The sequence below is a fragment of the Lissotriton helveticus genome, chromosome 1_1 (genome assembly GCF_964261635.1).
Source record: "Lissotriton helveticus chromosome 1_1, aLisHel1.1, whole genome shotgun sequence".
Taxonomy (NCBI): domain Eukaryota; kingdom Metazoa; phylum Chordata; class Amphibia; order Caudata; family Salamandridae; genus Lissotriton; species Lissotriton helveticus.
In genome coordinates this window covers 157,580,177-157,724,355 of record NC_136057.1, presented here as the reverse complement: position 1 = coordinate 157,724,355, position 144,179 = coordinate 157,580,177, and positions in this window count along the sequence as shown.

Below are 144,179 nucleotides of genomic sequence, written 5' to 3'. Positions count from 1 at the left end.
GTGGCTTGCACCATCAGACTCATTTCCTCCCCTCGCTGACCCCTTAGATGCAATGGCATCAGGGAAACCAGCGCGTGAGCAGCGTTCTGAATGGGCTCCTATCTCGCCCCAGAGAGGCCAAAAAGTGAATGTGTAGCTCCATTTGCTCCAGTTATCGAGCTCGCTGTAAAATATGTGGGGGGATGCCGTCCACCCACGTGGTACCCCGACTCGGGCCCTGGCTAGATAGATAGATAGATAGGTAGATGGATGGATGGATAGATGGATGGATGGATGAATGGATGGATGGATGGATGGATGGATGGATGGATGGATGCATGGATGGATGGATGGATGGATAGTGCCAAATTGTTTCCTCATAGGGAAGGGGAAGGGAAGGACGGACGTCGGTGCCTCATGGAGAACACAGACAAATTAACCCCCTTGCATCAGATAAGCAGATCTCGGCAGCTGGAAAGCACAGCTCAGGCCACTATTGAAGAGCGAGGACTGCAGACTTAAAATCCCTTTCTGGAAGGCAAAAGTGAAGACAGGCCACACGGTCACAACCTCAGTGCGTATTTTAGGGGTGAACCTGGGCAGTCACCTGCCAGCCAAAGCTGCCAAGTGACCCCCTTGCCAGGAGGGACTCCTTCCGCCGCACCTTTAGGAAACAGACCACTTCCTGTTGGTGCTTTTACAGCCATGGTTATAATGACGAGCAGCAAAAACTGCAGCTTTCAGATTGCAACGTGAAGTTGGCTTAAAAGGTAGCACTTGCTGTCCTTCTCACACACGATCGAGCCCAGTTGTCGTCACACACAGTTGTTCAAACATCAAGCCCAGTTTCCTACTAAATGCCATGTTTTCGGCTTGTTCACTAAAGAGGAAAACATCGTATTTTTAAGTGGACCAACTGCAGGCACAAAAACATTACTCTCCGGTTGCAAACTCCTCTGCCTCACGACGTCATCGTCAGCAGCTGAACTCAAAAGAAACCGAAGAAGCCGACCTGTAAAGAAACTCCCATGAGCTGAGGCGGCCATTCTTGGAACTCTACTGCCCCCTGCCGATACTTCATGAGGATAGTCCGACGCCTCAACATGCAGAATGAACAGAGACCAGACTTGCAAAATAACACCGGCCATGGCGTCCTGTCAGCAGAGGGGCCCCAGGTAGGCACTCGCCTGGGCAACCGAGAATTCACCGAGGCGCTCGCAGCGCGGCTCTCGCGGCTTTTGGGGGAGTTTACGTGGCAGCCTTGAATGTAGAAAGCAGGCTGAGGCAACGTTGTAAGTTTAAGGCAAAAGACTAGAGGGCATATTTACAAGCCCCTTGCGCCACTTTTGCGTCACTTTTCCCATGTTAAAAATGACGCAAAAGTGGCGCAAGGGGCTTGTAAATCTGCCCCTAGGAACTCATTTATGAGTCCCCTTTCGGAAGTTCTGGTGGCGCAATGTGTCCGGCATATTTACAAGGCCACGTACAGCCACTTTACGTGGCTTTCCATGGCCTTGTAAATATGTGCCTGTAGTGACCTGACAAGTGGGGACCAAGGACACTAGGACCCTGTGGGTCATGAGGGAGGTGACCAGGTCACCGGACACCACATCCGGTCAGGGGACAGGAAGAGGACAGTATGATCAGGACGAGCACGGGGACGGACGTGTGTAACCAGCTGCGCCGAGTCCAAGAATAAAGAATAGAGAATACCCCAACCTGTGTCCTGCGTGTGATTCCATTGCATGGTGCCCACTGCGTGGACACGACAACTGGCGACGAGGGCGGGATCCGAGCCGGCGTACATCTCGACCAAAGACGAAGCCATCAGGAAGAACCAGGTGCCCACCCTGGATGTGCACGAAAAGTGAAAAGGAGAGAGAAAAGAAGCGACATCGGAGCCCACCCGACCGCCTCTGAGGAAGCACCGGCAAACTGCAGTAAGCGCGAAAGAACGGGCGCGATCCTGAAAGAGAGATGGGAGCTCTCGCGAGAGTCTCGGCGGCCATTTTGGGATCAGGCGGCTGGGCCAATCAGAGGCGATATCAGGGAAGTGGCCATCTTTGAGTCAGGCGAGCGAGATTTCGATCGCGAAATCTCGCGAGAAAAGGGCGGCAATCTTGAAAAAAAGAACAATAGAAAGAAGGGCCATAGGAATCAACAGAGCGGCCATTTTAGAGTCAGGCAAAGAAGAAAAAAGACAGAAAAAGACAAGAAAAGGTCAAGGAAAGCCTGGAAAAGGCTAAAACAAAGAAGAAAAATAGAAGAAGAAGAATAAAAGAAGGAAATAAAAGAGACAAAAGAGAAAAGAAAAGGTTAAAATAAAGTAAAAGAAAAGAAGAAGAAGAAGAAAAGAAGGAAATAAAAGAGACAACAGAAGAAAAAGGTGAACAAAAGAAGAAAGAGCAGATAAAGGGAAGAAGGCAAGAATGGCGGATCCAAAGCCCAGCGCACAATACAGGAGTCCACTACCGTTCAACTTATCGGAGCCACAAGCAGGAATAAGGTGGGAGAAGTGGATCAGACGGTTTGAAAGATATGTAGAAGATACAGATGTAGCAGACGGAAAGAAACTAGGGCTACTGCTGAATTTAGCAGGGGATGATGTCGAAGAACTTCTGGTGACACTGCCTACCGAAGAAACAAAAACATATGAAAAACTAAAGAAATGCTTAACAGCCAAATTCGACCCACAACGAAACATTGACTTCGAACGATATACATTTACCGTTGCGTGTCAACAAGTCGGCGAAACACTAGATGACTTCGCGACAAGGCTGAGAAAATTGGTGACACATTGTGAGTTCGACAAATTCGATAACGAGCAAGCAATAAGGCTAAGGATCATAGAAGGCTGTCGCGACACGGGATTCAGGGCGAGAATACTCAAGGAACCGACCTCACTGGAGAACATCCTGTCACTAGCGAGAGCAGAGGCGAGAGCAACGGAACATGCCAAGGAAATGGAAAGAGGGAAGAGCGGTGAAATCGAAAACGCACATTTTACGACACACAGATATCGCACAGACCGATGGAAGAATGACTGGAGGGAACAAAAAGAGAGGAGACAACTTGAAGGAACATGCTACAAGTGCGGAATGGGATTTCCACACAGAGGCACATGCCCAGCGTTTGGCCAGACGTACAGAAGATGTGGTGGAAGAAATCACTACGCCAGTATGTGCCAAGGTGCACAATCCAGAGACGACAGGGGAAGAACAGGAAGACAACAAGAGTCGACGGGAAGAACAGGAAGACAACAAGAGTCGACAACAAGATACGTCAGGTATGTCGACAACGAAAGGAGAAGTTTGTCACGAGGGTCAGGCAAAGAAGAGGAAGAAGAGAAAGTAGAAAGACTATACCACATGTCAGAGGTGCACACAGAGCGGAGCGAGGAAGACGAAGCAGGAGAAACAACACAGCCAGCAGACAGAAGCACCCGAGGAAAGACGGACTATGCAAAGATAAGAGTAGGAGCGCATGAAGCAGACTTTGTACTGGACAGTGGTGCAACATGCAACGTCATGTGTGTATCAGAGTACGAGAGAATGGAAGTAAAGCCGACGCTGAGAGCGTCCAAGGCAAAGGTTTTTACCTGGGGAGCAAAGAAACAGGTAACCAACTTGGGAAAGTTCACACAGGAACTGAGGTACAAGGACAAAATAAACAAGGAGGACATTCATGTTCTAAAAGGCGATGTCCCAGGACCATTCCTGATGAGCAACAGCACCGCTCAAATGATGGGCCTCATAACGATGACATATGAAAAAGACAAAAGACGTACTGAGAGCAAGCGAAGAGAAGACGCAGGGACCAGAGAAAGAGGAAGAGAACAAAAAAGAATCATTGAGGGAACAAACACAACAGAGGGCGGCTGTAGAAAGAGAGGGGCAAGAAGCAAAACGGAGGGCGGAGAACAACGATCAAGACGAAGAGAGGCTGGAAAAAAGGGAGCAGACGGAGGACAACTGAAAAGCAGGAGCAAGGCTAAGAGGAGAGAACAACGACAAAGAGGAAGAGAGGCTGACAAACGGAGAGCAGACGGAGGACAACTGAAAAGCAGAAACAAAGATGATGGCAGAAAACGATCAAGGAAGGGATGCAAGGGGACAAAGAGACTAAGTAGAAAAACGTAGGAGACAGAGACTGGGGAGAAGGATCGACGAGACTGACAGACTCTCTCTCTCTCTCTCTCCTCTCTCTCTCTCTCTCTCTCTCTTTTTCTTTTCTCACCACGACAACAGGCAAGTGCGGTCAAGGGTTGAAGGGGCGGAAATGATCAGGAGAACAGCATCATGAACATTCGTTTGCAACAAAGGGGGAGATGTAGTGACCTGACAAGTAGGGACCAAGGACACTAGGACCCTGTGGGTCATGAGGGAGGTGACCAGGTCACCGGACACCACATCCGGTCAGGGGACAGGAAGAGGACAGTATGATCAGGACGAGCACGGGGACGGACGTGTGTAATCAGCTGCGTCGAGTCCAAGAATAAAGAATAGAGAATACCCCAACCTGTGTCCTGCGTGTGATTCCATTGCATGGTGCCCACTGCGTGGACACGACAGTGCCCCTTTCATGCAGAACACTGTGTGAAAGGAGCGCTCCATGGGTGTTGCTGTGGGTGTTCCCACGTGACACCCATGGAATCTCAACCATTTCCAGATTTACGAGGAATTGTAAACCTGGGAATGCATCAGAATCTAATGCCACCCCAGGGGTGGCGTTAGGGAGGCGCAACGAGGAGAATTTTTTACATTGTCTATGTGTGCTGCATTCTGAAGCGCACATAGAAAGAGGATAACGCCTGTATTGATTGATTTTGTGGAGGAAGGTGTCACTTCCTGCACAAAATTAATCAGCCCCGCAACGCAAGCACCCTTGCACAGTGGAGGAAATGTGCCCGCGTTGGCGCATAGCAGCCCACTGTGCGCTGGCGCTGGGGAAAAGGACAGGAATGCACTGTATCATATAGATACGGCATATTCCTACCCGTTAGTTTTGAAGTAGGGCACTGCCACAAGATTCCTTGCGATGCTGCCCCATGGCAAACCTCATAAATGAGGTCCTAAGGGGCTTATTTGTGGGATTTTGGCATACGGCAGCCCAGCAACGCACCTTGCTGCGCTGCTCTACGCCGAAGTGAAAGGGCAGGAATGCAGCAGTGGACATGCAGGGAAGTGCAGAAAGGTGGAGCATTTGTCGACAGACGATGGAATAGGCTTTATTTATTTTTCTTTTTTTTTTTCCCTATTCCGTTGTCTGTCGACTCCCCCCTCCCACCCCACTGCCCCACCACGCTTGCCTGCACGGACCGCTGCTGCAGGAATGCACAGTATTTTTCCAATATGGTGCATTCATGTCCTTTCCCCTGTGTTGGCACCATTTTGGCAGCCCTGAGCCAACACAGACACCCTGCCACCATGGCACCCTTGCACCATGGTGCAAGGGTGTCTATGTTGTCGGCAGGATTGTATTAGTGCAGGAAGGGGGCCCTACTGCATAAAAATAATCCTATAAATCATTTTCCTCATTTATGGAATTTTGGCATAGGGCAGCGCAGAAAGGCATCTTGCTGAGCTCCCCTATGCCAAAGTGAAAGGGCAGGAATGCACTGTATTTAAGCAGTTGGTGCATTTCTGTCCTTTCTGCCTGCACTGGCACCGTTTTAGGTGCCTAGCGCCAACATAGGCACCATTGCACCAAGCTGCAAGGCTGCCACTATTGCAGGATTGTTTTGTGCAGGAAGGAACACCTGGAAAGAGGAAAAAACGAGGAGAAATAAACATATTTTTCCTCATTACGCCGCACCTTGGGAGATGTATGGATTTGATGCTTCCCTATGTTTACATCGCTTTGTAAATCTGAAGCAGCATCAAATTCCTTGGGTATTGTATGGGAAAACCACCACAATGACCATGGAACACCTCCCGGGCTCAGAGTAAGGTGGCACAGTGATTTGAGCTGCGTTGCCTTACTCGTGATTTATGAGGCCGCTCAATGCCACGCAGTGTGGCTTTGCGTGGCTTTAAAAATCTTTGAGAGCCCTGTGTCACGCATGTACCACTTTATATGGTGCAAAAGTGATGCAGGGCTCTCATAAATAAGCCCCTATGTGTGCGGCATAATGCAGTGCACATGCAAAGAGGAAAAAACGAGGATAAATAATTATATTTCTCCTCATTACGCCTCACCTCAGGAGGATAAAGGATTTGGCACTTCTCCAGGTTTACATGATCTTGTAAATCCAGAGCAGTGCCAAAATCCATGGGTGTTGTGTGGGAAACACACCGCAAGGACCATGGAACACTTCCCAACTGCAGAGGAAGGCAGCTGCCTTGCCTTACTCAATATTTATGACGCCATCCAAAGCCACGCATAGTGGCTTTGCGTGGCCTCATAGATATGAATTTGTAATTCACACCACCAGAACATCACAAAAAGTGATGCTCCGGTGGTCCAAGAGCCTCGTAAATATGCCCCTGGGTGCCCTCGCCATAGGCAATGATTTCGAAACCAAAAGCCTCCAACAATTTCTTTCAGCAAATATATGTTGATCCGACAGCTGATTCGATCATTTTAAGAATTTTCCCCATAATTACAGGGAAAGGTATCTCTCCTACCTTTCCCTGTAATTATGGGGGAGAAATATGTAAATAAACCCATTTAATGTCATGCCCTGCTTCCCCTGCTCAGTCAGGATTCCTCCCGGGTCACAGTGCTGAATTAGCCCTGGTATCTGCATTGGACGACCTCAGAATAGTGGCAAACAGAGGCCACCTTGTGGCCTTGGTGTTTCTAGATTTGCCTGCTTCCTTCAATACCGTCAGCCATAACATCGTGATGACTAGGCTGTCAGAATTAGAGGCTTCACCCTGAATTGGTGCAATTCTCTATAGAGGACAGAGCTCAAGCCATTTATTTCCCCCCTCCCCGTTCCAGCCGAAATTCGCCTCTGTCTGGCCCAGGTGTGCCTTAGGGTTCCTCGTTGAGTCTGACACTGTTTAATATCTACGAGAGACATCTGCACAACTGGTAAATGCTCATGGAGTAAGCCATGAGTTACGCTGATGATACTAAGCTAAACCTATCAGTTGATCCGTCCACCCCCTGCCAGTGGAGGCTTCCACACTTGTAAGTGTGACATCTCCTTACAGCTGGGCTATAGCGCCTTAACATTCGATGGAGACAAGACCGAGACACTTTGTTGCTCTATAGGTTAACTGCAACATCTGCACAGGGGTCTGCGACTGTTTAGAAATTTTAATAATATGAGATTAATAACATATATATCCATACATAACAAAGTTGAAAGCTTTAAAATACTTTGGAAATGTGAATGCTTTTGAATTTCAAGCCTAAAAATGAAGTTGGCAGCCTTATCTTGATCATGCGTTAGGTGGTTCATACTGTCAGTCAGGTTAGGGGTGCTACCATGAAATGTATATGAGAGTGGTTGGCACAAATCTGCAGGCTTGTGTGATTTTTGTCAGGGAGGGATTCAAGATTCAAGTCGCACACTCGATATTTGCCTCGCAGTCTCAGTAGCACGCCGTCAACATATAACTTCTTTAGATTTTAAATTCAGCATGACAAGCATAAATTAAATGTCTAATTTTATTAAGTCAACACCAATTGAATGTCTGTGTTATAATGTAATTACATTTTTTTAAGTGTTTTGAATATTTTATGTCTGTATACTGTTGGACTCACAGCCCGATTGTGGTAACACTATTTTATATTGTTGATCCCTCAAGGGGTCTTAATCAATAAAAACTTTGGACCTCATTTATGAAAAGTGAAGCATCGCTGCCAGAAAACAGCGATGCCTCACTTTCCATTGTGCCCTCCTTGCGACACCAATGATGCGTCATATTTACAGTATGACGCATCATGTCGCAAGGAGTTACAGATACGTCAGTATTTCTGTCGTATCTGTAGACGCAAAAATGATGCATTGCTGGAGTGTGTCACAAAAGTGACGCAAATCCAGCAATGGGTAATTTCACATTGGTAAGTCCCATGTGAAATGTGCCTGTGTCAGTCTTAAGCCTGCTGTGAGGCAGGTGTAAGATATTGACGCATTTGCATCCTAAAAGTTGCGCGGTGAAATCTTATGCATTTCACTGCATCACTTCTACGACCCTTTCTTGCATCGGAACACCCCCCCCTGCATACATTATACCTGGCGCAGGTGTAATGTGGCACAGAGGTTTACAAAGTGAGGCATCTAGGTAGATGTGTCACTTTGTAAATATGGTGCAACAAGGCTCATTGTTTACGCCACTGGTGCGTCACAAAAAGTGATGCATTGGCGGCGCAAAAGTGACACAAGGGCTCAGAAATAAGCCCCTTTTAAAATTGGCTTGACTCTGAGTGGTTTAAGGCATTCTTAATTGTGCCTGAGGGCTGACGGATGGATTAAGCACATTGATTAATGGGAGCAGTGCAGGTACAGCAGAAGACATCTAGTACCGATGATTGGTGGCCTCAGTTGAAGCACTGGCATACACCAACAAAAAGAGAGTGGGAATTGAGAGCACAAAAAGACAAAATGATATGCTAATGTCCAGCACATTGCTTTGTCTTTTAGAAAGAATTCCAAAAATGTGAAATGCTCCAACAATCTGATCAAAATTAGTTTAATTTTGCATTAGTTTTTTTGTGAACAAAATAAAATATTTCATAATTTGTGCATTTGTTTGATTTACATATGCTTCTATATTTGTATGTATCCTTTTGAGGTTAAAATCAGAGAAAATGCTTAGTAGGGGGTGCCCCGCTTTCGGGAGTGATTCATTTAGTGGGGGTCCAGAGAAGACTAAAGGTTAAGAACCGCTGCTCTATAGCTCCATTCTTGATACGCCAGGACTTCTGCTGTATTAACTTTGCACCCAAAATGACCAACTCCATAAGGGTGGATAACTCTGGGTTCTGGCATGGCCTTGGCAATGTGAGGTTTCTTGCATGGAATGTGACTTTCCCTTAGAAATGTTTCTTTTACCACACTCATTTCCAAGGGAAAGTCCGGATTTCTGGTCAAATATCTGTGGACAAAATACAGGATTACTTGTAATATCAACTTGTGCAGACACTAATGTTGATGCCCACAATGGTATCCCTGTATAACTCGTGATGGACCGTTGAGAGCTAGGTGACTTTAATTTCACCTAGACGAACACAATAATACACCCACTAACAGACTGACTCAAGACATGGAAGCTATGCACCTTAGACAGCATGTACAATCTACCACACATGAAACAGGGCACACACTAGATGCAATCATTTCCAACGATTCCAAACTAAGGGTAGACACACCTATACCAGTCCCATGGTCAGACCATATCTTTATCCCTTTCAAACTGGCCAAAACACATACACAAAGGCAGGTAGGAAGTGGCCTAAACTCATACCGGACAGCATGATCCATTCCCTAGAAGCACAAGTCCCAGACTTGACAGCCAATTTAGAGGACACAGACATGCTTTATACCGAATGACACAACCAAGCAGTAGAACATTGAAGTCAGAAAGATAGGACAGTGTCCAACCACAAACAGAGAAAAGTATCATGGTTTAACAACTATCTTGCTTCCCTGAAAAAAGTATGCAAAAAAATTGAAAGGAACTGGCAGAAATCATATGGCTTGACTATCAAGGACCAATATAAGAAAGCCATCAGACTCTACCATGATGAAATTAAACAAGCCCAAGCCAGGCACTTCGAGAGCAAAATAAATTATGCCATCCACTCCTCCAGAGAACTTTTCAAGGTGTTCAAACCACTGCACAGCATGGAGTCATCTTTGCTGATGGTCTCGGAGGAACTCAAGGGAATTCTTGATCAGGTGGGTACTGCTGCAATCCTGCTGCTCGACCTTAGTGCAGCTTTTGATACAGTGGATCATAAACACTGATTCACAGGCTGGAGAAAGCAGGTATTCAGGACATCACCCGTAGCTGGATAGTGTCATTTCTAAAAGACAGATCCTTCCAGATAACGGAATGCGGACATTGCTCAGATGCTCTAGAGATCGCATGCGGGGTACCACAGGGCTCTGCCCTGAGTCCCACACTATTCAATTTCTACATGCAACCACTGGCGGAGATTGTGCAGGAATTTGGTCATATCCTATGCAGATGACATCCAACTGGTAGTCTCAGTGGCAGAGTGTCCGACATCAAACTATAACCAAGTTGTTCCTTGTATGGAAAAAGTATCTAAGTGGATGACTAACTGTAGGTTTGTGTTTGGTAAGACTGAATGGCGACAAAATGGAACTGATGTTCCTGGGAAATAGCCCTGTGCCAGGAGCCACCATTAGCGGCCAAAAGGACTGGGATGTCCTCTCACCCACAAAAAACTCCATAAAGAATCTGGTAATGTGGCTGGACCACAATCTCTCCATGGAAACACAAGCAAGGAAATTGGCTGCCACCTCCTTTGGAATACTACGTATGCTTCTAGGTCTTATCCCTGAACAAACCCTGAGAACAGTTCTACAGTCCTTGGTTGTCTCACGATTGGATTATGGAAACTCCCTCTATCTGGAATCACCCCCATTTGTGGCGAACAGACTACAGGTGGTTCAAAATGCAGCTATGATACTCAGAGGGCTACCCAGGCAAGTACCAGCGGAAGCAGCACTAAGACTACTCCAGTGGCTGCCGATCCATGCCAGGATAGAATTTACATTGCTATGTATAGCCCGCAAAGTTATGAACTGCAAGGGTCCAAACCTTCTCTGAGCACTCATCACCCCATATGCACCCTAAAGATCCCTAAGATCTTCTTCAGATTATCTCATCAAGACCTAGTGGCAAGGTTGCACCTAGTGGCAAGGTTGTGGAACTCCATGCTCAAAGAATTGAAATTGAACTCGGATGAAATAAGTTTCAGGAAAAAATTAAAGACATGGCTGTTCCCCTAATAACCCTCTGATCCCCCCTGTATCATCAGCTCCTCAGCGCTGGGAAGCCCCTGGGCAGCTATGCACTTTATAAAATCCCTAAACATAGACATAAACAGGTGTGATAAATACTAGCACTCTGTACTCCAAGCACTCTGTGTAGACTACAAAGGACCACTCTATGTCACTGTCAAGGATCAGACGCCTATTTGTGGATCTTCGGTCATGGACTGATGGAGAACTACAGTTCTTGACTGTTCGAGTCTGCCGGAGGTAAGGGCAACCCCTTCTAGTAGCCACGTCACTGCCAACGCTGGAAGCTTCCAAGCAGGAAAGTGCCCTCCAGGAGGAATCACAAGGGAAGAAGAAACCCTGGGCCAAAAACCGCCTGAAGCCGGTTTGGATCCAGGGGGAAAATACAGGAAAGATAAGCTGGAAGGATCCAAGCAACAGAGGAACTGGAAACAAGGCAGAACATCTGGGAAAAAGACTAAAATGTTGGGACGGGAAAACCCAATCTAAGTAGGAGAGAAGGACACTAGGGCAGAATGAATGAAGCTTTGGGATGCAAGGAAGTGGCTGGACAGACTTCCTTACAGAGGGGCCAAAAACACAGGAAGGGATGAGGAAGCCATCTTGGATTGGGAAAAAGTAATAGAGGAATAGTCTTGGGCTTTATTAGAACCCAGAATCCCTTCTATGGAATTCTGGGAAGATGTGTTGGAATGGAGGTGCCAGTGGCGCCCTCCAGAAGTAATTTTCTCCATGATGGGGATGGGCATGACAGCACCAATGGGTCATCCGCCGCAAGGTAATAGTCGGCAAGTGGTGTGGCGACCTGCAGGTTTGCCACCTGCTCCCCTCGTCTGCCTATAACAGCGCGCTCGACCCACCCAACAAGTTCAGGGGACTACTCCAAGTTATATATGTGAGATACAGAGGACCACTGTATGTGATGTTTGTGAGATACAGAGGACCGCTTCATATGATACATGCTGGATACTGAAGCCACTCTATGCGCTTTACATGAAATACAGAGGACCGCTCTTTGTGATGTATGTGGGATGGACAGGACCACTCTATGGTATGTGCACGTGGTATACAGTGGACCACTGTGTGTGATATTTGTGAGATACAGAGGACTGCTCTTTGTGATATTTGTGAGATACAGAGGAACTCTTGATGTGATTTGTGTGAGATAGATAGGACCGCTGTATGTAATGAGTGTGATATGGAGAGGACCACTGTATGTGATGTATGTGAGATAGAGGGGACCGCTTCATGTGATATATGCAAGATACTGAAAGGCACTTTATGTGCTTTACATGAAATACAGAGGACCGCTCTTTGTGATGTATGTGAGATAGACAAAATCACTCCATGGAATGTGCATGAGGGATACAGTAAACCACTGTATGTGATGCATGTGAGATACAGAAGACTATTCTATGCAATGTATTTGGGATAGAGAGAACTGCTCTATGTGATGCATGTGGAATACAAAGGGCCATTCTATGTGGACTGTGTAGGATGCAGAGGACTGCTCTATGTTATGCATGTGGGATACAGAGGAATCCTCTATGTGCTGTGCGGGAGTTAAAGAGAACTGTACTTACTGATATATATGAGACGCAAAGGACTGCTGTATGTGATGTATGTGAGATACAAAAGACCACTGCATGCAATATATGTGAGGTACCGAGCACCAATCAATATGATGCAAGTGGAATACAAAGTGCCTCTATATGTAATGTATGTGAGATGCAGTGGACCACTCTATGTGATACAAATGGAATACAAAGTACTACTATATGTAATGTATGTGAGACACACTCTATGTGATGAATGTGCGATACAGAGGACTGCTTTAAGACCTATCTCCTGAGGCGGAAGCCGGGAGGGATATTTGTATAATTTTAAAAATTTGATTGTCACTCATAACTTTGTGCTTTTAACTCACCTGCTCGTGTGAATATCTCAGGGCACTTGCTCGCCCCTGACCGGCCCGCACAGCGGATATTAGCGCTGCCGCGAAGCCGCACCAATACACCCTCTGACGCCATTACCGGCGACGACAGAGGCCACGCCCCTTTTTAGGCCACGCCCACAACCGCCAGGTATAAAAGACGCTGACTAAAAGCGCTGCGTACAGTTCGACCTATCTCCTGAGGCGGAAAGCCGGGAGGGATATCTGTGTACTTTTTAAAATTTGATTGTCACCTATAACTTTGTGTTTTTTAATCACCTGACGCCGTTACCGGTGAGGACAGAGGCCACGCCCCCTTCTGAGGCCACGCCCACAGCCGCCAGGTATAAAAGACGCTGACTAAAAGCGCCGCGTTCAGTTCGACCTATCTCCTGAGGCGGAAAGCCGGGAGGGATATTTGTATAATTTTAAAAATTTGATTGTCACTCATAACTTTGTGCTTTTAACTCACCTACTCGTGTGAATATCTCAGGGCACTTGCTCGCCCCTGACCGGCCCGCACAGCGGATATTAGCGCTGCCGCGAAGCCGCACCAATACACCCTCTGACGCCATTACCGGCGACGACAGAGGCCACGCCCCTTTTTAGGCCACGCCCACAACCGCCAGGTATAAAAGACGCTGACTAAAAGCGCTGCGTACAGTTCGACCTATCTCCTGAGGCGGAAAGCCGGGAGGGATATCTGTGTACTTTTTAAAATTTGATTGTCACCTGTAACTTTGTGTTTTTTAATCACCTGACGCCGTTAACGGCGAGGACAGAGGCCACGCCCCCTTCTGAGGCCACGCCCACAGCCGCCAGGTATAAAAGACGCTGACTAAAAGCGCCGCGTTCAGTTCGACCTATCTCCTGAGGCGGAAAGCCGGGAGGGATATTTGTATAATTTTAAAAATTTGATTGTCACTCATAACTTTGTGCTTTTAACTCACCTGCTCGTGTGAATATCTCAGGGCACTTGCTCGCCCCTGACCGGCCCGCACAGCGGATATTAGCGCTGCCGCGAAGCCGCACCAATACACCCTCTGACGCCATTACCGGCGACGACAGAGGCCACGCCCCTTTTTAGGCCACGCCCACAACCGCCAGGTATAAAAGACGCTGACTAAAAGCGCTGCGTACAGTTCGACCTATCTCCTGAGGCGGAAAGCCGGGAGGGATATCTGTGTACTTTTTAAAATTTGATTGTCACCTATAACTTTGTGTTTTTTAATCACCTGACGCCGTTACCGGCGAGGACAGAGGCCACGCCCCCTTCTGAGGCCACGCCCACAGCCGCCAGGTATAAAAGACGCTGACTAAAAGCGCTGCGTTCAGTTGGACCTATCTCCTGAGGCGGAAAACCGGGAGGGATATTTGTATAATTTTAAAAATTTGATTGTCACTCATAACTTTGTGCTTTTAACTCACCTGCTCGTGTGAATATCTCAGGGCACTTGCTCGCCCCTGACCGGCCCGCACAGCGGATATTAGCGCTGCCGCGAAGCCGCACCAATACACCCTCTGACGCCATTACCGGCGACGACAGAGGCCACGCCCCTTTTTAGGCCACGCCCTTCCCCCTGCCCCAGCACATATCATGTGCCCCGGTCGGAAGCGCAGCGGACAAGCGCAGCAGGAGCGCCGTTTGCGCGCCGAAGGCGCGCCTAAGGGAAGCCCGTCTGCGCCCATCCGCGCCAGACCGAGCCCGAGGCCCAGAAACCCTGCCTCAACCACCTCTCCACCTATTAGGTATACCTCGGAAACCCTCCTCAGTCTCAGGAACGCTTCTCCAACTCCCTGTCACAACATCATCTCTGTAACAGGCGGACCGCTATGCTGTCCAAACTGCCCATTCAGACTAACACCTCGTCTCCCCCCGAAACCACGCTTAATTGAGATGGCTCTGCTTAATTGCAGATCCCTCCCCAAACATCAAATCGAAATCAACTCTCTTCTGCAAGACTCTGTGATTGAGATTCTATTTTTAACAGAAACATGGATCAACTCCAATTCAGATCCAGATATAGTTCAAACTCTACCCCCGGGCTATCTTATCAAGCATCTGGACAGACCCTCTGGGACGGGAGGTGGAATAGCCATCATTTATAGAGATTACCTGATCTGTCATTTCAAGGACAGCCCTATTCAGGACTGTGAAAATGTCCTGTTCTCTATCCACTTACCCCCATCCACCACTCTTTCAGGTATACTAGTATACCGTCCGCCAGGACAGCAGCGATCCTTCTGCAACTCTCTTGTGGAAACCGCTTCCTCGCTGTCTTGTTTGTCCCCGAACTTCACGGTCTTAGGAGACTTAAACCTCCACTTCGACGATCTCACAAACAACATCGCCGAAGACCTAAAAAAAGACCTAGCCTCCCTCAATCTCCACTTGATGGGCAGCCAACCCACCCATTCCAAGGGACACCTGCTGGACCCCATCTTCACTAACCTCACGAACTTAGCGGTGAGCAACCCCCTTCCCCTTCCATGGTCAGACCATTTTCTTATCCCTTTTAAACTCCAATTGCTGTTTGAAAACCCGGCGAGAGCCCCTCCTCAAGCACCCTCTCGCCCGTGGCAGAAACTGAATACAGCTTTATGGGCTGAAACCCTTGTTGCCTCCACCCCGGAGCTCGACCCAGACCCCTCCAGAACTGATACGCAACTTTGTGGCTGGATCGAGCAATCCCTTGACGCCATCCTCCCCGCCATACCCCTTCCCAGCAAAAAGAGAACTCTCAAGTCTCCTTGGTACACGCAGGAACTGCGTGAACTTAGGAAAAAATGTAAAAAGCTCGAGCGCCTATGGAGAAAGGACTGGGCCACGACAAGCAAAAACGAATACAGGGTCGCCTTAAAGCAATACAAAACTTGCATAAAAAAAACCCAGGCAAGCTTTTACGAACTAAAAATTCAAGCCGCAGCTAACTCAGCTAAAGAAACCTATCGTATAATACGACTTCTCACTAAAGCCCCTGACCCCCCGCCCTTACTAGACCCTTCAGGCACCAGATGCGGACGCTCTATGGGATGAATGTGAGATACAAAGGGCATCTCTATGATATATGTGAGATAGAAAGAACCTCTATATGTGATGTATGTGGGATGCAGTGGACCGCTCTATGTGATGTATGTGGGATGCAGCGGACCGCTCTATGTGATGTATGTGGGATGCAGCGGACCGCTCTATGTGATGTATGTGGGATGCAGCGGACCGCTCTATGTGATGTATGTGGGATGCAGCGGACCGCTCTATGTGATGTATGTGGGATGCAGCGGACCGCTCTATGTGATGTATGTGGGATGCAACGGACTGCTCTATGGGATGAATGTGAGATACAAAGGGCATCTCTATGATATATGTGAGATAGAAAGAACCTCTCTATGTGATGTATGTGGTATGCAGTGGACCGCTCTATGTGATGTATGTGGGATGCAGCGGACCGCTCTATGTGATGTATGTGGGATGCAGCGGACCGCTCTATGTGATGTATGTGGGATGCAGCGGACCGCTCTATGTGATGTATGTGGGATGCAGCGGACCACTCTATGGGATGAATGTGAGATACAAAGGGCATCTCTATGATATATGTGAGATAGAAAGAACCTCTCTATGGGCCCGATTCACAGAATGAACTTAGGACTCAATCCTAAACTTACTATTATTTTGGTATTCACAGAATGAACTTACTACTTTTGGTATTCACAGAAGTTAGGATTTTGTCTTAAGTTTGCCTTAAGACAAACTTAAGACAGATTTAAGACAGACTTAAGACAAAATCCTAACTTCTGTGAATACCAAAAGTAGTAAGTTAATTCTGTTAATGCCAAAAGTAGTAAGTGCATTCTGTGAATACCAAAATAGTAGTAAGTTTAGGATTGAGTCTTAAGTTCATTCTGTGAATCAGGCCCAGTGTGATGTATGTGGGATGCAGCGGACCGCTCTATGTGATGCATGTAGGATGCAGCGGACCACTCGATATGATGTAGGTGGGATGCAGAGGACCGCTCTATGTGATGAATGTCAGATTCAAAGGGCATCCCTATGATATATGTGAGATACAAAGAACATCTCTATGTGATGTATGTGGGATGGAGCGGACCGCTCTATGTAATGTATGTGGGATGCAGCAAACCGCTCTATGTGATGTATGTGGGTTGCAGCGGACCGCTCTATGTGATGTATGTGGGATGCAGCGGACCGCTCTATGGGATGAATGTGAGATACAAAGGGCATCTCTATGATATATGTGAGATAGAAAGAACCTCTCTATGTGATGGTTGTGGAATGCAGCGGACCGCTCTATGTGATGCATGTAGGATGCAGCGGACCACTCGATGTGATGTAGGTGGGATGCAGAGGACCGCTGTATGTGATGAATGTGAGATTCAAAGGGCATCCCTATGATATATGTGAGATACAATGAGATGTATTTGGGATACAGATGACCACTCTATGTGATGTGTGTGGGATACAAAGGACCGCTCTATGTGATGTATGTGGGATGCAAAGGACCGCTCTTTGTGATGTATGTGGGATGCAGAGGGCCGCTCTTTGTGATGAATGTGAGATACAAAGGGCATCTCTATGATATATGTGAGATAGAAAGAACCGCTCTATGTGATGTATGTGGGATGCAGCGGACCGCTCTATGTGATGTATGTGGGATGCAGCGGACCACTCTATGTGATGTATGTGGGATGCAGCAGACCGCTCTACGGGATGAGTGTGAGATACAAAGGGCATCTCTATGATATATGTGAGATAGAAAGAACCTCTCTATGTGATGTATGTGGGATGCAGCGGACCGCTCTATGTGATGTATGTGGGATGCAGCGGACCGCTCTATGTGATGTATGTGGGATGCAGCGGACCGCTCTATGGGATGAATGTGAGATACAAAGGGCATCTCTATGATATATGTGAGATAGAAAGAACCTCTCTATGTGATGTATGTGGGATGCAGCCGACCGCTCTATGTGATGTATGTGGGATGCAGCGGACCGCTCTATGTGATGTATGTAGGATGCGGCGGACCACTTGATGTGATGTAGGTGGGATGCAGAGGACCGCTCTTTGTGATGAATGTGAGATACAAAGGGCATCCCTCTGATATATGTGAGATACAAAGAACATCTCTATGTCATGTATGTGGGACACAGATGACCACTCTATGTGATGTGTGTGGGATATAAAGGACTGCTCTATGTGATGTGTGTGGGATACAAAGGACCGCTCTTTGTGATGTATTTGGGATGCAGAGGGCCGCTCTATGTGATGAATGTGAGATACAAAGGGCATCTCTATGATATATGTGAGATAGAAAGAACCTCTCTATGTGATGTATGTGGGATGCAGCGGACCGCTCTATGTGATGTAGGGGGGATGCAGAGGACCGCTCTATGTGATGAATGTGAGATTCAAAGGGCATCCCTAAGATATATGTGAGATACAAAGAACATCTCTATGTGATGTGTGTGGGATACAAAGGACCACTCTATGTGATAAATGTGAGATACAAAGAACATTTCTATGAATATGTGAGCTAGAAAGAACCTCTCCATGTGATGTATGTGGGATACAAAGGGCCGCTCTATGTGATGTGATGAATGTGAGATACAAATTATATCTTTATATGATATATGTGAGATGGGGGGTCAATCTGTGGGATGTCTGTGAGATACAGAGATCAGTGGTGCAGCAGGTGCAGTGCCACCGGGACCCAGAGGCCTCAGGAGCCTTGCAGTTGGAGGAGTTGGCACAGCTCCGGTGTTGCCTTGCTGCAGCCCTAGCTTTCTGTTTCCAGCCACTCCCCTTCTCTTGCTGAAGGTTGTGAAGAGTCTGCCACAGAGAGTTGCAAGTGCCAAGGTGCCCCGGGGAGGCAGTGCTCTGCTGTCGCGAAGGTCGCGGGTCAATGAACAGAGACAAGAAAAGAGCTGTAAGGAAAGCGATCCATCAGGCCAGCTCCACTCAATTAAGTGCATTGATTAGTCAATTAGGCGAGGCTTTGTTCACCGAGTCCGTAATAATAACAGCTTCAGCCGCTGAGTGACACATCCTGGGAGCGTGAATAACAATTTGTTTTAAATAGGCCTTGGTACTGTGTTCAGGCTGTTTCCAGATACGGACAGTTTTTATGTCTAAGGGAACTGAAACGAGTTGATCAGCTCAGCTTCTGGAACAGTAGGCTTTCAGCACCACAGGCAGCTATGTTATGCGCTTTTTTATTTTGCAGTTTTATATAACGTGAATTCAATTCAAAGGGACTGGAGAGCTTCACATGAGCACCAGTTACATTGCGTAAGGACATTCGTTCATGAATACATTAATTTTTTAGGCATGGCGGGCCCGATTCACAGAACTAATTTAAGACAAAATCCTAAACTTACTACCATTTTTGTATTCACAGAAGGCACTTACTCATTTTGGTATTCACAGAAGTTAGTAGTCCTAACTTTAGGACTCCTAAATGCCTTCTGTGAATACCCAAAGTCCTAAAGTTAGGATTTTTCTCAGTTTAGGAGTAGTAAAGTTGAGAAAAATCCTAACTTTAAGACTTTCGGTAGTCACAGAAGGCATTTAGGAGTCCTAAAGTTAGGACTCCTAACTTCTGTGAATACCGAAATGAAGTGCATTCTGTGAATACCAAATGGTAGTAAGTTTAGGATTTTGTCTTAAGTTAGTTCGGTGAATCAGGCCCGGAGAGATTAGTGATTTGCCCAGAATCACAGGATGTTGAGCCGACGCTGGGACTCGAACGTGGGGCGGGCCGGATGTACAAATGATTCATTTTGCAATTTCTTTAATACCGATTAGTACCGAATCAGTATTAAGAGATCGCAAAATGGTATGTAAAGTTTGGCTTGTGCCTTAAATAGTAGTTAATTTTGGTTTGCTATTTTAGAACCGTGATTTGCAAATAAGGATTCCTTATCATTCTCTAATTTGCGAATGGCGCTCTGTCTTTCACTAATGACATCACAGAAAATATATTGCAGAGTGAGGGAATGCTTCAGGCGACACAGTTGATTGTTTTTTGGAGTTTGGAGACCGAGTCCATTGCCCTCAATCCTCATCCCGCTTCATGGCTGAGCACAATTCACAGCAAAAAAGCATTAGGAAGAGAAAACGGAAATTTAGGGCCATATGCATCAAAGTCAGGATTTGCGAATCCTAAATAGGGAATTTTAAGATATCGCTATTTAGGATTCACAAATCCCTATGCATGCAAGAATCACAAAAAAATGTATGAATTGCTTCTCATTCATTCCTATGGGCCTTAATGTGAATTGCATGCGCAATGTTCAAGTACCGAATACGTACTCGCAAATTGCGCATGCAGTTTCAATGGTGCCTAAAGGACATCCTGTTGCACCCCTGAAATTGAGAAGTTACCACTTGTTGTGCACATACATGCCCCAAGGGCACGTGTGTGTGTGTGTGTGTATCATGAAACTTTTGGAATTGCATAATGGATTGCATTTAGGGAATCGCAATTTACAATTTCCTAAAATGCCTTCGCAATTTAAGTAATAGAACATTTTGTGATTACTTAAATTGTGAATTTGCATTTGGGTTGATGCATCCCAAATGCAAAAATACTGGTCGCAAGGGGGCAGATTCTGCCTTATCACTCTCAGTGCCCCTGGCTGGCCTTCTCAAAGGGGCTCAAATGCCCCATGTCCAAAAGTCAGGGCACGCTGCCAATGCAGCAGAATCCGTGTGCGCACTTACCACAGGCCTAAACGTAACAGCTGGAACTAAGTGCTGCACAGCTGTGAAAGTAATGGGGCAGAGGAGTGTATCTCACTCCTATCTCACTAATGTGCCCCCAAAGAACTGTGGGGCGAAACAGAGCAGCTGATACTAATTGCCGGGCAGCTGTGAATTCCATAAAGGCACTAGCACTCACTGTGCCCTTGGGGTCCCACTGGGGCGATTTACACAAAGGTGCCCCAACGTTGGAGTGCCCGCAACGGCGGGTCGGCTCAGCATATAGGCACTGGGTCGGGACCAGCACCACAACTGTGCCAAGAAATGTCCCCCAACCCCCATTCTGGAACATCAAGTAAAAGCATGCGAAACGTTGCAGCTGCCCACTGTCAGGTTGGGCAGTTGAGAAAAATGGCAAAAATGGAGGAAGGTACGGGCAAGCATGGGCACCTCTAGGTCCTTTAACAATAATTATGCCCCTCGTTGGTGCAGCCACCTATCAGGCGTAGGCCGCTCAGGGAAAGGGATCCGACCCTAAGCCTCAAAAAGGCACCACAACATGGATGAAGCCCCTACTCACCGGGGCTCTCTGTAGTGGCTCTTTGCCTCCTCCACTTGCTGCTGGGACAGGGGCTGGCACCTACAACATGCCGGGGCTGGTCCCGCACTTGGTTCCTGGCAGCCTGCACTGCAGGGCTCTCCCCAGTGCATGGGAGCCCCACTCAGCAGAAGGCCCTCGCTTGGCCTCACTTCACCCCCTCCTGGGACCCGGGACTTCCCTAGGCAACCGGCGGCACTCCCTCCTGGCACCGGGGCGAAGGCATGACTCTCCTGTAGACGCTAGATCGGGGCTTCCCTCGCTAATGCGGAAGTCCCACCTCAAGTCAGGCACCACGCTGCCTGACTTCCTCTCCGGCCGCGTTGTGATTGCAGCCTCTGGCTGGTGCAATTTCACTTGGATTGGGCTGCGGCAGTGAAACGTGGGGTGGGCTCCCACTTTAATTTAAATAAAAAGAACCAGGCAACTTGAGGGGTGGGCACCTGCCATTAAAGGATAGTGGGAGAGAAGGGTGGACACCCGCTCTCTAAGACCCAAAGGCCATCAAGAAATCCAAATGCGGGTGGGCACCCGCAATTAAGGAAAACGCGGGGTAGGGGACCCGCAATTAAGGCATAACGGGGAAATCCTTCTCCAAAGGGCAACAGCTCAGCACTGCACAGCCCACACTATTCCTCTTCAGGGGAAATAATAATAAAATAAAAGCGATTACAAGGCGCTAGATTCAGCCAGAAGTCCTGGAGGCTGAAAAGAAGCAAAATGGTCCCTGGGGCATAGCTGGGCCCAGGGAGGCCAGCACACAGGGCCCTCCAGCAGGGAGGTAAGCCCCCATGGCGGTTCCTCCTGGGCCCCAGCAGCAGCAAGTCCCTCAGCAAGTCAGAAACAGCACAGGAACTGAACATTTTCATGGGGTCCCAGCCCCTATATTTATATCACACAATCCTTTGTCTGTTATTGCAGGGCATGGGAGAACCAGATGCAACTGGTTCAGGGGGGAATCAGAGCACTTTGTTTTCCAAGCTCCTCTTCCCGTTTGTCAGGTGGGGGCTCACCATCAGGGGGCGGATCCAGCATTAACTAGGGCAGGCACCTTCCTATTCAGAGTCAGGGGATTACCCCACCCACTACTCTCAGCTCAGGTGTCCCATTCAGCCTAGTGCTGACTCATCCTGCCCCTCCTGGAGCAACCCACACCCCTTAGCTCCTGTCACTCACAAGCCAGACATGCAATTCACATCAGGCAGGCAGACCATAGCACACAGAAATGCCAGCTTCTAAAAGTGGCATTTCTAAAATAACCACAATAAATCTGCACACACCATTGTGCGGCATTTATTCACACAATGTCATACATACCAGACTTAACCACACTGCTTCTCTCATAACAGGAATTACAACTGACACACACTGATCAGGGAATCCCCAATGCATTCCTATGGGAGGGCAGGCCAACCTTACAAATGTAATACAGAGAGCGAATGCACTTTACACTGGACCACAGTGCTAAAGTGCCCCGAGGCCCAAAACCACAAATACGATGTCAGAGAAAAGGCAAAAAGTTTAGGGGTGAACCTGCCAAAAAGGGCCAAGTCCCCAACATTGGCAAATCAAAAATATCTTCCTTTCCTTCCTAAAAGCAAACAGGAAGGGATGCTTTTGAATTCAGAAGGCAGGGTATGTATGTCCATGGAAAAGGTACAGTAATCTTACGTGCCTCACAAAATCCAGGAGGCGCAGAAGAATCTGCGGGGAGAAACGGAGAGATCCCGATGGATGGATTCGATAAGAGGAGTGGATCAGCACCTGGATACCCTCACAGGTGACAGGTAGTGCTCTACAAATCTACTGATTGATTGGTTGTTTGATCCCAATGGAAGGATTTGATGAAGAGGATAATAGCCACTAGAGGAATTGTGCCACAAATAACACAACCGATGAGCAACGTACAGGGGCTTATTTACAAGCCCTTTGCACCACTGGTGTGTCACTTTTAAAGTGGAAAAAGTGATGTATGGGCAGCGCAAAGTGGCTTGTAAATAAGGCCCACAGGGTCTTAAAGATGACAGGCGCATTCATGGACAGCCAATGCGAAGCTAAATTCTCACTAGACATGGTGCAGCGGAATCGAGCACAGCTACCACTGTTATGACGACTTGAGTTTGATTGGCCTGGAGGCGACTATTCAAAGTTGAGTTAATAAAAGAGCAGGCATGACACAGCCATTGAGCCTAGAGCTGGTGAGCCCTGAAACAGCATCACTTCAGCTGGCTTCAAAGACCAAGAGGAGGAAAGGATGATTTTTTCCAGAAAGTGAAGGAAGATGATACAGCGAGATTCTACTCATCCCTCTGAAAAGAAACATCACATTTATTCCCAAAACCTGACTGAATGTATCGAAATATTTTCATTAAGTACAGAGTGCTATAAGATCGCATATTTATACATTAGTATACATTTGATTAGCAAAGAAATCATCCAGAGTACAACACAGCTCAATCAGAGCATAGGAAAGCACTAAAAACTTGCCACAGCTTTTATTGCCACAGCTCAGGCAATAAAAGATGTAATAATAATGTAATTATATAACCAAGTGTGCTGTGTCAATTAGAACAGCAGGGTCAACATATAACAACACATACGTATATACATATACGTACATACATATATATATATATATATATATATACGTCTTGCGGGAATTGTACATCCGCGCACGCATGCCCAGTCCCCCCAAGACATACATCGTAGGGGTTTGCGTGGACGAGGACGGCAAGGACGAGAGAGAGTCCGTGGCGCAGAGGAGGGCAGTTCGGTGACGCCACAGCAGGTAAGTGCTTTTATTTACTGCTTTGGGCGTGTGCAGGGGCCGGGTAACTCCTCTCTGCTGCAGAGTTGGACTTTTGCCTGAACTCCGCGTTCTCAATGGAGCACGGAGTTGGCATAACTCCGCAAAACTCCGCTGGCAGAGCAGAGTTCTCTGCCTGGGGTTAATGAATGGATCATTTTGGTGATAAAAGGTTTAAGGCGTTTGCAAGAATTTTGGCGTACATCTTCGCTTCCATGTTAATTAGAGAGATCAGTCTTAAGTTTTTGAGAGGTTTGAGATGTTTCCCTTCCTCAGGAATTACAACAATCGTGACCTCAACAGCTGTACTAGAGACCCTGCCTGAAGAGTTAAAATGATTTAGAACTATCTCAAGTAGAGCGATCCAAGTTGGAACAAAGATTTTGTAAAAGCTGATGGGGAAACCATCTGGTCCAGAGGCTTTATCTTTCAGGGATTAACTTAATTGCCTCTAGTATATAATGTTTTCTGATTTGTTTCTCTAGGTGAAGTTTGTCAGAGAGTGAAGATGACTCAAGGATAAAAAAGGAACTACATATAAGATTCTTTGGAGGAGTTGATACAGGCCGTAGAAGGAGGCATAGCAATTTTAAAAAATCTCTAAAATGTCAGATTTATTAGTTTTAAGAGAACTCAAGGAGTCTTTAATAGAAGATATGAGATTGGCATTTGTTATACATTTTAAGTAGGTAGCCTATGACTTACCAGCTTTGTTGAGGTAAAAATAAGTGTTTTACCCTTGTGGATATGGAACCAAAGGTGAGCATGCTTACTAATGATTATATTATATTCGTACTTAGGATTCCTTAGAGTTGTTACGGGGTCTTCAGTGCGCCTAAATATTATTTCTTTTTCTTTAATACTTTTCAGTTAGTGAATCTAAGATGTTCAACATTTCTTTACTGTTATTTGCCATACCGCTAATGAGCTTGATCCTAATAATACTTTTCAAGGTGTACCGCAGGGATACAGAAGAGAAGACAAAGTGTGAATTGGTAGCTATAAATTCATGTTTTGTCCAAACCTGAATTATTAGTTTTCTGCTCCAACACTTCAGGATTCATACGCCAAGTGCAAGACCTGGCTTTTAAGTGTACTGGACAGTGGGGCAACAACCACAATCTGGGGGGCAGATGAAAGGGTATCGAAGAGTGGTGGTAAGACCAAATACAAGAATCTCTTTTATGTCTGTGTTGAACCAACGAGTGGCCATCACCCACTGACTGCCATCAGTGATGCAAGGGCTCAATCTCAACAAGTTATGTAAACAAATAATCCATGTGATCGAATAAGCACAGTACACAGCCTGACAAATTGGCTGAGCAACCTTCAACATCATCGGTAATGGCCTTCATCACTCAGGTGAGAAGACTTCGGTACACAGATGAGGAGCCTTCAGTACTAGGGAGAGGAGTCCTCAGTACCCAGGAGAGCAGCCTTCAATACTTTGGAGAGGACCCTTTAGTACTCAGGAGATGAGCCTTCATCAGTCAGGAGAGAAGCCATCAGTAAAGAAGAAAGTAGTCATCAGTACCCAGGACAGGGTAATTTATCACTCAGGAGAATAGCCTTCAATACCCAGTAGAGGGTCTGTTAGCTCCCTGGTGAGTAGCCTTTACTACCCGGGCCTGAGGACTTCAGTACCAAGGAGAGGGGCCTTCAGTTCCCAGGAGAGAAACACTATCTCCCCAGCAAAGCAGCATTCAGGACCCAGGCCTACAGCCTTCAGTACCCATGAGAGGATCCTTCAGTACCCAGGAGAGAAGCCTTTAGTAAACAGAAAAGGAATCATTGTTTCCCAGGCCTGCAGCCTACAGTACTCAGGCTTGTAGCCTTCAGTATGCAGGAGAGGAGCCTACAGTACCCAGGAGAAGAACCTTCATTACCCAGGAGCGGAAAGTTCATTTTGAAGCAAAAAAGTTTGGGGCACACACACAATTGAGTGCAGAATCAGCGATCTTCTATACAGAAAATGGTAAGCACCAGAAACACAGTGCCTATCAATTATTGAGTGGCTTATCGGGGCCTAATCATGGACCCCTTTAGCTCTGCATTTTTACAAGTTTTTTTTCTTAACCTACTATTTGTTTTATTTGACCATAATACTCACTGGTACAAGGGCAATTATGTCCACTTCTCTTCGATTATATGGCTCTCATTCATAGCTTACCTTATCTCATCTGATCAAGTCTTTAATCAAAACAAGATACCACATGATTGCTCAATCACCAAGTAAATTGCTTGTTTGACTGTACAACCTAGTCAAAGTTTACAGCTTTGATAAATTCTGCAAAGATGTTTTGCGTAAACTGAGTCACAGGCTCTGCTCTTCAAGGTTTGTTTTGACACTCACAAGTGAACCTGTTTAATGCACCAACACTGAATGTAAAAGACAGCTTGTTGTAGCTCCAACGGACTCCACCTAATACATAATTGAAGTGGGGTCACTCCATTTGGGTTACTACCAGTCTCAGGGACATTGTGGTGATTATAAGCATACCTTTTAGTTCTTTTCAATCATACACACACAAGATGCGCTAAGAAAAAGACACTTTAACTAAAAAGCATGGGCCTGATTCACAGAATGAACTTAGGACTCAATCCTAAACTTACTACTATTTTGCTATTCACAGAATGCACTTACTACTTTTGGCATTCACAGAATGAACTTACTACTTTTGGCATTCACAGAATGAATGTACTACTTTTGGTATTCACCGAAGTTAGGATTTTGTCTTAAGTCTGTCTTAAGTGTGTCTTAAGACAAATTTAAGACAAAATCCTAACTTCTGTGAATGCCAAAAGTAGTAGGTGCATTCTGTGAATACCAAAATAGTAGTAAGTTTAGGATTGAGTCTTAAGTTCATTCTGTGAATCCGGCCCCATGTTTATTTCGACAGCTGGATCCTGTTGCTCAACACAGATAAAATAATCACAAAGAATACGATTAAAACAGCACAAATGCACGTTGCAAACAACAAGAATGAAATTACCATCTCTGAAATGGCTTAAACTTTCATCTAAAAACATAACACCCTAAAACCTACGTCTATGCACAATACTAAGAGAGCATGGAAAGTAGAATAACTTTCAACTAGATTTTCTTAGGGAGGACGAGCACACTGCATAACTTCATTTAAATGCCGTAATTATCAGGTATCAGGAAGGTTGTGTTTCCTGCCAAAGGCAAACACATGTTCAGCATCACCATTAACTCCTCCCGGGCTCAGGCTCGATATCAGCTTTCAGTAGAAAGTGTGATACTGCGGTAGAATCACTGGCAGGTAGGATCATCATCTGGTCTGGAAATATTTTGCACGCGATAATCTGAGGCAAAGAACCTCTCCTGACCAGTGGTCAAGTCACATTCCTTATATACTGTATTCTGTCTAAGATTAAATTTTCAATGTCAACTGTGGAATGTTTGTAGAGGCTAGTTTAGGACACATTCCTTTATATATATAAGTTAAAAAGCGTGATAATTGAGACTATATTATTTTTACTACTGTTCTTTCTTTGACTTTGAAGTTTAGACAACAAAGCACTTGTTCCAGACTGATGCTGCATCAGGTGGTTTGTTTATGTCTATAGTTAAATGGCTTGACACTTTCACAGTTCATGCAAAGATAAAGACAGACAACATCTGCTTCAAAGGAAGACATGTTGATGCTTTTGCTAAAAAACTGAAAGTGGAGTCAAGGACTGTTTAAAAATGGAGTTGTAGCCTACTTGGGATGGAGATGGGCTTATGTTTTTACGTCATCTCCAGCTTGTATATCCGAATTGTGATATTATATGGGCTGAGAGAGATATGCAAACTTATCTAATTAATGGGGAAATCCATGGCCTCAGAATATTGAAATATGAACTTTAAGCTTAAACTAGTCTCATACGATACACTTATGAATCATAAAATAAACCATAATATAAAAACATGATTATATAAAACAGCAAAAAAACATGCAGCGAGCCGTGAATTAATTTGTTTCTTTAAGCCTTGAATGTTTTAAGCAATAAAATAGAAATACATCTATAACATATGCTTTATCTCATTGTGGGCCATTTATGTTGGCTAAGACGGATGCATGTTGGCTATTAAACAGATAAGGCATGATACTGAATATAGAAAACACAATGAAATGAGGAACGGAGCACTGCAACTTTTCAGACACTCACCCCCAGTCATTATTAGATCTGGGTTAAATCCAGCATTGTTTGTTTGCTCACTTCGCCACCCCATTTCAGACCCAGCCATATGCAAATCGGTCTTGGTCCTGCTCCTCATGGGCACAGTCCAGCCCGAACTGCCAAGCCACGTCTTCCCTGGACTGGAAGCAAGCATCCTGGGACCCGTTTTGGGGTAACACCCCTCATCAGCCAGGCTATCTTGAATCCTTTGGCAGAGTGAGCAAAATACCCACGTCTGGGCATGCCCTGCAAACCTAGGGTGCCAAATGCAAAAAGAACAATTGATGTATCTCATTGTGTTTGCCACAATACTGAATATGCCAGTAAAAACGTAGCTTTAAAATAAAAATGAAAAATACAAATAGTTCAGAAGGTAAATCTACATCTTCTTGACACAGACTCTGCAGCAGGTTAGAGTTCTACTTTTATTTCCCATCTGAGGACATATCAACGTTGTCCGGTGCAAACACAGAATATGAGTGGTCATTTTGTAATCCAGTTACTTGCTCAAACATAGGATGGACCAGCAATCGATTGTAATTCCAAAGTATTACGTAATAGTGAGAGTGCTCGACTCGGAGGCTTGAACATTAACAGCGAGTCAAGCCAGCCATCTAGCAACTCACCAGAGATTGTCACTGGTGTAGTCGATCCATCGTAGTTTGCATTTTGTAGTAGGGACCAGCGTATTGCTCGGCATGGGCATGGTCTCTGGTGGTAGCAGCAACGTTTTCATGTCAAGTAAAACCACTGGAGGTGGCTCTAGAGGTAAATTCATGATGATTTCAGCTGGACAGCTTATGCACCAGAACACAAGTTTCACTTTTACACGATCTGTTTTACGAAAAGTTAGCATCCAACTTCTGCTAAGTTCGGAAAGGCAAGCATTTTCCAGATAACATTCTAGAATTTTTCTGCATCTTTTTTCAGCTGGATGGGTATACTCCATGGGCCTCATTTATGAGGCCTTGCGTCAGTTTTGCGCTTCCGATGCGTCACTTTCTGTGACGCATCGGCGACGTAAAACATGCCTCCTGTTGCGCACTATTTACAAAGTGACGCATCTAAGCAGATGCGTCACTTTGTAAACCCCTGCGCTACATTATACCTGCATCAGGTATAATGTATGAGGAGGGGGCGTTCCCCCGCAAAAAGCCCCGTAATTATGACGCAGTGAAATCTATGAGATTTCTCTGCGTCACTTTTAGGACGCTGTTGCGTCAAAATCTTGCGTCTGCCTCACTGCAGGCGTAAGACTGACGCAATCCCTTTCACATGGGGCTTTCCCCATGTGAAAGGACGCATTGCTGGAGTTGTGTCACTTTTGTGACTCACCCCAGCAATGCGTGACTTTTGCGCTTACAGATACGTCAGAAATACTGACGTATCTGTAACTCCTTGCGACATGATGTGTCATACTGTAAATATGACGCATCAATCATGTTGCAAGGAGTGCGCACTGAGAAGTGACGCATCGCTGCTTTCACGCAGCGATGCGTCATTTCTTATAAATGAGGCCCCATGTTATTGATGTCCTTTTAGGAACAGTAGAAAGAACCAAATAGGAACCTTTGTACAGCAGTTCATAGTGTGTGGAGATGGATTTGTTATGAGTGGCTGATAAAATGCAACTTATCCCTGGCATTAACTCACTACAAATTCTGTGCAACAAAATGGCATCACACAGAAGGGAGAGAACACACGGATTTCTGCAGTTCGATGTACTAATAAACACAGGGCAAGCTTCATTCAGGCACTTGTAAGAGTATGAAACTGATGTGAAATGTGCATTGTTTCATACCAGCCCAAAGATTTGTACTAGATGACTTCTGGTGGTTATGAAAGTGAAAAGTTGTAATTGGTAGAGAAATGATGCAGTGTATTAGCCAGGTAATAGGTGGATAGTTACTAACTGAAAATGGGGCTCCTTCCACTTGTTAGGAACGTAACAAAGTATATATGGGCTCTATTTCACTATTGTTTTCTGAATTCACATCAAATTATAAGGTTCATAGATAGCTGTTTTGTCTAAAAGTTGGTTGCTAAGGCATGAAGCCTGACCTGAATGTTTGTAATGCCCAAGTGAATTGTATAATAGCTCGGAGTTGATCTTAGCCGGGTTGTAAAAAACCTAAATCTCCTTTAAGAAGGTCTACAGCAAAGGAGAGGATGTGATTTAGTTAATACATTCTCTAGAGAGCGTGAGCATGACATTGTCAATAACTTTAAATATTGTTGGTATATTTTCCTGATCTATTTGTCTTGTTCTTTATGAAACCTATTTTTCTGAATATTTGTTCAGTTCTCTATAAATGGCATTGGCCCTTGTTGCCAAGAATCGTTTACTTCTGGGGGCAGATTCTGATTTGGGAAAAACCGCTCCATATAGCCGTACGGAGTGTTTTTCCCATACGAATCGTACACCTTCAACGTCCCCGTACGAATGACGAAGTACGATTCGTACCAGGAGCTGAACTCCGTACGAATCGTACAGAGACCGTACGACTCGAATCCCCATATGATTCTCCCGCGGACGTGACATCCGGATGCTTCGCGGCTGGTATTCCCGACCTGGCAAGTACGATTTGTGTCGGGTGCGCACCGTACAACGCGTTTTTTTTACGGGAGCAAAAAACATCCGTAAAAGCAGAGTTCGCCTCGAAACAGGAACGGAACGGTCCCCCCCGGGAACGGTACGTACCCCTGCGATCATGCGGTGTACGCACCATACCCCGCGATCTTCGGGTGTACACACCGTACCCCATGTTCACTGGGTGTTGGTGCGTACACCCTGCGATCGCGGGGTAGGGTGCGTACACCGCATGATCGCAGGGGTACTATGCGTACCCATGCGATCTTGGGGTGTACGCACCATACGGTTCGTATGTCATTGTGCGCTTTTCCGTACGAATCTTACCTACCTGCCGAGGACCGTACGAATCGCGTCCTGGTAGCCCGGTCCGGATGGTACCCGCCGGGTCGTACGGGATGTGTACGATTTGTACGGAGATGGCTCCGGATACGATTCGTACAGGCAGTTTTTTTCCAGGATCGGAATCGACCCCCTTGTGTGATGTATCCCTAGAAGAAAGTCAGACAAATTCATGTTTTCTTTATTGATGATAAATGCTGTTGTACAACAGGATGACTGGAATGTGCTAACCATTGTTGGCACAATTTACCTCATTATATGTTTTAGCTACTAGTGTTTGTCTATTGCGTCATGGGGTGGGTCAATTAGCTTTAGGACCAGGTGTTTTGGAAAGAAAATTATGCATGCAGCTATTGGAATCATAGGGCTATAGGGCTAAACCTTCAGGAAGGAACTGAGTGGAGTAATAGGCCCCATTCTGGATTATTCCATTTATTTCTGATTCTGAAATGTTCAATTGTGATTGCCAATTACGAAACAGGGTTAAATTAACTTTTGGTATAGAGGGTTTTTAAAGTCCATCATCATACCAAATCCCAGACAAGTAATCTGCTGGATGGTTTTGTTAAAAAGAAATATTTCTTTAGGTATAATGCATGCCTGAAATCAAACATCTTTACAGTAAATTTGACAAAATGTTGTTCCCCAAATACTTTTCTCATCAATATTTTCTTTCCAATGGCCATTGCACTGGAAGGTCAGATTCTGACTGAATTCATTGGGTTAATCAGCTTGTTAGTGGTGATTAGATTTTTTTGAAGTAGTTATTGGTTTTATGAAAAAATTGATGGATGTGACCTGTTGTTACTCTGCAAGTACATTTCTTTAAAAAATGTGTGTGACTATCAGGAGGGGGAGCGTCACAATGCTCCCATTGCGAGTAATTGCATATCTCTCTAGGATAGCTAGTTCTATGTAATAGTGTGCTTAGTGACGGTAACAACATATTTCTTTATAATTAACCAAATTCAAATAAGGATCTTCATTATTCAAAGTAGCGTATGCCTGTAAATCAGACATCATTCATTTTCCAGTCTCTGTATCCCAGTCTTCTGAAATAGAACCAGGAATCACAATTACTTTCATCGAAACTTTCAATGTCTCAGTGGGTCCCATAATTTAATATGGAAACTTTTCCCAAGCTGTGCCCTTGGGGCACAGGATAAACGTCGATGTTTGCAGCGTTGAAATTACTTCGAGCTAAGTGAGATGAAAGATGTGGTGCAGTTCACAAACCAAAGGTTGTGCAATTGTTCTTTTTGGAACACAGTGTCCATTTAGTAGTAGCAAAACAGTAATTATTGTTGAGAGCCATATAAAAAAAGGAAACACTCTTAGACTGGTCTAGACATAGGAACAAAGTGGGATCACGGATCTGCCACAGAACCAATGATAAGCACGAAGCAATTTATGGTGCAGTGGGATTTTGGAGCGTGATGAAAAGTCCTCTGAGCCAAACCCAGAGTAATTCTGGTAAATAGCTGTTTCTTGAAAAGGTATCAGTTCGACTGATGTAGGCTTAGGTGGTATTTCGTAATAAATCATGGAGTTGCATGAAACATTTGCAACTGTACTGATAATAGCATCAGATTTGTCTGTAGAGTTGATTGCTCTGTGTAGAGTTGGAGATGCAGTATGCTCAAATATCCCCGACTGGGAACTCAAGCTAGTGATGTCACTGCTCTTGTTAATGGGTATTTCTTTCAGAGTAGGGAGAGGCTGAGAGGGTCTACTCTAAATCATTCTCAATGACTGCAAAGATCAGCCACATAGTGCTTTTTAATGTGGTTTATGGACACCTATTGAACCAAAGGAGGCAGAATGACTGTTATTTTGCCTTTTACCCCAAAGACTGTAAAGGGTAGTCTTTAGAATGGTTCAAAGATTGCCTGTCATGGATCTTGTAAAGAACTAGATCCCCAACTTTAGGGATCAAATCATCAGTACTAGTTTCAACCTTCTCTTTGTTGGTGGTGGTTTCAGAATAGTTCACATTCGACAGCTTGTCTCTGACCTATTGCATACTCAGTAATTTTTCCAGGTCATACTTTTCTTCATCTGCCACCTACCACAGATTTTCTAGGCCAGGTGCATACATAGGAACTCCGAAGGGAACTTCATATGGAGTGCATCCTCCCAAAACTCATCTAGGTAAGCTATTTAATACTCTGAGGACTTCATACAGATTATTGTACCTATTAAGACCTGAACTTAGTACCACAGCAGTCAAGGCTTCTTTAATTATGCTGTTAGCAGGCTCAACTAACCTGTTGGATTCAGCTCTGAACAAGTTGCTAAATTACAGGCAAATTCCCAGCACAGAAATGGTATTCGAGTAAGCTTTGAAGGGAAATGCAGGGACATAATCCGAGTGAAATTAATGTACTGCCTGCATCGCTATCAAGCACTGTTAATCCTTTACGACCGCTGATGCATTCACATTTCTCTCTGGCCACACCCACAGGAATTGAGAACATGAATCAAGACTACCAATATGTATTTATATCAGTTCACCAAATTGATTGGGTGGGTGTGGTCCAAATAAATGTCCCTAAATGGGATGTTGGAGATTATGAGAGTAGATGGCAGAGGTCTCTTGATTTAGATGGTTTAATCTTCTAGTAAATGACACTTCCTGGCATAGGGCCTTATTTATGAGGCCCTGCGTCAGTTTTGCTCTTACGTGTGTCCCTTTTTGTCAAGCGTCGGCGGCGTAAAACATGCCCCTGTTGCGCCCTATTTAAAAAGTTACGCATCTAAGCAGATGTGTCACTTTGTAAACCCCCTGTGCTACATTATACCTGAGCCAGGTATAATGTATGCAGGTTGGGCGTTCCCATGCAAGTAAGCCTCGTAGAAGTGATGCAGTGAAATCTATGAGATTTCACTGCACCACTTCTAGGACGCAAATGCGTCAATATCTTACGCCTTCCTCACAGCAGGTGTAAGACTGACGCATGCCTAATCACAAGGGGCTTGCCCCATGTGAAAGGACGCATTGCTGGAGTTGCCTCACTTTTGTGACACACTCCAGCAATGCGTCACTTTTGCACCTACAGATACGTCAGAAATACTGACTAAGTAACTCCTTGTGACATGATGTGTCCTACTGCAAATATGATGCATCCATCATGTCGCATGAATGGTGCACTGAGAAGTGCTGCATTGCTGCTTACACACAGCGATGTGTCACTTCTCATAAATAAGGCCCCTAGTCTCTTTACATAAACAAGACCATCAGTAGCGTTGCGGTAACATTGTTACAGGTGCATTAATCCAAGCATGGGCAGATGCCTACCCCTCATGTGCTTCCTTATTAAAATCTAATCTGGACTGCTTATTTGGCATTATATTGTTTCCCATTCCTGGTAGTGTGTCTATATGAGTATTGTTAGACCTGGCATCTTTGGCGTGGTTTCCCCCTATCTTTTTGCCTCTACCTCCTGTATTTTTGATGCCGTGCTGGATTTCGTTTTTGCTGGTTTAGATGCTTTGGACACTCTGCCACTGTTGATCAGTGCCAGAGTGTAAGTGCTCCCTATGTAAATTGTTATTCTGATTGGATATACATATTTGGCATATTTGTGTCACAATGAAGTCCCTAGTAAAGTGCACTGGGTGTGCCAGGGCTGGGGATGACAAATGCTACTAGTGGGCCTGTAGCACTGATTGTGCCACCCACAGGAGTAGCTCTAAAATAGTGTCTAAGGCCTGCCACTGCAGTGCCTGTGTGCAGTTTAGAAACTACCATGTCCTCCTGGTCAGTGTCCCCACTCACCAGGCCTAACCCTTCCCTTTTTGTGTGCATCAGTCACCCCTATGGAAGGCCCAAGGTACCCCCCTGGGCAGGGTGCAGTGTATGTAAAAGGTAGAGCATGTACTAGTGCAGGTGACATGCTCTGGTAGTGATTGGCAGCCATTTTCGTTTTCACTATTGTAAGGCTATCTTGCTCCTTAGATTAACATGGGGGATGCTGGCTACAGTGGTTAACAGCATTTCTTCCCATAGGAACAAGATAAGACATAAGTATCTAGTATCCCTGAACTCAAAATTTAATAACACATCTTTTAGGAAAGGTTGTTTTTAAATCCTGTGTTTGAGAACAGCGCTTTTAGAAAGTTGCTGTTCTCTTGTCTGACCTTCCTGTGTGCCTTGGCCTGTTTGTGGATTGACTGTCTAGTTTGAGAGTGACAGAGGCTGGGGATGCCCCAGGAGGCTGCCTGAGTCAGCCCTAGGCTGAATGACTGCATTTGCAACTAGAGTGGTGGGGGGAGTTAGCACCTGGGCCTGAATAGGGCTGTGCCTGCCTTCCACAATGCTGGCTCCACCTCCTGCTGGGCGGCTGTTGACCCTGCCCCTCACTCTGAAAGGAAAGAAGAAGCCAGCAAAACAAAGTACTCAGGAGACACCCAGAACTGATTCAGATCGGACTCAGTGCCCACATGCACAAAGAGAACAAAGACTTTTAGGGGTATAAGTACAGGACCCCTGACAACAGAAAATTAGATCATCCTGGAATCAAGAAGGAACCTCTGCCTAGGAGAAAGCTGAAACTGAAGAAGGGAGACTGTCCTGCTGTTACTCTGCTGGACTGCAAAAAACAACTAAAGAGTGACTTGTCGGTGTTGTGGTCAAAGGAATAATGCCCAAGACACCAAAGAAGACAACCTCACAGCAATTGTGACGAGGCAGTTTTGGAACAGGAAATGGAGAAAAGAGTGAAACACATACAAAAAGGGTATAAACAATAACTCATATTTGGTTAGAAAAACCCTCACTCACCCTAGTGGTGACATGCTTCATCACGGGGTTCCCACTGGAGGAACCGAGTGTCCCTCCAGTGTGCTTCAACTCCTGATTTACAGCAGAGCAGGTTATTGTGAAAAAAAGTTGTTTGTTTTTATAGGTATGTGTTCTGTGCAAGTGATAGTGAGGATTAAAAAATATCAGTTGTACCAAAAACAACTTTATTTGATGGTGAGCTGATATTATTAAAAACAGTGTGTTAGATATTTTTTTTTTTTTGCAGAGTTTTATATAGCGCGAACTAGAACCGAACCGAATCAGTTATCAGAGCGCTTTACATAGCACCAGTTACGTTTACATGAGGACACACTTTCATTTTAGGCACGGGGAGATTAAGTGATTTGCCCAGAATCACAGGGGGTTTTTGGTATTATATTAGTAGTGGTAATATTCTTAACCACTTATATCCGTTAAGAGTTAGGTCGACATGTTTCAGCTGTCTGGGATTATTAATGCAGCTTTCTTCAGGACCATAAAAGTGAATATCCCTGGTAGTCCGCGCTCGCTAAGGCGTGTCCAACCAGTGGATATATAATATGTGAAAAAAATATTGTGTAAAAAAATAGATATTTATAATACCGGAATTTTTCGGTTTCTGCAACCCTAGTATTTCCAGGGGCAAAAAATCTGTAATTATAAAGAACAACATTAAAGCATTTCAAAATCTTTCTGTTAATCATATACAATAAATCTTCTCATGCATATACCCCATTCATTTCCAGCATTTAAAGTCACTCCCTAGTGAACTGCTATTTGAGAACCCAAATTTGGGGTAGGTAAAAGGAGGGACTCGGGATTGTTATTTCCCAGTCTTCACATATGCTGTTTTTTTGCTTTTATTTATTTAACAAAATGCATTCATAACATTTTTATAGTGGTTTAATCTCATCAGAACAAATCGCCATAAGTGATATATTCTCAATACACCCGGCTATGACGAGTTTCGAAAGACAGTCTGTTGTAGTGCAAACAAATTGGACAGATTTTGACTCAGAATGTCGTCGTCTTCTGAACAACCAGACTAATTACATCCCCTTACAGGAAGACCCCTCAGAGAGTTTAAAAATAGAAATCCTGGAACTGGTGATTACGGCGGAACATGATGGTATTATCAGTAAGCATGAGGCGGATTTCCTCACCACTACAGAGGGCAAAATTCCATATTTTTACACCCTCCCAAAAACTCACAAAGGAGTCTTACCACCACCTGGTCGCCCAATCGTGTCGGGTTTGGGTTCGATACTAGAATCCCTCCCAAAATACTGCGATTTCTTTTTTAGACCAATTATTGAAGCCACGAGCACCTACATCAAGGACACGAAGAGCCTCTTGGCAATGTTACAAACAATCACGTTGCCAGATGACCCTTGTTTACTTGTAACTCTCGACATCGAGAGTTTATATACCTGTATACCACAGGATGCGACAATTGAGGTATTGGCAGAGATGTTACAACAGACAACCTGGGAATATAACACCACTAGATCGTTTGTCATGGAATGTGCGACATTAGCCTTAAAACCCAACTTCTTTGAATACAATGGGAAGTTGTTCTTGCAAGCAACTGGAACTTCAATGGGAAGCACGTTTGCACCCAGCGTGGCAGGATTATATGTGTACCATTTTTAGTGTGAGCACATACTGGACCAATCCAACCCTTTTTCGTCAAATATGTTACTATGGCAACGGTACATAGATGACGTTCTATTGATCTGGAGAGGTGATAGTACCTCTTTAACATCGTTTTTTGATTGGTTGAACGGTCCGAATCATCATCTTAAGTTCACCCATGACTATGCTGAGGATAAGATTGTGTTCCTGGATGTGACAATCTTTCGTACAGGCAATGAATTATGAACTACAACTTACTATAAACCAACGTCAAAGAATAACCTACTGCACTATTCCAGTTTCCATCCCCAAACATTGAGGGAAAATCTCCCTTTCGGGCAGTATTTAAGAATACGACGTAATTGTAGTGACCTGAGTGATTTCAAACAGCAAGCCCAGGACTTGACAGGCAAATTACAACACCGGGGTTATCCGAATCATCTTTTGGAGAAAAGTTGCAAACGGGCCCGCAACCAACATAGAGATGCCCTATTGGAGAACCATCCAAAAGAAGCCCCTTCTGAAGTCCCTCTCACATGCGTGACTACATTTAACCCATTATCTAATGCAGTCACTCGGTGTATAAACAAACATTGGCGAGTACTCACTAGTACTAATCATGACTGGGAGAAGCCCCTTGTTTCATTCAAACGTGCGAGAAGCCTTAAGGATGCTCTTGTCCACACCCGCCCCAGAAAGCAGGATGTCACCAACACTGAGGGGGTTTTAAATGCATGGGGTTTGCCTCCGATAAATGGACATTACCCATGTGGTGGATGCACTGTGTGCCCTCTGACAAGTGCCACAAAAACTCTGAATCTAGAAGAGGGTAAAGTGTGGCAACAATGAAATCACACCAATTGTAACTCGTGCTATGTGATTTATCTAATTACCTGCCCTTGTGGGTTAAGATACATCGGAATGACAACTAGACGAGTGAAATTAAGGATCGGTGAACACCGGAGTAATATCCGGTGTCGTAAAAGCAACACGAAACTAACATCTCATTACTTACAGCAGAACCATACTCCTGATGAACTAAAATGGACTGTGATTGAACAACTGGCCCAGGGCGCTGAGGCCAGTTTATTTGAAAAAGAACAGAGGTGGATATATCGCCTTTCATGCCACCAAACGGGCCTTAATGATGATATTCCCTGGGGAACAGTAATGAAGAGATGATAGTATTTCCATGGATTTGTAACGTTATTCACTGCCTCATTCCCCAGCGCATGTTCCTCCAGATCTTGCTATCGCCTTAATCCAGCGATCTATGTGGTCCCTATTCTGGGTTCATTAATATCAGAGAAGCTCCCTATTGTTAGCAATGATCTAACAAATGACCGATGATACTAAATCATGGTAACCTTGTCCCCTGTGGCTTTTGATGGTATAGATGCTAACTGTCAGTACTGCCTTAAGGTTAAACAACATTTACACCTTTCTCCTATGAGCGGTTACAATATAATAGAATTACTTTGGTTCCATACTAGGAGGAACTCGAGGATATCAACTTCATTTTAAAGACACTAGTTACAATTATCGCCACAAACCTACTATTGCGGCATGATTAGGGGTTTAAATACTAGGATTTTCCCAATCCGAACCTCAAGTAGCTTTGGCAATGAAGTACCCGTACAGAAAATCTTTAAGAAAAACGGGATCATAGCTTGACAGAGTGGTATTGTCAATAAAAAAAAATTCTCCTGATAAGAAAAAAGTGTGTGTTTGGGGATTAAGGAACTTTCACATAATGCCCTTAACATGTTTTAAATAGGTGTGTTTTCAGTGCCTCTATAAACCGCATTAATGATAATGTCAGGGCTTTTGAATCCTTTGATTTGTTGTTGCATAACGTTAAAATCTTTATCGTCTTAGTCAACTCCTATCTTTGGATAGTATACCTTTAAGGCTCAGTTCACGTTGAACACGTGACCTACCCCTGGCCTCTCTATCTACTGACACGCCGCGGCGGTGATTCCACTTTTCGGGCGGCGGCAGCGGATCGAGTAGGTTCATGGCGGCGAGCCGTTACGAGCGAAGTAAGTGCTATGGGAATAACTGGAAACCTTTAGGGAGTTACATCTTTAAACCCAGTTTGACGTTATTATTTAATCGTTTTTTACACAGTGGCCGTAGCGTGAAGAAACCTCCCCCGCTAAGCCTATGAAGACAGCACCTTAGTAACGTGCTGTGAGTAGAACAAACCAAGGTTTTTCCGATATATTCATTTATGTATATCTTTAACAAATTCCGCTTGATTTCTTGGCTCACGTTATAAACGTGGGATCAACAAGGACTCATTCTTAATGTTTGTTAGTGAATCGGGCCAATTAATTTGTTTGCACTATGGTACTTTCAACAGACTGTCTTTCGAAACTCGTCATAGCCGGGTGTATTGAGAATATATCACTTATGGCGATTTGTTCTGATGAGATTAAACCACTATAAAAATGTTATGAATGCGTTTTGTTAAATAAATAAAACCAAAAAAACAGCATATGTGAAGACTGGGAAATAACAATCCCGAGTCCCTCCTTTTACCTACCCCAAATTTGGGTTCTCAAATAGCAGTTTCACTAGGGAGTGACTTTAAATGCTGGAAATGAATGGGATATATGCATGAGAAGATTTATTGTATATGATTAACAGAAAGATTTTGAAATGCTTTAATGTTGTTCTTTATAATTACAGATTTTTTGCCCCTGGAAATACTAGGGTTACAGAAACCGAAAGATTCCGGTATTATAAATATATATTTTTTTACACAATATTTTTTTCACATATTATATATCCACTGGTTGGACACGCCTTAGCGAGCGCGGACCACCAGGGATATTCACTTTTATGGTCCTGAAGAAAGCTGCAAAATTATCCCAGACAGCTGAAACATGTCGACCTAACTCTTAACGGATATAAGTGGTTAAGAATATTACCACTACTAATATCTAACACACTGTTTTTAATAATATTAGCTGACCATCAAATAAAGTTGTTTTTGGTACAACTGATATTTTTTAATCCTCACTATCACTTGCACAGAACACATACCTATAAAAACAAACAACTTTTTTTCACAATAACCTGCTCCGCTGTAAATCAGGAGTTGAAGCACACTGGAGGGACACTCGGTTCCTCCAGTGGGAACCCCATGATGAAGCATGTCACCACTAGGGTGAGTGAGGGTTCTTTCTAACCAAATATGAGTTATTTTTTATACCCTTTTTGTATGTGTTTCACTCTTTTCTCCATTTCCTGTTCCAAAACTGCCTTGTCACAATTGCTGTGAGGTTGTCTTCTTTGGTGTCTTGGGCGTTATTTCTTTGACCACAGCACCGACAAGTCACTCTTTAGTTGTTTTTTGCATTTATTATTGGGGATATAGGAGTGACCTCTTGTTTATCCTCACTCTCCTGTTGTTGATATTTACTCTGCTGGACTGACCTGCTGTTGCTTTGCTGCCAAGGAGAAGGGAAAGACTTTGCTAGTGTGCTGTGTCCCCTGTCTTGAAGGAATCTCCAAGGGCCTGAGAAGAGCTGGCTGCCTGTTCTGAAGTCCCAGGAACAAAAGGACTTCACCCCAGCTTCCCTGAACTCTGCTGAGAGAGTTCTGTCCTTCCTAGAGTGCTTGATCCAGTTGTGGGGCCTCTGGAAGTTGTACCTGTGCTGGGAAGCTTGAAACTAAGCTTGAGAGACTTTTGCAATTGAAAAGTGTCGCATCGCTCGCTTGCGGAGCGCATTCCCGACAGTGCGAGAAGTTTCCCGCCGCTACGAAGGTTGAGATCGTCGCAGCGCCTGACGCCGCTGGGTGAGATCGCTGCACCGCTTGCTTGCGGACCGCATCACGTCGCTGGGAGCAACGTCGCAGAATCATCGCATCGAGGAGCTGCGAGAGAGAGGATCACCGCTGGACCACGCATCGTCGCCCCAGAGATCGTCGCAGCCCCTACGAGATCGTCACATCGTGCCTTTGCGAGAACAAACTTCCTACGGAAACTACGCACCGGAATCCATACAAGTGGCCTTCCTCCCCATACAGACTGGATTCGTCGCAACACGCCCGCTGCTGCAACGGGGCTGTTGCATCGCCTCCCCAGGGTCTCAGGAGCAATGCATCGCTTGTTTTCCACCGCACCAGCTTCTGCTTTTTGGAACTTTGTTGCAACTAAAAGGTACTGTGAGTAAACGTGACGCAACTGTGAACTTTTCACGCATCTGTGGTTTATTTTAACGCAACTTGAAGAACTTTAACGCAAACCTTAAGAACTCTTTTGAAACCATATTCTTGAACTGTGTATGTTGGATTTTTGTCGTTTTGGTCTTGTGTAGTTTAGATTAAATACTTTTATTTTTCTAAACTGTTGTGGAGTCAGATTGTGGTGTTTTCACAGTGTTACTGTGAGTGTTGGTAAAAATACTTTACGCATTGCCTCTGGTTAGCCTAGACTGCTCGTGCCAAGCTACCTAGAGGGTGAGCAGGGGTTATCTCAGAGGGTTATCTTCTTGCCCTGACTAGAAGCAAGGGTCCCTATTTGGACAGTGGTACCTACCTCTGCCAACTAGAGACCCCCAGTTCTAACAAGTATGATCCGAAGGGTGTGGGAATATTTAAGAGGAAAACCTGCAGGAGGATTTCTGCCTTGTTTGGTGGTATGTGTGGCTGTTAAAATATCTATGTCGATCTTCGTCTCAGATCTGGTTAAGGCTGCTACTCCAACAGTTTGAATGGCAGCTTTGGCAGCTAAATCAGCTGCACAGTTCCCATTAACATGAACGTGTGCCTCACATGGACCAATGGCAGCTTATCTTGTAAAACAGCTACCCGTCCCCAGAGTTATTTATCTTTGATTGATTTTCCCTTTGAGTCCTTGAGTCAATTCATTTGCCAGTGCTGCATGCCAACATTGTACCCTTGCACACAGAAGGCAGAATCTGAGACTATAAGTATGGGGCCTGATGGATTAACCTTTTGTAATGTAAGCAACAGGGCATGAAGTTCTACATGTTGTGAGGTGCTGTAATCTAAGATCTTAGTATAGATGTGCTGTGGATGGAATTCACCATCTTTCACTACACTTTGCACTGCTGCGCAGGCTGCGGAGTACTTGGATCTCATTCCTACTCCTGGTTGTGTTGAGTCATCTGTGTAGACTATGCTTTGGGGAGACTCAGTGGGTAAGGCTTTTGGAGCAGGAGGGATATGTTGTTCATACTGGACAAAAGCATGTGTACAAAGAGTGTGATCATACTGAAACTTTACATCCACTCCACTTAAAGAAGAGGCCCACTGCACCCATCTCAGGTGTGGGGTACGTGCATTAGGAATGCTGGCTTTAGAGGTTACCTCTAGTGCTGGTATAGGAGAAATCACAACCATGAATTTTCCCTGCCCCAAAGAGAGCTCAATCAAAATAGCCACTTCCATAGCAGTAAGAACATGCCTCAGCTGGAGAATACAACTGAGACCTATATGCAATAGGAACAGTCTGTCTCTCATTGAGGATCAGATAGGTATAACCAGAGTGACTTGGTATGACTCGAAAAACTACTGACCCTATTTTGTAAATATTTTGTCTCAAGCATGTCTGTTTGCAAACCACGCAAAATATCAGTGTACCTGCTCATCTACTGTTTTGATTAAAATGTGAAATCAAGTCATACAGGGGCTTCATTCACTCAGCATAATGCAGCAAATAAATTGTCCAATGTTAAGAAATCCCAGGAGGGATTGCAACTTCTTCAGTGTTTTAGGAGGCTGCAGGGTAGCACACTTTTGAAAGAAATCTGAGACCAGACCATTGCCCTCCTTCGATAGCCCATACCGAAGAAAGGTCCCCATAAGTTAGGCATTCTTCGCACTTTTAAAGTTAATTCTGTTATAACTGTGTCCACTCTAATCAGGTGTACATCCAAGTCATCATCCGTAACATAGATATCATCAATGTATGGAAATTCCTCTGCATCTGGTTGTAAGATCTCCATGATGTGTGCTGAGAATAGTCCAGGACTGTTCTCTTATAGCTCGTCAGCAAATTTCAAAATAAGAACTGCACTCTGTCAAAACTAAAGGTGGTTAGGTACTCACTTTCAGACGCTATGTTTTGACTGAAAAATCCATTAGAGATGTCAAGGGTTGTTTTGAATTTTTTTTACACACCAGGTTCACCATTAAACCTGTGCTATGCGCATTTTGCACAGCATATGTTCTTCTATGGGCGTTTAAATTCCTATAGTCTCAGACTATAGTATAGAAGCCGACAGGTTTGGAGACAGGAAAAAGGGGCATGTCCATTGGTGAGAGGCAAGGTGCTATTATGCCCTGATATTGCATCTGATCTATTATTTCTTTAATACTATTCCTTCCTTCTGGCTTGAAAGGGTATTGAGCTTGCGCTTGATGTTAACTGCCTAAGGGAATGACGTGGAGTTGAGTATCTGTCCCACCCCACTTGACTTCTGAATAAGGCTGAAGCCTGTCTTATGACCCATTCACTGCTGTCAGTTTCCCGGAAAATGCTGCTCTAATAACTTCCTCCCCTGGGGCACTTCCCTAATAAAGGCTGGAGGCCAGTCTTTCTCAGCCAATATGATGTCAAAATCATTAGCTAATTCTGCCCAGAAGACAGCTTTAATAGTGTGTGGTATTTCCCCTTCAATCTGTAATTCTAAATCATATACCTTATCAAGAGGATTTAAATGTTTATCTGGAGTTTCAAACATGTATGAACTCATCAGTTGAACTCGCAACCAGAAATCTCGGAAGAGTCTGATGCACCATCATGCCTTTTGTTCTGTTGTGAAGGAGCACTTTCACCCAAGACCTGTAGGAGAATCCATTGTTGAATCTGCCTGTTTCTTAGAAAGTCCTGCTGCTTCCCTCTGCACGCTGACTTCAGCCTCTCACCCTATATCACCTTTTCTGCTATACTCCTCCTTTTTCACAACTGAGATCGACTCCCGCTCGCTGCTTGTTTACCATCAGAGTCCTGGAAAAGAACGTGGAGTGCAGATATCAGAATTCTGATTCTGTTCCGTTTCTTTAATTTTCTTGTGGTCCTTTCAATTGTAACCATCCCTACTGGACTCTAGAGATGTGAGAGATCCAGTCTGTCTTTGCTCGTTAACCTGCTGTTTCTTCTTGCCTTCAGTTGCAGATTTCTCTTTAACGCAACCCTCAACATCACTTTTAGAGGGGAAACATCCTTTACAACGCAACTTTTACCACGCAGTGCCTTTATGACGCAACTTTTACAACGCAAACCATTACAACACATTGCGCTGGGGGGCGCTCTAGGATAGGGAATGTGTTTAATGTACTATCCAACACCTTCCCTACTATCCACGGGGACTGGAGTTGGAATAGTAAATTAAACAATTCACTATCCAGCGCCTAAAAGCACTATGCGTTGTAATGGTATGCGTTTTTTAGAGTTTAAATGTGGCTCAGCAGCTCATAAATCTAAGGTATCCGGGCATAGAGGTGTAAACGTATGTGATTTTTTTTTTCTGTTGAGAAGTTCCCCACTAACTTCATTCTTAGGTCCAGAGCTGGTCAGGCTCAGTGAGCATTGTGTACTTGTTTTAGTACCTCAGGGAGAACTGCCAATGAAGGTGTGCCTTTGAGTGCTGGCATAAATGCATGCAAATATGCTTACCCGGGTGTTACATTCCTCTTCAGGTGGCATCATCCCTAGAGGGAGACAAAGAGTCAATATTCTATGTTTGTGTTATTATGAATGGATAAACTGCTTCTAACTGTTTGATCATGTGAGCAAACCCGAAAAAAATCTTTTCACGCTTTGAGGGTGCTTTAGCCATGATAGCATTGATAATCTGTGGACAGATAGATTGTATCAGTGTCGGAGTTATCTGCCCCTCTGCAAAAGCAGGTCTAGAGCTCATGGTATGAATTACAAACTGTACAAGTCTCCTGTATACAGTGATTGTGTAATTCCCCACCATCGAGTGCCATAAGTGAACTTAGTTCAATGCACTAATACTGAATGTAAAAGACAGGTTTTTGTAGCCCTGCTGGTCTCCACCCCATACATAGTTGAAATGGGGTTAATGCTTTTGGGTTACTAACAGTCTCTTAAGAACACCATGGTGATCATAAACAAACCTTTTTTATTCTTTTCAATCATACACACACAAGATGCACTCAGGAAAAGATACTTTAACTAAAATATGTTTTTGTTTCAACAGGTGCACCCTGTTGCTCAACACGTCTAAAATAACCACACAGAATATGATTAAAACAGCATAAATGCACGTTGTGAACAACAAAAATAAAATGACAATTTCTAGCATGTTTTAAAATGTAATCTAGAGACCTAACAACCTAAAACCTACTTTTATGTCCTACTCTAGGAGAGCATTTTAAGTAGAATAACTTCCAAATACATGTTCTTTGGGAGGATGAGAGCAATGCGTACCTTATTTACAGCAACATGCTGTAATTATCAGGATTGCAAAAAGAAGAAATGAGGGCTGGACGGAATACTGAGCACATCAAACACTCACCCCCCAGTCACGGATCTGAGCTTAAACAATTGTTTTTTTGCTCACAAAGTCACCCTGGTTTAGGCCCAGCCATATGCAAATCAGTCTTGACCCTGCTCTCCACGGGAACAGTCCAGCCTGAACTGCCAGACCAGGTCCTCCCTGGGCTGGAGACAAGCATCCTGGGCCTGTACTGTTCCAGTGAGGACTAGGGTCAAGACTGACTTGCATATGGCTCGGTCCAAACTGGGGTGCCGTAGAGAGCAAAAAAATGATGGATAAAACCCAGATCTTGGTGACTGGCAGTGAAAATTTGCATTGTTCAGCATTCCGTCCACCATATGTTCTTTTTGCTTTTGTCACCCTAAATGGTAAGGATATGCCCAGACTTCAGTCCCTTGCTCACCGCGCCGCTGGATTCAAGCTAGTCTGGCTGGTGAGGGTTATACCCCAAAACCCGTCCCAGGGTGCTTGTTTTCAGTCCAGAGAGGACCTGGCTTGGCAGTTGGGGTTGGACTGTTCCCATGAGGAGCATGGTCAAGACTCATTTGCATATGGCTGGGTCCAAACTAGGGTGGTTTGGTGAGCAATAAAATGATGGATTAAACCCAGAACTTTGTAACTGGTGGTGAATGTTTTCATTGTTCAGCATTCCATCCATCATTTGTTCTTTTTTTTGCTGTACTTATCAGGAGTCAGAAGGCCAAAAGGCAAACCTGTTGCGAAAGGCAAACATGCATTCAGAATCAACATTATTTCATCCCGGGCTCAGGCTCAATATCAGCTTTCAGTAGAAAGTGTGATACAGCGGTAGCATCTCCAGCAGGCAGGATCATCAGCTGGTCTGGCATTATCTTGCTCGCGATAATCTAGAGTGAAGGACCTCTTCTGACAGGTGGTCAAGTATCAGTCCTTATATACTATATCTTATCTGAGATGGAATTTGAAATGTCATCTTTGGAATGTTTGATATAACCAATAAGCATTGAGAAGCTAGTTTAGGATGTAATCCTATATAAATATAAGGTAAACGTACCACAATTCAGACTGCACTATTTTGACTCATGTTCTTTGCTTGATCTTGAAATTAAACTAGTAAGGTCCTTGTTCCAGACTGATGTTGCACCAGGCATTTTGTTTATGTCTACACCTAATTGATTTGACATTTTACATTTTCACAGTTCTTGGAAAGATAAGGACAAACAACATCTGCTTCAAAGCAGACATGTTGAGAATTTAGCAAAATTCCAGAAAATAGATTTGAGGCCTATTTAAAAATGGAGTACAAGCCTACTTGGAATGAAGCCACGCCTTATATCAGATGAAACATGTGTCAGCTATTCTATTCTTCTGGGCTGTAGATCTTTCTACCCCAAACATTGTGAAAACATGAAATTTCGGAGATTAGCAACAAATGTTATCACTGGACTTAATCAACTATATCTAATGGTGTATGCTACTTGCCACACATATTTTAAGGATGTGCAATGAGCTGGGTTCACATCTACTATTGAAATCGTAGGAAAATTCAGTTCCCAGGCCTGCAGCCTTCAGTACCCAGATGAGGGGTTTTCAGTACCCAGGAGAGGACTCTTCAGTACCCAGGAGACGAGTCAGTTTCCAGCCTTGCAGCATTCAGTACCCAAGAGAGGATCATTCATTACCCAAGAGAGGAATATTTCGTACCCAGACATGCAGCCTTCAGCACCCAGAAGACGAGCTTCAGTGCCTAGGAGAGGAGCCTGCAGTACCTAGAAGATAAACCTTTAGCATCCAGGAGAGGAAGGTTTCTCTCCTAGGAACATAGGGGCATATTACCAACAACTAGCGATAATTTTTGTCTCTAACTTGTTTAGAGACAAAAATTATCGCCGCACATCGGCGATTTTTATCGCAGATAAACCTTGCTATTAGCAAGGTTTATCGCAAATGCGATAAAAAACGGCCGCAATGCATGAATATCGCTGAAAAGTCAGCGATATTCATGCATTATCGAGCAAATGCTCTTAGCCATGTTATCCACCTCCCATTGGATAACATGGCTAAGAACTGCTCAGGGCAGGTGTTAGCTTTTGGAGATATTCGCGCTTAGCGCGAATATCTCCAAAAGTTGGTAATAGGAGATAGCGATGTTAGCGACTGTTTCCAGTCACTAACATCTTGGCACGCCCACTTTGCATGTCATTAGTGATAAATATCACTGACATGCAAAGCGGGGCCCAAGATGGTCGCTATCTCCAATTAGCTGTCGCTAACTGGTGTTAGCGACAGCTTGGTAATAGGGAGATAATTTTATCTCCGCTTTCTTGGCTTTTAAAGCCAAAAAAGCGGAGATAAACCCCCTTGATAATATGCCCCATAATTTTCCCTTCAGTACCTATGAGAGGAACCTTTGTTACCCAACCCTGCAGCATTCAGTATCCATAAGAGGATCCCTCACGAGTGAAATATAAAACCTTCATAAAAGGGTTTTAATGTTTTTGCATTTGACTCGTGAGGGACATCTAGTAACGACGAGTGGAACTGCAGCTTGATGTAAGAATAATTTCAATGACTTTGCATTTGACTCGTGAGGGAAATCTAGTAACAACTAGTTGAACTGCAGCTCTTTGAAGAATTATTTTGATATTGGATACTATAATATTCACTGCCCTCTGCTAATCTCGTCCCATAATGCTTTGCAGGGTCTTTGGTTGGGATTGTTTTTATTTGCGAATAACTGTGCTTGGGGTGGACCTAACACCTAAGAAGAGGGGACCACCACCTAATCATTCAACAAGATGTGCTTTTTGTCTTCAAGGCATCTGCTTGGTTCTCTCCCTAGGTTAGGGAGGATCCCAAAATCATCACCTATCCCACTGCTAACTAACTTTTCAGTTTCACTTTTGTGAAAATATTGTATGCTCTTTATCATATAAAAATAGAGATACTTATTTTATCATGTTTGACACTGTGCAAGATGCCATTTGCAATTATTGTACAGTACAGACAAGTACACAGTGCCAACAGCTACGCTAAAGCGTGGGTGAGGAGTGTAAAGGGCGCCAGTGGAGTTTGCAGAGGTGTTTAGGGATGTGACTGTGAGGGAAAGGTCAAGGATCAGTCTGGCTGCAGCTTCCTGGACATTCTGGATCTTGCAGAGGTTTTTCTGGGTAATTCCAGCGTAGAGTACATTGCCGTGGTCAAGCCTGCTGATGATGAGCTCGTGAGTGACGGTCTTTCTGCATTCAGTGGGGATCCATCTGAGGATCTTTTGCAGCAGGTAGAGGATATTGAAACAGGCCGCGGATATTGAGTTGATCTGGTTACCCATAGTGAGTGATGCACCTAGTATGATGCAGAGGTTTTGTGCGTGGTCTTCTGTCATGTCGGAGTTGAGTTTAAAGCAGCTGTTCTTCATTCAGGTGGTGAAAGCTTTCATCCCTTCTTGGAAGTTGTGCCTGGTGACGCTGGGTTTGTGGTGACAGAGAGGATCAGCTGTGTATTCTCGGCATAGGAGATGATATTGAATACAAGGTTCCTGACGATGGTTGCGAGGGGGCCATGTAGACGCTGAAGGGAGGGGCTGAGACAGGAGTCCTGGGGCACTCCGCAGTTGGTCTCTGTCGGTTCCGAGAGGTATGGTGGAAGTCTGGCCCATTGCGTTCGGCCTGTGAGGAAGGTTTGGATCCAGTCAAGCGACCTTTTGCGGATGACAGCGACATGGAGTCTAGTGGTTAGGGTGCAGTGGTAGATGGCGTCAAATGTTGCAGAGAGGTCCGGGACGATGAGGGTCACGGTTTGGCTCTGATTGAGGAGGGAGCAAGTGTTGTCGGTGGCAGCGAGGAGGGTGGTCTCGGTGCAGTGAGTTCTTTGGAAACTGGATTGGGAGATGTCCAGAATGTCATTTGAAGCTGGCTATTTGGTTGTTGACAGCTTATGTCGATGACTTTGGCTGGGAAGGGGAGTAAGGGATTGGCCTGAAGTTCTTACGGTCTGTCAGGTCTGCGGAGATTTCTACAGGAGTGGGTTGATTTCGCCCTGATAGTATATGAGCCCTGACAGCCATGTGAGGTCTAACAGACCATGAACCCTGATAGTTTGTGAGCTCTGACAGCCATGTGAGCTCTGACAGACCTCGAACCCTGATAGTATATGAGCTCTGACAGCCATGTGAGCTCTGACAGCCATAAACCCTGATAGAATATGAGCTCTGACAGCATGCGAGCTATGACAGACTATGAACCATGACAGTCTAAGAGCTCTGGGAGTCTATGAGGTTTGACAAAGACCATCAGCTGTGATTGTCTGTGAATGCACCGTTGCACCGTTTCACCATTTGATCTCCACGCCTAAGCCATAATCTATGGCTACTGAAACATGAATGGGTCCTTCTGGACTTTCTCTTAGTAATCCTGGTGCTGTGTAACATGGCTGTTGAGAGTATCCTCCCAAAACACATCCCAAATACCCTGATTCTCTTTTTCCTAAAATAAAGTTTTAGATGAACAGCAACACATCATTAGACAGTATATTCCACTTTATAAACTTCTAATTTAATTTCTCAAGCCCGTTATTATCATATACAGCAACTTTCTTTAACAGACTCCCCACCCACACATATTCCAGACAGGGCACCCGCACGTCATCAAAACCACCTGAGTGTTATAAAAGATTCTCAAATTTTCGCTATGCAGTAGTAACTTCATACTTATCTATTTATTCTGACATTGACAATACAGCAGCATTAGCTATTTTGTTTTCAATAATTCTTTGTTGGTCGATATGAAAACAACTTGATATTTTGACATACAAAATCACAGGAGTCATGTCTTCTATGGGCCATCATCTATTTCTAATATTACCATGTGTAGTCTTTTAGGCCCTGATTACGAGTCTGGGATCCATGGACCGCCAGACTCGCGAGGTGCAGCGGTGGCAGTTTCCTGACTGCCCTATTATGATTTGAGCGGTTGGACCGCCACAGCCCCACCACACCTACCTCCTTTCCCTGGCAGTGTTGCGATGTTCAGGAGGTTGCAATATGCTTGGCGGGAATGCCGCGGTGCCACCAAGCATATTATGAGTTTGCTCTCCTCCAGCGGGGACATGCAGATTCCTCCTCCAGAAACACTGGGGCTGAGTGGAAACAAAGGGGGCCCCACAGGTCCCCCTGTGTCTACTCTGCATGGCAATGCACACCCTGTGTGTATGTGCCCCAGGTTCCTGCACGGCATGGATTTCTCAGGTCATGCTGTGCAGTAACTGTTTTTAGCATTCCTATTGCAGTGGCAATTTTCGGAGGCACCGCCGTGGGTATGCCAAAGACTAGCCCACCAAACACGAGGAAATTCTGAATTTGGTGGGTGATCTGACCACGGCTTTGGCAGTGCTGTGGTGTGGCGGACCAGTGCTTCACCACCAACGTCGTTATCGGGCCCTAAGTGTGCCTTATATTCTTAAACAACATTTTAAATTAAAGACCACCACAAAAAAGTTTCATGCCTTGAACTGCATTTACAATGTTGTTGTTATGTGATACACTGTTCTTGCAAAATGTTACATGTCAGAGAATCTGTGCATCAGCTGAAAACTTGCAATGGTGACCCATTAAAAAATCTGATATATATACTATGGCTCAATGTTTTTCTGAACATCATGGTGGCAGTACAAATTCTTCAACATTACAACACTGCAACTGGATTTCATAACTGTACGACGACGGAAAAAGAGCTGATACATTGAAAGAAGGAAGCAAAATGGATTCACCTTTTTTCTCTGGTGTGCACATCTGGCCTGAATAAAGATTCAGAATGGTAAGTATTTTTAAATTAGGAAGTCTATTCTGCTGTTGAATCCTGTTGTAAAACGAATACATGTCTGAAGTTGAAGTGTGATCTTGTTAAATATTGGTTATGGATGGTTTGCAGAAGATGGTGCTCCTGAGGCTTAAATGAATAGTTGAAACAAAGACCCTCTTTGTGAGTTACCCTCTAATAAGGTGTAGTAATACCGTGGCCGGGATTGACAATACCAGATGTATTACCATAATTTCAATGGTCCATTACATCATATAACTTATGGAATGGCTATACCATAATAAAATTGATATTAATGCACTGATTTCAACATGTTTTCCAAAATAACCACCCTTTTCCCAGACATTTGGTCAACCAGCTATTAGCATATTGATAGGTAGCAGAAAATATCACAAGTAACACATGTAATCAGGGTTTGGCCAAACATGTGGGTTTTCTGCTGAAACAGGAATACTGTCACCTTTTAATGAGGACCTAAAAGACTTTTCACATCTCTTGGAATAGGTAATTGAATCTGATGTCCACTAGTTGTCGGACTAGGATTACTCTGCATGGTCACCCATAAACGTTTTGCCTTAAACCATCCTTCCTGTTTTCTGAATTTGTTTTTGTTGGCCTTAGGACTCTTTGCACTTTAACACTGCTAACCACTGCTAAAGTGTTTGTTCACTATTCCCTGAAACATGGTAAAATTGTCTTACACTTGATAGGCATATTTAATGCACTTAAATGCCTTTAGTAAAGTGCTATACCATATACCCAGGGCCAGTAAATTAAATACTAATAGTTGGTCTGCAGCACTTATTGTACCACCCATTTAAGTCGCCATTTAGGAAATGTCCCGGGCCTGGCATTGCAGCCTGTGTGCAGTTTTAAACTACCAATTCAACTTAGCAAAGAAAATTTGATACATATAAGCCACCCACAGGGTAGAACCTAAACAACCAATAGGGCATGGTGCATTGTATTCAAAAAGTTGGACATGCACTGTTAAGTTTTACATGTCCTAGTAGGGAAAAACTCACACATTTGTTTGTCACATCTGTGAGGCCTTTCTATCCCATGGGATACCATTGGGTTACCTTGTTACATTTAATTAGTGATTACTTTAGTTTGGGAACAGGTGGAAATTTCATGTTTGGAGTCTAAACATTTGTAATTTATAATCCTCTTTTATGTAAAGTGGAACTTTAAGTCAGAATTCTGAAAATGCTACTTATATAAAGCCGGCATTTTCTTGTCCTCACCCTTTGGTGTCTTCAGCCTGTATCCTGGGTCATATGTCTAGGAGTGACTAGCATTTGCTCTTTGTGTATTCCTCCAAGACATTAACACAAATGTAGACTAGTGTTTGGCAGGATAGACCATCCTGACAGGATTGGAGGGACAGAGCTCTGCACAGCCCCCCTTATGTTTCAAAGGCACTGCCTCAGCCAACACACACAAAGAGGAAGGGAATTCCAAAGCCATCAGTGGGAGGAAAACACCAGAAGTCTCTTCAACTTCAAAGCCGGCGGCAGGTTTGAAAATAGAATCCTCAAACCTGCTCTTTAGTTACCTTCTGGGTCTTTGGAGATCTCTCAAAGGAATACTGTGCTGTCCAAGGCCTGCAGTGTTCTTCAGAGGCTGCCCTGCTGCTCCCAGAATACTGCCCTGCTGCCTGAAACCTGCTAATTGCTCTCAGATGACTTCCCTGCTGCTTAAGACCTGCTTTTCTGCTTGAACCTATGACTACCAGAGTGACTCCAAGGGCTAGTTTGCTGACCTCCTGTTTAGAGCTGCCGGGACACGCAAAAAGCTCCAACAATGTTCAAATTGCACCATCACCCAGCCTGAAGTGAGTCCTGACTCTTCAAGTGTTTTTGGCCACCCGAAGACCATTGAAAGTGGTGCTGAAGTTGACAAACCGGCTTGTCCCAGTCTCGTGCAACTAGATGCCCATTGTTGGTGCTTTGACCTTATAGGCATAGTTCTTATTGAAAACTTTAATAATTCATAACTCTAGTTCTACTACATTTTGGTGTCAAATAATTGATTACATTTTTCTCTATTTTTCTAAATTGGTGCTGTTTTTTTAGTTATGTTTTCACTTTATTGATGTTTAAGCATCACATAAATATTTTACACATTGCCTCTATGTTAAGCCCAAGTGCTTTTGTGTCACGCTACCAGAGGGTTAGGCACAGGTAATTTAGTGACTTTTGTGGTTCACCCTTGCAAGATTGTGGCTGCTGCTTGTGCGGGCTTGCACCCCCATCAACGAACACACAATTTCTCACACTGCCTTTAGTGAAATGTTTAATTATTGTAATACTGATATACCCCTGAAATGGTATACCGCTTCAAGCGATGAATGTTTGGCTATTTCTTTTTTAATTACATTTAATCCTAAGAATCAGGAGCTGCCACTCACTTTGCCCATTACATACAGAATATTTCTAAATTGTAGTTAACAGCCTCCATCAAGGAAGTATCTTCAATCGAATAATTTAATTTTAATGTATTTAATGTAAATGCTCTTAAAGGATGATGGCCACTGAGAGATAAGACTGCTGTGACATCCTGATGAAGGGTGGGCATTCTGCCTGAAGCACACCTTATTGATGGGGCTGTGGAAGATGTTTTATAACAAGTTGCCCTATATTTTCTTGATTGAAAATGTCTTTTAAGAGAAACAAACTGAAAAGAAGTTGTTTACTATTTCTAATTGGCTGTTTGCCTGAAGCTTTAATATTTTCTAAAAGAATGTGTCAGAGATTGGGCGAGACCAGAGCACCTTTGACTCCTCTATGTAGGTGTCACTTATGGAGGTACTTACTACCTGACCATGATCACATATTTAGGAACCTGGGTAAATGGGATCATAAATTGTAAATAATTAACTCTTTTCATTTATTTAGCCAGCTGTGGCCATCAGGATCAGCCACAGAGCATCCTCAAAGCTAGGGGACCTTCATGCATGTGATCTCTACTTGTGCATTCTAGGAGTGCTTTGAGCTACTTGGGAATGGCATTGCACCATGAGAGAGAGACAATGTTTGTTTATTACTTTTGGTGAGTACGTCTATACACAGTTCTTCTGGAAGCAAAATCAAAATCTTTGTGTTAATGTTAGGCCTTAACTCAGAAACATTAGCCCAAGATCACAACTTAATCAAAGAAAATAACAAGAATTTCAAGTGAACAGAGATAAGACCTCAGTTCGAACCTAAGGTGTTCCAGAGAGCTGGAGCGAGCACTGAGAACAGTCTCCCCCTCCAGTGTTTACGACACTTTCTGCAGGATAGGGAGGCTGGCGGGAGGACTGAGGGGCAGATTTACAAGCCCCTTGCGACACATTTAACCCGCCGTTGCGTCACTTCTGTGACGCAACGGTGGCGTAAATCATCTAGGGAGATGTGTCATATTGTAAACCCCTGTGCCATATGAAACTTCTGTCTGGTTTCATGTGGGCGTTCCAGCGCAGGGTGGGCGTTCCCTCGCAGGTACGCCTCGTAACAGTGGCAAAGTGAAATCTACAAGATTTCACTGAGTCACTTTCACAGCCACGCTGCATCAAAACCCTGCACCTGCTTGAAGCAAGCGTAAGGTTTGCACAGCATGGTAGACATAGGGCACCCCTGAGCCTTGCTGGAGCCGCGTCGCGCTTGTGACGCAACTCCAGCAATGCGCCGCATTTCCGCCAGGGGGATGCGACATGCATCTGCCCATCCGTGTGCCACGGTGAGCCGCATTGTAAATGAGGCGTATCAGTGGAGGCGTACGGGTGGTTTTGCGGGTCGCAAGTTTCCTGGCGCATCCCTGCTGATTTGCAGGGATGCGCCATGAAACGTAAATCTGCCCCTGAGTGTGCACGTAGGGGACCAGTTTATCAATGGAGAGGTTGCAAATCATTCCTACAGAGAGGTTTATTTAAGATGCATAGCATTTTTAAAGGCTCTAGCAGGAAAGAGAGAGTCAAACTGATGCCCTCAAAAGAGGGGTTTCATCTTGAAACTTGAATGCTCTGGAAGGGTGGGCAGCCAAGATGGAAAATGGCCTCTAAGTAAAATTATAAATACAGGAAGCCCCAGGTATAGGGTCTTCACTTCGCCTAATCACCAGCTTGTGATTGCTGCGACAGTTGCATCTCTGGCAGCTGCAGTCAAACAGCTCAAGAGTCTTCGCAGCCATCATGAGTGGTGAAGCAGCCAAGAAGGGGGTCCACTGTGGATTATGAGGGTCCAGTATCTGAGAAGCTTGACTGGATGGGGAAGAGTGGCTAACTTAGGTGGGTCAGGGATGGCCTTGGCCAGGCTCAAGGAAGAGTTAATGTTCTTACCTTCCAAACACCTCCTAGGGAAATTTGCTGTTTTTTCTTCTCAGCCTCAGGTTGGTTTCTGCAGCATGTTGGGGCTCATGGAAGGGCTGCGGACTATGCAGTCTGCTGCCTGGTGTAGGCATGGCCAACGAAGTCATGTGACCAACTGGCCAACAAATTCCTGCTTCCCACTAAGGGAGGGCATCTGCAGGATGGGGGGAATCCTGCAGGATATATAGCCATGAATGTAGAGCTGCCAGCCTGGTCTGCTCCAGGCAGGGATTCAACCTGCTTGTTTGTGAGGGAATGTTGATCTTGGTGGGGCGTCCATCGCTTTCTCCTGGGGGTCACGTTAATGAGGAACAGCCCCACTTTTAATGGACATGTCACTGCTTTTAAAGCAGGAGCCCACACAGACTTGTGTATGGACAGATGCCTTACTTTTGTCCAAAGAAGACCTCACTCCTGGAGGAGGTGAGGATGTGACCAGCCCACGGAGAGAGGAGTCTGGGAGGGGCTACAGAGTATGATCTCATGGGCTACCTCCAAAGCATAGCTCCTCAAGGGATGCAGGGGCGCTATGTAGACTCCAACAAGGGCTAACACAGAGGCTTACACCATTTGTCACTCTTAAAGCAGCACATTTCTTCAATAACTCTCCAATACATAGCCATCGAAAGCCAGGGGGGTGTGAGCATCTCTCTGAGGCATATTATGGAATACGTAAATTATGAAAGTATAATATTAGTTAAAAATTGAAGAGCACATTTAATTTATATTGAGCCATGAAAGCGTTTTAACAATTTTCATTTAAAGTCCACCTCTTCTTACACTCAAACAGAGAGATGGATGTGAGTAAAGCAGAGATGGGGAACGGGAGACATCCATCTCGACGCATGTTTTACAACGCATGCGTTTACATCGCGTGCGCTTACAACGCACGCACCATTAAGACGCGTGCGTTGCTACGCATGCCATTACATCGCATGCGCTTTCAGTACGCATGTATTCCCAACGCATGGGATGTAATGGACGTGCGCCGAGACGTGCTACGGAGGGCTTCGAGATGGGCTCCGGGGGACACAGACGACAGGGAGACAATGCTGGAACAATGACAAGAGACAGGTAAGGAGGCCGCTCGTATTGTTTTGGAGTTGTGTTAGGGCTTAAGGCTAGTTGCAGTATAGGTACTGTTTTGGGTTTTGGGGATTAGGGCTTAGTGCTACTAGGGCTACTAGTAGAATAGGTGCTGTTTTTGAGTTGCGTTAGGGCTTAGGGCTTCTTGTAGTATAGGTGCTGTTTTGAGGTTGCGTTAGGGCTTAGAGCTAGTTGCAGTATAGGTAGTGTTTTGGGCTTTGGGGATTAGAGCTTAGGGCTACTAGTAGTATAGATGCTGTTTTGGGGTTGCATTAGGGCTTAGGGCTAGTTGCTGTAGAGGTACTGTTTTGCCCTTTGGGGATTAGGGCTTAGGGTTGAGGTGTAGTGTAGGCTTGCTTTACTGTTTAGGGCTTAGCGTTTAGGGATGTGTTAGTGTGCCATATTGTAGGGTACTGTTTTATGATTCATGGGTTAGAGTTTAGGGCCGGGTGAAGGGAAATGCGCATTCGGGTAAAAATTGCAATTTAGAAGCATGCAGGGTGTCTGTATGCGATGTGAATGTATTTCGCATACATTGCTATACAAATGCAACGTAATGGTATGCGTTGTGATTACACACGATCTAAGGGGACATGCGATGTTAAAATTACGATGTTATGCCATATGATGTAAGCATTTGTAATGTGCCATCATACATCCATGGGGAACCCTTGCTAGGTTGCGTTTTGCACACATTGGGGTATATTATCAAGGGGTTTATCTCCGCTTTTTTGGCTTTAAAAGCCAAGAAAGCGGAGATAAAATTATCTCCCTATTACCAAGCTGTCGCTAACACCAGTTAGTGACAGCTAATAGGAGATAGCGACCATCTTGGGCCCCGCTTTGCATGTCAGTGATATTTATCACTAATGACATGCAAAGTGGGCGTGCCAAGATGTTAGCGACTGGAAACAGTCGCTAACATCGCTATCTCCTATTACCAACTTTTGGAGATATTCGCGCTAAGCGCGAATATCTCCAAAAGCTAACACCTGCCCTGAGCAGTTCTTAGCCATGTTAACCAATGGGAGGTGGATAACATGGCTAAGAGCATTTGCTCGATAATGCATGAATATCGCTGACTTTTCAGCGATATTCATGCATTGCGGCCGTTTTTTATCGCATTTGCGATAAACCTTGCTAATAGCAAGGTTTATCTGCGATAAAAATCGCCGATGTGCGGCGATAATTTTTGTCTCTAAACAAGTTAGAGACAAAAATTATCGCTAGTTGTTGGTAATATACCCCATTGCTTCTGTGCTCATTTTATCACTCCTGTTTCTGAGCTGGGAAAAGTGACTCTTAGCCCTGCACTAGTAGGCATTCCTGTTCCTCTCACACTCAGGCAAGGGCCTTATAAGGCATTTAGAGATTGAGGGCTTTTTATATTATTGGGCACTTTCATCTGCATATTGCATTTGTGCACTCCTTTTAAGGTCCAATTGAAGTGTATTTTGATAGTGTCTCACCAAATTTTGACAAAGTTATACAGTTGCAACACTTGGGCAAACTGTTTCTTCTAAGTGACCTAGAGAGAGACCTCTAGTGCTCGTGGATTTGCTACATCATATTTTACAACTATTCTCTGTGACAGCATGATACAACTTTGCTTATGGGTGTAAACAGGGCGTAATGATACTCCTATATTCAAATTGATACTGCCTTCACATCATCATCTATCTGCACAGGAAGTGACATAACTGGATTTAGCGTCATCCACCTGAACAGGAAGGGACCTCACACTCCTCCCCCTTCCAGGGCCTACTGAATGACGGCTGCAGCTCAGGTACGTAGCAGGTGCACCTCTGGCATGCAGAAGGAGGGTCAAAGACAAGCCCATCTGTGCACATCCAAGACCAGTGCCAGGAACTCTGGTCCTCCCACTGCTATCCTGTTGCAATACACCAAGCATTCAACCACAGCCACTGCTCCCCATGCTGCTACATTGCTGCACCACACACTACCCAGAGAACATTCTCCTGTGCTTCTATACTTACCCACAGCCAACACTCACCGCACCCACACCAACAGCACTCAACGCCCCATTCTCTCACATTCACACAGTTCTGCATTCACCCACACAGCACTCAGTACTCACATACATAATCCTCAATAACCGCTGATAAAAAAGTGCCACAGAGCTCTTGGACCTGTTCTACGACAACACAGCAAGACCTCATTTTCGTCAAGGAAAGACAGACTTCACAAGCCCATAAGCAGAATCGCAATCATCCACAAAAATTGCCATCAGCTGCACCTCCTCCATGAACTTTCAAGTTGAACCACCTGTCCTTCAAGCTCCACGTCATTGCCAACTTCACCCTAAGTGGCACCTCAGACCACCTGGACTGCACACGAACGACGAACTTCATCAACATCATCACAAACTTTGCCACACCACTCGCCCTCGATACTAGCAATTACATACTACTTGGAAAACTGAACTTCCACTTGGAAGACCACAGCCACCCCAACTCAAAAGCACATCAATGACCTTAGAATCCTGGGCTTCACCAACGAGTAAAGGGATCTATTGACATCACCAGAAACCTCCTGGTCCTTATATTCACCACTTTTGACAACATCCGAGAGGAAGAACCCACCTGGACATACATGCCTTAGTCAAGATCAGTGTCCCAGTCCAACACACAAATACAACCACAAGACCAGCCCACTGAAACAGGAGCAGCATCACTAACAAGGAGAAGAAAACCACTTTCAAAATCCACCAACATGAACATTGCAACCACCTCCACAAAACCATCAGGAATTTCAACTAACTCACTGGCCCCCTAAAACACGCCAATATAACAAAATCTAGACCCAGGCAAGTCAGTAGATGGAGGAACTCAGACTGATGAAACACCACTGAAAATAACTGGAGTGTAAATGGAGAATGCACCAGAACAATGCAGACAGGAGAACGCTAAAATCCGCCGTGAGACACTACCATCAAATGATCTACACCACCAAACGCACCACTCCAGCAGACTACATCTCTTTGCCTTAAGCTGTCTTCAACTCAATCATCCCCTCCCAGGACCTGTGCAATGACGATTTACAGAAACTTCAGCTCGCAAACTGGATCTGACAGACCTCAACAAATGCCTCTCGATCTTATCTAAAGAAGCAATGCTAACCACATGGCCCATCATCACCCCAGAAGAAACTGCGGTCATCATGAAGTTTGCAATCGATCAGCACCATACTCACCCCCATTCTAAATGCCTCCATCTCTTTCACAACCTCAGCATATGTTTGGAAATATGCAACTGGCCATCCTTTCTTGAAGAAACCCTCTGCAGACATTCCAACCATAGACTGATCTCCTTACCACCTTTCCCAGCCAAGGTCTTAGAAAAAATCATAAACAGGATGGATGAAGACTAATTGTCTGTAGCTTAATACCAACAAGATTGAAATTGTGAAATTCAGGAAGAGCACTTCACCCTGAGACTCAAACTGATGGCCAACTGAGCAACCACCCACATCAAGAACCTCTGTATTGTCATCAACAGCAAACTCAACATGACCACTCAAGTAAACACCACCACCTCCTTATGTTTCCATACCCTGAAGACACTAAGGAAGATTTTCAAATGGCTCTCAATCAGCACCTGGAAAACGGCCAAACACACCCTCATCACAAGCAAACCAGACTACGGGAAGACCCTCTATGCTCGGATCAACAAAAAACTCACCAGAAGGCTTCAGACCATTCAGAACTTTGTGGCCAGAATAACTTTCAACCTCCCAGGATGCACTCACATCATACCATATCTGAAGGAGCTTCATTGGCTCTCCATGCACAAACTAACGCAATTTAAACTCCTCACCTTCACTTTCAAGGCACTACGTAACGCGTGCCCAGAATACCTCAACAACGACATCTGCTTTCACAAACCTGCCAGACACCTCTGCTCATTTGTACTCCTACTTGCATATATCCTTTGCCTGTGGAAAACCAGATCCGGTGGTCGAGCCTTCTGCTACTTAAACCTCTCCCAACATGATGACTGCCCAGCCACTACACTTAAGAGCCTTCTTCTCACTTTTTGAATTCTGCAAGTAGCTGATGACCTGTCTTTTTGAGTAGTCCGACTGGACCGCAGATTTGGCTAGACTCACAACTGCACCAGAATACCCTCAAGGATACTCTACAAATCTGCATAATATAGCATAACATTAATTGGTATGATGCAAGCTGTAGGAAGGCGCATACTCGCCTGATATCTGTAATTAAAACTAGGGATACTCAGGCAATTAAAGCTGCGAGGGCGGAGTACAGAAAAACCCTTAAACTTGCCAAAACTATATGGGATGATAATCGTTGGCAGGACCTTTATGAGGCCAGTCTATCAGGTAACCAATTGAAATTCTGGCAGGTAGTTAAATGGGGAGGATGTGGTGACCAGCAAACCCCAACTAACCATGTCTCGGCGGATACGTGGGTTGAGTTTTTTTCAGCCCAGTTTTGTGGTAAGCAAATAAATGATAATCCCAGCGAGGAGGGAATGTTGATTCTTCCACAGTTGGTGAACTGCGGACATGTGGTTTTTAGCGAACACGAGACGGAGATAGCGATACAATTAAGTAAAAATGGCAAAGCACCCGGGATGGACTGTGTCCCAGTAGACCTTTTTAAATATGATATGAAAAATTGGGTCCCGTATATCACTGCCCTGGCTAATGCCATTGCTTTGGGAGCAGATATCCCGGTATCTTGGAGAGGGGCAGAGATTCTTCCGGTACATAAGAAAGGAGATAAGTCTAGTGCGGCGAATTATCGCCCCATTAGCCTTATCGACGCATTACAAAAAGTAATGGCCAGATTGCTGTTAGGCAGAATACAGTCATGGGCGAGGGAAGAAAATATCTTGTCCCCACTACAGGCAGGCTTTAGAGCCAACACAAGCACTATCGACCAGGTAGTCAGATTCACCATGATTTACTGGAAGACGGTGCATCTAGGAGGAGGTACATTATACGCTGCGTTCGTAGATTTAAAATCTGCGTTCGACATGGTCCCTAGAGACAAGATGTGGTTGGCACTAAGTAAAATGGGAATGCCTCCTGATTTATTAGACTTAACGATTAGGTTACATAATCATAACTTTGCGAGAGTGAGATGGGGATCCCAAAGCCAAGTAACGGAGTCATTCCCTGTTACGCGGGGAGTTAGACAAGGGTGCGTCTTGGCACCATCCCTCTTTCTTCTGTTTATTAATCAGGTAGTGGAGTTCCTTTCGTCTGTTTCATCTGATGCCCCCGTATTGGGAGGGACTAAATTCCCACTTTTAATCTTCGCCGACGATACCCTGATTCTGGCTAAAACCCAGGTGGGGTTGCAAACTGCCATTAATAAATTCACGGAGTTTTGTAAACTAAATGATCTGGAGATTAATGTCTCGAAAACCAAGTTTATGGTATTTACAAAATGTAAACCACGTAAGGGTTATGTCACCATGAACGAAGTATCATTAGAGCAAGTATGGGTAATGACCTACCTAGGCGTGTCTATTGATTATAGACTGCGGTGGAGAGAACAGATTGAGGCTATGTGCCTCAAACTAGCTAGGTTATCAGGGTGTCTCGTGAAGGAACAGCGTTGCTCCCTCACGAAAAGAGTACTTCCTGCCACGAAAATCTACAAGGCCAAAATTAGTTTGGCCGTTCTTTATGGCTCTGATCTTTGGGGTCATGTTGATCTTGTACCATTAGATAAAATTCAGAACAAATTTTTTCGAAATTTGGTAGGTCTACCGCCCTCAACCCCCGCAATCCCACTATTGCTCGATATGGGCTGCCAATCTCTTAAAAATCAAGCTCTGTTTAGAATGGTTGCTTTATGGAGAAGAATCTGGTCTACCCCAGAACTGATAATGTTTGCTAATGAGCTTCGGGAGGTTCAACTGTCTTTTGGCTCAGGATATATACCCTGGTTCAAAAGCATTAAAGCCACCCTCCTTAAGATGGGTCTACCGTTACATTGGTCAGATCCAGGTAATCAAACCTTTCCCTCAAAGAATGAGTTTAAACAGTTGTTCTGGTCAGTTGTTAAAAATGATATGATTTCACTTTCAGCTGGTTCTTCGCTTACCGGTTCCTTCTTGCTCTATAAAGTAATTCCCCAACTTGAGACGTATTGGGATAACATCACCAAAGGCCTAGATAGAAAACTCTATCATCAATTCAGAGTAGGCACCTTACCAATTAGGGAATTTACTAACAAATGGCAGAATTGTCTGAAAATGTATTGCCCCTTTTGTTTAGAAGTTAACGAAACTGAGAGCCATTTCTTATTCGAATGCCATGCCTATCGCGCACCCCGTCTGAAGTGGCTCAAACCAGTTTGTCAACGAACAAAAACACAGGTGTGTAAAGAAGCAATACACATTCTAAGAACTAATACAGCGGAGTGGATGTCTATTGGTTTGGCAAAATATCTTGGATGGGCTTGGGTAATCCGAGCAAGGTATATCAAAGAAGCTAGCAAGTAGCGTCCATCACTAATTTTACTAGATTATTTCGAAATTGAAATTGACGGATTATGATCTGGGACATATTGTCAGTTGTATTCGTTGGTTTTAACATTGTGTATAACGGAAACTGTTCCAGATATTGTTGATATAATTTTTTTTTTTTTTTTGTTGATAACTGCTAAAGGAAAAATGTATTATGTGGTCATTTGCTTATACTAAGGTTTATGCTTTTTAAATTTTGCTTTTGACTTTGATTAATATCATTCTCTTCTTTTTGCTTTTGATAAATTTTTATGTATGTTATGTCTTTTATGAAGGAAAACTTCGAAATAAAGACTATAAAAACTGAACTGCATAACATTAATTCATCCCGGCAATGGTGGTCTGGGCTTCTTTACTCTGCTCAGTAAAGCATGTAATTCTTGCTATTCCTTAAATGCTGCATTGTCAGCCTTTTCAAAGTAATTAGAACACTCTGGCAAGCAAAGCGTCAGACCATTCTTGCATATAGAGCAGTAATTGTTATAATGATATTTGCAATATAATTTACCAAAAGATAATTTATTTAACTTCTGACTTACAAAATTGCATTACTTTTATTTGTAAACTGAATTGAAATGATTAAACAACATTAGGATGAAAACATTTACTGAAATAAATGTTTCTCAATAATACTGTAAGCCTGGTAGAGCGTGCTGCAGCCCAGTGCTTACAATCAATAACACAGATAGAAACATATTCTTTTATTGCTGGGAAGGAATTGTGACCTCGGATTGGTTGATGACCCGCTTGTCAAGGAAAGCACTAATTTCTGCAGAATATGGGGCAGTGATTAGTTTGTAATATAAAAAGTGCTGGGCTCTCCTGAGGAGGCAACGCTAACAGGAGAAATGTGCTGGTGCAAACTGCATCCTGACTAGAGCCCCGGCACTTATTATTCTGGAGAGGACTTGGCCTAAAGGCTACAGCAAAAGAAAGGAGTATACCCAGGAACCAGAGTCCTAGTGATCTAGTGCGGAGAGCAAAAGATAGAGAAAGAAAGAATTCTTTCTTTCTTAATAAACCCCTCACTCACCGACCTGGTCGTTGACATGCTATATCATCGGGGTCCACCTGAGCGCCTGAGTGCCACTTAGGTGTGCTTCGATGCCTGTTGTTTTTGCACTTGTTGTTGTTGCTGTTTTTGCATTTGTCGATGCCTGCAACTGCAGAGGAGCTGGATTTTCTTGTGAGTTGTGAAAGAGTGAAATTAAAAAGTGTACTACATGTACTCCCTATAGACTTTATTCTGGAGTCAATGTCACACTATTAAAAACAAGTGGGATACTTCTATTGGTGTGGTGTGACCAGAGAGTATCAAATTCGAAGTGAGAAAATGGTCAACATGTTTCAACCTTATGTCATATTTAGGTTTTCTTCAGGACCGAATGAGGTGAGCCGGGAGGTATACACATGCTAATGTGCACCCGTCCATGACTCAACTGTGTGCCAGACCGTGTACTTACGGTTTAGCCTGCTTACAGCCTTCTGTGTAAGGAAAGAATCTGAAACATTAAAACAGAGCATAATAATGGCACAAGGGCATGCATTTCTTGTGTAATTTGCTCTAATCAGACAGGTTTTTGTCTCAGTGAGATTCAGTTTGTAGGGTGTGGTGCATGCAAGAACCGTTCGCACGTGCATGCTATATTACACCATTTATTGGAGTTGCACAAATAGTCTGACCCAGCTGGGTAGCTTTACGTTGGGTACATACCCACTCTACTCTCTAGCTAGAGTAGACGAATTTGCTCTACACTGTGAACTGGCCGGTTTCTTTAGAAAATTAAAACTGAAAGCGTACTTTGAGATAGGTGATGAAACCCCAGATACACAAATTCAAACTGAAACAGACTTACAAAATAAATCCACTTTCCTACCACCCCCGCATACTACTCCTGTAGAAATAACAACTTTCAAACAGGCAGTATATAATGACATTGAAAAGATGAAAGAAGAAAAACCTTTCTGTAACATGAGTAAAAATGAAACACAAGCCCTAGATAATCGAAAAATCTGTGGGGAGATTGTCATAAAACCAGCAGATAAGGAAGGAGGGATAGTGGTACTAGACAAAATAGCCTATCAAACGGAATGCCTCAGCCTTCTATCACATACAAAGAACTACTCACCCCTGACAACTGACCCCACACAGGACTTGAAGCAGGAAATAAAATCACAAGTGAATCTGGCAGAATCCTGTAGCTACATCACGAAACATGAGGCTGATTTTTTGAACATCAGCGAAGAAAAAACCCCTATTTTTACATACTGCCAAAGATGCACAAAAATAAAACACCACCACCTGGAAGACCAATCCTGTCTGGCATTGGGTCCCTCCTAGAGCCATTATCTAGGTACTGCGACTGCTTTTTTAAGGAAATGGTAAAAAAAAACGGAACCTACCTGCGGGATACTAAAAGCCTCCTACAACTTTTAAAGAACATCCAAGTAGGCGACACAACGATTCTTGTAAGCTTTGACATCGAAAGCCTTTACACTAGCCTCCCCCAAGATAAAACCCTAGAGGTTTTAGGTAGAGTGCTAGATGAAACTGCATGGCCTTACCACGTCCCAAAACACTTTGGGGCATATTTACAATAAGTGGCGCATCCCTGCATATCAGCAGGGATGCGCCACTTATTGTGCGCCATGCCTCCGCCACCATGGATGCGCCGCATTTACAATGCGGCGCACCATGGGGCAAAAACAGCACAGATGCGTGACGCATCTGTGCCGTAAAAGTGACGCATTGCTGGAGTTTCGTCGCAAGTGCGGCGCAGCTCCAGCAATGCTGTGGGGGGCCCTATCTTGTTAATGCTCCGTCAATCCTTACGCCTGCTTCAAGCAGGCGCAGGGTTTTGACACAGCATGGGCCCCAAAGTGACTGAGTGAAATCTTGTAGATTTCACTCAGCCACTTTTAGAAGGTGTTCCTGCGCCGGAACGCCCCTCCCTGCGCAGGAACACCTCCTTCTGGCGCAGGGCTTTACAACGGGACGCATCTCCCAGATGCGTCACGTTGTAGATACCCCACACCATATCGCATCTTTTGCGCCGCCGCTGCGTCACAACGGCGGCGTAAAAGACACGCAATGGGCTTGTAAGTCTGCCCCTTTGTCCTGGAATGTGCCACCCCAGCGCTAACAAGAAACTTTTTTGAGTTTGAGGGTGCACTTTTTTTTACAAACTGGGGGCATTTCAATGGGGAGCACCTTCGCTCCAAGTGTAGCAGGGTAGTATGTCTTTGATTTCGAGAAAAAGTTCATTCTGGGCGAAGGGAACCCCTTTGGGCAACACATTGTATTTTGGAAGAGATACATTGACGATGTCCTTGCCATTTGGCAAGGACCAGAGCACACCCTGAGTGAGTTCATCCCGTGGATCAACACCTGTGATGATAATCTCAAATTCACACACTCAGTAGACAGAAAGACCATGGTTTTCCTTGATTTAGTGATAACCAAAGAAGACGGATGTCTGGAAACCAGAACCCATCGGAAGCCCACCGCAAAAAATAACGCCCTGAGATACAAGAGCTTCCATCCGAGGGCGCTCAAGGAAAATCTTCCTTATGGCCAATATCGCCGATTAAGAAGGAATTGCAGTAAACTAGAAGATTACCAAACCCAGGCAAAGGAGCTGACTGAAAAACTTTCAGACAGGGGCTACCCGAACCACATCCTAAAAAAATGCCAAAAAAGAGCAAGGAATCAGCCCAGAGAGGCGCTCCTAGAGGATAAGGTCAAAGACGATAAACAGCTGCCTCTAACGTGTATCACCACATACAATACTTTATCAAATAAAATGACAAAATCCATAAACAAACATTGGAATATACTCAACACCAGGAATCTTCACTGGGAAAAACCACTCTTTTATTTTAAAAGAGCCAGAAGTATAAGAGACACACTTGTACATACACGCCTTAAACAGAATATTACAGATGAACCAACTACAGTACTCAGCGCCTGGGGTCTGCCTTAAGTCACTGGGCACTACCTGTGTGGCAATTGCAGTGTATGCCACTTGACCACTGCAACAAAAAACCCACAACTGGAATGAGGTGACATTTGGACACAGAGGGCCCACACGAATTGCAATTGCCACAACGTGGTATACCTAATAACATGCCCGTGTGGTCTACAATACGTGGGCATGGCCGGGAGAAAGGTCAAGCAATGCATCTGTGAACACAGAAGCACAATCAGGTACAAAAAAGTAACCACTAAACTAACGGAACACTTCTTGATGATGAACCACACCACTAATGACATAAGGTGGACAATAATAGAACTAGTACAACCAGGGGGGAACACCACACAACGCTTGTTTGAAAAGGAACAACGATGGATATACAGACTCTCCACAAATGTATCTGGCCTGAATGATAATATACCCTGGAACACTGTGAGACAAAGATAATCCATCTTTAAAGTGTTTTACTGTTTTAGCTACACTCAGTTTATGCATTCAAAACAATTAATCAATGTCCATGAATCCTACATCTATGTTTGCTACCTTCTCATCAGCTTGCAGTAATTTCAATTGAGATATATGTATAACACCACTTCTTGACGTAGTTGCCTTCATTGTAAATTGCCCGTGGGAATAATAAAGTTTGATTCCTAACATTTAGAACACTTTTCCCAGATCCCCTTGTTGATATGAAGAGAACCTCTCATAAAAACGATCCCTTTACCCGTCCCAGACGCACACTGCCCCACGTGACTAAAGCCGCGGTCACCTGAACGGGTGACGCGCGCTCCGATTGGCTAGTGACCGTCCAAACACATGGTTCTTGTATTAAATACACGGAAGTGCATCTCGCATTATCCTCGGGACTCCGTGCGGTAAGGACAGGTTTCCAGCAGGCCAACGCCTTTTGACAAGTAAGTTGCTCACGACGAGGGCAGGTGTGCTATACTCTCTATGTAGCCGTGACATGCTGGAACGGGCGTCTCTAACTACGATGTACCGCCACACAAAATGCTCATGTCTGCTATTTTCCATGTGTTTATGCCCACAGAACGCTCAAAGGCGGCCCCCCCACGGTATCCATGGGGTTCAACTACCAATAATTTCTAGTAAGTTCGTTTGTTGAGTGCTACGTCGTTTTAAAGATTTTTAATACTTAGACCACTAGTGAAAAATACCTTGGCATCTCACCCTTGTCCGCTTGACAATGTGTATAAATGTCCACGTCATTTTTGATCATAGGACACTATACACACGTTGACTAGATTTAGTCACATAGCGCCCGTAATATATTTATGAAGAGCGCTTGACACCCACCAAAATTATGATGACTGTAGAGTGGGTATGTATGTACCTAACGTAAAGCTACCCAGCTGGGTCAGACTATTTGTGCAACTCCAATAAAGGGTGTAATATAGCATGCACCTGTGAATGGGTCTTGCATGCACCACACCCTACAAACTGAATCTCACTGAGACAAAAACCTGTCTGATTGGAGCAAATTACACAAGAAATGCATACCCTTGTGCCATTATTATGCTCTGTCTTATTGTTTCAAATTCTTTCCTTACACAGAAGGCTGTAAGCAGGCTAAACCGTAAGTACACGGTCTGGCACACAGTTGAGTCAGGGAAGGGTGCGCCTTAGCGTGCGCATACATCCCGGCTCACCTCATTTGGTCCTGAAGAAAACCTAAAAATTACATAAGGTGTCACAATGACTCCAGAATAAAGTCTACAGGGAGTACATGTAGTACACTTTTGAATTTCACTCTTTCACAACTCACAAGAAAATCCAGCTCCGCTGCAGTTGCAAGCGTCAAAGCACACCTGAGTGGCACTCGGTCACTCAGGTGGACCCCGATGATGAAGCATATTACCGACCTGGTCGGTGAGTGAGGGGTTATGAAAGAAAGAAATCTTTCTTTCTCTATCTTTTGCTCTCTGGGCTAGATCACTAGGACTCTGGTTCCTGGGGATACTCCTTTCTTTTGTTTTGTTAAATTGAATGCTAGGGGACTAAGGAGTAAAAAAACATTAGAATACCCTCACTCTCTCTTTGTTGATTACGTACTAAAGGCTACAGCTACAGATTTAGGCGCTGGGGTACTGAGTTAGAGTCTCAGTGTGGCTCAACAATCTGTGATTATGGGGAAAATCGCCTGCTTTCCAAATGAGTGTGCCCTTAATTGGTGCTATAAGCTCCGGTGCTGATGAGTAGGTGGTGGTGCTATGCACCGGAAAGCTTCAGCACATATTAAGCACTGATGTGGGGCTGATCAGGCCGGGTGCCCTGCGCTGCCAGCCTGAATGAGGCCCTGCCGGGGGGATTGTTGTTACTGTGTCATGGGCCTCATCTCCTTTCCCTTCTTCATCTACCCTTTCTTTTCCATTACCTTGGACATTGCTTGAGGCCCGGCATCATCCTCAGCAACCTCGCCAGTGACGACATCTGCATCTACATCCACCCATACTTTCTTTACACCATTGCTGTGACCCCTTCCCTACTTACTTCCCACGTGCTGGTCCCACCACTTTTTCCCAACGTACCCTTTCCTGTTTTGTTCTTTTTTTTTTCTACAATTCTCTTCTATTTTCCCTCCTATTTCTTTTATCTCTTCACCCTATTCTGTTCTCCTTCCCTTTCTGTTCTGCCTATTCTAGTGTTTTCCTCTCTTTTCTCTTCCTCTCTTTCCTTCTCTTCTATCCTTTCCTTTTACTCCATCAATCTTTTTCTTTTTTCCTCTTTCCCTCTCCCCTCCTTGCTGCCTTCTGCCCCTTCCTCCCTTGTGCTCTATCAGGTACATGCATCATTGGTGCTGTTTGCGAATCCTTAATTGCGAAAATTAAGGAATCGCAATTAAGGAATCACAAACGGCAATGCATCAAAAAATCGCTATTTTAATAGCGATTCCTTATTTTTCCTTAATTCCGATTCACAGATTGCGAATCGCAATTAAGGAATCTCTTCCCATTGATTCCTATGGGCCAAAAGGCCCATAGGAATGAATGGGAAGACAATCTCAATTTGCGATTGCGATTTCAAGGGTGCAGGGGTGTCCAAAGGAAATCAATCTATGCACATATGTTGTGCACACACATGCCCTAAGGGCATGTGTGTGCACAACATGACAGTTAGAAAAAAGCAATAAAATGCATTTTTTAGTATTTTCACAAATTACCATGAGGTCCTACCTCATGGTAATTTTTTCCCTCCTAATTGCGAATTCGCAATTGTTAAAGGTGTCATGCATTGCATTTAAGGAATCGCAAATTGCGATTCCTTAAATGCAATCGCATTTTTAGAAATCGCTAATATTAGCGATTTCTTGTATTTTTGTTTGATGCATCCCAAATAGTGATTTAGGAATCGCAAACGGCCGATTTTAGCGATTCGCACCGTTTGCGATTCCTAAATCGCTTGATGCATGTGGCTGTATGTCCCTTCCCCATTACGCCCCTCCTAATCATCTCCCTACACCCCCGCCTGCTCTCGATTGTTCTGGGTCAGCTGCTCTTGTTGTATTTTGCACTGTTTCTGTGCCATATGTAGATGTGCACTCTTTGAAGGCATTGGGTGGCCTGTTTGTAGCATTGTATTGCTTATTTTATCAGGTTTCTGCACCCCCTTTCTACTTGTATCTTTGAATAAAGAAGTGTGAAACCAAAATAAAACAACTGCTAAATGTACCAGTTTCTGTCAGCAAGTTCCAATGGCATGAGCAGAGAGATGCTGACTCCTTATTTTTCTGCCTCCCAGCTGCCCAGCCCTCCCCCTCACACTACTTAATGGCGGCTAATGTGCGGCCTGTGCCTGGAGCGCACCCAGAACTACAGACCCTGGCTCTCGGACCTTCTTGTGATAAAAACACCAGCTCCCTCCTCCTCAACACCGGACACCACACCGCCTGCCTCCTCGCATCACTAAAGGATACCTAAGGACCTTTCTCCTGCTAAAACTGCAGCTGTCCTCTCAGCCACCTCTGCAATCTGGCTCTACTAACCGCCAGGCAGACCCACAGCCCACCTGACCGGCTCAGCTGCATCCTCCTCAACACACGTTCCTTCTACAGACACGGCACAGAAATCTGGGACATACTTGACACCATCTCCTCCGACATCGCCTTCCTCACAGAAACCTGGATAAACCCCAGCCCGGGCCTGGACATCGCCATCACCATTACCCAAGGCAACAAGATCGCCTGCAAGGATTGCACCAACCAACCCAGAATAGGCATCTTAATCGTCCACAAGGACTCCCTCCGCCTGACCTTCGACTCAGATGACCCCACAGCAACAAAAGAACACCTCCACTTTCAAGTCCAGTCAAACCCCAACCCCACCTCCTATGGTCTACAGACCTCTTGTCGGCCACCCACCCTTCACCGACACTATCATCGACTTCATCGCACCCCAGGATCTCACATCCACCGACTACATCCTACTCGAATGACCAGAACACTGCATCCCTTCTGGAGAACCTCGCCAATATTTGACTCAAGCAGCTAGGCACTTCTCAGACCCATGCAGCAGGACACACGCTTGACCCTGCCTTCTCTGCCAGTGAAACATCACCTAAAACCACCCCTCCGAACTCCTCGAGACCACCCACAACTGCATTCACTTCACCTTCACCAAACCCACCGTACACCAATGCACCCACCAGCCGCCCCCACCGCAACTGGAACAAGGTCACAGAAGAACATCTCACTGCCTCGCTCAGCTCAAACATACCGCCAACATCCACAGACGCCAGTACCTCAACACGCAACCTCTATGGGTGGATATCCAACTGCTCGGATGAGCTGACACCTTCAAGACAGCAACCGGGAAACAACACTCCAGGAAAGTCAGCTGGTTCACTCCTGTCCTCCATGACTTTAGATGTATCTGTAAATGGCTCGAGAAAAGATGGAGGAAAAACAAAACCCTGGAAACCCACGTAGCCTTCACAGCCGCTGCCTCTGCACACCACACCCTCCTCACAACCACAAACAAAATGGCCCTTCAAGTCAGAATCGACACCAGCACACACAACAGCAAAGAACTCTTCACCATCATCAAGGAGTTCACCAACCTCCACAGTGACACAGTGAGACCACAGAAGTCCTACCCTCCCACGAACTCTGCTATAAACTTGACACCTACTTCCACCACAAGATCAAGCAGAACTACAGCAGCTTTGACACCCAAGACCTACCCCTCTTTCTCGCCACCACCTCACGGGACGCCGACACCCCTTAACAGATCCTGCTCAACTGCACCCCACTCACCACAGACGACACCCTCAAGACCATGAAGAGCAAATGCAAAAGTGAAAGGCACAAACATAGTGGCAGCAGTGAAAAGGGATTTGACGCTAAACATAAGTCTGAACTCCTGGGACGAATGGTGGGATATTATCAATGCCTCATTGTATTTAATAAAATCAAAGATTTCATCTTCACTAAAGCTAGGAAAATGTCCATTTTATCACAAGACAATGAGTTGGTACATTATATAAGTTTAAAGCCTGGTAAGGAGTTGGGAAGCCACATTTTTGTGCAGATAAAGGTAGAAGGTCCTGAAAGTAGCCCCCAAGACCATTTGGTAGACCTGACGATGTCCTTACGTTTGGAGCAAGTGAAGAAGACTTTAGAGACTATGGCATCATAAGTAGAGTGAGTCCCAAAGGAGGAGGTGTCAAATGTCAACGGCCTTTGAGGTTAGCCTGACTTTGCTGCAGGAGAGGACCAAGAAACTGGAATGTGAGGGCCCTTGAAGAAGAGACGCAGTTGGTCAGATAAGTGGATGTTGGTTATGCAAAAGATGTATTCCTGAAGGCAGGATGCTCCACAGAGTGTCAGAAAGGATGCAAAATAAGGATAAAGGGGCATATGTAGGAAGCCGTTTGCGATTCGCAAACGCCGGAATCCGGCGTTTGCGAATCGCAAACGGCGTTTTGGTATGTATGGGCCACAAAGCAAAATAAGGAATTGCAAAAAAAGTGGTTCCTTATTTTGCTCGAGCGTTTAAGGAATCGCAATTTTGCGATTACTTAAATGCTATGTAGGGGTGCCTTGCAAATTGCGATTTTGGCTTAAGGAATCGCAAAATACCGCCTACTCCAAGTAGATGGTATTTTGCGAGTTCCTGTTAAAATGCATTTTTTTTAAAAATTCAAAGTGCCATGTGGCGCACAGACATGCCTTTAGGGCATGTCTGTCCGCCACATGTACTTACATGCACATTCCAGGGGTGCAAGAGGTGTCCTTTGGACACCCTGGCACCCTTGGAATTGCGATTATCAAATTGCGATTTTCTCATAGAAAATCGCAATTTGAGAATGTATCCCCATTCATTCCTATTCCATTCATTCGCAATTTGCTAATCGCAATTAAGGAATTTTAGAGATTCGCAAAAAAATTGTGATTTATTACATATCAATCAATCAATCAATCAGAGGCTTTGTAAAGTGCACTACTTACCCGCGAGGGTCTCAAGGCGCTGGGGGGGGGGAGCTGCTGCTAGTGGTTGAAGAGCCATGTCTTGAGTAGTCTCCTGAAGGTCTGCGGGTCTTCAGTTTGTCGTAGGAAGAGAGGGAGGCTGTTCCATTCCATTCTATTTTGCAACTCTCAAATAGCGATTCCTTAAAAATCGCTATTTGAAAATCGCAAAATGTAAATTACATACATATGCCCCAAAGTCCTTAGCAAGATGCCATTTTGGTAAAAGCTGAAACGGATAAGTCAAAATACAAGGAGAATCAGAGACATGAAATGGATAAGTCTCTGATGTCTGAAACCCTCCTACATTAAAAGCAAGGAACACAGGAGAAGAAAGAGATCTATCAAGTACAGAGAAGAGTTGGGAAACCTAGAAAACAAGAAGGAAAGAATGGCAGAAACGTCCCAAGGAGAGAAGTAAGGAGGCTGAAGTGGTCTCTTAAGGTGGATGACCTTAAGGAAATTGCATATCCTTACCAAAGGAGATTGAATTTTGCAGCGGCAGGTGAGTTGCAACAGCCTAATGATAAACATTAATCACTCCGTACAAGAGACTGTTGGAAAAAATAGAAGAGAAGAAAATGGATATGTTTAGAGGAGATGAAGTAAGGGGACCCAGGCTCTGTCTATGGCATCAATGGAAGCCAGCCTTGCAGGCACAACCTTAGGATCAGGAAGTGCCTGGGGCTCATAGCTTGTTAATTAGGTCTACAGTAGAAGGACTGACCATCTCAATGATCCCCAGAGATAGTCCATGCCAGAAGGTGTAGGTACTAGCCAATATTAGATTGAAGAGATGACACCTTGATCCAACAGCAGGGAGTTGAAGGGTAGAACAGTACACAGCTTGGTCCAGCAAATGGGGAAACCAGGCATGAGAGGGTCGTGGATGACTACCACCAGCTTACAAAGGAAGCACCTTGTGAAAAGAAGCATCCTGGGGAGACGATCGAACAGAGGGAAGACATAAGGACGAGCTGGGACCAATCCTGGAGCAAGTACCCTGACTCCTAAGCCTCCCTGTCCATGTGAAAGTGTCTGGACCATTAATTCTAGACCTGTTCTAGAGACAAAAACCAATGGTTCTTTTTCATAGCATGAAAGTGCAAAGGGGAGAGAATTGTTAATACACAATCAATTAATCATCAATTCTGCATAATAATTCACAGACAACTAGATAAAGTTGGTTAATTTATTATAAAGCCAAAAATAACTAGACATAAAGACATTTCAACATGAGGGTATAGAATTACAAAGGAATCAGCATGAAGCCAAATCTATGCATCCAATTTAGATGGTGAAACATGAACAGAACTAATAATTTGAGAAGTAGGATACAGAAAATCAAAAAGCATGAGCCCAAATGTCCCTGTTTCGAGCGTTTACAAGTAAAAGTATCAATCTATCCCTACTCTAATTCTAAGGCGACATCATTAAATAAAGATCTTCAATGGAAAGAAAAAAGGGGTCAGTGTGTGGAGCCTTGCTAAGAGGTTTTTCCACCATCAATGAGTCAAGTAGCATAAGGCCACTATCATTAGAAAGAGCTGGTTCTGAGATGCTCTCTCTCTGAAGGCAAGAAAGAAGTGGGGCTCTTTCCCTAATTCCAACAAACAGTTATCCACAGGTAGTATTCCTGTCATGCACCACGCATCATGCCATCCACTTTGGGTACAGTTTGGGATGTACTTGAGCCTTCTTCGCAACAGTTTGTCCTTGGCTTCCATGCATTCTCCCATGTGAAACCATCTCTGTCTTTATCACCTCCAACCCATCTCATTGTAACATCTCTTCTCCTTGCCTAGCTTACTAAAACAAACACATTGCGGGGCATATTACCAAGCAATAGCGATAATTATCGCTATTGCTTGGTTAGAGACAGAAATGTTACCGCTGAGCTGCGGCGATTTTTACCGCAGATAAACCGTGGTATTACCAAGGTTTATCGCAAATGCGATAAAAAACGGCCGCAATGCATGGATATCGCTGAAAAGTCAGCGATATTCATGCATTACCGAGCTAATGCTCTTAGCCATGTTATCCACCTCCCATTGGATAACATGGCTAAGAACTGCTCAGGGCAGGTGTTAGCTTTTGGAGATATTCGCGCTTAGCGCGAATATCTCCAAAAGTTGGTAATAGGAGATAGCGATGTTAGCGACTGTTTCCAGTTGCTAACATCTTGGCACGCCCACTTTGCATGTCATTAGTGATAAATATCACTGACATGCAAAGTGGGGCCCAAGATGGTCGCTATCTCCTACTAGCTGTCGCTAACTGGTGTTAGCGACAGCTAGGTAATAGGGAGATAATTTTATCTCCGCTTTCTTGGCTTTTAAAGCCAAAAAAGCGGAGATAAACCCCCTTGATAATATGCCCCTACATTTCCTAAAAGAATGCATCTCCACCTGCAGTGGAAGCATGAGAATCTGCAGTGCACATGAAGTTCAACTATTAATTCTAAAGCAAGAGCTTTCAGGGATTGCATTTCAGGCCTACAATTTCGGCTAACAAGAATATGTCACTTTAAGCATTACAGTTCGCATAATTATTATAGAGGTTTCACTAATACATTAATCTATTCATTAGGAAATATCATTTGTCAAGTACATATAATATGCAAGTAGTGTCAGCTACACAGCACAGGTTTCACATGTAAATGTTTTCAGCTGGTTACAGTTATCCTATGTTAATTCTCCATGAGACTTATCCCTAAACTAAAGCACGTCACATAATTACATTAAAAATTCCATAATTCTAACAGCTCATGTTAACAAAATTTGCAAGCTTACATGCGGATGCCTTCTACACGTGATTATAATGCACCCCTACAATTAGAATGAGATTTCCGCTCCATCGCAAGTAAAATCTCATTAAAGTAGGAAGCTGGTGATTCAAGTATGGTGTGAAGAGTTATAGGTCCAGGAAAACTCAGAGATGCAAAACAGATGTTTTTAAACACCAGGTCAGCATCTAATTGCTGAAATCTTTGAATTGTCTGGAAAACCAAGCCGCAATAACACTGGAAAGACCCAGAAGATGCTTCACAGTCACCAAGAGAATGTTGCAAAGACAGTGTTCCCATGGATCCTGGGAGAGGTCCGTTAAGGGGTTGGATCTTACACCTACTAGCTTGGCAACGTACCTCACTGCTGAAACATTGTCCATGCGGATCAGAATGCACCAGTGGGATATATTATTGGCGAGTCTATTTATGGCACAGGTGCCTGCGAGGAATTCTAAGGAGTTGATTTGGAGTTTCATTTTGGCCATGGCCCAAAGCCCTAAGGTTGCTACAGAGCCTGAACTGGTGCCCTGCTCTCATTTAAAATTATCATCAGGTCTTGGGAAGAAACAAAAATGGCCTTGCGGTTCCAGGTCTCCATATTTAGCAGTCATCACTGGAGCTCTGACAGAACTCGACATCCAGGGAGAGAAGATCTGCAGAGATAAGACTCTGGTGGAGGAGGAGAGTCCAACAATTTTCAAGCACTTGATAATGCAATGGGGCTGAGAAAATTGCCCGGATAGAAGTTTTTGGGGAGAGCAATGCTAAGGACCTTAATGAAAGATAGGGGCATGATAATGTAGACTTCAGGTAACAACTAATGAGGGCAAGTATTTTGTCTGGGAGTTTGAGCATGCAAGTCTGTGTTTACAGAAAAACCTAGGACGTCCATTGTCTGGGGAGGTGGGTGCAGAAGAAGATTTCTCAAAATTGACCACAAAAGGGAAGGTAGTGAAACTGCCACATCGGATGCCTCCCCTGAAACTTCAAGAATGCTTGGGGGATTTGGCAGATAGGAATTGTAATGCTGGTGTCTTTGGCAAGGACCTCACTAACCAGTCCCCGGGAATGAGGTTGTCTCAGAGGAGATGGATGCCCATCTTGAAGTCATTGTACTAGATCCAGTGACTGTGCTTTCAGGGTTTGATGATGGACTAATGCCCTTTCTTTTTGTGGATGAGGAAAAAGCTTACAAATCCAGGGAAGTGAAGATGATAGTGTCTTTCTACACTAAGTCCGACCCCCCCCCCCCCGATCCACTAGGGGAGATTCCCTGGGATCGGGTCTGTGGGACAGGGATTGGTAGCCAATAATTCTTTTTGGTGGCCAAAAACTGTCTGAAGGTCAAAGGGGTTGGAGGTAATGGTGCACCATTTGGGGAGGAATAGGGCAACTCGTCTGCAAATGGGTAGCAGAGGAGAAAAGGGGTTGAAAGACTGGCTTCCTTTATTTAGGTGGCGTGACGCTTAACTAGCTGAAGCCACAGCTGTTGCCCTTGACAGCATGGGTTCATCTTGAAAAGAAGGCAGGAGTGCAGGAGTTATAGGAGAGGTACAAACATGCTCAGAAGGAACAGTGGAAGGTGAAGGCACCTCTACAGCAAGACAAATGCCCCAAGTAGACACAAGCCAAAGCAAAAAATTGAGGCTTATGGAAGACATTCTTTCTGTTAGTCTAAGCATTTCTATAAAGGAGCGATAGAGTCGCTATATTTATAAAATAGATAATTTATTTAAGTGCCATAAAGTGACCCACTGGTGCAAGAGCTAAACATGTCCAGCTCCAGCAAACTCCAACTGCTTCTGTCAGGGACTTCAAACACAAACTCTAACATCAGTGAATTCCAATTACATAAAATAATTCTAAATGACATAGATAAATTCCACATTTCCTCAAAACAAACATGCAGGAGAAAGCTGTTCCAAGGTTAAACATTAAATGAAATTATTTACATAAATAAAAGGTGAAAAATTACGAATTACCACATGTATCCTTTTTACAAAAAACAAACAAATTAGAGGTTACTCCAAAATATAATCTTCGAACTTATTTGGTACCTTGGTGCACCTTTCTTGTAACATGAGATTACCCTCATCGGAAGTACCCTGTTCATAATTCCCTCCCTGAACTGGTTCAACCAGATAAATATCAGGAATGCCTGCCTCCACTGGAGCCTCTACCATCCAAAAGACTCCCAGTAGAATCCTGAGCAGGAACACACTTTCCCCCCTTATCATCAAACCACACATCAGCATCCACAAACTTTTCCTGCTCAAACAACCCTTCCTGCTAGGCCTGAGAACAACTATAGAGCTCTTGTTACACCAACCTTTATTTTTAAGCAAAACAGCAGAAACAGAAACTTTCTCTACTTTGAAGGGAACAGAGAATTTATAAGAACCCTTTCGTTGCATGGCAGGTTTGATAACCAGCACCTAATCACCAATTTCAACATTTTTGCTCTAAGCCTTATGACAGGTGTCATGATAAGAGTTTCCATAGATGCGAGAAGAAGTTATGTTACTTCTGGCTTTAGCAATGCAAGACTCCAAGGTGTGACTTTTTACATTCTTACCAAAAACAGGTGTCAACAACGTTTTAACTTGCCTACCTCAAAGATGCTCTTTCAGAACAAACTCCAAATCTTTTTAAAAAATGTATCATCTTGGCAGAAACAAATTGCATACAGTTATCGACATAAGAACACCAGGTGCTCCTTCAATTCTGAAAATATACTTTAAAAAAAAATAACCTCATCTGTATTGGGATGTTCAACAAAGGTGTAATACATCCACTTGGAAAAAATTTCAATGACAGCAATTATAAATCTGCTCTCCCTGCCTAAACAATCATATGGCCCAGAGAAATCAATAGAAATTCTTTCCCAGGGCCCCCTAGAAGCATCCTGAACAGATAAAGGCTCAGTAGAAACGTTCCAATGTTTACCAGATCTAACACACACAATACGTGTATCCACATAGCGTTCAACAAAGACATCCATCCCAGGCCACCAATGATGAATTTTGAGTCATTTTTTGTTCCAGAAACCCCAGGATGCCCAGAATGAGCCAACTGAATCCGTTTGTCTCTAATACCCACAGGTGGTACAAATAAACAATGCCTCAACAAAATTTCATTTTCAATGCTAAGTTCACTTGAAACTTGAGAAAACCTCCGAAGACAAGAATCTGGGGGACAGATGTATCATTGTAGCAGTTTTGAGTCCTTAATAGCGATTTTTAGCGAATCACTATTAAGGACTCGCAAAATGCTATGTAGGTAGAAATCACCATAATAATTGTGATTCCTACATATTCCTTAATTGCGAATCGCAAATTGTGCTTCGCAATTAAGGAATCCCTTCCCATTTATTTCTATGGGCCAAGAGGCCCATAGGAATGAATGGGAATTGCATGTGCAATTTGCGGGTACCCAATAGTTACTCGCAAATTGTGCATGCAGTTTCAAGGGTGCAAGGGTTCCAAAAGAACACCCTATTGCACCCCTGCAATGTGCATGTGTGCACATGTTGCGCACATAAATGTGGGCCACAAGGCACTTCGAAAAAAGCAAAAAAGTGCTTTTTTTGAGGCACTCGCAAATTACCACCGACTTGAAGTTGTTGGTAATTTGTGAGTCCTTACAGCAATGTCACAATTTGCAGTGGCTATTAGAATAGCATTTAGGGAATCGCAAATTGTGATTCTTTAAATGCATGTGCAAAATAGTAAGTATGGGCGCAAAATCCGTTACACTCGCGAAATTTGCGAATTTTCATCAATTTCGCGATCCGCAAATCTTGCGAAATTTCCGAAATATTCACAAATTCGCTCGCGGGTGGATTTTTTTGCGCATGCCCGAGTTGAAGCTCAAATAATCAGCCCAAATCACTAGTGAGCACGGTCTAGGCTAGGCAGGTGTGCTTCCTCCCCATATCTACTGCCTACAATTACATATAATCCTTGATGGAGGTCTTTGCATCCACCAGTTTCTCGAGCGCAATCCCTGTGTACTTCCAGTGACCAGGAGGCTGCTTTCTCCTCATCTGGTGCTCTGATCGGTCTCTGACCCTTTATAAACAAGAGGCATGTGAACTTGCATAGAAGCCCCGCCACACACACACTAGGGTATGCAACATTTTCCCGCCATTTCCTCACTATGATGGACAGCTCACTCGAGGGACCCCGGCGCCCAAACAACTAGTGAGCACGATCTAGGCTAGACAGGTGTGCTTCCTCCCCATATCGACCACCTACAACTACATGTAATCCTTGATGGAGGTCTTTGCATACACGAGTTTCTCGAGCGCAATCCCCGTGTACTTCCAGTGACCAGGAGGCTGCTTTCTCCTCATCTGGTGCTCTGATCGGTCTATGACCTTTTATAAACAAGAGGCATGTGAACTCGCATAGAAGCCCCGCCACACACACACACTAGGGTATGCAACGTTTTCCTGCCCTTTCTTCACTATGATGGACAGCTCACTCAAGGGACCTCGGCGCCCAAACAACTAGTGAGCATGGTCTAGGCTAGGCAGGTGCGCTTCCTCCCCATATCTACCGCCTACAATTACATGTAATCCGTGATGGAGGTCTTTGCATCCACGAGTTTCTCGAGCGCAATCCCCATGTACTTCCAGTGACCAGGAGACTGCTTTCTCCTCATCTGGTGCTCTGATCAGTCTCTGACCCTTTATAAACAAGAGGCATGTGAACTCGCATAGAAGCCCCGTCACACACGAGGAACCTCGGCGCCCAAACAACTAGTGAGTAATCCTGGGCTTAAAACTTCACTATGCTGACGGATGCTTTGAAAAAGCATTTTTACATGCTTAACTGCAGATAACCAATTTACACAAATACATTTTTACATTGAAAACAAAAGGTAATTAGAGAGCAGATGATTTTGGGGTCCCCCCTAACCTAGGGGGAGCACCAAGCAGATGCCTTGAACACAAAGAGCATAAACAAAAAGCACATTTTGTTGAACATCAGTGGTGATCCCATCATTTTAGGACTACCCCAAGCACAGTTATTGGCAAAAAAAACAATCCCAACCAAAGGCCCTGCAAAGCATTATGGGACAAGATTAGCAGTGGCAGTGAATATTATAGGGCCCGATTCACAGAATGAACTTAAGACTCAATCCTAAACTTACTACTATTTTGGTATTCACAGAGTGCACTTACTACTTTTGGCATTCACAGAATGAACTTACTACTTTTGGTATTCACAGAAGTTAGGATTTTGTCTTAAGTCTGTCTTAAGTCTGTCTTAAGTTTGTCTTAAGATAAACTTAAGACAAAATCCTAACTTCTGTGAATACCAAAAGTAGTAAGTTAATTCTGTGAATGCCAAAAGTAGTAAGTGCATTCTGTGAATACCAAAATAGTAGTACGTTTAGGATTAAGTCTTAAATTCATTCTGTGAATCGGGCCCTCAGTATCCAATATCAAAATAATTCTACAAGGAGCTGCAATTCCACTGATCGTCCCTAAATGTCCCTCACGAGTCAAATGCAAAGCATTGAAATTATTCTTACATCAAGCTGCAGTTCCACTGGTCGTTAGATGTGCCTCACGAGTCAAATGCAAAACCATTTAAACCCTTTCATCAAGCATTTGCATTTGACTCGTGAAGGACATCTAGGGACGACCAATGGAACTGCAGCTCTTTGTAGAATTCTTTTGATATTGTATACTATATAATATTCACTGCCCACTGCTAATCTCATCCCATAATGCTTTGCAGGGCCTTTGGTTAGGAATGTTTTTTTGCCAATAACTGTGTTTGGGTTTGTCCTAAGAGGATAGGACCACAACTAAATCGTTCAATAAAATGTGCTTTTTTGTTTTCAAGGCATCTGTTTGGTACTCTCCCTAGGTTAGGGAGGATCCCAAAATCCTCACCTCTCTCACTGCTTACCAATGTTTCAGTTTCACCTTAGTGAAAGTACTATGTGCACTTTAGCATATATAGATAGAAAAGTTTATTTTCTCATATCTGGTCATGTACAGGAAGCTTTTTGCAAGTCAAGCACAGTACAGACAAGTAGTGCTGCTGCACAAATTATGCCCAGGCCTACTAGTGAGCACGATTTAGACTAGGCAGGTGTGTTTCCTCCACACATCTACATTTACATGTAATTCTTGATGGAGTTCTTTGCATCCATGAGTTACTCAAGCGCAAGCGCAATCCCCATCCCCGTGTACTTCCAGTGACCAGGAGGCTGATTTCTCCTCATCTGCTGCTCTGATCATCTGCTGCTCTGATCGGTCTGTGATCCTTTATAAACAAGAGGCATGTGAACTCGCATGGAAGCCCCACCCGTTTGGCCACGTCACACACACACTAGGGTATGCAACGTCTTCCCGCCCTTTCCTCACTACGATGGACAGCTCACTCGAGGGACCTCGGTGCCTTTCCACGCAGTGGCAAAGTTACAGACACACGTGGTCACATTTGTGCAAATGGCAAAAAAATCTGCGAAATAGCTGGAAAATCCGCGAACTCAAGGATTTTTTTTGCCATTTTGCCTGAATTTGCAGACCTCGAATCCCCAAAATTCGCTCATAGTTACCAAATAGGGAATTCCAAATTTTGCAATTCCTTATTTTGCGAGTAGGTTGTTCTTTCCTACATTGCACACAGCTAAATTGCAATGGCAAAAGCTGCCATTCGCAGAATGTCAGCTTTTGCAATAGCAATTTAGCTTGCTACATCTGGCCCTAAATTCCTGCAATGTGGCCAACCATTAACCACAAAGTGTTTAACTTTGGACAAGGTACTATCCATTGACGCAAACTCAATCCACTCTTCTTCAAAAATGGCAGAATTACAAGAACTCACAGCATCCACCATAGCAACAACACATTCATACTGATCAGTGATCTCTTCTTCAGACTCTTCAACAGGAGGAAGCCTAGACAAACAATCTGCAGTAAAATTCTTGACACCAGGAATGTACTGTATCTAAAAATTGAATTCTTGTAACCTGGCAATGAGTCTTACAAGCCTGGAAGAAGCATTACCAGACCTAACACCATCCATCATATACACAAGCAGCTTGTGATCAGTCACCAAAACAAATGGACGCCCTCATAAAAAGTTCTTATATTTTTTCACTGCCCATACACAAGCCAAAGCCTCCTTCTCAATAGTACTGTAATGTTTCTCAGCACCACAAATACCTTCGGAGATGATCTATATGACTTTTTCCTTACAATCCACAATTTGAGTAAAAACAGCCCCAAAACTAATAGCACTGGCATCGACTGTTACATAAGATTTTCCATCTTGATCAAATGTATTAAGTCCAGGAGCCCTAGCTTTAAGTTTTTTAACTTGACTAAAAGCCTCATCATGTTCTGCAGTCCAAAAAATAAGAGCCCCCTTTTTTAAAAGTTGTCTTAAAGGCTCTACAACAAGAGAGTATCCTCTCACAAACCTGGCGTAGTTTCCTCCTCAGCCAAGAAATGAACCTAATGAGTATTTGTCTTGAGGTTTACTAGCTTTTTCCAACGCACTAATAAGATCCCCCTTGGGAAATATACCATTACAAGTAATCCTATGACCCAAGTAGTCAATCTCATTAACCAAAAACTTACATTTGTCCTTACTTACTGTCATTCCTTTACTTTCTAACACTTTTAAAACATTGTCCAAAATGATGTTATGTTGATCACAAGATTCAGCAAAGATTAAAATATCGTCCTGAAAGGCCTGAACTCCTCTCAATTCTTAATCAATTTTTGAAATACACTGGCCACCGAGGCCAGCACGAATGGCATTCTCAAAAATCTATAAAGACCAAACAGAGTGATAAAGGCAGTGAGGTCTGTAGAAGTGTCATCAAGAACCACCTGATGGTTGGTGGATTTAAGGTCAATCACAGAAAAATATTTTGCTCCATCAACTGCTGCTAACAATTCCTGTATTTTGGGCAAGGGTCAAGTATCCACCACAATGTTCTTATTCAATGACCTACGGTCCAAACACAACCTCAACTCTTGATTTTTCTTAAGAGCGATAACAATGGCAGAAACCCACTCAGAAATGTCTGTAGACTCAATGATGCCTTCAGAACACAATGCATCCAAATGAGATTTTAACTTCTGACGCACACCTAAAGGAACTATGCGAACCTTGTGCTGAATAGGCACTGCCCTTTTTTAAGTTTGATCTTGTGAGTAAAACCTTCAACCTGACCAATTTTATTTTGAAAAACAGTTTGGTGCTTAGCTACAATAGCATCCGCACAAGATTTGCCAATAGTCACACTTTTGATTTCAATGTCCCTTAATTGAATTGGACAATCCGTACCCGAACACAAAATGATGCCCAACTTCCCCAAGTCATGCCACCCTACTATGTTTTTGCCATCAATGGTAACATAAATCTTCGCAACAACATTACGCCCTTTAAACCCCAAATTGTCTTAAAAAAAACAACATATGAATACCAAAATTACTGAATGCTTTGGAATTAACATCAGTTTTTTTAAGCTTGATATTTTCCCAGTTTAAAAAAAAAACATTAGACAAAATGGTAATAGGTGAGCCTGAGTCAGCCATAACTTCAAGAGCCACACTGCCAATATGGACAATACCCAAAGGTGCTTTAAAAGGAACATCAACATTATTGACAGTGTAATCAAATGAAGAATCATAAACGGTAAGAAGTAGGGGGCATATTATCAAGGGGGTTTATCTCCGCTTTTTTGGCTTTAAAAGCCAAGAAAGCGGAGATAAAATTATCTCCTTATTACCTAGCTGTCGCTAACACCAGTTAGCGACAGCTAGTAGGAGATAGCGACCATCTTGGTCCCCACTTTGCATGTCAGTGATATTTATCACTAATGACATGCAAAGTGGGCGTGCCAAGATGTTAGCGACTGGAAACAGTCGCTAACATCGCTATCTCCTATTACCAACTTATGGAGATATTCGCGCTAAGCGCGAATATCTCCAAAAGCTAACACCTGCCCTGAGCAGTTCTTAGCCATGTTATCCAATGGGAGGTGGATAACATGGCTAAGAGCATTAGCTCGGTAATGCATGAATATCGCTGACTTTTCAGCGATATTCATGCATTGCATCCGATTTTTATCGCATTTCCGCTAAACCTTTGTAATACCAAGGTTTATTTGCGATAAAAATTGCCGCAGCTCAGCGGTAATTTTTTGTCTCTAACCAAGCAATAGCGATATAGATTTTCTAAATCATGCTCAGCATTAGATATGTTATTAACCATAGTATTAGAAACCTTTTTAGGTGCTCCTCACACATTCTGAAAGTGACCATACCTGCCACATTTAACACGTTTCTTTCTTAAAGCAGGACAATCAGGGCAATTAGCCAAATGCAATTTTGAGCCACACCTATAGCAGCTAAGTTTAGTATCTTTTGCTACTACTATCCTGATCGAACTCTTAACAGACTGTATAGAACAAACAGGAAAAGCAACTTTATTCTCATCAGTTGTGATGGCTTTTTCAGACTGAATAGATCTTTCAATACCTTTCACTAAATCAAACACTTCAGCCAATGTAGGATTACGACAGACTAAAAGCCTCTCTTGCACTATTTTAGATTCACAGTTGAAAACAAACTGATCTCTAATGCAGAAATCAACGTTGGCCCCAAACTCACAATTGATACTGACAATGTGATGCACAATGAAAAACGAAGAAAAATTAAGATGCCAAAACGAAACAAAATTCCTCATAAACTGTGCGCGAATCACTGAAATCCGCTCCGATGACACCAGAGAATACTTAAAGAAATACACACAGAACCGCTCCAATAACCTCGGAAACTTGAGGACTAGAAAACAAAGGCTTCCTTGTGAAATGAAGCACTTCCATGAAAATCCAAGATGGCCGCCACATAACGTGGTTTACGTGGTTAATGCGTGCTTTCTACAGTAAATAGATGACACACAGTTCTCCCATATACCCAGCAGACGCTATTTGGATTCTCACTTCACTGAAACAAGAGATGAGCAGAAAAATGCTGGAAAGGAATCTTCGCGTGCAGGAATCTTCAACGCATGCAGGCATCCACGAGTGCACAAGACCGCTACGGCCAAACGGAAATAAATGAAATTATTCACAGTACCTTTGAAAGTGACCACACGATGAATCCAGAAAGTCAAAAACTCAAATCTTGTGCGATGGTCACTTATGGTGAATATCCTCAAGAACTAAGTACCAAGAAAAACGGCTCTCAGAATAAAAATAAAGTTGGCACAGTGGGTCGACACCAGCAACTCGTCGCCATTGTAAAGAAGCGATAGAATTGATATATTTATAAAATAGGTAATTTATTTAAGTGCCATAAAGTGACCCACTGGTGCAAGAGCTAAAGAGGTCCAGCTCCAGCAAACTCCAACCGCTTCTGTCAGGAACTTCAAACACAAACTCTTACATCAATGAATTCCAATTACATAAAATAATTCTAAATGACATAGATACATTCCACATTCCCTCACAACAAACAAAGGAGAAAGCTGTTCCAAGGTTAAACATTAAATGAAATTATTTGCATAAATAAAAAGGTGAAACATTACGAATTACCACACTTTGTAAAGAGGGAATCGTGGAGACAAAGTTAAACAGGGATTGAATTAATTTTTCGCAGAATATGTGCCCCTTGGCGGGGTAAAAATTAGGCTTGGCGGACATGTCAGGCAGCTTTGGATCCAAGTGCAAGAGGACTAAGCAACACCTTTTGGCCATGATGCAGGCCTGACGTACTCCAAAAACACCTGCACATTTAGGGCCCAGCCTCGGAAAGCATCCAAGTCAACTTTCTCGGGTAAGGCTGTTAGCCATTTAAAGGCTTCCATGAGGTGGACATGGGGGACCCAAAGTGTGCAAGCCCCAGTCCTAACAGTGTTTCAGGGTTTGGTTGAGTCCATTCTATGGTCACGACCATGGTAGTGGAGGAAGATCTTAACTCCATTGGGTCGAACATGGGCTCCTTAATCATCAAAAGGAGAAGGCAGAACATGTGAGATCTCACTCTTGATAAAACATAGGGCTACTACTACACAATACTTCTCGCAAGCTTTTTCACAAAGTATTCTAAATTCTTATTCCTACAGATTGTAAGAAGGCCCATGATTTAAATCAGGAATTCATTGAAAAAAACAGACAAGAGACAATACCATCATGCAATAAATTTGTAATGGGCCTGTAGTAAACAATGACAATGTTATTAAGCTCATACACCAACTGCCAACCTCACTAATCCAACATTCCACAGCATCATCACGCACCAACATTCCACACCACAGTCACACTGGCTGTGCAGCAAGTACAACAGGACCCCTCAAATCTCCTTATATGGATAGAGGAATTAACTATCTATTTCAGTTGAAACACCAGCTAAGGAAACCTTGGGGCATATTACCAACAACTAGCGATAATTTTTGTCTCTAACTTGTTTAGAGACAAAAATTATCGCCGCACATCGGCGATTTTTAACGCAGATAAACCTTGCTATTAGCAAGGTTTATCGCAAATGCGATAAAAAACGCCCGCAATGCATGAATATCGCTGAAAAGTCAGCGATATTCATGCATTATCGAGCAAATGCTCTTAGCCATGTTATCCACCTCCCATTGGATAACATGGCTAAGAACTGCTCAGGGCAGGTGTTAGCTTTTGGAGATATTCGCGCTTAGCGCAAATATCTCCAAAAGTTGGTAATAGGAGATAGCGATGTTAGCGACTGTTTCCAGTCGCTAACATCTTGGCACGCCCACTTTGCATATCATTAGTGATAAATATCACTGACATGCAAAGTGGGGCCCATGATGGTCGCTATCTCCTATTAGCTGTCGCTAACTGGTGTTAGCGACAGCTTGATAATAGGGAGATAATTTTATCTCCGCTTTCTTGGCTTTTAAAGCCAAAAAAGCGGAGATAAAACCCCTTGATAATATACCCCCTTGTTCTCTAGTCTGGGTTGGTTGAAACAAAGATGTATGAATTATATCCCCGGAATTACAGAGTTTGTGTGTCTGGTGGGGCCTAGTTAAGCTCATTATAATACTTACGCCAATGCTTGAACTGGACCTGGTTGTCCAATGGTTTTGGGGTAGAACTATGGAGGAGAGAACTGGTGTACCCAATGCCAGAACTCTTGTATTCACGTTGGCATGCTGAATTGCGTTGTGACCCAAGATATGCTTACATGCTGTGACATCATCATGACGCTCGAATATCAGATATGTGCACATCTATGTTTGATGGGACGCTTCGCTCTCCTCCGGAGACAAATACTTAAAAGTGGTGGTTATAAACCCCTGGTGGGAAGGCACAACCGATTGTTATGAAGGATTCCAACTTTCGACTGAAAATATAAAAATATATGGGGCATATTCACAAGCCTCTATCGCCACCACAACGCCAAACTTAAAACCAGGAAAACCCGGGTCTTAAGTTGGCGATAAGAGGAGAAATACTTTTTTTCTCCTCGTTTTTGCATTTTACATGTGTGCTGCCTCGTGCAGCACACATGGGAAATGCAAAATGCCATGGTTTCCCTTCCTGTACATAAACAAACCTTTGTATTAAAATGCTGCATTGTAACTTACATGTGTGCTTGCAGACACCCTTGCACTCTGGTGCAAGGGTGCCTTCCTTGGCGCTAAGTTGTGAAACTTAACGCCATTGTTCGGGGAAAAGCAAGGCTGCACCATGTCCTTATGAATATAGTGCAGCCTTGCTTTTCCGAAGTGGCAGAGAGAGTTGTTAAGCCAAGAAGGCTAATGCCTCTCTCCACAACTTCCTTGTGAATATCCCCCATAGAGGACAGCAGGAGAGCTTCCTGTGACTAATGGGGTAAGGGGAGGGCGGGGGAAATATGATTTCAAACTTTACAATGTTGCCCGGCCAGCTCGTGTTTGACTTCTTTTGATTCATGAATAATTTCCAGACATTTGGGAACGGATGGTCAGGTTTTATGAAACTGGAACGAGTTTTTCTTCTAAGGGTGCATAGAAAATTATACGCATAAATGCTGTTTTGCGACAGTAGAACAAATAAATGTATGCTTCAATTACTGAGTTATTCAGTCTTACATGTGTGATATATTTGTTCAGCAGGTCTGATTATTGTCTCTTACTGTTTTTGGCAGCGTTGGGGAATGGCAGTTCTCTTTCTATAAAGGCATGCCTATATGAATTCTTTAATGATGACATGTTTTTAATGATTACAACATGTTGTTCATTTGCCCTGATGAATGCACTTGGCATTGATTGCTATATTATGTGCTGAAACTAATTGACTATGCATGTAATAGTGTCACTAAATGACAGATTTAGGCTGTGAGGGGACAAATCTAATTTTATACATGCCATCACATCTGCATATTATCAAAATTGGTGTAATATCCTACAGTGATGGACATTTTTTATGGTACGCGTCTGTCTAAGATCTACATATATTTGTCAACATATTGTAATAGGTCTGTGTTGCTGGGGGTACCCCCACATCGCTAGCGTAACACAGCAGTGATGCGGCCACGTCAGATTTTCTTATGTGATTTTCGGCTATCTCCTTTTGTGATTTATAATTATATGTGGAGGATGGATTAGGCTTGTACAGACAGGCTTCTCCAACGAGTAGCTCTTGAGCTACTGGTTATGTCTCCAGCTACCTGTAAGTAGCTCTCCTGAGCACAGCTCAGTTTATTAAATTACAAGAGTTTGCTTGATTGAATTAATATACATATATCAATATTGAGATTATGTATGTGAGATAAAAATGTATTTATTTTCAGAAATCATAAGCTGATATTTGAATTAAAATGGCTGAATTTCTAAAATATACATAAACTGATATTTGAGGGATAAATCATGTGGCCATGGGACTACATTTTACAAAGGCTATTGACTTGGTACCCGGGGCATTGCAGCTATGGCTGTTATGTATGGCTGTTATGTATTACCCATGTAGAGGCATTTCATATTGACAAAGCCTTCATTACATAACTGCTCGCGAGCCTGCCTGATGCACTGAGGTGCTCGCTGGTTTTAACCACGAATATTGTGTCCAGTAATATCAGCTTGTCTGATGTGGACATTGTTCCAACACTAAAACCATTAGTAGCTCTCAATGAGTTTCACTAAACATAAGCAGCCCTCATTACAGAAAAGGTGGGAGGCCTCTGAGCTAGTACCTCTCACTGGTTCTGTGAACATATCAAACATTGGCTTGCCTCATGAATCCAAAATGGAAGATTTCAGTGTGAAAGGAGGAGGTGTGGAAGGGGTTGGGTCCAGGGAACTCAAATAATAACACCAGCAATGGGCACAACATCATCTTCACTTGAAAGTGAGACATCAGGGGGTTAGCCTCCGGGATATCGGAAACATTCTTATCTACCTCCACAAATTGGACTGTGAGGGATCATGCATCCATCTCAATACCGCCGCATTGTCTCTTTCAGCGAGTGTCGCAGGAGGGTGACGCCCTCTTTAGCCAGGGGAAGGCATTGTCCAGTTGCCTGTGTTTATGCAATACTCTGCGGTGAGATTTCTAAGGCTGCTGTGACATTTTTCCTGGGCTCTTATCTATCACGGACTGGATTTGGTATTCCTAATTGCCCTTTGCAAATGGCACCGTGAGACCCTGGGGGTGGGGTCGCCATTGGAAGCATCCTCTGAGGCTGGCATACTAAGATACCTTGGGCCTCATTTATAAAAAGTGACACATCACTTTTCACTGCGCCCTCCTGGCGACACCAATGTAAATGTAAATGTAGTTGAGCTTATATAGCGCACAGCTACCCGCAGTGGGTTTCCCGGCGCTTGCTTAGGGAACCCTTCCTGATATTCCCCTGTGAGATAGCAGGGTATCCACAAGGTGAAAGTCAGGCATCCCGCCGCAAGGGGCCGTTGTGGAGATTAAGCAAGCTGTTGCCCAGAGTCGCAGAGTGTGAACCCGTAAGTCGAGGAGGCACCGGGGCGAAAATTATCGAGTCCGTGGAATTTTTAGCCCAAGACCCTGGTCCAGGACCGATCTCAGATTCCGGGTCTGCCGCCTCTAACCCCTGAGCCACACTCATATTTACAGTATGACGCATCATGGCGCAAGGAGTTACAGATACGTCAGTATTTCTGACGCATCTGTAAGCGCAAAAGTGACGCATTGCTGGAGTGTGTCACAAAAGTGACGCTACTCCAGCAATATGTCCTTTCACATGGGGCAAGCCCCATGTGAAAGGGCCTGCGTCAGTCTTACGCCTGCTGTGAGGCAGGCGTAAGAAATTGACGATTTTGTGTCCTAGAAGTGGCTCAGTAAAATCTTATAGATTTCACTGCGTCAGTTCTATGACCCTTTCTTGCGTCAGAACGCCCCCCCCTGCATACATTATACCTGGCGTGGGTATAATGTAGTGCAGGGGTTTACAAAGTGACGCATCTAGGTAGATGCGTCACTTTGTAAATATGGTGCAACAAGGCACATTTTTTACGCTGCTGGTTCGTCACAAAAAGTGACGCACCAGCGGCCTAAAAGTGACGCACTGCCTCGGCTGAGAATGGAGCAAGGTCTGCCAAACTGCTTTAAAGGTTACATCAAACATAAATATCGGATGTTAAAGGGAGGAAAAAGGAACATAACATCTCCCAAATAACTTATCCTTAAATCCTTCCCCTTATATAATTGTTTCAGGGCTCCAAGGAAGGGGTAAAAGTAGGGAATAAGCTTAAAGGCACCCAAACCGGTGAGCGAGAGGGATGTGAAGGACAGTTAATCCCCTCAGTAGACATTTGTATTCTTAAAACGAAAAATGTTTTACTGCCAACTGTATGACATCAGTGAAGTGTTTCTTGAAATACTATTTTAATTTCACAAATTGCTAGTTAGTTAATTTTTAATTGATGATAAAGTGTCCCTAACTTTTGCATATTGGAACTGGTGGCACTCCCTGAATAGCTAGTGGAATGACATATTGTAGTTGTATTTTGTGGAGAGCTACATGTTCTCTATTTGTATTATGGTACTAGCTGTTTTGAAACTCCCAGCACATATGCACTTTAGTTTCTCTTACCCTGCTTGCTCTGCTGTTTTTGCTGTCTATTTCGCAAAGCGAGTTCGCACTGACATGGAGTACACGCCAGCCCAAAGCTATTTTTCCTCAAGACTAATTTTCACATTTGGGCTCCTCCATTTTGGTCAGTGATCTAGTTACTCATGCCTGAGAAGGACTCTGCCTATTTAAAGAGTTCTGCAGTGCAAAGGCAAGCTCGCCTATGCCCTTCCATGCAGAAACCACACACTTTGCCAGTCATGCTCGTGAACCAGGGCAAGGCACTAAACCAGTGAGCACGCACTCTTGGATAATTTCAGGACAAACATGGACGCAGCAAGAAGAGAATGGTGTGCATCCCAGCATTTTTTTGATTATTCATGAATAACAGCCCTACTATGGGTTTGCACCCAGCACCAAAAATGGATAAAGTTGTTGAATTTGTTTTCACTATAGTGATTGATCCATGCTTACGGCGCAACATCATGTTCTTTTAAGCTAATTTTGGCAAGTGCTACGTTGAAAAAATAGTTAAGCATTCATATTGTGAAACTGAAATATCGTGTGTGAACATATGCCGAACAACCGTCTAGGCTGACAGTTTTCATTCACGTGTTTTTGTATTCATTAAGTGTCATTTTCAGTTAAGACAATTCACTGCATTATTGGAATTGTATTTTTTCTGTATTGTAGTTGAGGTATGCTAGATCTGGGGGTCTCTAGTTGGCAATGGTAATCACCTTTATCCAAATAGGGACCCTTACTTCTAAGTCAGGATAAGGGGATTACACTCTTTAACAACCCCTGCTCACCCCTTTGGTAGCTTGGCACGAGCAGACAGGCTTATCTCAGAGGCAGTGTGAATATACACAGTAATACAGTGAAAACACTACAGATGGACACAACACAGGTTTTATAAAAATAAGTATACTTTATATAGACTGAAACACAAGATTACAAACGACAAAAATCCACAATACTACACTTAAGATTAATTAAAAGATGATTAAAGTCTCTTAGATCAAGTTGCTGTTAAATGCGACAAAGTTCTCTACAAAGTACCTGGATGCGTAACGTAAGTGAACAAAAGGCTCGCAAAAGGGGAGATGCGTCGGTTCCGTGATCCGGGGGAACGGTTGCGTCCTGCCTCAATGCTTGCGCAGAGTAGGGGACTTGGGCCTACCATAAGGGTGTCTAATATGAAGCAAAGGGAAGGTTTAGGGACTGGCAAGTGGGTGCACTTGGCCACGTTGACATGGCAGTGCTAGTCTGCACACAGACCTTGCAATGGCAGGCCTGAGACACACTTTACAAGCTGCTTCTGTGGGTGGCACAAACAGTGCTGCAAGCCCATCAGCAGCATTTGATTTACAAGCCCTGAGCACACATGGTGCTCTGTACTAGGGGCTGACAGATAAAGCAAATAACCCAATCATGGAATAACCAATTAGTACATTCATTTAACATAGGAAGCACTTACACTGTGGCACTGATTAGCAGTGGCACAGTGCCCATAGCATAAAACCAACAAAACATATCAAAACAGAGGAGACAATCCGTCAAAAATGGAAGGGAGACTCACGCCAATGATGTCAGGTCTAACAAGGTAGTTTCCTGGCAGGAAGGGGTGGACCAGGTGGTTAAAGTTTGAATGAAGGAGGGACCTGGGTTAGAAAGTCCAGTTTAAAGCGGGCAGTTACAGGGGAATGCTTTTCTGAAACGATATGCGGAATGCGGGGACGGATGTGCTGAGCAGTTGTGGCAGGTATGTTAAGCCGGGCTGATGCAGCGTGGTAAGAATGTGAAATATGTTGGATTTTTCCATGAGGAGGGAAAGCGGGGGTGTCGGAGTGATAGAAACGTGTGATTTGAGTGAGGGGTGAAAGATGAGTGTTGAATGCGATACAGGAAAGTCGGTGGGTGTGTTATGAGCAGTAGGATGATCGAGGACGTGTTAGAGGAGCGGGGTGAATGGAGTGTTGTGAGCATGATTGAGATGAGGCATAGTAGCGAGTGGGGTTTGGGAAGAGTGGGATAGTAGCATGGGATGTTATTTGAATTGAAGTGTTGGGAGTTTTAAAGTAGAGTGAATGCAATTCGATTATATGGGGCTGGTGTGCCAGATGGGTGAGTGCAGGGCTTTAAGTGGGATACAAAAACTGGGGGTCTCTCAAAGGGGCGTGGCCAATGTAATTAGGGGCGTGGCTTAAAACACGTAAGCCAAAAATCTGTGTTTAGCATAGTGTGCCCCAGACTTGTATTTTGCTGGTTCTGTCATTGCATCCAGATAAATGACACAGCAAGTAACATCATACCTACAAGTCAGGACTATTGGCTTTGTCAATCTCTGTTAGTTCCATAAGATAAATTGGCAGCAATTTTGGCTTGTATATAATATTGATAAAGCTTCCACTTAAAGCCCTGGTGACAACGCAATAATGTTGCTGCTCCTGAGTCTCAGAAAGAGAAGGGAAATCCAGAGAGAAAATGACTCTGATTAAAGGATTTCCCTTCCTCTACAATGCTCACTTGGCATAACGTCATGCCGTAACTACTCTACTAGTGAGAAGTGAGCAGCGCACACTAGTGAGAAGTGAGCAGTGTCAGCAGCGTACATGATGTGCCTGCTGTCTCGAAACAGGTCTCTATCGAGCTCTATTTTGTGCCCAGGCACTTTTTTTTCCGGACTGCTGTCACTGCTAGGGCACAAAACTGAGCCCAATAGAGACCCATTTCGAGACCCCTTTTAAAAAACAGTACATGCTCAGACCGGGATAGACCTGGCCCACTTAAAGCCCTGGGTGAGAGTTAAAAGAATTTGGTAATGCCCCGATGAGGAGTGTTCAATGAATGGTGAGCACATATGGTGTAGTTTGGAAAGCGGGCCAGGAAATGGGACATAATATGGAGGTGGGATGTAATGGGATTAGGTTTGACATTTGGGTGATTATTAATTTAAACAACACATTTTGCTTTAGCATTCGTAGGATATTTTGATTTTATTAGTACGAGACGATGAGCATGTATCATTACATGTATAAATTAAGGATAATGTTATAACAGTGAATGTTTTGCAGTTACTAACCCTAGGCATAGTTTGCGTAGTAGCACTACACATAGCTGTACATAGTATACTTTGAACTACATGTAATACTGCGTAGCTGATAGCACTGTGTGCTTGTCTGCACTGTGCAATAATTGCAAAGGGCATCTTGCACAGTGCCAGTTCTAATAAAATAAGTATCTCGTTAGCGTAGCGTAGTACTATGACCAGGGTTAGTTGTTACTTGTAGTTACCCTCGAAGAAGGGCTCGTCTTCGTGAAGCCCGAAATGCATTGGGTTTGAATAAAGAACACTGCTTTGGATGGATTCATGCATCTGTCGTGTTTTTGATGAAGGTCCGGATGGGCACATTGTAGACATTTGAAATCTAGAAAATAGCATGACATTCCAAGTGTGGATCAAGCGTGATTAAAGCATTTAAAGGGGAATAAACAGACTGAGTACACGGAGTAAAATGGATTATAAATTTGGAGCGTTGTATATTCGCAAAATTCAGTTGTGCAACTTGGGGCAAAATGTCGCCCCACAAAGCATGATTTATGCTCGTGGATTAACCACCAACCATGCATCGCTTTTTTTTCGCACTGGCAGTGTAGAGTGCAGACCCATATCTATGAGGCATGCAAAGACATTTTGCGTGGCTTTTCATGGCCTCATAGATATAGAGTAAGGCAAAGCAGTTCAAGTAGCTGTGTTGCCTTACTCTGCGTCAAAGAGGCATTCCATGGCCATACCATTATTTAATTTTTGCTCCGGAAGAATTTAAGACTATTGATCAGATTCTTCCTCAGGTCTGGGCTCATCATTATCTCCACTTTTCCATATCTGGCCTCCGGCCTCATCACAGCTTTGCCGCCCGTCCAACAATAAATCTATTAAGTCCTGTTCCTGGGCCAAATCAGTGGAGGACCCTAAAGCCTATCCTCCTCTTCACCGCACAGTTGAGGAAACATCTGCCTCCTAACATACCTACATTATCCAGGCTTTAGACCAAGGCACGAGTCCTAAAAAGAGAAGTGGGGGGATGCTGTCACCGGAAGTGACGTCGCGACAGGAAGTGACGTCACGAAAGGTGCATTCCGATCTCATCCCAGAGAAGCCAAAGAGTGAAGTCCAGCTGTTTGGCAGGGGGGACGGTGTCCACCCTGTAAAATAAGTGGGGGGACGCCGTCCACCCGCGTGGTACCCCGACTCGAGCCCTGCTTTAGACGTTATCCTTACGTACAAGAATGTCCGTCCTCGTGTGCTGCTTTCTGCTCATGGTATAGAATTGCGTTAACTTTTCTCAGTGGTGCAGTTACTTGCAGGTACGCCATGCTCTACGCAGGCCATAGAGCAAACACACCAAATGTGTTCCCTTGATTTTGAGGAGAAAGTCTGTAGCATGTTTCAAGTCTTGCAAATCTCTGCTCGCCTGCCCCTCATTCCAAATCATTATCAGGCTTGAACCTCCCAGTATTTTGCAGACTCTGGTTGTTGGGAGCACACCACCAGCTATCACAACTCTGAGGGCTCCCAACACTAAGGGGCAAAGCTGAAAATGAAAGACACAAATGAATGGTCTAAACGGAGCTAAAACGAGTGGTTGTTTAGGGTAAAAGGAACAGGCTGAAGGTAGACAACAAGAAGGAAGGGTAAAGCGAAGGCAGTCCAGAGGATAAATAATTAACCAGAGATTGGGGAGGGAAAAAGCTCAAACTCGCATGCCAAGGGAGAGAATTTATCTGCCACCAGGAGCAGCAACAAGAGAGAGTAATGTGGCTACTACGCAGTCTCTGAGATACTTCCAGTGACATAATTGGCATTGTGCGTCACATTTCATTCCTGCTACCAGGCGACAGTGATTAAAGAGATATTTCAGATCGACCCGCATCATTGCCTTGTCATTGTCATAACATACGCAGACAGCTGTAGTATTGTAAAGAACAATTACAAATCGAAATATTTTTAAATTATAAGTTACAAGACGTAATCAAAAATTTATTGGGAATTATTTAAACTGTATATTGTGTAACAGGAAGACATCATGGGGACTTCCTGGAAGTCACACCAGTACAAGATGGCTGCCCTGTGTGGAGACCTCACACAGTTTATTGTGAGCCGAGTTAGAAAACAAGCTGCAGTGCCGGGGACAATTGTAACTGACAGACCGGAAGTACCACCACTTCCCTTCGATCCTTTCAGGGTCAAACTTTGAGAGCTGGTATTCCTAAAGTATCAATCAATCAATCATTTGTAGAGTGCACAACTCAGGGTCACAGGGTCTCAAGGCGCTGGGTGGAGGGGCGGGGTGCTGCTACTGCTCGAACAGCCAGGTCTTGAAAAGTCTCCTGAAGGCCAGCACGTCCTGGGTCTGTTGTAGGCAGATGGGGAGGGTGTTCCAGGTTTTTGCGGCGAGGTGATAATTTTAACGAGGTTCTTGCTAATATGCCCCTACATTTTTCTTTTTTGTGAAACACACCATAAGAGAGCACTTGTTTTCCAGCCATCGTCTCCATAGTGTGCTTATCTCCTCCACCGCTTGCCACTTTCCTCTGCCTCCCCTGTGCTTTTATTTGCGCACCACACTTTTTGATGGTCAGAGTGAAGGATGATATGTAAACCAATCTCAGTTACTAATCATCTATTGGTAGTGCGTACTCCTTTCTGTGCCTTATTCATGTGGGGGAAATAGTTGAATATGTTGGAAATAAAATGGGAATCTTGAAAGAAACATAACTAGGTGAGGTACAAAATATAAGGATCCATTTGTTTTACGATAATTGTCATTAAACAGCACCTTTTTTCTAACAGCCTTGGCAGCCCAGCACTGATGTGATTGGTTTGCTTTTGATTGAGGGAGTAGAGCACAATCGGTTGGTCTCTGTATCAGAGCTAGATTCAGAATTCCATATATGCTAAAACACCTCAGAGCGCCAAACTTTTATTTCTCACCACCAATTTCTGTGAAATATATATAATGTTTTAATAGGCGACACATATAAACAATGGAAAATACAGGGTTGGTAATTGATCTCAGCACTACGTTCATAGATCAGATGAAGGATTTATGTAGGGATAAATGTGGAGGATTCCCAGGATGAGCGACAGAGAGGTCCTTGCTAATTGAATTCATTAGGGACCAGTATGAGATCCTGGGTGAAGGGATGAGCCTGTATTTGACTCTGGGGAGGGAACCATAGTAGGAACCTAGGAAGACGGTGAAAGAAAGAGTAGGGCTGGAGGCCTTGGGCAAACTTTGGGATACATATATCACTGTGGCTGACATCCAGGTGTGAACTCTAGTCACTTCCATGGCCTGTGTTGTGGGGCTATCAGCTTGGACACTCTGCTGGGACAGACTGTTTTTCAAGAAGACGAGTGAGCGGCTGAGTGGACAATTCCAAAGATGCAGAACCTCAGCATAAAACTTCAAAGACCCAGATGCAAAATCACATTTGGTGTCTGGAAATGGCCTATATGAAGGGAGTTTGAGACATTTAAAATTGTCATCTGCCAAGCTGCCACATGGGCTATGTGAGGAGGGGAAGTTCTCAAGACTATTACCTGTTGTTAGACCTGTCAGCCCTAGGGAGGTCTTTCCCTGTGTTTTTTTTGCCCTTGCCTCATTTTTCCCACCTTCTTTTTGTTGGCCCTTAGGTCTTCGGGCACCTTTTCATGGCTAATCTGTGTTACGGTGCAGGTGCTCTCTACTACAAACAAGGCTGCCACTGGCCCCTGCTACTCCAGCGTGGTCTTTTTAGTGTATCACCCTAGCTGCCAGGAGCAGGCTGGATCCCCATACAATGTTGCAATGCCAGCCACCCCTCCCCTGTCCATAGGTAGAGTGGGGAAGCTCCTGGAACCTTCCAGAAGAAAGGCGGAGTTGATTTTTGCCGCCTTAGAGAGTGGTCACATGACCTGGGCATACTTAAGCAAGGGACGGAACTTTTTTTAGTCAGTTGGGGCATCACTGACCTGGGGAACCCACGCAGGAGTTTTAGGCGGGAGGGCCTAGTTAGGAACCTATGCTACTGGGAGTGACAGGATTTAGGTGCTGCCTCTTAAGCTGGGTGAGGTGTCCTAGACTAGCCCCCTGATCTGGCCAGGCGGTAGGGAACCCCAGGGTCCATCTGCAGTGACTGAGGAAAACTCATTCAACCTCCAACTCAACCACCCCTTCCAACTTCAAGAAACCAGCACCTTAGGGTGCAGAACCATCCAAGCGCCAAGAAGACTACTTGCTTTGACCAGAAACTGCTGGGGGATCGACCAGGTACTGGACTGTGCTGCCCTGCGCACTCCCTGCCTTCATCTGGGCCCACCTGGCCCTACCTGTCTCCCCCTGACTGAACTGCTCTGCTGTCTCTGCTGAACTGTGTGAGAAACGCTATATCCTGCTCCCCCTGCCCAGCGCTGTATGTGGGACTGCCTTTCCTGCCTTGCCTGCAATTAGCGCTATGAAACTCTCCCGGCGCTAGGCCCCTCTGAGGAGCGCCGCATCGCCCCTTCAAGCGCTCACCTAGTTCGGTGTCCAGCGCCGGACTGCGCCCCTGAGGCGCCTGAGGAGGTCCCTGCACGAACGCGTCTACCGCGCCGCACTGTCGACACCCCCGGGGCCTCTCCGGCCATCAGAGCGGCCGCCTGCCCTCACGCCGTGTCCGGCGGCCCCAGCGGAGCCAGCGCCGTCATTGTGCCCCCCTCGGCGGCCCCCGTGTGTCAGGAGAGGGCAGCCGCATCGAGTGGATCAGTCCGCGTTAGGCCCGAAGGCAAGCTGTCCCTCCTCACGTGACGGGGAGGGCGGCCGCGTCATCGGCCACGCCCCCGCCAGAGCCGCGCAGCCATTGGCGGCTGAGATCGAGCCCCTCACCGAGGCCGGCACCCGGGGAAACACCAGGATCACCGCGGAGGGGGTGGAGGATCACCAGAGCCCCCTCCGCTTTGCCCCACACGCCGCACCTGACTCCGTGCAAGCGCTGAAGTGCCTGCCTGCCCCGTTACCGTCGCGGGTCGAATGAGGCCCACGGGAGGGTCGGAGCCCCTCCCCTCTTCGCCAAGACCAGTGCAAGGGCCCCGGAGGGCCGAAAACACAAGGTAACCCCCGGGGAGGAGGGCGGAAGGCCGGGTAAGGCCCCGAGGTCGCCCCTCCCCTGGGGAGAACTGAGACTGGGCCCCTAAGGTGCCTCGAGAGACGGGGAGCCTTACTTGAATGTCTAGGTGTGCCGGGCCCAAATAGCTGTATGTGCCTGACGAGCAGGCGCTATTAAATTAACTGTTGCCAGCCCTTGGTGATAATATCGTTCAGTCATTGACTGCTGGAGTTTGGTGGCCGTCTTATGTGGCCTGCATTGTTCATGCCTGCTGATAAAGTGGTTATCTTTTCCCTGTACTGAATTTCTTGCAGGGGCGGGCTTCTACAGTTCCTGATGGGGCCGATCTGTGACACTTATTGATGCATTCTAGTATTATTTTGATGGTCGGAATTTGGTTGCAAGACTGTTGATATTTACAAGAGGAAATGCTTATGATTGCTTCCTACAGGTTAATCCATGGTCTATGAAACTACCTTTTAGCCTGCGGAATAGTATAACGCAACAGGCTGTGTTACTGCAAGTTTTCTGCTTTATTGAAAGGCGTACATGAAATGTTTTAATGAGATACTTTAATGAAATGCTAATGCTTTGCTAATGCCTTAATTGCTTTGATCTAAAGCCTATATAAAAGAACTTGATTTTCAATCACAACTACTGGTGTGGTCTTCATTATTGCGCCCACTTCTTGTCTCAGTGGATGCGTGTGTTGAGTAGCTGCTTTACACCTACGCCCCTGGTTGCCTTCCTGCTCGAGCCAAGCTACCCCCCGGAGAACTGGTGGTCCCAGTTCTTACACCCGTGAACAGGAATGGGAGCAAAGAGCTGCTAGTCTCCTTGCTGGATGAGGAGATCACCCAGGAAAATCAAGATCACCTGCCCTGGAGCCTGGAACACCAGTGCCTGCCTGCTTGCCAATGCCAGTGTGCCCTGTGAGGAAAAAGAGAGCATTGGAGGTACAAGGTCAAGTGGGTTGCCCTGTCGTGGGGACTCCCTGTGTCAGGTGTGATGAACCAGCTGCTGCACCGATTGGGTCATTACCCATTTGCAGGACAGAGTCAGGCAGGAGTATGGCAGGAGAGGACCGCTGTGAAATTAGCCACGTATCATGCTGCACTGATCAGTCCAGAGCCTATGCGTAGCAGCTAGGCAGCGACCCCGTATGCCAGGAAGAGCTGCCATGTAAAATACTGCTCTGCGGCAATTCGCGAAGCCTGTGGGGTAGTATGGCACCCACCCTGACAGTTAGGATGGGCCACCGAGGAAGTACTGCTGTACTGTAAGGGCCAATGCTTTGAGAGGTAGCATGGCAGTGACCCCATATGCCAGGAGGAGCTGCCATGAAGAACGTCGCCCTGGAGACCTTCACCTTGGTGACCTGGCTGAATTCCATTGACAATGAGTTGCAAAGACCCCCTACATCAGGGGTCACTGGGGGGCACCGGAAGCACCATGGTTGTAACTTATTCTCCCCCTGCATGAGAAGTGAGGACCCTGTGGGAGCACATGTGCATCTTCACCGGGGCGAGGGACCCAAGAGAGAATCATCATAGCCACTCCCCATCAGAAGCTGAACAAAGATACTGCAGGAGGATCTGCAGAAAGCTTCCTGTTGCTTTGTGAGAGACTCTGCACCAGCTGAGCGCAGCCACCTTAGCCATATGCGTTCGGCTTACCTGAACTTGGCTGCACCCGCTGTAAGCACCCATGTATGCAGCGCACTCTGGAACTCCAATAGCTTCACACCTGCCAGTGCGGGTGAGACTGGTTTTGTGCCTGTAGGGCTGGGGCAACTTGCTCCTAAGTTAGCGCAATAGAGCTGGAACACTATTTACTTTGAGTTAGAGTCATAGTGGACTCAAGACTTAGTGTACTAGTAGGGCACACACTGGTTGTCAGCACCATGAATGGGAAATAACTACGACGGCTACAGGGAGGCGTGAGTGAGAAAGGAAACCGCCAAAGAATCACTGGAGCCCTGACCTCAGGGAATTACTATTTAATAGTTTGTTGATGTCATATGTCTCCCTTGTGTAGGTAGGGGGTAAAAATAAAATACTTCTCTTTTTTCATAAAAGTGGGTGTTTAGCTGAACAATGATTTATTGCTACAGCTGTGCGCATTTTATGTTGTGAGATCGGGTTCTCTATTCTGTATCCACACCACACCCCGAGGTAGCTTGGACTGTTCGTATCTTGCATACCCTGAGAGTCAAGCGCAGGAGGGATAGTCGGCCCGGTTGCTTTGGATCCATGGTAGGTTGGGCCCGGGACATCCGAAATGAAAGGCCTCATTCCCCAAAGTTGGGCCCTGCCCCTGTGGGCCCCATGGCCCTCAGAAAGGACATCTGACAACAGGTAAGTATAGACTTGTTATCCTTAATTCCAAATAATTATAACGACTATCTATAGATATGTAAATATATACATATTTTCAAGATATAGGAAATAGAATAAAAAATATGAAATCTATACTTGTTCATATATGTTTACCTTAATGGATTTGTGGTAGTCGCTATTCTTCACTTAATATTGTTGCAACTCGACACTTTGGGCATTTAGGAGTATTGAAGTTAGGGGGCATATTAGCAACGGCCCGCGATTATTATTGCTGGCCGTGCTTAGCGATAATTAGATTATCGCAGGCTATCTCTGCTTTTTATCGCCCTGGTAGCGCGTAATTAACAACGCGTTACTCCAGGGTGATAAAAATTACAGAGATAGCGAGGCTATCTTTCTTTTGCAGGGAACATCGCTGGTTTTCCAGCTATGTTCCCTGCAAAAGGGCGATAACCTTGCGATACGACCCACTGGGTCATATCAGCACAATCCACCCTCTATGTTAGGGGTGGCTAAGTTAAGAATTTAGCAGACGTTAGTTTTTTGAGAAAACAGCAGTTTTTTCCAAAAACTAATGTCTGCTACAATGCTAGGGCATCCTTGCTGATAGCGCGAAGCCGCGCTATTGATGTCCTGACATGCGGTGTATGTCAGGAACGCCCACATTGCATCTCATTAGAGATGCAAAGATAGGCATCGTGCAAAAGGGTGCTAACGTGCGATTATGCATGTTTGCACCCTCTTGTAAATATGGCAATATTTTTATCTCCGCTTTTTTGTCTTTTTAAGCCAAAAAAGCGGAGATAAAGCCCTTGCAAATATGCCCCAGGATTCTTAACTTTACTACTCCAAAATGCCCTTTGTGAATACAAAAAGTCGTAGAGTTAGGATTTTGTCTCAGATTAATTTTGTGAATCGGGCCCTTTGTCCATCCATGTTAAAACAGACGACCTCCTACACTCTAGCGCAAGCTCCACAAATTGAAGATCTGTACTATGTCTGGTTTACTCTTCCCACTTTTGTCTGAAAATGGAACTGATACGTAGAGAGAAGGTCGCCTGCCGAGGGTCACACAATATCATCAAATTGGCAAACTGATGCTCAGAACACTTAGTTTCGCAGACAACCTCCTGGACGATGTTTTGATGCTACTATTTCATTTAAATATAATTATATACTCAAATCTCGTCGTAATAAGGAAGTTCAGGTCGTTCAATCAGCCGGATGCGCTGTGCTTTGCTGTGAGCTGTCTCTTGAAATTCTGAAATTCCACTGGAGATAAATGTGCTTCGGCGCCGCCGTGCTTAAGTATTCATAAGTCTGTGCCTTTCCTCTGATAGCTTTTATACTTGTAATTGCAAGTGCCGAAGGGTCATGATCTATTTGTCCAATTTTCCAAGCAAGTTGCTGCTTTTAAATGCGGAATGAGTAAACATCTTTGTAAATAAGCACAAAGCCTTTTCTTCCAAAGTCATTTTTATTGCCAAGTTTACCTGCACCGAACCCATTCCAGCAGATACACAAGAGCAGAGACACAAACACACCACAGCACCACAAACAAACTTGAATCAGACGCAAGCAGACAAAAACTGCACCTACAGAGGGACAGGAACTTACACACATATGTGCAAACCCTCAAACCCGGTCCGCCAAATTGGTGGTCTGCTCACTCTATTTACAATCTGATGATTCTTCCGGCAGAGACCCAAGCAGGGCAAGCCTTGGGCATAGGCGAGAAGAGCCCAGGCCCGGGGCACCAAGTATTCCAAGGGGCACGGCAGGCAGCAGCCTTTTTTAGGGATCTGTTACCAGGGCCGGACTGAGAACCAAAACCGGCCCTGGCAAAGTGCTCGGCCGGCCACCCACACCCCCTGGAGGGGTTAGGGGTTCGACCGTGCTCGTTGCCAGGGCCGGTTTTCGGCTGATTTTGTTACAGGGGCCGGTAACAAAAACGGCCCCCAGGGGCCCAAAACCGGCCCCCACCCTTGCGGTGCACCGGGGGATTGCCCGGTGCCCGCAACAACCAGTCCGGGACTGTCTGTTACGAGTCTGGTGGTCCACGGACCGCCAGGCCCATGGGGGCGTGGCAGTGGCGGTCTTCTGACCTCCCTATTACAATTGAGACAGTCGGACCACCTTTGCCCACCACAGTTGCCAGGGACCCACCGTTTCCTGGTGGTGTTGCAGCAGGCAGGCAGGAGGCCGTAATATGCCTGGCGGGACTGCCGTATTCCAACCAAGCATATTACGAATTTCCTCTCTGCCACAGTTTTCATGGAGGTTCCTACTCCATGAAAACTGTGGCAGAGAGGATACAAAGAGGGCCCTAGAGGGTCCCCTTGTGCATATGCGCCCTAAGGTGCATGCAGGGGGGCACAATATGTGCCCACCTGTCTGCATGTACCCCAGTTCCTGCACGGCATGGACTTTAGAGTCCATGCCATGGAGGAACTGTTATTGGTGTTCCCATTGTGGTGCCCATTTTCAGGGCACGGCCGAGGGAACATTAAAAAAAAGCCCCCACCCACGAAAAATACTCAAAGAGAAAAAAAACTGGAGAAAATGCCTAGTATGTCAGGGCTATTAGTTTCACAGAAACAACCTCCAGCTTTCAGAGATTGTTGTTGTAAAAGAAAAAAGTTTGCTGAGTGGTTGCATTAACCCCTTCGGCGCTGATGACGAGCTCAGCTTGTCATCAGCCGACGACACCCAGCTGATCCTCTCCCTCACCAACGACCCCGCCACCGCCAGAGCCAACCTACACGAAGGGATGACAGATGTAGCCAAGTGGATGATGAACAGCCGCCTGAAGCTGAACTCGGACAAGACGGAAGTCCTCATCCTGGGACCTTCACCCTCCGCCTAGGATGACTCCTGGTGGCCCCCCGCCCTGGGCAGCGCACCCAAACCAACAGACCACGCACGCAAACTGGGCTTCATCCTGGACTCCTCCCTCTCCATGACCAGACAAATCAACGCCGTCTCCTCGTCGTGCTTCAACATCCTGCGCATGCTACGTAAGATCTTCCGGTGGATCCCCACCGAAACCAGGAAGACGGTCACCCAGGCCCTCGTCACCAGCCGTCTGGACTACGGCAACTCCCTCTACGCCGGTACCACCGCCAAACTCCAGAAGAGGCTCCAGCGGATCCAGAACGCCTCAGCACGTCTTATCCTGGACATCCCCCGCCGCAGTCACATCTCCGGACACCTGCGAGACCTGCACTGGCTCCCGGTCAACAAGAGAATCACCTTCCGTCTCCTCACCCACGCACACAAAGCCCTACACAACCAAGGACCAGGATACCTCAACAGCCGCCTCAACTTCTACGCTCCCACACGCCAGCTTCGATCGACCGGCCACGCCCTCGCCGCCGTCCCCCGCTTCCGAAGAGCCACCAGAGGGGGAAGGTCCTTCTTCTACCTGGCCGCCAAGACTTGGAACTCCCTCCCGACCCACCTCCGAATGACCCAGGACCACCTCGCCTTCAGGAAGCAGCTCAAGACCTGGCTGTTCGAGCAGTAGCGGACCCCCTCCCCCCTCCCCTAGCGCCTTGAGACCCTCCGGGTGAGTAGTGCGCTTTATAAATGCTTTGATTGATTGATTGATTGAGTTGCGCCGCTCGCACGCTGAAAAAAAGCCGCGTAGCGCGAAAATCGCCGCAGCGCGCATGCGGTTAGACATGGTGGGCACTCAGGAAACATTGAATAGCTTCAGAGCAGCCACAGAAGGCATATAGGTCTCCTGCAGGAAAGCTAAGGTCTTTACATATGGCGGGCAGTAGACTTCCAGGCCAGTCAAGGTTATTACCTCCACCCCCGGGTGACAGTGGGCTGCCAGCTGATCTTTAAACCAGATTAATTCAAGCATTCCGTCCATCGCTTTATTGTATGCTTGAAGGCCATGCCTAAGTGCAATGGGTGCCCAGACATGGGCCTTTGGAGTCAAGCTGCACCCGATTGAAGAGCCATAGATAGGGAAAAAACGGTCTTGAGTTGCTTGTTTTTCGGTTCAGAGATGACTAGGCTTGGCAGTCCAGGCTGGACTGCGTGAGCAAGAAACCAACGGGCTGGGTGCTGCCCAAATAAGTACCAAACGTCGTAAATGAAGGAACAAGATAACCCTACTCACAACGGAGCCTGGGTAATTAAGTATTATAAAGAAAACAATGGCTCCTGTGGGGAAGATACTTAATAATAGAATGGAGAAGAAGCAAGAATTCGCATGTATAAGCAGGGATTAGGTGAGATGTCAAATAGAAACCAAGCCAGAAACACTGATTGCGTTTTTCAATAACTGTATTTAAATATGACTATACAGTGAAAGCAATTATTACACGAGATATCAAAGACTATTTACAGTTGTGTAATGTGTTCCAAGTGAAATTATGAACCAAAAACATAGAAATAGCATTTGTGAAGCAATATGTGAAAGGTTACCAAATACACTTTTTTGTATCCAAATAGCGACCACTCTCTTTTTTCACAATACATAACATCTATATAGTTATAGAATGCCAGTTTCAGTAGTTCGCTTTTCTTAATTGTCGATGGCGTTTCGACCCTAATATGGATGTGGGGTCTCTTCAGGACCTACAGTGTTGGGGACATCTGATTTGCGAATTGCTAGAGTATTACTGCTGTGTGTGAAGAACCATGTAGAGGTGAATTTAAAATTTGTACTCACTAGGAAACCCGGCCGGGTTCCCTATAGAGCTGGTGATTTTTAGCAATTCTGGGAAGCTCAATGGCTGTCCTCTATGTTGCAGTGCTGGGATTCCTTGTTGTAGTCAGCGCAGGCGATGGATTCGCATTTGTCACTGGCTGCGCAGAATTTCGTTTAAAATTATTTAGAAGCGCCAGCTACCCGACCCGCTTCCGTTGGTTCTTGCAGTTTCAATGACCAAATAAGTACCAGCAGCGTTAGATTAATTCAAGCATTCCACCCATCACTTTTCTGTTTCCTTCAAACTTGAAATCAGGCATATGGTCCTGTGTGAGTTCACATGGAAGTAAACCAGGAAGGGAATCGGGCACAGTGTGGTTACAGTCACTTGAACACATGTGTATACTGACGTCTAATTGTTCACATACCAGCTCTTTGGCTGTAAGCAGACAGATGAATGGTGGGGTTTATGGCTAGATCAAGAATGGTCAATTGTAGTGATGGCAGAGTGAAACAGTATATGTTGTTCTTGATTTCTGAGATATAATGGCTCCACAGGTTGGTGCTCTGTTCTTGGCACTCAAGCAGGATTGGGATGGGCACAGCCGACTTGGAATAGGACACTCAAGAACAAGGCCACTATGAGGTTCAAACTCAGGTCCTCTTGGGCTTATTAAGGACATTTAGGAACATGTTTTCTAAATAGCTGAGACTCTACCTATGGAGAGGGTGCGAGGAGCCTTGTCTCATTCTGCTCTTCCAGCCTACCATCCACTCTTGCTCTGAAACCCAGCCAATCAATGAACATCTCATCAAACCTGCTGAGAAGAGACCTAGCCACATTCACCAAGGAATGATGTAGGCAGGAGGTCGGATTCAATGGGGGTGGATGGTTGTAGTTGTGGGTGAGAGGATGGGGCTGCAGCATTTGGGCTTCATTGTGATTCTGCCCCTGGGACAGTGACTGTGCGCTCAGTGATCCCCTCTGTAGTGTCCTGCTGGACACGTTCTAGTGTCTCAGCAGACACTGAGTTGGTTAGCAACTCCCTTGGGGGAGTGGACACACATACACCCCACACCCATCCCTTACAGGCATCATGAGTGACGTGGGCCTGTTAATAAAAGGGCCCAGGTGCACTTGCTCGTGGCCAGTTACAGTACCCTACTACCCGGTATATGTGTCCGTCATTATAGTTATGTGGGCCAAGGGCTGATACAACATTGGCGACAAGCGGGTTGTTCCCCAGGTCAACTATCAACTGTGTGGATGCTTAATTATGGGGGGAGTACCCTAAATCCCAGGCACCCCCGAACCGACTGCAGGCAAAAAGGCCATGTCGTGAGGAGAGTGAATGGCGGCTGGCCTCTATGTCCTCAAGTCGCCTGCCTGCTGTGACACCCTATAAGGCAGTAGAGTACCGCAGCAAGCGAGGTGAGCCCTGCAGGTGGCAGCAAGCAACCAGGAGTGGTGGAAAGGACCCTGCTGACTAATGGAGGAGTTTGTAGCCACAGAGCTGTGGAAAAGTAAATTTTGCCATGTTCTGTGTCACTACGTGTCATCCATCACATGTTATGTGTGCATGATCAATATGCATATGTTATTCCCCATGTCCGATTCAAGACGCAATTATAGTTGTGTCCACCTCTGGTATGTCATTCCCCAGTCTCCATGAGTAATATGAGTATCAGGCCTATGTAAAGTAATGTTGCCACGTTTCTCAGTGTGCACGTTATTCTATTATAAAGTTCCCGTTTCTAGGCCTCAAAAGGGCCTGGACACTAGATTCAGCTCCTGTCTCCAGAAGCCTCGCTGAGGAGCGATACAGCCCCCACCTGTATCCTCGACCTTTCACTTACTTCCTGCCTCGCAGTGCCCGGTGCAGCTTGGCTCTGCCTCTGAGTCTGCCAAGACTATGTTGTGATTCCAGCTATCAGTTTAGTCCTCCTTCTCTGCATTCCTAAGCTACTGAACTGCATCAATAGTTTCCGTCATTGTCTAGCCTATGCGGCTCCATATTAAGAGAAATACTGTATTTAATGGTCATTTAATATTCTTCATCACGCACTACATGTAGAATAAATGCATGCTCTAGTCTTAGAGTCAATTAGCTTTTCCCCTCATGACTTCTAGTTTATATCAACATGTTCTCTAAACATCAGATACTAGATACTGTTTAGGTACATGTCGCTCCGACCCTCCAGACTTCAGTCTCTGCTCCTAGCACAGAGTTCATAGCCCCCAGCTTCTCCTAGTGATACGTCATTGCCAGTTTGCGCGCACCACCAGGTTAGAGGTCCCGGCTCCTTAGGTAGCCCCCTCCATAGTTTCCGCCCCATTCATGACATATTCTGTTACGTTTGCATCACATGTCTGAGTTACACCTTCTTTTTACTCTTATCTTTCGCGACTGCTACGCATCACCGCTTCTGCTCCACCCACTGCTACACCTACTGCAATGTAATGCTATGTGTTTGCGCTATGTATATATGCTCATGTATTGTTATTAAAGACCAGCGCGCTCATCCCAGACCCAGCCCCAGCAGCTGCTGGACCCTGTCATCCTATTCCTATGCAGGTTGTCCTGTTCCTGTCCTTATGCTGTATTAAACCTGCAAAACTCCTACTACCTCGAATCTTGACTCTTATTTATTGAGCTATCTGTTATTCATTCATTCATTCAAAAATAGATCCGGTATTATTTATTTATATACCACAGAGCAACCCCGCAGGTGAGAAATCTGTGGTTCCGCACATGGCAGTATCCTGCAGCGATATCACCCAAGTCGGCAAGCACGCACCTACCCTCGATTTCGGGAAAGCTGCCGTGGGCCATCCCCGTTGAAGAGGCAGCACTCCCTTATCTGGGAATGTGGAACATGCTGACCCTGACTGGGGAGGCAGCATCAGGACACCAGTAGGGCACACCAGCGCAGCACTCAGCCCGTACCAACAAGCTTGCCACCTTTCTCTCAGCCAGCGATCTCTTCCAACATTGCTCAGAAACCACTCATTCCAAGGGCTCAATTCTGGATATTGTTATATCCAAAGTAGACCTGCTGACTACTGCTCCCCCCATCCATGTAGACTGATCTGACCACTCCCTCGTTCCCTTCCATTTTCATCTTTCACACGTTATAACTCTCGGCCAACCTAAAAGAGCTACTACCTGGTTCCGCAACACTAAAAACATTGATCTTGATACTTTTTGTGACTCTGCAATGCGTTCACTTCCTAGACTTGACCCTAATGTGGATGTCAACGTTCTCACCACCTCTCAGTCCTAGCAGTTGAAATCGACAATGTCGCTCCACTCCAAAGCAAAAGGAAAAGACCCACCCCCTCAACACCTTGGTTTAATATAGCTTAGAATCCTGGAGAAACATTGCAGGAAATATCCTTCTACCTCCAATCTCTCTCTGTTCTGTTACGTTCAGCCAGATCCAAATACTACAACCACATCTTCCATGAAAAAGCATCACATTTCAGATCCCTCCTTGACTCAGCCAAAAATAGACGCAACTGTTAGAACTGTTCTCCCCTAACTAGTAAGCTCGAGGACTCCACAAAGAAAGCAGCCGATTTTGCTATTTTCTTTTATGCAAAGGTCAAAGCACTGGTGGATCAAGTTGCCCACCCCACCCCCTTTGAGGAGCGGAAATACTTAGTCACCTGGCAATACTTTGACTTCATCTCGGAAGATGACCTACTCAAATGCATCCTTGAAACCAAATCATCCAACAACTCTTCTGACCACCTCTCTAGCGTCTTCGCCATCGATTTCTACACCCATACTCTCTCTTACTGGACCAGGCTAGTTAATCTCTTCCTCAGTCAAGGCTCCCTCCCGGTTGCCCTTAAATCAGTACAGGTTACCCCTCTTCTAAAAAAAACCTCCGCTCATGCGACCGACCTCAACAACTTCCGCCCTATCAGCAACCTTCCTTTTTGTTTGAAAATCACCGAAAAATGTGTTGCAAAACAACTTTCCCTACATATTATGGACAATAATCTCCTCGACGTTTTCCAATCTGGCTTCATTCAAAATTGCAGCACTGAAACAGCCCTGCTGCAAGTGATTGATGATGTGTTGCATATACTCGACTCTGGGGAAGCGGGTCTTCTGATTCTTCTAGACCTTGCTGCAGCCTTTGACACTGTTAATCATAGCACCCTCCTCAACACTCTTCAACAGAGAATGGGATTGGATGGCACAGTGCTTCAATGGTTTGCCTCTTTCCTCTCGGACAGATCCCAAATGATTAAGATAGCAAACAGTCTTTCATCTCCATTGGCTGTAGCTCAAGGTGTCCCTCAAGGTTCTATCCTGGCACCCACTCTGTTTTATCTCTACCTGAAACCATTAGGGAACCTCCTACGCAAATCTGGGATCCATTACCATCTTTATGCAGATGACACTCAAATCTACCTCAAGGTGTCTTCCACACATGATCTCTCATTATTGTACTCTGCTCTCAACTCCATTCACAACTGGATGTGAGTGCACCAACTCATTCCCGCCAAAACTGAATTCCTCCTCCTTTCTACCTCTCTCTCACCTCCTTCCATTCAATCGTGGATGGATCAGCTGAACCCATCATTGTCGACAGCGCTAAATCCCTAGGTGTCATTCTTGACAAAACACTCAACTTAATCTCCCACATCAACTCTATTGCCAAGAACGCACGGTACCAGTTGGGCCTTCTGTGGGGGATCCGTCGGTTCTTCCCGGAGAGGGACTTAAAAACCTTGGTACAATCGCTGGTTCTCTCAAGACTGGATTATTGCAATTCTCTTCTGATGGGCCTACCCAAATCCCACCTCTCCCCTCCCAAATCCATCCTCCACTCAGCAGCTCGCTTCATTTCAGGATCTAAACGAAGCAACCACATCACTTCTATCCTGTCCTCTCTTCGATGGCTCCCGATCGAGGCAAGATCTATTTACAAAACTGCCTGCATCACACACAAAACCTTGCACATGTCCTCCCCTCATTACCTGGCAAATAAATTGAAATTGTCCGGAGGCTCTCAACCCTCTCGCAATGCGGAAAAGCTTCTGCTTGAGCCCCCCCCCCCATCTTCAAAAGGGAAAGATCGATGGCACATTCCTTGCGGCGATGCGGCGAGAATCTGGAACTCACTTCCCCCATTGCTCCGTGCCACCTCCTCTACCCGGATCTTCAAAGCTGATCTCAAATCTCTTCTCTTTTTAAAGACACTTCCAGAACTAATACTTTCATACTCAGGCCCCCTTGAAAGTTCGCTCTTCATTGTAAATTTGTATTTTTTCCCGCGCATTCCTCACCCCTGCATGCTTTGTGTTTGTGTACCCTTCTTTGTAGTGTTCTATTTTGTACCACTTTTCTCTTGTAACGTAACTAGCTCTATTGTACAGTGCTCTGACACCTTCGGGTAATGTCCGAGCTTTATAAAAAATTCACTCAATAAAAAAAATAAAAAAATCACCCGCGACTGCACAGGCCCGCAACTGAAAGACAGTCTGCTATGGCTGGGGAGGAGAGACGCCTACAGCGACACCTGGCAGCAGTCCAGGGAACCGCATCAACATGGCATAGGAGCCCGAGTTTGCTCCCGCAGCTCATGAGTGAGCATCAGTGAAAGTTTCCAAGGCACAACCCGTCCCCATCCTCACCTGGTCCAGAGGAAAGGATTGTATCAGCCCAAGGAGCACTGCCACCCAACTAGAGATGTCCAGCTGCTTGACTCGCTGCCAGCACTATATCTCCGGAGGCAAGGTGTGCACCGCTAAGAGCCCAAGGACATGCCAATAATTGAATGTTTGCCCGCACCGGCAGCGCCCGTGTGGGTGGGAGGACTGTGCCTGTCCTCAAGTAGCCCCTGTCAAAGAGCCGCCGCCCAGCAATCCCTATCTACCCAGCTGCAAGACAGCCAAACCGGCCTGCAGCGAGAGGAAAGCTGCTGAAGCCCCTCTGAAAGCACCCACGGCACCACCTGGTCGTCACAGTGCCACACCACACACGGAGCTGCCAAACAAAGGAAAAGAGCAGAAGGGGACTGAGAGACAAGCAGCCAGGACTGGTGCTGAGTGTACCACACGCCCCAAGTGGCCAACATTGTCTACAAAAGAATGCTAGCAGGAGCATAGATAAAACTAGCCAAGGAGCACCACAGGCCTCGTGTGGGCCACCGTTCAGTGGCTGCGGGAAAATGGGGAGAGACTGCTGAAAGTGTGCCAAGAAGCCCAGCGAGGCACTAGCCCAGAGAAACCACAAGCAGCCAAACCCTGCCAGCCAGCCAGCAAACCCTTAAAAGACATAAGAAGCATTGCATGTCGCACAGCCCCTCAGCATCCATCTGCCGCCACCGCAATCAAGAAGACACAGCTGCATGCCTTTAGTGGCGATTACTGCAAGCGGAAGTACAAGCATGCAAGGCACCAGTGAGAGACACCAGCCTACCAAGGTGTGCCCTTACAAAGACAATGTTCAGAGACAATGCAAGAGCCCCCAATAAAGCCCAAAGCTGCACCCGTCCAGACAAGTGTCAAATTGACAAGGGCAGCAAGGCACAAGGCGGTAAGCCCCCTAAAGGTGAAAGGAGAATGTGCGCTGCACATACAGCCCCAGAGGCTATCTGATGCCACATCAAGCAAAGACACTGCGACACAAAGCCTTGGTGGTGAACGGCCACTACCACGAGATAAGGGATGAAGCCGGCCAAGTGCCAGAATGGCATGGTGAGCAACAAAACAATGGATTTAGGCCCAGATCTCTGTACTGGAGTGAGTGTATGACATTGTTCTGCATTCTGTCCATCATGGTTCTTCTTGCAAGCGCCAGTAGAAGGCACAGCGATAAAGGACTAGGGGCCCGATGAAGGTCGGTCGGTAACGGCCGAAAATCGGTATTTTCGGCCGTTACCGATCGGTATCGAGCCATCGGGATGTAGCAGTCCGAAAAACGCCCAAATCGGTGAAAATACCGAATCAGAAAAGTTACCGATTCGGTAGAATACCGAATCGGAAAATACACAGATTCGGTAAGTGTACCGAATCGTTAACGAACCAAATCGGTAAAAATAGGGATTCGGAAAAATCACCGAATCGGAAAAACCACAGAATCGGAAAAAAATACAGATTCGTTAACTAACCGATTCGTTAACAATACCGATTCGGTAAAACTGAAGATTGAGATGTAGGAAAGCTCTGAAATACCGAATTAGCTTCAAATTCGGTATTTAAGAGTCGGTAGTTACCATAGATTTGAATCAGGTGGTAACCAGGTGCAACCTATAAAAATGGACCCAAAATGCATTTCTTCTTGCACCATGGCTGCATTTTATGTCATAGCAAGACGGCTACGGCTACAGCAGGAAGGAGAGAGGGAATGGCTGAGACAGGAGCAGGTGTATAGAGAGCGGATCACCCTGTCCATGCTGACAGATGCAGAGATCCTACAGAGGTACAGGCTGGACCCAGAGACCATCTAAGAGCTCATTAGGGACCTCAAACCCCTGTTGCAGCACACCACCCCAAGGGCACACGCAATCCCAGTGCATGTGCAGGTGCTATGCAGCCTACACCTGCTTGCGTCTGGCAGCTATCAAAGTGCAGCAGCTGTGGTAGGAGGGGTGACCCAGAGCAGCCTGTCAAGGTTCTTCCACAAGTTCCTTGACGCCATGATACAAAGGATGGACCAATACATTTCCTTCCCTGCAACCCATGCAGAACTGGTACAGACAAAAGCAGACTTCTACCAGATGGCAGGATTCCCCCACATCATTGGGTGCATAGATGGCACACACATTCTGATTTGCCCCCCTGCTGACACGGAATACGTATACCGCAATCGGAAGTCACGGCACACCATAAATGTGCAGGTGATTTGTAATGCGAAGTGTGTCATCACTGACGTGGTAGCTAAATTTCCAGGGAGTACCAACGACTCCTACATTTTCCAAAATAGCGGAATTTATGCACGGCTGACGGCAGGGTAATTCGGTGAAGGATACCTCCTAGGTAAGACATAGTGTCAGACCCCCATAACCTAAATAGCAGTGTGAAGTACATGTATGCATGTGAGTAATGTTTCCCCTTTTCCTTCTAGGCGACAGTGCATATGCCCTCCGCTCATTCATTCTCACCCCCTACCTCAACCCCTCAACACCCAGCCAAAGGAGGTATAACCGTCCGCACAAAAGCACAAGGAATGTAGTAGAATGGACCTTCGGCATCTGGAAAAGCAGGTTCAGATGCTTGCACAAGAGCGGAGGTGCAAGGCAATATACCCCCATCACCTGCTGCAAGATAATTGCTGTCTGTGCAATGTTGCACAACCTTGCGGTCAAGAAGGGCACAGAGGTAGAGTTGTCTGACTACGAGGACCCTGACGATGACATTGCTGTGCCACAAACACAACCTGCTGGAGTGTCTACACCAAGTGATGGCAGGGTCAGACGTGAGGAGATAATAGACAACTATTTCTGAGTGAGTACAGATGCACAGACACGTTATGGATGTGAAGAAATGAAACTTTTTTAATTGTGGTACAACGTTACAGCACTGATGTGCAACAAATGAAATGATTAACTACAATGTGGAGACAGGAAATGGGCCGGGTTGCCTCACCCACACTGGCAGTGTCATTTCCTGCTGCGCTTTGCAGACCCACTGGGATGCGGCTTTCCCCACCTTCTGCATGTCCGGCTGCCTCTGCGGAGCACCTGGAGCTCTGGCGCAGCTCGGACACTGCGCTGGCCGGACTGCTGCGGCTGCTGCTGTCCCCAGCCTCAGCCACGTCCAGGGCAGGATTCACCACTGTGTTTGAAATGATGAGTGGATCCATGGCACTGGTAATGCGGGCCATGCCTCTGGTCACCTCCGCAGTGTTTTGAGTGAGGCACTCTTCCATATTAGCGCCTCGGCGGCATAGCAGGGCTGTTGCTGTGGCAAGCCAGTTAATTGCCCGGTTTTGTACACGGGCATCCCTGCGCCTTATGTGCTCATGCTGGTCCATCTTGGCACACAGCTGTGTTATGGCAGTTGTAATGCGCCCCATTCCTATTGCAATTTCACGGTTACTTGCCACAAACTCTGCAAATCCCTTTGTCATTCCCACCATCTGCAGGTTATGCTCACGCAATTGCCGGTGGCAAGCGAGGAAGGACTTGGCCTGCATCCGCTGGATTCGGACCATGCTCCCCTCAAGCTCTTGGAAGACGGTGCCCTCCCGTGATGGATTTGCACTGCTGGAAGTGCGTGGGTGGCGGCGATTTGTGTTGGTCTGCTGGGTGTCCTGCTGTGCCACAGGTGTCACAGGTGTGGGTGCTGGTGCCTGACCCGCAGCTCCCTCCATGATGGACAATGGGGCCACAATACTCCTCCTGGCTGGAGCAGTGGCAGGTGCTGGCTGGGACCGTGTGGGTGAGTTCTCTGGTGAGAACTGCAATGGTGGGGATTGTGACAATTGGGGGGAGTGGGGAGATAAGAGGGCATGTCCTGAGTCATCCTCATTGGCCACGGCACTGCTGTCCTCCACCTCCTGTGAGGAATCCATGCTGCTTGGCCCTGCCACCGCACTGTCTGCTGTTGCTGGAGCTGAGACTTGTGCAGCTGCTGCTCCACTACCTGATGGGGCCCCTAGGAATAAAGTAGCATTTGTCAACTGAGCGGAAATGTCTTACTGTCACTATAATAAATGCATTGCACATGTCATTTTAATTACTCTGCTTCTTTCTTAAAGTGCATTGCGGTTTAATGTGCACTGTAAATAGTTCCTACATTAGCTGTCTACATTTTCCATCATGCATTGCTCATGTATTTTGCTAGCAGTACTGGACTGGGGTTTGGCTGTACATTGGGGCCAATGGGGAGGTGTCTGGTAGGGTCTGTCATGCTGTGCATGCTTCTTACCTTTTGCTTTGGCTCTGGCTGAGCTGTCCATGTCCCCAACTCCAACCACACTCGCAGTCTCAATTGTTGTGGACACCAGTTCCTCCAGTTCAGTGAGGGGGGGCGCGGGGTTCCTGCCTCCACCGGTCAGTCCTGCCTGCTTGTGCAGCTCCGCCAATTTCCTCTTGGTGAGGCTACGGATATCATAGAACCTCTTCTTGAGGTCATCCATGCTCCTGGGGGTCACACCAACAGCATTGACCCTCTCACTGATGGCACTCCACAGTTTCCTCTTTGTTGACTCAGGGATTGTGAGGGACAGCCTCCCATACAGCTGCCTGTGGACCCTCACCACCTCCTCCACCAATACTTGCAGCTCCATGCTGCTGAACTTCACCTTGCGCTTTCTCTCAGCCTTCTGGCTCTCAGAGCTGCTTGCCATTTCCACTGTGTACACAGATCTCCAAACACTCTCTCTGCTGCTCACTCTCACTGCTCAGCTCTGGCTGCCTCTCCAGAAACTTCTGATGAGTTGCACCTGCCTGGGTTGCCACTCCCTGCTAGGGTGGGGGAGGGTGCTTTCACTTCATTGGCTGCTTTCATTAGTTTCACTTTCTTGCTTGCCGATTCCGTGTTTGCCGATTCGGTATTTACCGAATCGGTATTTATACCGAATCGGGAACCACCGATTCGGTAAATACCGAATCGGTTTTCCCAATGCATTCCTATGGGACTTTTGGACCATACGGTTGTATTGACATTACCGATTCGGTATCTACCGAATCAGTCAATACCGATTCGGTAAGTCTCGAAACACGATACCGAATGTTACCGATTCGGTATTCCAGCACATCTGGAATACCTACATATCCACCCCTTAGATTTACCGATTCTTAATTACAGATTCGGTAAAAATCGGTAATTTTCCGTAATTAAGAATCGGTAAATCGATTCTACCTACATCGGGCCCTGGGACCACCAAATCTGAGGTGCCCCAGAGCATGCACCCAAAAGTTCGATGCATGAGCAGGCGCCCCAGAGGGTGAGAAGTCTCCACGAAAGGGATGCAATACTGAAGGCAGTCAGGAGCCTCCACATCTCCACTACACCAGCGAAGCCCATAGTGGGCCAAACACAGCACAGTGTCCTCCCTCACACTGCCTCAAGACGGATTCGCCAGAGGCCCAAGACAGGCAAGAGGAGAGTTGCATACTATAAGTGGCAAGCTGCCACCACAAGTGCCCCGGGACATGCAACATGTGGCTGGATGCCACATTCATACCACAAGCACGTCACATGAAGTGACCAACTCCTCCGAGCATGCCTGCATGGAGGTATGAGCAGGTGCCACAACGACGCAAGCTTGAGGCCAAGAATGCACCCAGATACACCAGACAGCTACCAAGGTGGACTGACGTCCCTGGAGACAGCCCCATGGAAGAACCAAACGTAAGCTGCAGCAAGCGCAAACCGCTTATCTCGCCAATGCTTCCCAGTGCAACCGTTCATCCCCAAGTGCCGGCAGCATAAGCCATCCCTGCTCCTGAACGTAAATGCCATGGGTGAAGCAACAGCCTCAGCAAGGCAGAGGCATGTAGCTGTGAAGCCCCTCCAGAAATCTCCTCTCCTAGAAGAGCATCACCACCTGTCATCCATGTCCACTGGCAACCATATCATCAGCGCCATGTGCATGACACCGCACCCAACAGGAAGTGTGGAAGGAAGGGTGGAGTGTGACTGGAGGAATCTGACAACCAACCAAGTTAAGGAGGGAAAGTCGTGAGTGGCCTGATGGACGTTGAAGAGAACTCGAGCTGCTAAAAGAGCGCATCCCGGCACACCAACAGCAAGCAAAGTGGGTGACAACCAAAGAATGAACTGGCGACTGCCCAGCTGGAGACCGAGAGTAAGCCGCAAGCTTGCGCAAACAGAGTATCATGTCTCACGTCTCCTCAGCGTGTCCATCACGCCACTGTCACCGGCGTCCTTCGAGCTCAAGAAGTCCAAGTGCAAGGATGCAGATGTCTCCCCAAAAGAAATGGAAGCACCTGGCCACCTCCACTTTCGGTGATCGACTCAAGAACGAAGGCCTGCAATCATCTCGGCAAGTTATCACCGACTGTTGTCCAGATTCACCACACAGCTGGCAATCCCATCATGCCAGTCCTTGTCAAATGCATCAAACACTACCATCTCAAGTGTACCAATGGACTGGAGTCCTACACCGCTGCTAAACCAGCCAACAAGCAGAACCAGAGGCTACCTGCTAACCTGACTTACACCTGAACTGCAGCAGCAAGAGCATGTCTTGACCAAAATTCATCCACCCCTGAGGGTTGTGCAAGCGCCTAGGTACTGGCTCCTCAGTGGTCTTGCAGCTGCCCCCCCCCACCGTTGTCGGTACACACGCAGCCCCAGCACAGCCCACAAGCAAACCTGTGGCAATCCCGACAAAGGGCCTCCCCAGGTGGGACAGTTGGACTTGATATTGCCCCACCGATGGGTTACAGGATACAGCAAAGTAGTCTAACAGAGACTTCAGTCGATCAAGCAACAAATTTCACCCTGAACTCCAACCATGTACTTGACGCAAACTGTTTTATGAACGGTTAGAACCCACCACAGACCAGACTCAATTTCAGCGACGTGGAGCCACTTCAGACCAAAAGACATGTTTCCACTGGCATGTTGCGAGAGTGCAGATGACGGTTCCAAGCCAACGTTCGTGTCTGGAACCAGGCAGGTTAAACTATGAGTCCCAGCGAAGAATGTCCTTCTGCAGTCAGTTATCAGCCCCATGTCTGCTGTCTTCCTGCTTCCCGACTCATGAAGCTGATGGACCCTGTGGTGTCGAGTTAATTGTTGTTTACCCCTACAGGTTCGAATGGTGTTTGTTTTTGTTTTTCATTAAAATTTGGGAGGAATGTAGCGTCCTGCTGGACACGTTCTAGTGTTTCAGAAGACACTGAGTTGGCTAGCCACTCCCTTGGGGGAGTTGACACATCTACACCCATCCCTCACAGGCGTCCAGAGTGACATGGGCCTCTTAATAAAATTACCTGGGTGTACGTGCTCGCGGCCAGTTACAGTACCCTACTACCTGGTATATGTGTCCATCATTATAGTCATGTGGGCCTAGGGCCCGACACAACATCCTCCTTCAGGCTCTGGGTCTACTCTACAATGTGAGGCATGATCTAGAAAGGCAGTCCTCAGCACTTTACCTCTGTGTTGGTGATGAGCAGCACTAGGAAGGGACCATGCCACCTCGACTGAAGCCAGGACTTGCACTGGTGAACTCTGACATGGACCTGGTCTCCAACCCGCAGATCTTGTCCGGCTTCCGTTGGACTTGATGGAGAGATTCTTTAATCTGAGAAGAGAAGCTGCTGGGACATTGATTCAGTTTCTTGATATGGTTATGCACAACAACATCACAGGTTTTTATTCATCAAAGCTGGAGACACTGGATGCATGGAAGGAAGAAGGACGCGGCTTCCCATTAACTTTTAACAGGCGCTCAACGTAGTCCTTTGGTTGAGACGTGATCTCATTAACATTACGGTAGGGTGAAGCATCGGGCAATCATCCCAGCCTTTGCATACATTTTCAATATTTCGTTTTTGGAAGATTCAGGGAATTAAGCACAGTGAAAATGTTGTATACAGAGGACTTCGCACATTTCCTTAGCTACAGATGGCTCATTTTGACTACCTTTGCCACTTCTAAACTTTAGAGAAAATCAGAACCTTTGAACAAAGTCCCAAACCAATCTATTACTCACCGTGATGGTGTCATCCCTGGCACAATGTAAGGCCTCAACCTACCACAGCTATGAGCAGGATAATGATAAAAGCAGCGTTGGGGCATCTGAATGAAGTCAAACTGCAAAGTGCAAATGCATGAAGGGCCCCAAGTGGGCAGGATTGGCCTTTATTGAGGTTTTGATACCTGTCCCACATTGTGTGCCCGGCAGGTAGCACGTGGATGTCAGTACTGTACTGTTGAGCCTCAGGGGGACAATGACGAGCAAACCAATGAGTGTTATCAGCAAGAGTTACTCTATCACTTTTACATGCACAATACCATGACAGTACAATGAGGCAACCACATTTTGTGGGGCAATATTTAACCATCCTTGGGCGCCCACACATTTTTCTGATGCAGGAGGCACCTGCTTTTTCTCCAGAACATTTTGTTGTTCTTGAGGGCTTGCACCTGTAGGATAGCAGGGTGGTGCAAGCTGGGCGTACGAGGCATAGGTGCAAAGGGCTGGCATAGAGAAGCATTTGTGAGTGCTTGCACCTGTAGGACAGCAAGGTGGTGCAAGCTGGGCGTACGAGGCTTAGGTGCGAAGGGTTGGCGTAGAGCAACAGTTCTTGAGTGCTTGCACCTGTGGGACAGCAAGGCGGTGCAAGCTGGGTGTAAGAGGCTTTAGTGCGAAGGGTTGGTGTAGAGCAACAGTTCTTGAGTGCTTGTACCTGTGGGACAGCAAGGCGGTGCAAGCTGGGCGTACGAGGCTTAGGGGTGAAGGGTTGGCATAGAGCAACAGTTCTTGAGTGCTTGCACCTGTGAGACAGCAAGGCGGTGCAAGCTGGGTGTAAGAGGCTTAAGTGCGAAGGGTTGGCGTAGAGCAACAGTTCTTGAGTGCTTGCACCTGTAGGACCAAGGGTGGAACAGGGACTATCTGCCTTAATTCCCAATTTCCGATCATAAATGCCTTGAAGCAAGGCTGTCTGCTTAACCCCAGCCCCCTCCCCCCCTTTACGTATTCGACCTACCTGTTTACTTGAGCGATGGCTTGACATACACCTCGAATATTGGGGGTCGCCCAGTGTCCTGTCTGTTGTATACAGATGAAAATTGTGATTTTTGATTGAACTCCAAAGGTTAGGAACAGTTGTTTTTCTGAATTCATTACAGCAATATGCAGATTTTTTTTCCTCTAACAAATCAATGGGCCCGATTCACAGAATGAACTTAAGCCTCAATCCTAAACTTACTACTATTTTGGTATTCACAGAATGCACTTACTACTTTTGGCATTCACAGAATGCACTTACTACTTTTGGTATTCAAAGAATGAACTTACTACTTTTGGTATTCACAGAAGTTAGGATTTTGTCTTAAGTTTGTCTTAAGACAAACTTAAGAGAGACTTAAGACAAACTTAAGACAGACTTAAGTTAGTATTTTGTCTTAAGTTTGTCTTAAGTCTGTCTTAAGTCTGTCTTAAGACTAACTTAAGACAAAATCCTAACTTTTGTGAATACCAAAAGTAGTAAGTGCATTCTGTGAATACCAAAATAGTAGTAGTTTAGGATTGAGTCTTAAATTCATTCTGTGAATCGGGCCCATAACCTCTAAAAGCAAAGTTCTATGCTGCCAGGGCAAAAGATCATATACTACCCCAATTATTCGTGTTACCTCAGTAAGGAATAATTCGATACAGTTAAGTCCTATACGTTTCTGTGGAAAATTATGTGTTGTACCCTAAATGATGCTGAACTACATCTAACAACACTTGCAAAGCCAAATCACAGACTAAGGGGTTGAGCGCCTTTTAAAAAGTAGTGGGTTGAAAGCATTATCTTCTTTCTGTATAGGGACAAAATAACTGCCACTTTATTCCATGCACTTGAACTAACTGATGTGGCGAAATCTGATTTTTTTTTAGCTAAAACCGAAGGGCAAATCTTAAGGAGACTTTGTGGTTTCAATACCTTTGTAGCTACTTTGGCCATAATTTTAGAATTTAGATTAAAATGTAGACTTGCCCAACGTCATACTGGAATGATTAAATGGAGCTATTGTTTCTCAAGAAGCTATACAAATTATGGAATGAAATACGTATCGAGTTTTTTTTGTTTTTTTAATGAAAAAAGAAAAGTGGTTGTTTTAAAGGAATTTTAAATATGCCTCAAGCTTGCTTGAGTCAAACCAGTAATATGTATGTTCTTAGTCTGAAGCTCAGCTAAAATCTTACCTTAAGCAGACCTCTCTTAATTTAAGTAATTGCTTGGACGTTGAACTCTGTAGCAAAAAAGAAATATTTGTAGTGTTAATTAATTATTTTCTATGGAGAAAATTGCAACAATACCTGACATGGAATATGGAACATGTAATAAGGTGTTTCTGGACATTACTATGCTTGAATATTCTGCCCCTAAAAGGTTTAACTGGAAAATGACAAAAAGTCAGCAAACATATGCAGTCTCCAGGATTTGAACCATGGAATTTTTAACTGTCCCGCCATGCGTTTGTATTGTCGTAAGTGTAGGAGACCCATATTGTTATCATACTATGCCTGAGCAATAGCTCATATCCATTGTTCATAGTTTTCTCCCATCAATGAAATGTCAAGTATCCCAGTTTTAAATGTCCTAAATGTTTTAAAATTTGTATTGAATAACTGATATCATGCAATGAATGTTTTGTATCTGAGTTTTAAATCCTTTAAATGCTTCTTAAATTCATATTGAATAACTCATAGCATGTAAAGAATTGCATTATGGAGGTTTGTAATTTTAATTGTATCTCTCTAATTTTCATTTATTCTTGGGGATCTCCTTTGAGTGCCAAATAATGAAAATAAATAAAGTAAGTAAGACTTATTATCTCATTTGAACTTACTGCTCCCACCTTATGTGTTGATTGCAGTTGCATAACGGCATATTGGTATCAATTTTCGTTCCAGATTATGAATTATTTCAGTTATAATGCCGTGACTGCTTCAGTTACACTGTATCTCTCTCGAGTATATGACTACTGTTTTGCTGTGGCTTGCTTATTTATGTTTCCTAGGGTGGGAACATATTTTAGGTATGTGCAAGATTTTTATATGTAGTTGTTTATATTTTTGTATTGTTGTTTTAGCCCTGAAGAAGCTCTTTATGGCTAGAGCAAAACATGTTGGTAGAATTTTGATAAATGTCCTGGAAGACGAATTATAAATAAAGGACATTACTTCGAATACATACATTTCTTGATTTTTTTTACATCAAGATGAAGGTTTTGAACAATACTACATGATTTGCACAGCAATTAGCGCCTCTCCTATACTTTGTCAATTGTAATTGTTAAGGCTGAGGACAACCAGTCTTTAGAGGTGGGCACAATATTGGCAGAGCGCAAGAGTACAGCCCTGTCCGTGCTGTTCCCTACAACAACAAGCATTTGCAGTGCAAAAGGTTTCGCATTTGAGAAATTTTAAGCTATTATCATTGTAAATAACAATGCCTTTTAGTTCTCTGTTTTTAAAATAAACACATAGATAAAAGCTTTGTCATTTACAATGCCAGTAGCTGAAAGATTCGCAAATGCGAGTCCTATTGCATTCTAAATGCTTGTTTAAAGTTAGCGTTAAGCGCTCTGCCAGGAATGAATGGCAACAGTCAGGTGGTGGACCTTGGCAGGGTCGATGCTGAGTACTATTAGAGGACATTCAGAGCCACTGCTTCCGTGAGTGCAAAAACAAAGCAACAAGAAACAGCGGCGGGTGGGCAAGATAACTTTTGCACTTACACGTCGGGTCAGCTAAGTACTGATAAGGTGTCATGTCTAGCAGATACGTCACATCTCACACATCCCAATTAATAATAACACAAACAATTGTACCCATGAACTATTATGAGGACAGGGTCGGCCACAATCAGAGGGGACGAGACAGAGGACGTGGCTTCCCGATACCCAGAGTGTGCTGGACCCGCCAGGTCCCTCATTTCCGACCATAGTCATGGCACACCGGTAACTGCTGGGTGAGGCAACTTAACAATTATATCATCACTGCTGCTCAGCCCCGCTGGTGAGATCACCCAACCTGGAAGAATCAACGCGGCCCACCGAGGACACTGGGTTCCACCCTTCATGTTAAGAGGTGCTGCCGGCACCTCATCTCTGGTACAAAACTTACCTGCTGGACATACCATTTTCCGTCTGCAGACGGGCTTCCCTACTCTTCTGTGGTTTGCCTGTCCCTACCCGTAAACCAGCCACGGGCCCGAGCCAACTGGAAGACCCCCGTGATCAGGAGCAGTGCTAGTGAGCGGACATATGCCAACGGGGGCCACCCGGGTTGTACAGTGCGTCACGGGCATCAGTGCTGTGGCCCCATGCAGCACTCCCTCCCGTGCACTGTAACTCTGCCACTAGGGTGCTGCCGCCTTACATTTTACATTTTTAAGGGACAAGGAACCCTGTCATTTCAGGCGGCGCCACCACTCTGACAATTAGGGAACTGAGCAGGAGACCTGAACAGCATTTCATTTGTGAGGTGTCTCTGCAATACATTTACCTGCTGCACGACCACCTCCATGCCAGCCTCTCTTAATTCTCGGGCGTCCAAGCCCAGGACAGCTAGAAGTCCATAAACACTAACAATAACATTGTGAACAGATCCAGTGTTGGTGCAAACCAACCGGCCTGTACGGTGCATCACTTCGCGTCCCAGTAAGTGTACCTGGTCCCTGTTAGATATGCTATATATTGCCAAAGCCTGTATGTTCTGTTTCACCTGAAAGATAGCTCTTTCTAAAGTCCTCTTCTTTTCTGTGCTGGCAGCTGCCCTACTCATCTCTTCCTATTAATCCCTCTCTTTTTGTCTTGCTCCCCACTTACTGAAAACCGTGACTTGAAGAAACGGATCACAACTTCTCTTTCCTTCTTTCTTTTAGTTGCTTCCCTGTAAAATGGATCAACAAAAATAACAAGCTTGCGCTGACGAGGAGAGGAGGAGGCAACAGGGGGGGAGCGAGCAGGAACCATATGTTTGTAATTAACACATGATTTGGAAGCTCGCTCCTGCACGGGAATCACCAAATGTGCATGCGTTGCATTCAAACCAATGCAATACATGCACGTTTTTGGCAGCAAAGCTGAAGCGATTGCTAAAGGTCTTTTCCTATGCAGCCCTTTTCCTATGCAGCGCTTGCGCGCAGCGTAGGCGAGACTTAAAAAAGAATAGAATGCTCCCCCCAGTCGGGCCCAGACCTTCCCCATCTCCTTCCTGCCACTTCCCCTAGCAGGAAACAGGGTGTGAGAATGCACCCTACCATATTCAGAGTCCCGGGCAACAAGCTGAGGCCTGGGGCTGAGAGGGCCTTTGCACCCCCCTCCCACCATCTCTTCACTCTCCCTAAAAGAGACAGTGCCCACCTTTCCCTGAATCATCCTGCCTTACTTCTCGAACCTGGTATTCCAAGGTGTGGCTGGTTATTCCCCTTTCTGGGGACAAAACCTTAAACTATTAGGGGAAGATTTACAACTTCTGGCGCATCCCTGCAAATCAGCCGGGATGCGCAAGAAAGATGCGCCACGCAAAACTACCCGTGCGCAAGCATGGATGGCGCACGGATAGGCAGATGCGTGACATATCTGTTGGTGTAAGGTTGGTGCAGTGCGAGAGTCGTGTCGTGGGTGCGACACAACTCCAGCAATGTTTCAACCCGGCCTATCTCCAACATGCTTCATCACGCCTTACGCCTGCTTAAAGCAGGCACAAGGTTTTGATGCTGCGGCTACGGAAAAGTGACTGAGTGAAATCTTGTAGATTTCACTGTCACTTTTCCGAGGCTTTCCTCTGACGGAACGCCCACACTGTGACGGAACGCCCACATGAAACCCGACACAGGTTTCATGTGGCGCAGTGCTTTACAACGTGATGCATCTGCCTAGATGCATCACGTTGTAAACAAGTCGCAACGGCGTCACAAAAGTGTCACAAGGGGCTTCTAAATCTGCCCCGAAGAAATTGGTGTGAGAATACCGGCTGGAATGGGAGATTCCATTCTACAGGATCCCTGCATCAAATGCCTGGAATCTTGTAATGAGAAAAGGCCGCATAATTTACATATGATAATGGTTCATTGTGACGTCAGCAAAGGAGGCAGTAGTGTTGACGTGTTTGGAAACGAAAAGGTGCCACATGAAAGCGATTATGACGAATAACAATAGTGCCCTCAGAAGAGTGCATGTATTCTAGTTATTCACTATTTAAACTACATAAGTAAGGGCAGAACCTACTGGTTTTCAGCCATATTTCTACAAAGAAACTAATTTTCCTCCACGCAGCCGCATTCATGGGGGCTCATAAACCGAAGAGATTTCTCGGAAGATGAGAAAAGAAATGTACTGCACAGACTGTCACAACCGCACAAAGGTTCTGCCTTAAGCATCATCCAGCAGCAAATAGAATCAGACACACATTTCAAATGAATGAAAAAAGAAAACCTTTGTATGGGCAGTTTTGATGCAACATCTTCTGGCCAATACCATTCCCCAAGGTCTCCAAGTAAATGGCATTCCAGTCATTTTTGTCGATGACCATGAGAGCAAAACAGATGTAAGCAGTGTGGGAACGAAATCTTCAAATGATTGCATATTTCTTTCTTTCAAAACAGAAATAGATAATTAAATAAGAGTTGCAAGAGGTCAAAATATTAGAAGAAAAGATAACATGAAATACAGCAAAAGCTGATACCAAAGCCTGGATTCCAGGATTGATGGATACATTTGGAATTTAGCACAAAAAAACACAGTCGCAGAGGACAGCAATTTGCATACGTTATTGACTGTAAGTCGAAATATTGGCGGGTCGAAATCTCGTGCTACCAATCGAGTAACAGACTATCAAAGTGCACATAGGACAGTATGGATTTATTATTCTTAACTTCACAGCTATGACCATTGAAGATATATATCGCCAAGGTACACGTGTGGATTTAAGTAAAGCAAACCTATACTTACCTCAATGAATCTCCCTTCACTCACAATATGGGGCTACTCTGTATTTAGTCCATGATATTCTGGGGTCGATATTAAGGTGGAAACCCCATTTCCCCACTCCCGTCCCTTTATAGAATCATTGAAGGAATCATTTTCCTGGAAACACATTTTTTCATAATTTCAGAATTCTGCTCTTCAATCACATGGGTGCACAATCACTGCACTATCAGTACGGCAGGTTTGAAGTAGCATATTTTTTCTATGCTATGCGATAAAGTGCTCCCTGTTGTACATTATAAGGATGCTGCAAGTCACAAAGGCATTTTGAGACCGTCTAGACTAGAGAAACAATGCCAAAGGTCGAGTTCTTTTCTAAGGTCATGGAACTCGGAGGTCTCTTGCAATATCCCTAAAAATGTGCAACAGAGTGTATTTTACTCCTTATAATATATGGTGGCACGATGACCCTTCAGGCAATTCCAAAAAAAGGAGAGGGAACAATGAATTCACTACTGGGCTCTGAATCATAAGTGGGCTTTGTGAAATTTTCCATGTCATTTTATTATGTGCACTCATTTGAAACAGTGCAATTGTCACAAAAAGGGGAGCACAATGATATTTAAGAATTAACTAGGTTTAAGATAAGGGTTGAATTATTTTAAATACTAAATAGAATTGCTGAACCTGACATCCTTGGTGCAGTGGCGGCTCCTCTAGGGAGTGCCGCGGGGCGGTGAGGCGGAGCGGGCGAGGGGCAGGGTGAAGGGTAGTAAACTCCTGCCACAGTCTGTACTTGGGTACATGTATAAAGTGTCGTACAGTTTCACCCCTAAATTCTTGACTGCCCTGAAGACTGAGGGGGTGAGATGTCAGCAGCCCACCATTGTTTCCATTCGTCCTGAGAGGCAGATCCGAAAAAGATAATTTCGCATTTTTCGGGGTTGCATTATAGTTGGTTGAGTCTGAGCCAGGTAAAGACTTTTCTCAGACAATTTTTTATCTTCTCACCATCGAAGTCATTGCCCTTCTCACATGTGAACAACAGCTGACTATCGTCAGCGTAAGAAAATATTGTTGCATCACAAGCTTCAACCAACGGGGCAAGAGGGGCCATATACAGATTAAACAATGTTGGGCTCAGGGTGGAGCCCTGCGGAATTCCCACTTTCAGATGAGGAATGCGAGCGGCAAAAGGGGAGGGACCAAACCGCTTGGTTCCTGTCCTCTAAAAATGAAGAGAACCACTTCAACACCGTGCCCCCTGGGCTGCATTCCTGCAGTCTCTGCAGTAGTCGGTCGTGGGGCACGGTGTCGAAAGCCGCAGATAGATCCAAAAGGATAAGTACCGCTTTACCTCCTTTGTCAAGTTTCTCCTTTATGGATTCAGAGACTTCTCACAAAGCAGTCTCTGTGCTAAAGTTGGATTAGAACCCAGACTGGATCGGGTGGAGAAGATTGTTTGATTCTACATAGTCGGTGATCACTGCATTTACATATTTCTCTATGGTTTTTGCAAATTCAGTACGATGTTAACTGTCGTACTGATGATCTCAGCCACAGATGCCGGTATTTTCGCAGGACATGGGTCTGAAGGTGAACCTGACTTAAGGCCCTTCATTATCTTCAAGGATGTCTCTGGTAAAAGGGGAGGGAACTGAGTGAGGGAGGGACCCTTTTCCAAAGCGTGTAGCGGAACATTGGTCACTTCCACATCAGGATGTGGCTATGTAAATGAGATTTGGATGGTGGTAATTTTCTTATGAAAGAAATCCCTAGTAGAGTGCTGCTACATGTACCCAGAACCTGTAAATTAAATGCAACTAGTGGGCTTGCAGTACTCATAGTGCCTCCCACTTAAGTAACCTTTTTCAAACATGTCCCAAGCCTACCATTGCAGTCTGTGTGTGTAGCTTTAATCTGCCATTTTGACCTGGCAAGATAAAACTCTTGGCAGGCCCAAAACATCTTTTTTTAATACATTTAAGTAATCCCTAGGATGGGCTGTACACAGACTAGAGTGCTAGGTGCAGTGTATTTAAAATTAAAACTTTTAAGTTTTACATGTCCTGATAGTGAAAAACCTGTAAATTTGTTATTCACGACTGTAAGGCCTACCTATCCCATAGGATAACACAGAGTTCCCGTATCACATTTAATAAATGGTAACTTTAAATTAGGAGCAGATGGGGATGTCAAGTTCGGTGTCTAAAGAGTTGTAATTTAAAATCCTCTTTAATGATAAAGTAGGATTTTAAGTCACGGGTTATGGAATGAGCACTGGTGGCCCAAGAATTTAGGTACCCCTCGCCCCTCCTAAGCAGGTGGTAAAGTACTTGGGGGTTTGGATGGATTCTTCGCTCAGTTTTCAGACACAAACAAAGGAGGTAGCGGGCAAGTGTTTCAGTCTACTTCCTGGGCTAAGACCCATTCTAGGCTTCTTCGATGCACCAACAAGATAGCTCATTATTCAAGCATTAATTATATCTAGGCTTGACTATGTGATCTCCTTGTACTTAGGGGCAAACAAGGCTGAAATACAAAGGCTACAGAGAGTTCAGAATGCTGCAGTTAGAGCTCTTTTGGGCTTGCGTAGAGTTTGCTCGGTGTCTGGCAGTATACGCAGCCTTCATTGGTTGCCCGTGGCTCAAAGGATTGAGTTTAAAGCCCTCTGTATAGCCTTTAAAATTCTGAAGCTCGGATCCCCCAGTGCACTGACAGATCTGCTTTCTTTCTATGTCCCTTCCCGTCAGCTCCGCTCCATGGGCCAACATTTGCTGGCGGTCCCTCGAGTCAGGAAAACTCGAGCTGGAGGTCATTCTTTTCGTTATAGAGCGGTTATTCTTTGGAACTCTCTGCCCCCCCCCATATTCGTGGCCTGAACAATCTCACTGATTTTAGGAAAGCCATTAAAACTTTTCTTTTTCCTACTGTGTAGGCCGCTGTCCGTGGCACTGCTGCCGTTTTTTCTGCTGCTAGCGCCAGAACGCCCCTTGGCTGGGGCAGCTGTCGCGCTCTATAAATGCTCAAAATAGAAATAGAAATAAATAGAAAGTGCAACTTTTAGAAAGTTCTGCGGCAACAAATGATATATACGGAATGCTGAATGAATCAAACATTACCCCCAGTCAAAAGATCTGGGTTAAATCCATTGTTCTTTTGCTCACTACCCACCCCAGTTTGGACCCAGCCATATGCAAATCAGTCTTGACCCTGCTCCTCATGGGAACAGTCCAGCTCAAATTGCCAAGCCGAGCCCTCCCTGGACTGGAAAAAGCATCCTGGGATGGATTTCGGGGTAACACTCCTCATCAGCCAGGCTAGCTGGAATCCAGTGGCACAGCGAGCAAGGGACCCATGTCTGGGCATACCCATGCCACTTAGGGCAAAACGTACTGCAGCAACAAACGGAAGACGGAATGCTGAATGAATTAAACATTCACAACCAGTCAAAAGATCTGTGTTAAATCCATCGTTCCTTTGCTCACTATGCCACCCCATTTTGGACCCAGCCATTTGCAAATCAGTCTTGACCTTGCTCATCATGGGAACAGTCCAGCCTGAACTGACAAGCCGAGTCCTCTCTTGACCGGAAACAAGCATCTCAGAACGGGTTTTGGCATAACACCCCTCATCAGCTACATAGAATATTTGCCCTGTTAGCAAAACCAAAAAAATTGTGTTCAACATAATGGACACAAGTCATCAACTGTCACCTGCGCAGAGTGTTAATCCTTTACATAAACATTCATAATGTGCTCAATACTTCTACACATCTATAACCCATTAGGAGCACAAGCATTTTGTAAACACTTACACCCATTAGCAGGAAAGAGGCTGTACAGAATTAGGTAGAGATGATCGATGATACTTACCTGCCACTATGTAGAGTATAAAAGAAACTAACACACTCATTGGATGCTGTCATGAGTGATGTCATGAGTGATGTGATGAGTGATGTCATTTGAGATGTCATGAGTGATGTCATAAACGATGGCATAGAACATGTAATGAGTAATGTAATCTGTGAGGCCATAAGCAGTGCATGGCAAGGGCACAAGTTATAGTTAGCTCAGCTGACTATAACTGGTGAATTTCTGTGGCTTTTTTTAGTTCAAAAGGTTACGTTGTCACTTTGACCTTGGTGACTATGCAGGGTTCTTTAATGTAAAGTAATATTTTTTCACCATACATGAATTCAAACCATATGTTTGAAATCATGTATGGACACACTAGGCCTTTGGCTGCGCGTCATACTGGGTTGCCTGCAGGGCCTGGCTAAGATCTAGTTTCCTGCCAAATTTGGTGTAATTCTGTTTAACTGTTTTTGTGGTAGCTGTGTTGATGGATTGTGTTTGAGCCCCCGTTTTTATCATCCCGCGCTGGACATATCACCCTGAGCCTTTCGATGCACAAACCAGGCCAAAAAGAGCACATTTTTGGAAAGTTTTGTGAAGATTCGTCAAACAGTGCCAACTTTATTATCAAAAAAATTATATTTTACATACATTATATTTAGTTATTACATAGTGGTGGTAGCCATTATGTACTTCAAGTGAAGATTTTGAGAGATAGGAATTCCTCAGACTTTTGATTGGGAATAACTTTGCCACTGTTTGACGAATCTCCACTAAACTTTGCAGACCTGTTCCCTTTTCTATATTGACTGATGATGCAACATTTTGTGGTGATTGGTTGAGGGAGTGCAAAGAAAAAAGGGAGGGGTTGCAAAAGAAGTATTTCCACCAATGTATTTTCCAGAGACTTTTAATATATGTGTAAATCCACGCTCTAATAGAGTCCCGCCGTATTGGTGGTACTTGTCATTTTGCATGAAATTGCGAGATATAGATGGACATTCTATACGCACGCAAGATGATAAACGGTCATATTAACCTAATCGCTGCAGAGTCCCTTAAATCCAAGGAACCGCTGAAGTTCCAACTACTCGCGCTTTAGTGGAACTGTATAGTTTACTTTTTGCTCCATCTACATCGCACAATTTGAAGCAACCCACAGTAAAATGACAAGTACCACCAAAACGGCGGGACTCTATTAGAGGGTGGATTCACACACATATTAAAAGGATTCCAATCCTATGGGTCCCAACATCCTGAGACAGACAGTTCCTGAAGTTTTATGATGAATCTGATGTTAGTGAATGGTGTGACGGCACTCCAGCCGAAACACGTGTAGTGTGTCAACCAACCACCAGCCTTCCTGTTCATCTCAGCTATTCGATCTGTGGATTTATCTATTCATCATTTGGCAGTTTCATGAATAATTGTAATGGGCAATGTTACAAGTGAAAAGCAAATGGAAAAGAAAGTAAATGAATGTATAATTTGGAGTATATTAATGTATATAGATAGTGCAGTTTAGGACACAATATTAAACCACATTGCAGGTTCTATATTTTAAACCATTTAATATTGTCTTATTTGTGATAATTTATATAATAAAATATATATTTTGGGATTAAAAAACAAAAAATATTGTTAAGTATGATATCTTGATACACTGTCGTTGTATGGTTTTATTCTGGTTTGCCTACACATGTGATATATTTCTCACTTGCCTAGGCTTTTTCTTAATTGATATAATTTCCCTGCGTTTGGCAAGTTTATATTGTTTGCAAGGGCCCATACTTTCCTAAATCGTTAAGAAACGTTATGACATGGTAAGTTCAGTTAAGGGTGGCATGCTAAAGAATAAAGATGTGTAATACCGAGTTCCATGTGTGGTGTGATCATTTGCATGTACCCAGGTTGAGGAGGACGCCACAGCTGGCGATGAGATAGGGAATAACATAAATCCTGTAACCTGAAGAACAGAGTGCTCTCCCAGAGAGTTTGCCGTGGTCCAGCAAACTGCTTGTGCATGCAAAGTGTGCCTCAGTAGAAGTGAAAAATCAACGGTTGATATATCTGGAGTCAAAGCGCCACTTCAGCAAGTGCAAAGCCTGTAAAGAAAGTGAAGGTCTTACGGAAAGTTTGTTAGTCATAGACTAGAAATTTGCTGATAAAGTCGAGAGAAGAGACACGGTGCCACAGCCTAACACAGAGCCGTCAATCATAAAGTACGACAACACTGAAGGCAGCAACACAGCGGTGCAGAGAAGTACCAAAGCCAGTTATCGCCATGTGCAAGGAATTGTAAAAAGTGGACACCTTTCTGACACAAAGAAACGCTAAAAGCAATGACAACCAGGTATGGAAAATGCAACAAGCGGCAACAACCAGGAGCAAGAGAACACTGTGAGCAGTAGCAGATAAATGCAGAGAAAGGGAGAAACCAGGTACAATACTAAGAGGTGAGAGAGGTGAAGACACCATGCAAGAAACAAAGCCGCTACTCACTGCCAAAGAGGAAGACAGCACCAGCCTGAATGGGCAGCCAACGATGCCAGAGCAGGCCTTGCTTTCGACAGCAGAAAGTTCCCTATGATTATGAAACTGCTGCATTCCTAAAACCACCACTTCCTTTTGATACAGCCAAAAAGCAGAATGTTGGAGGCAGATGTCCTGCCTGGATCAAATCCTTTGATAATTTCATTGATGCACTGAAAGAAATAAGTGACAAAAAGTTTATCTAAAGAATTTAGTGGGTGAAGGAGTAAAATAAGTGATAAACTAAATACCACACGGTAATGAAGTGATGTACCATCAAACCAAAGAGGTGTTGAACACCAAGTGCAATTCAAAGCCAATTGTCGACTATGCGAGGTACATTTTCAGTCATGAAAGGCAGAAAGCTGGTGAAACTATGGATGAGTTTGTAGAAAGACTTGATTTGCTCATCAAGCATTGCAAATTCAACAAGTTCAATGATGAAGAGGCCATGCATCTCAGAGTAATAGATGGTTATCTCTCTGATTATTCATGACTGTTAGATCGGATGAAAGAACTAACAGACAAACCGCTAACATGGAGGTCAGAACAGCCCAAAATAAAGCAGCACTGAGTGTGAAAAGTAAGCTGAAACACAAGGTAGAAGGCCAGAAAGTAATGTCACCAAAGAAAAAAAAGTTGTGTTTGCAATGTGGATTTTCATTTCCACGTGAAGTTAAATGTCTCGTCCTTGGACAGACATGCAAAGGCTGTGGGAAAGTGAACCATTTTGTAATGGTTTGCAAAGCGAAGAAAAGCCCAAGTGCATCACGTCGAGAAAACAAAATAGAAGGCAGAAAGTCCCAGAGAAGTTCCAACCACACCCACAAGGCCAAGAGGCATTAAAAGAGAACAAAATCTACCTCTGCATATTGCTGACATGATTACGCAGCTGAATGGAGCCAAAGTCTTTTCCTATCTTAATTTCAGCAAAGGGTATCACCAAATCGAACTGGAAGAAAATTGCAGGTACATTACTACCTACTTTAAATGTAGCAAGGTGTGAATATCATAAAACAAAGCTCATATATTTTCTGATTGGGGAATGACTCCAGGGCAAAATAAAGAACAAGCTATGTCATCCACTACTGAGCCACAAGATTGACCTATCCTGCGATCCTTCCTTGGTATAGCCAGTTACTGTTCAAGTTATGTACGTGACTTTGCAACTGTAAGAGCCCCATTGATAGACTTCATGAAACAAAATGTTCCATTTCAAAGGTCACATGAACGTGCACACAACTTCAAGAAAATCAAACATGCGATTTAAAATGCCACTGAAATGGCGTACTTTGGTCCGAAACTACAAATGGAGATTGTTGATGATTCCAGCCCAGTGGGGTTAGGTGCCATACTTGCCCAGCACAATGGACATCCTAATGCACCAAGACCCACTGTGGCTTAAGCTAGCAGGAGTTTGTCAACAATGGATTGTGCTTATTCAGAACCTGAAAAAGAAAGCCTCACTGTGGTGTGAGCTTGCAAGCTCACACCAACCATTTGCATGTGTTCCTGTATGGACAGCACTTCATGGTTGTCACCGACCATTAAGCATTACTCACCATTTTTGGCAATCCTAAAGCCATGATACCCCCTTGCATTGTTAGGTGGGGGTTGTGATTGTAGGAGTATGATTATACGATCGTGCATCGTCCTTCTCATGTGTACCAATTCCGTGCCATGCCACTACTTCTAAAGAGGCTGTCACTTATGTTAACTTCATCATGAGTCCAGTACCCCTGCTGCCATATCAGTGGAACACATCATTGCTGGCACAAGCACTGACAGAGATTTGCTAATACCCATAGAAATTATTGCACATCAATCGTGGTGAAAACATGCTCAACCTCTTCATGATGACCTTGAATCCCAGAAATTCAAACATGTGCAGGAAGAACACTCAGTTATCCCAGAAGGGGTTATCTTATGAGGGTCAAGAATTGTCTTATCTGAGAGTCTGAGAAAACAAGTCATTGAGCTGGCACATGAGGGACATCGTGGAGATGTTGGTACTAAACGAGCCTATGGGACCGTGTGTGGTTCCCTCATCTTGATGAAAGAGTTTAAAAGAAATTAAGGGAGTGTCATTTGATGGGCTGCTTGTCATCCAAAACGACCCTGCATCCGTTAAGCATGTCTCATCTTCCAAAGAATGAATGGGAGAAGATTGCAATTGATTTCCTTGAACCCCTTGACAATGGACATCATCCACTAGTAATTGTCAATGAATACTCCCATTTTACCCTTGTGGAAGATCTGTCATCAACTACTCATGACAGAGACATTGAAAGACGGGGTGTTTCTTCGATTATGAAATCCGACAATGGCCCGCCTTTCAATAGTCAAGAATTCAAAGATTTTCTCACTCACCTAAATGACAAGCATTAGGAAAACACACCTCTCTAGCTCCCGGAGAATGGTGTTTTCGGGAGATTTATAAGCGCCCTCAAGAAAAACGTTTAGCGCGCTGCACTGGAAAAGCTTGAACTCAAATCAGATCTTTACTCTACTCTTCATGCGTACAAGTCAACTCCCCATCCTACCACAGGTGAAAACCCTGCCACCTTAATGTTTGGGAGAGCCATGTGAACCGAATTGCCGCAATGGACCACTGAAAGATCTATTGACCTTGATAAACATTTGCACTAATGATTTGTCTCACAAATGAATAATGGAGACTTGTGCGGTAGATGCCGCTGTGCTCGTAGCACTTTGTTAAAAAGAGGAGACCAAGTCATTGTTAAACAGAAGCGGAAACGCAACTCTGAGGCTCCTTTTGATGCTCAGCATTTGAGGGTTGTGACTAGTAAATGACAAATGCTGACTGCCCATTATCCTAGGAAGTCCATCACAAGAGATTCTTCTTATTTCAAACACCTGCCTAGAGGTTCATTAACTCCAGATGTTCAGAATAAGACTCTGCCATCTGGGAGTCAGGAGCGCCAAAAGACTGCACCTGTGTCTGTGTCACTGGTGCCTGCCACAGATGCCTCTCCTGTATCTCCACAACCCCACCCAACGAGTCCTGGAAGATTGCTTTAAGCACCTCAGCAACTCATTGAAGAGTTATAATGTATATATGTATTTTTTATGTACGTTTTATGTAGCACGGGGGAGATCTAGTGTCATGTATATCAGAGATAGCTGGACCCCTCAGGTCACTGACGGACTCCGTAGAATAGTGACTGAAATGATTGGGTGTGGGTAAGAAACATCATGACGTAGTAAGTTCAGTTAACGGTGGCACTCTTAAGAATAGAAACGTATAATCCAAGCTCTGTATGTAGTGTGATCATTTACATGTACCCGGGGTGGTGAGGATGCTACAACCTCCAATTACATTCTTTAGGTTGTATGAAAAATCACACATGTGACACCACATTTCATCATATTACAGTGCTCTCCACACATAATTCAACAGTAAGAATACTTACGCGAACATTATACTTTGTCAAAACACAATCATTGCAATTAGAAGTACAAAATTATACTCTGCTTCTCTCCAATCCAGTACAAATCAAAAATATTACAGATTATATCCAATCTAAATACTTTGATCCACTATATGAAAGCAGTAGTCATCCAGATGTTGCCTTTAGTCAGAATGAATCAGAAAATCCATTAATGGACTTAGCCAATTACTAAATAGATATTCTGGAATTTCAAGGAACAATTTCTGAAATCCCTAATCAGTTTTGCATTTGTTGTCGAAGAACACATTATAAGAAGTATGTAAAAATGATTGATCTTGTTGAAGAAAACAAAAATGAGAACAAAATTCAATGGAGAATACTAACACTGTTTAAATTTGCAGGAAAAACATAAACTATTAGTGAATACCATTAATTTGCAATTATTGCCTTGGAAAACTAGACCATAACTATGTGAACAGTTAGACATTCACAGCATCTATGGGGTTTTTACCCAATCCAATTGAATTGTTTTTCCCCAGTGTTACCATATGTTTACCTTAAACTGTATACAAACTAACTGATGACATAGTGATGTAACTGAAAATGTAGTTTTGTATGAAAACACAAAAAAATGATGGATTGAATTTTTGTTATGTTACAAAAAAATTTTTTATTTCAAAATACAATTTTAATGAAAAAAACAAAGGTTAAAGCTTAGTTATAGTTAAGAAAAAATATACTATTATGTCTATGCAAAACAAGCTTAAACTACTCAAGCCATGGAAATTGTCGAGTTATATTTATAACTTTAAAGTTATAACCTAAAGTTATAATGTATGCCCAGGAGTAAAATTAATATAACTTGTGCACCTCTGTGCAGAGTCTTCTCAAATCGCTAGACACTACATATAACTTGGCCATCTACCATTCACACTCTTCTCATAAATTATGTATTTTCAGGTGGCATGAGTGTTCCTATGAATGCTATGATTAAACATGCTAAAACGGATGTATTATGGTATAAGCAGTGCATGGGGAAGGCATGAGTTATAGTTAATGTAGTGTGTCTAGCGAGTTAATGTCATTAAAGTAATAAATTACTTTACGTTAAAAAAATTAACTAGAACTTTACTGAGAAAATGAAAAGTTATAGTAGGTGAATATGTTAGTGACAACATTAATATTTTGAACTAAAAAAACACAGAACTTCATTATTTATAGTTAGCAAAGCTAACTATAAGCTTTGCTCCTTTACAATGCACTGTTTATAACCTCATATAGTACATCACTCATAACATGCTCTATGACATCATTTATGACATCACTGATGACATCTCAAATGACATGAGTGATGACATTACTGATAACATCATCCAAGCTTATTTTGTACACATTACTATATAGACTAGTATAGCATTAGAGGCCTGAAAGTAAGTGGAAAATAGCTCAAAATACTCTTTAATGCCATCATAGATACAACTCTCTTAGGTGTAGCAAGCATGAGTTATGTGCAACATTGACCCTATACCTTTTGGTATGTAGTCTAGTTCACATTAGCAATCAATCACAGATATATGGGAAACCTTTATTGCACACAATGTTCTATATGTATACAACTGTTCAGAGAAAGCCAAGTTGCTCAACATCTGTTCCCAAACTAATGCCCTACTACGGCCAGATTTTATCTGTATCAAGCCCCTCACAGACACCGATTCACTACATTCATAAATTAAGTTGATATGAGTAGAGAAGTAGGTACTGTCTGTTAACAGAAATGCAAACCATTGCAGGCAGACATTTCCGAGAAGTAGTTATCTTTCGAGGGTCAAGAATTGTCTTACCTGAGAGTCTGAGCCAACAAGTCATTGAGCTGGCAGATGAGGGACATCGTAGAGTTGTTGTTACTAAACAAGCCCTATTGGACCGAGTGTGGTTCCCTAGTCTTGATGAAAGAGTTGAAAAGAAATTAAGGTTGTCTCGTTTACGCAACTGCTTGTCATCCAAAATGACCCTGCATCTGTTAAGCATGTCTGATATTCCAAAGATCTTCTATGAAAAAGAGTTTTCTCTGTAACACATTGTTTGCGGACAGCAAAACTGCCATGATACACCAGAGAATATTTAAAAGTATCTACTAAGAGTAGTGTACACTCTATGAAACACTTGTCAAAAAAGGCACTATTCTCTTAAAATAACAAAGGGCTGAAGGTGCTGAAGATCATACTACCTGCAGCCTTTATAATGTGGTGAAAACTTTACTGAAAGCCCACCTTCTGAAGCAAAAGAAGCTCATGTACATAGGTTAGTGCCTGGTGCACACAATCTTCTATGTTATGTATGAATTGTCATGATGTAACAATTCAGTCTAATAGCTCATGGCTGCTTTCAATACTTAGGATGTGGTACATACATTTGTGTGGAACATGCTAAACAGAAGTCATCAGCTGTCACCTGCACACAGTTACTCTTCAATGCAAAGATTTATAGCATGTTCAAGAACTCTACACACCTATGATGCATTAGGAGCAAATGGGTTTTGTAAACACTTACACACATCAGCTGGACACAGGCTGTATAAAATCAGGTAGAAATGTAATATGGTAGCTACTCGCCATTATGTCAACTATAAAACAAACTAACACACTCATTGGATAATGTCACCAGTGCTGTCATCAATGATGTAATTTAATATATAATCAGTGATGTTATAAATGAAGTCCTAGAACATGTTATGAGTGATATAATATCTGAGGTCGTAAGCAGTGCATAGTGGGGGCGCAAGTTATAGTTAGCATAACTGGTTAATTTCTGTGTACCTGTTCACCTAACTACAACATTACTTTAACTTTGTATTAAAATGTTCCAGATTCCAAGTAAAATTAAATGCAGATTTATTGTCAGCACAGCAATTTAGGTCCATCAATGTTCAGCTCCAGATGCAACTGGGCAATAGTAAAGAACTTAAACCAAGCAGAACTATACAGAATGTGGAATGCAGATAGAAAATAAATATAATGCATGCCAAGGTTGGCAAGCAAGGGATGATGTAATAAAGATGGAAACAGAGAGCAGAGAAAGTTAGGAAATGATAGAGGAGAATGTAACACCTTTGTATGTGTGTGTGTGTGTGTGTGTGTGTGTATATATGTGTGTGTGTGTGTGTATATGCATATATATGTGTGTGTGTGTATATATATATATATTCACTGAAAAAACCACAGGTTTCAGGAGTTATATCGTTAGGAATTAGCTTTTACAAAACCTTTGAAATTCACTCAAAAAACTATACTTTTTAGTGGTGTTATAGTTAGCTGGACATTTTACTCATACAAAACCATTGAAATTGCTCCTATATAGTTAGTTGTACTAACTATATTTCACGCACCCGCAATCCACTGCTGATGATGTCACATATTAGATCATTCATGACATGGTCAGTGACATCACTGATGACATCTCAAATGACATCATCCAGTGAATGTGGTTTGCTTCGTTATTTAAATATGCATTATATATGTAGCAATTTGCATTGAAGAATGAGTGGATATATATAAATTAATATTTGGATGGAGCATTTAGTAGCAGTGTAATTGACTGTTTGCTTGACCAATTTATAGTGTCTCACTAAATATAGTGGATAGTGACTAAACTGTGTGAATATCTGTATCACTTTGTCAGTTTTTGTGTAAACTGATTCTACAGTTGGTTACTAGCTATGTGAAAGTCTATATTAGTTATTGATTAGTTAACTGAGTATTTGTATGGGAGTGTGAAAGTGTGTGTGGTTCGGTGGGGGGGGTGTGACTGTCAAAAGATGTGTGAATAGTTGATTCAGTAGATATATGAAGTTAAAACTACATGTTCCAACAGTTTGGGTGAGTGAATCTCTTTATGGGTGTGGTGATGAACAAATATATTTCTCAATGGTACATGTCCAACAAACTAGAAAAATAAAAGGCAGTGTATGTGTCAGTTGTTGTATATAAATAAGTATACATAAGACTCAATGATTGTGTGAGTGACTGTATGGATAACTGTATACTTGTAATAATGATATTATAATTCACTAAGTATGACTTACTATCTAAATGAATAGATGAAGTGGTGTTTATACAAGTGTTTTGCTAAGTAAATATGTAAGTATGATCCATTGTTTGCATAAGTGAGTAGGATGACTTCATATGTGAATAGGATGTGTGCTGTTGTTTAATGTCGATCTAGGTGTATAAGTATTTTTGATAGTGTTCTATTGTTCATTGACAGCATGTATGAGTGAATCTACAGGTAAGTGATTAGATGTGTGTATACATCTATGAATCACTGAGTGGATGTTTAGATACTTGTATTGCTGCGACAATGGATTCAAATATGATACTCTGTATTTTACAAAGAGTGATGAAAGATTTTAATAGTGTATGAAAAGGTGTATGTGATTGTCACGTGGATGATGTCATCAGTGATGTCGTCAGTGATGTCATTTGAGATGTCATCAGTGATGTCACTGACCATGTCATGAATGATCTAATATGTGACATCATCAGCAGTGGATTGCGGGTACGTGAAATATAGTTAGTACAACTGACTATATAGGAGCAATTTCAATGGTTTTGTATGAGTGAAATGTCCAGCTACCTATAACACCCCTAAAACGTATAGTTTTTTGAGTGAATTTCAAAGGTTTTTTAAAAGCTAATTCCTAACTATATAAGGCCTGAAACCTATGGTTTTTTCAGTGAATTTGCAAGGTTTTTTAAATGCTAATTCCTAACTATATAAGGCCTGAAACCTATGGTTTTTTCAGTGAATTTGCAAGGTTTTTTTAATGCTAATTCCTAACTATATAAGGCCTGAAACCTATGTTTTTTTCATTGAATTTCAAAGTTTTTTTTATTGCTAATTCCTAACTATATAAGGCCTGAAACCTATGGTTTTTTCAGTGAATCTCAAAGGTTTTTAAAATTCTAATTCCTAACTATATAAGGCCTGAAACCTATGGTATTTTCATTGAATTCGCAAGGGTTTTTAAATTTTTATTCTATTAGCGGATAACGTTTTTATATATTCAAACGTTTTTTAATGCTAATTCCTAACTATATAGGGCCTGAAACCTATGGTTTTTTTCAGTGAATTTCAAAGGTTTTTTAAATGCAATTCTATTAGAGGATAACGTTTAAATATATTAATATCCTAGTGGGACCACCTGAGCAGCCCTAGGGGGTCAGGGTGTTTCTACCCTGCCCCCTTTTTGTGTTATACACGTTTGTTTTTCTGCTTTCTTGTGCCTCAGTCTACTAAGACCCAAGATGGATGCCAACACTTCCTGGTTAGAAGTGTTGACAGCCAATGAGCATGCAGCTTTCTCGGGAAGGCATGCTGATTGGCTGTCACTGTCTGTCAACACTAGCACAAGATGGATGCCAACACCTCCTGGTTAGAAGTGTTGACAGCCATTGAGCATGCAGCTTTCTCGGGAAGGCATGCTGATTGGCTGCCACTGTCTGTCAACACTCCAAACCAGGAAGTGTTGGCAGCCATCTTGTGCCTTGTTAGAACCAAGGCACAAGAAAGCAGTGAAACAAAGG